Raw genomic sequence first — 144,179 nt, 5'->3', positions numbered from 1 at the left:
AACAGAAATAAAGTCAACAGATGTAGAAAACAAACTTATGGTTACCAAGGGGGAAAATGGGGGAAAAGGGATAAACTGGGAGATTGGGATTGACATATACACACTACTATATATAAAATAGATAACGAATAAGGACCTAGTGTATAGCGCAGGGACCTCTTCTCAATATTCTGTAATGAACTATATGGGAAAAGAATCTTGAAAAGAGTGGATATATGTATAACTGATATACTTTCCTGTACAACAGAAACTAACACAACATTGTAAATCAACTATATTCCAATAAAAATTAATTTTAAAAAAAAGACTAGGGGATGTGGAGAAATTGAAATTCTCATATGTAGTGGTGGGAATGTAAAATGGTGCAGCCATTGTGGAAAACAGTCTGGCATTTCCCCAGAAAGTTAAACATAGAGGTACCATATTACCCAGCAGTTCTATTCCTAGGTATATTCCCAAGAGAAATGAAAATATGTCCACATAGAAACTTACACATAATGCTCATAACAATGTTCTTCATAACCACCAAAAAAGAGTGGAAAGACCCTAACCGTCCATCGACTGTTGAGTGGACAAATAAAATGTGGTATATTTATACAAGGAGAAATTATTCAACCATAAAAAGGAATGAAATACTGATGGATGCTACAACATAGATGAACCTTGAAAGCGTTATGACAAGTGAAAAAAGCTAGTCACAGAAGACCACATATTGTGTGATTACATTTCTATGAATTATCCAGAATAGGCAAATTCAGAGATATGAAGAGTAGATTAATAGTTGCCAGGGGCTAAGGGGTGGGTAGGAGAATGGTGAGTGACTACTGACAGGTACAGGTTTTCTTTCTGGAGTGATGAAAATATTCTGGAATTAAATAGTGGTATTGGTTGCACAATTGAATATACTAAAAACTGTTGAATTGTATATTTTAATGGATAAATTTTATGGTACATAAATCATATATCAATAGAGGTGTAGGAAGGAAGGAAGGAAGGAAGAAAGGAAGGGAGGAAGGGAAGAAAGGAGGGAAGCAGACTGGTTGGGATAAACACTGACTATGTTTAATCTTGTCCCCTCAATATATCTTTCCCCAACAAGCCCCTCCCAGAAGTTATGGGGAGGGAAGGCCCTCTTTCTTCAATTGGTCAAATTTGCCCCCAGTCAAGACCTCCAACCTCCTTGTAATTCCTGAGGTTGGCCTCAGTCACATCCCCCTGCCCCATCACAGCGGCTCAGCCACCCTGCTAAAGGCTTCCCCCAGAGCCCTGCCCCGGGCGCTCTGCTTGCAAGATGCTGTCAGGGTTTGCTGGTCACCTCCAGGCCATCAGAACTTACCACTGCTCTCTGGTTGAGAAAGGTCCAGCCTCCTGCCTAGACAGGTAACCAGTCCTGTTCAGACTCACCTAGATAGCTGTCTCTGACTCAGGCAGAGCAGAGGGTGAACTGGCTGTTAGACTTCTGCTTCTTTTACTGACCTGACCTGCGTTTGGCTTTCCCATTGTACCTCTGTGTTGGGGTTTTTGCTCTCCTCATCAGGTTACACAGCCCCAAGCTGCTATACGTGCGCCGGGAGAAGCTAGCTCAGCAATACACACCCAACATCTCCAGTTTTCTCCTACTCAACCCCAGGTAAATTCAGGGTGGCTCCTGATTAAACTTTGAAAGAATTGCTCCTCTGAGCCAGGCGCTTAGTATCTACAATTCCACTTAATCTTCACAACAGCCCCGTAAAGAAGGTATTATTATCCCCATTTTTCAGGAAGAGGAAACAGATTCAAAGAGGGTAAACAACTTAAAGTCATGTGGATTAGAGTCAGGATTCCAACACAAAACTGTCGAAGCCCACGCTCCTTCTACTTCCTCAGATAACAATGCCTTTCCTTGGTGAGCACCTGTCATATGTCAGGTAGTGTTCCAAACATATTAAAAATATTAGTTCACTGATTCTCACAGCTATCCCATGAGACAGGTATTAGCCTCCCATATAAATAAATGAGGAAACTGAGGTTCAGAGTGATTAAGTAACTCTTTTGAGATCATATGTATTTATCACTCACTGAATGCATGGGAGTTTGGAAAGATTTTTGCTGTTCTTGGTTAAGGTGAAAGATGCAAATGGTGCTGTCCTTTTTCCCCTTCTTCTTGCCTTTGAGCAGCTGTCCTGGGACCATGAAAGAAAGACAAAAAAGAAAAAGTCAGAAATATTTTCCCAAACATCAACCTGCTAAAGAAAAACCTACCTTCAGATCTTCTGTTATATAAGAAAATTAAAATTCTATTTCTTTAATCTGCTGTGGGTAGGTTTTCTGTTAATTGTAGTTAAACATATTCCTAACTCACACAGGAAGGTCCAGTTACCACCTTCTTACAGATTAAGAAATAGATTAGGGCTTCCCTGGTGGTGCAGTGGTTGAGAGTCTGCCTGCCGATGCAGGGGACACGGGTTCGTGCCCCGGTCCAGGAAGATCCCACATGCCGTGGAGCAGCTGAGCCCGTGAGCCATGGCCGCTGAGCCTGCGCGTCCGGAGCCTGTGCTCCACAACAGGAGACGCTACAACAGTGAGAGGCCCACGTACTGCAAAAAAAAAGAAAAGAAAAAAAAAAGAAATAGATTAAAGGGGCACAAAGAGATTAATTTAAGTATTTTTCCAAAGCCACAAAGACAGTGACTGATAGTTGACCCCCCTATTCTTCTCTTAATAACTTAACTTCCAAGGTTATAGCTGGGCACACCAGCAGAAGGTCACATTTTCCAGGCTTCCCTGAAGTTTCGTGGACCATATAACTATATTTTTGTTAGTGGGATGTGAGCGGAAGGGAGGCATGTGATTAATTTCCAGGTCATGCACTCTAGTTCCTTTTTCCTTCTCCCCACCAGTGGTGATGATGAACCATCTTCAATCACAGGGACCAGGGTAATGACTCAGGAGATGGCAGAGCAACAAGGTAGAAGGAACCTGGGTTCCTGAATGACCTTATGAATTAGAGCTGCCCTACATCCTGGGACCGTCTACCAAATTAGACTTTTAAATGAGAGAGAGATAAATATCTCATTTAAGCCACTGTGTTTTGCTATCTCTTTAAAGCACCACCATCTTAAGTAATACCGCAGCTAATAAATTTTCAAACATAGGCCTGTTTGATTCCACTTTGGGTAATTTCCACTACAACTCCCAATACCTAAATCAGAGACTGCAAACCCCAATGCCTACACACGCTAGGTAGATAACAAATCAGTGAACAAGTCTGGGTGAGAACTATAGTGAACTAGAGAACACATCTGTGGTTGCTATGTGGTTACCAAACTATTTCCCTTCCTTCCTGATAGACCGTATTTCTCAGCTTTCCTTATAATTAGTTGGGGCCATTTGACTGAGTTCTGGCCAATATCATGTGGACAGAAGGAATGAATGCTACACCCAGGCCTGGCCCATGAAAAAAGTTTCTGTTTGATCATGTACTCTTTTTTTCCCCAAACTGAAGTGGTGAAGATGTCCAGGGAAATCTTGGGAGGCATGCCATGATGCAACGGACATGACAGAGCCATAGGATAGAAGAAGCTGGATCCCTGTGTCACCACTTAGAGAAGAACTGCCTAAATTACACTGACATGTAGATTTTGACATGAGACTAAGAAACAAAGTTTTCTCAGGTTGATTCTTTACATGCTCAGGTCTATTGTAACCACAACATTGGAGAGCGTCCCCTAATACACTAAGGCAGCCCCTGTAGGAATATCGGCCTAGTACTGCCAGATGGTTGGACATTTTTAAAAGAGAAGACAGAAAGCCTTATATTATAAGAAAGCTGCTGATTATCAGTGTTGGCTAATACTGTGAAGGTCAAACATGACTAAGATCCAGATCTATCCCAGGGACTACCTGTTTGTCCCCTCTGCCTCAGTATTAGAGTTGGGTTCTCTGATCCTGGGACTTCAGGCAGCTTCCCCACTGATCCCAGTCTTCTGAGGTACAGATTCAACTGTCCCTGAGAATCCAATGGAGGTTTCCAATCCTTTCCACTCAGTTGGTTATGTGGGCTTATTAAACTCTAAGTCAATGGCCTTTGGAATATAACTGTGAAAAGGAGGAAAACACCTATTATCTACAGCTATTCTCTCATTGGATACAAGTAATTTTGCCAAACATTCACCTGGATCTCCAGTGTTTCTCTTGTGTTCATATATTCTTTATTTTCTTTTTTAACTTTTTTTATTTTATTTATTTACTGGCTGCATTGAGTCTTCGTTGCTGTGCATGCGCTTTCTCTAGTTGAGGCAAGCGGGGGCTACTCTTCGGTGCGGTGCACAGGCTTCTCATTGCGGTGGCTTCTCTTGTTGCGGAGCACAGGCTCTAGGTGCGCAGGCTTCAGTAGTTGTGGCATGTGGGCTTCAGTAGTTGTGGCTCGTGGGCTCTAGAGCGCAGGCTCAGTAGTCGTGGCTCACGGGCTGTGTTGCTCCGCGGCATGTGGGCTCTTCCCGGACCAGAGCTCCAACCCGTGTCCCCTGTATTGGCAGGCGGATTCTTAACCACTGCACCACCAGAGAAGTCCCCACATATTCTTAAAATTAGTCCTGATAATGTCTACAATTACATTCTCCAACACAAAACTATTTCTAAATGTTTCTCTATTTAGCCACCTGCCAAAATTCTTTCCACTTAGTAAAGTCCAATTCAAAGGTTATCTCGTCTATGGAGTCTTTTCCGTAAAGGTCTTTGCCTCTCCCCAGGCGAAATTCACTCACCTCTCCCCGATGTACTCCAGCTCTCTCGCCCTGCCGAAGGAACGTGTTTCCCTTCCAAGGTTTGAACTCCCGAAGAGACCACAACATTTTCCTCTTCATAGAATCAGTTCCTGGAATGACACCTGACTCATAATTAGTGCTCAATACAAGGGCTTAGTATTTGTTTTGTGGTTGTTATGTTATTTTATTGTTGTTTTGTTTCACTTTGTGTGCACCTTAAACAATGGTTCATCATAATGGTGCCCTGCATTGTGTGGAAAAAGGTTGTCAAGGAACCAAGAGCATTGTCTGCAATAATTGAATTCAGAAAGGTTGACTATCTTAGCTAGTTAGAAGAGCAGACTCTGGAGCCAGACTGCCTGGGCTCCTATTCCATTCACCAGCTGTACAACTTTGGGCTAGTTACTTAACCTCTCTGTCCCTTAGTTTCCTTAACCATAAAATGGGAGCAATAGTAATCATGCTAGTGTATTCATTTGCTAGGGCTGCCATAACAACATGCCACAAACTGAGTGGCTTAAACAACACAAGTTTATTGCCTAACAGTTCTGGAGGCTAGAAAAGCCTACAATCAAGGTGTTGTCAGGATTGGTTTTCTCTGAAGGCTGTGAGGGAAGGATCTGTTCCCAGCATCTCTCCCTGGGTTGTAAATGGCTGTCCTCTCCCTGTGTCTCTTCACATTGTCTTCTCTCTATGTGTGTCTGTCTCTGTCCAAATGTCCCCTTTTTTAAGTATACCAGTCATATTGGGTTAGGGCCCACCCTAAAGACTTCATTTTAACTTGATAACCTCTCCAAAGATGCTATTTCCAACTAAGGTCACATTTGGGGTATTAGGGGCGTTAGGATTTCAACGTATCATTTTTTGTGGAGCGGGACACAATTCAACCCATAGCTATATTACCTGATCAGATTGTTGTGAAGATTAAATTAGCTAATACAGGTAAAACATTTAGAATAGTCCCTGGCACACCACAAGCCCTCAAAAACAATAGCTGATGGTATTATGCATCTTAAAATTTTGTTATAACAAGGTGACCCACCCTTAAAAATACATCGGTAAAAATTCTGCTATTCCAGGATAGATGTTTTAGGGGAGTAGTTGAAGAGAGGTAGGGATGATTTCCATTCTTGATCTTAGAATACAGCAAAATGAAAGAAGTACCAGTTCCTGACATTGATAACACAAAAGAAGATAGGACAAGAGATAGGAAATCACTGCACTCATCATAAGCTTGAAAATGACTCAATTTGAGGGGTATGTCACACATTGAGAGGCACACCACAGTTAGAATTTGTCCTTTGATTTATTATTAGGTATTATTAATTCATTTTTTTCAATAATCACTAGCTCAAAAGTACAATAAAAGACTGTAGTTTGAAGTTTGCAATTTTGGAATTTGACCTCCCTTAAACAGAGATTGGTTTCAGAGTCTTCTTAGATAGTCTAGAGTTAGAATTTTAAAATAAGTCTCTGAGGCCAGTTAATGGTTGTGTGATTCAAACAGATGGAAATATGGCCCGACAAGCCACTCAACGTACAAGATTTATAAATGTAAGAATTTTCTAATAATGCCCAGGAATGCAAATTCCTGAATTGTAAGCATCCCCACAAAAGAGAGAATTTTCCCTGTTGGATAACACTGATCCTTCTTTGAACAAAGGGGAAAACATAAAAAGCCAGGTCCCAATGTTTTGCTCTCATTCTCTTGAGAATACACCAAAATTTTACTTTTAGTCCATCTCCTAGATCGTTCATGAATGCAGTTCTGTGATGATGTGGTTTATACATTCCGTTCAATTTTGACAGCATTTTAAAAGTCTGGCCTCTGAGTAAAAATTTCAGTACAGGTCCCGTTGCATTTGTTGACTTTACAGTTGAATAGATGTTCAGTAGGGAGAAGTCAGCCTCCTCTCAAAAGCCCTCTTGAAAGCAGAGACTGCTTGGGTGGTGTGGGTGACCTTAATATTGCCTGTTTAAATGAGCAGTTAGTGATGCACATACCATCCAATCACATGGATAACTTACTTATGAATTATTATACCAGATCAAGAAAACTAGCTCATTAGTATGCACCACAGCGATCCTCAAAGTCCTGATGTTGAATTTCAATTATATTCCATTTGCAAATCCAGACTTTTTTCCAAAGACATGCTTCCATAATTCTTGAGCTTTGAGAAAGGCCGAAGAGCACGCCTGAGGCCTCTTCTCCTCTCTGTTCCCACCTCCTTCCCTGTATCCTCCCAACATTCTCACCCTACTCACTTCTTCATCACGTATTTTGTCTAAGGATGCTGGACCAAGCTAACTGTAGAATTCAGTTTTTCACCTTATGTATAGCCATCAGCCCTGGGGTTAAAATTGTTTTTGTTTTTGTCTTTTTTTCACTTTCCTTTGTTTTATTTATTTTGCGACTTTTAATACAGTAAATGAAGATTCAAAAGAAAGCCTTACATATACTGAAAAATAAATTATTTTCTTATTACAGAAGTAATTGTGCTTATTGCAGAAAATATAGAAATACAGATATGTATTTAAAAAAAAAAAAGAAATATAGGGCTTCACTGGTGGCACAGTGGTTAAGAATCCACCTGCTAATGCAGGGGACACGGGTTCGAGCCCTGGTCCTGGAAGATCCCACATGCCACGGAGCAACTAAGCCCGTGCGCCACAACTACTGAGCCTACGCTCTAGAGCACACGAGCCACAACTACTGAAGCCTGCGTGCCTAGAGCCCGTGCTCTGCGACAAGTGAAGCCACCACAAGGAGAAGCTCGTGCACTACAATGAAGAGTAGCCCCTGCTCACCACAACTAGAGAAAGCCCGTGTGCAGCAACAAAGACCCAAGGTAGCCAAAAATAAATAAATTTTAAAAATAAATTTTAATAAATAAATAAATAAAGAGTTCTTAGAAATTAAAAATATGATAGTTTAAGCAGAAATTTCAATACACAGATTAAAAGATTTGTTTAATCTTTGATAAAATCAAAGAAATCTCTAAGAAAGTAGAAAATACAGGTAGATTGAAAATGTGAAAGGCTAAATTATAAAGTACAATCCAAGAGGCTAATGTCTGATGAATAGAAGCTCCAGAGAGAACAGACAAAATGAGAGGAGAATATAAACAAAGAAACAATAAAGATTTCTTTACTGAAAAGCATGAGTCTCTAGACTGAAGAAGGAAGGAAGAAAAAATATTACAATGCCAAATACAGTGAATGAAAAATGACCGACAGTCACAGAATGGTAAAATTTCAGAAGATCAAAGATTATTTTAAAATCCAAAAACTTTTCAGAGAGAAAAAACAAATTGTATTTTTAAAAATTCAGATTGGCATCAAACTTCTCTTTAGCAATACTGGATCCTACAAGTAATGGAACAGTGCCTTCAAAATTCTAAGAGAAAATTTGAGAGTAGAATAAAGATATTCTAAGTCATGGAAGGACTCAGTAAGTTTACCTCCAACATCCCCTTTCGATGAAAGTGATTCAAGGATGTGTTCCAGCAAAGTAAGAGAGTAAACCAAAAAATGAGAAGTTCAAGAAACAATTAAGTCAGTCAGGAGAAAAGTGGAAGGAAGACCTTTGGTGACAGCTTTTCATCAAATCTAGAGCACAAGGGTTCAATTTAGAACTTGTGGAAGGAGGCCTCCAAAAGATAGTTGTCTGGGAAGAGAATGTATTTGAGCAGAAAGAATTCACAGATTTGATACTACCTTTGAGAAGTTGAATATCAAGTTGTGGAAAACTCAGCAATGCAGGAAATGGGGTGGGGAGGAGGAAACAATTAGAAATTCCAAGAAACACACAAGACTATGTAAGAAGGATATGTAATCCTAGTAAACTATGTGGCTGAGCTGTGAACAATCTTTACATAGTCATAATGTTGTAAACACTGTTGGTCAAGTTTTAGCTCCTGGAATCAACACACAAGCCACGCAAAAGGAAGACTTGGATCTGGTTGCAGAACAAGATCCATTTTTCTTTCTTGACATCATAAGTTAAAATTAAGCATTTGATCGTGTTAAGAAAGCATACGGCAATGAAGAAAAGGGTAAGGACATTCATGTGTTCACCTCACCAAGTGAAGAGTCAAGAGATACTGTCAATGGTTGATGGAATTAAAAATGAGGACGTGAGTATATAAAACTATATTTTACATAGCTACAGAGGCAACTAATAGAAAGAATCTAAAAATAGTGGCATAATCTTATTGAAGTGGAAGAAAGGAAAGACAGAAGATAAAAGATCGGTGAGCTAAATTCATATCCATCACCAGAGAAATCAACAGATAATGTCTAAAATTGTTAAATAAATAGGAAAATAATAGTAATGCACTGAAGGATTTATAATAGGTAGAGGCAAAATGTACGACCATAGCACGAAGGCCAGGAGGGAACAAATGGAGCTATCCTGGAGGTCTTACACCATACATAAAGTGGTGTTGCATCACTTAAAGGAAGATTATAACGTGTTAAAGAAATATACAGTACTTCTGCTTCTAGTCAAATGGACTAAAGCGGTCAGATTTACTATCCTGTCTGAAAGGACTAAAATATCAGGCAAAATATATGAAACAATGGCACTCAAGGCATTGGACATTAGTCAATAAGGGACAGTGATCATTGAAAGAGGGAAGAGAAGAAAATATATGTCCATACAAGCATTGCACACAAATGTTCACAACAACTTTATTTGTGATAGCCCCTAATGTCCGTCAAAAGATGAATGGATAAACAAAATTATGTTACATTCATACAATGGAATACACAACTTAGCAATAAAAAAGAATGAACTCTAAATAAATACACACAACTACATGGGTGAATCTCAAATTAATTATACTGAGTGAAAGAGCCAGCAAAAAACTAGTATATACTGTACAATTTTATTTACCTAAAATTATAGAAAAATGGGGACTTCCCTGGTGGCGCAGTGGTTAAGAATCCGCCTGCCAATGCAGGGGACACGGGTTCGAGCCCTGGTCCAGGAAGATCCCACATGCCATGGAACAACTAAGCCCGTGTGCCACAACTACTGAGCCTGCACTCTAGAGCCCGTGAGCCACAACTACTGAGCCCATGTGTCACAACTACTGAAGCCTGTGCGCCTAGAGCCCATGCTCTGCAACAAGAGAAGCCACCGCAATGAGAAACCTGCGCACTGCAATGAAGAGTAGCCCCAGCTCACCGCAACTAGAGAAAGCCCGCATGCAGCAACGAACACCCGACACAACCATAAATAAATAAATAATTTTTATAAATAAATAAAATAAAATTATAGAAAAATGAAACTGATCTGTAGTGACAGAAGCAGATCAGGGACTGCAGAGAGGAGGGGAAGGATGATTTTAAAGGGGCATGAAGAAACTTTCAGGGGTGATGGATATGTTCACTATCTTGATTGTGGTGGTTGTTTCATGGTGTATACAAATGTCAAAACTTTTCAAATTGTTCACTTTAAATATAAGCAGTTTAGGGGCTTCCCTGGCGGTCCAGTGGTTGGGATGCAGCACTTCCACTGCAGGGGGCTCTGGTTTGATCCCTGGTCTGGGAGCTATGATTCCGCGTTCTGCGCAGTGCGGCCATAAATAAATAAATAAAAGCACTTTATAGTATGTCGGTTATACCTCAATGGTTAAAAAGGAAAAAAAGTTACAGTGTAAATATTATGACAATAAACAATAATAAATAACTATGTTACATAGAGTTATCTACATATACATATAACACCTAAAAATATAACAAATAAATAACAAAAATAAATCATAAACGTTATTTTAGAGACATGGAGGTAACTGCCAAAAGAGCTAAAAATTAACTTAAAAGTTGTTGCCCATGTGAGGAAATACAGGGACAGGATTAACCGAGGGGAGGGGGCAGGGAACTGTTGTTTCAAATATAAAGCCTCCTGGATTAGTTCACTTTTAAGAATGTACACGTACACCCGTTCAGATGCTCACAGAAGCAGATGCTAAGATGGGCTTTGATACTTGAGAGATTTATTGGAGGAAAGCCTGTGAAGGGTGGAGGGAAGAGGGAGGAGGAATAGATGGGAGAGCAGGCAGACTGTGATCAGGTCTGCACCTGTGAAGGGACAGAGGGAAGAAAAAAATTGGAGAGAAAGAGCCTCAGAATCCAGAAGGTTCTAAGACCTGCTGGGCTGGTGGGGAGTGTCCCAGCAGAAGTTCTCCATTCCAGGGATCCCATGTCAGGCAGGGTGTATCAGCACTCACACCCTGGTACCTCAGCAGCGTTTAGTCATTGTCTGCCCAGGGGGCTGGGGCTCAGCCTGAGTGATGCAATGGTTCCAAACTTGTGGCAGCTGGGCTTGTCACTCTGCTAGGTCCCCACAGCAGGCATTGATTTGATTTTTTTTTTTTTTTTTTTTTTTTTTTTTGGTACGCGGGCCTCTCACTGTTGTGGCCCCTCCCGTTGCGGAGCACAGGCTCCAGACGCGCAGGCTCAGCGGCCGTGGCTCACGGGCCCAGCCGCTCCGCGGCATGTGGGATCCTCCCGGACCGGGGCACGAACTCGTGTCCCCTGCATCGGCAGGCGGACTCTCAACCACTGCGCCACCAGGGAAGCCCTGATTTGATTTTTAAATTTCAAAAAGTCTTTTAAGAGAAGGATAAATGCCTCTGATCAACAGGTGAAATGAATAAACATTCAGAGAGTAGCACAGTCCTTTATAGAGCCTATCACCCACCTGATTGGTACTATAGATTTTGCATTCCTTTTTTGCCCAAAAGTGTTGTGTTGAATAGACTAAATTTATTTGATTCTCTCTTAATTGAGGGGTCAGGGTAGATGTTGGAGAGGCAGTCGTCTTCTCCAAAAAGTGTCCATAAGTTAAGGAATAGTGTTCCTGAGCACAAAAAGGAGAGCCTCTTGAGAACCTATGGATTGTGATGAAATAGCCCCGGAAATTCTATACAACTATGTGGAACAGATTGAGCCACTGGACACCCTCTAATTCTGTAACTTTCACAGCTCTGAGTTTCCCAATGACTTAACAGATAAGACTAACGCATAATAAATAAATTAGGTTCACGGTACAAAGCAATTGTTTTATTTTATTTTTTTATTGAAGTGTAGTTGATGTACAATATTATATGAGTACAAAGCAATTTTTAAAAACTGTTTAACTGTATATGTTTTGCAACTCAGAAACCAAGAGATATATCCAACATTTCAGGTCCTGAAACCTACATAATTTGGGGGGCCATCAAAAAAAAGAATACAAAATGTATGAAAAATAAAATGCCCACCATCAGTCGACACCACCCTGCGTGAAGGAAAGTATTTGTGTTGCTGGGCGGGGGCAGAGTGGAAGGAGATGGCAGTCTTTGCCAATTGTGATTAAAGTTTCTTACTTTTGCAAAGCTTGTAAAAATGTATGACCATGTGAACACATTGCTAGCATCGCTCTCCCGGGCCTTCGAAAGCATCCTGTTGCTTATGCTTCCTCAGCATCCCAGTAAATCCACGTCTCTAAGCAGCCTTCTTTGAAAAGGAAGAGAAAATAAAGGGGTATATATTCCCTTAGGAAGTTGGTGGATATAAATATGAGTTGAGGGCAGGGAGTGACACTTTACACGCGTGAGTACTGGAAATAAAAAGAATACTCACAGAGACAACTGCTGGTTGGTATAAATCACCTTCCATGCCTCTGGCACCCCCAGTCACTGATCACTGCCTGTCAGGGCCTGGTTCCAACCACAGGACACTCTTCTGCACACTCAGGGCACAGTCACATCTGATTTCCTTGAGAAATTGTCACCCCGAGCAGGGAGCTGAATGACAAAAATGAACAAGGCATGTCATTGGATTTTATTAAGGAAAATGAATTTGGTTTGTCAAAAGCATGGCATAGAGCATATGGTCACAACTGCTTTTAAATACTCTGAAAGAAAGACAGCGGGAAATACAACTCAAATGTTAACAATAGTTCTCTTTGGGTGTTAAAACTAGTGGTAATTTTTTTTAACTTTCCCCTCCACATTTTCTTTAATAAGCATGTAGTGTCTTTAAAATAGAAAATGAACTTCAAAAAGTGTTTAGAAAAAAATGCATTAACTTTGTCTATATATGCATATACATGGATATTTATATTAATTAATGCATGCAATGTGCAGGGAACTAAGGAGATTTAAAACTTCCCAAGACACCCAGTAAGAATATTTCCCATGGCAGATATTACCAGTGTGATATGAGAATCAGAGAATCAACGAATCCCAGGTTTGAAAGGAACCTTGTATTAGTCATCTATTGCTGTATAACAAAGTACCCCAAAACTTAGCAGCTTAACCCAACGAACATTTATTATTTCACTCACTTTCTATGGGTTAGGAATCTGGGTATGACTCAGCTGAGTGGTTCTGGCTCAGGTTCTGTCACGAGGTTGCAGTCAAGCTGTTGACAGTGCCTGCAGTCATCTGAGGCTTATGAGGGCCAGAAGATCTGCTTCCAAGATGGCTCATTCATATGGCTGTAGGTAGGAGGCCTCAGTATCTTGCCACATGATGATTCACAGGGCTGCCTGAGTGTCCTCACAACACAACAGCTGGTGTCCCTCAGAGGAAATGATCAGAGAGAGATTGAAAGGCAGAAGCCAGAATGTCTTTATGATCTAGCCCAGGGAAGGACATACCATCACTTCTGCCAGATTCTTTTTTTTTTTTTTTAATTTATTTTTGGCTGCATTGGGTCTTCGTTGCTGCACGTGGGCTTTCTCTAGTTGCAGCGAGCAGGGGCTACTTTTCGTTGTGGTGCACAGGCTTCTTATTGTGGTGGCTTCTCTTGTTGCAGAGCACGGGCTCTAGGTGTGCGGGCTTCTTGTGCGGGCACACGGGCTCAGTAGTTGTGGCTCACAGGCTCAGTAGTTGTGACTCGCAGGCTCTAAAGCGCAGGCTCAGTAGTTATGGCAAAAGGGCTTAGTTGTTCCACATCATGTGGGATCTTCCCGGACCAGGGCTTGAACCCGTGTTCCCTGCATTGGCAGGCAGATTCTTAACCACTGCACCACCAGGGAAGCCCTCTGCCAGATTCTTTTGTCACACAGACCAATCCTGATACAGCATAGGAGGGGACTACACAGGACATAAATACCCGGAGGCAGGGAACACTGGGGGACATTTGTCCCCTCCCCATGGTATCCCTGAGAAACTAAAAATGTTCAATACAGTGAGAAATATCAAGACTGTTAGTCAAAGTAGTTTAAGCTTATCAGGGAAAAAGGTACTTGAATCCAATTTTATATTCTGTCTGATCAGAAATGGCTCTTCTAGATATACAGATTACCAACAAACACATGAAAGAATGCTCAACATCATTAATCATTAGAGAAATGTAAATCAAAACTACAATGAGGTATCACCTCACACCAGTCAGAATGGCCATCATCAAAACATCTAGAAACAATAAATGCTGGAGAGGGTGTGGAGAAAAGGGAACTCTCCCGCACTGTTGGTGGGAATGTAAATTGATACAGCCACTGTGGAGAACAGTATGGAGGTTCCTTAAAAAACTACAAATAGAAGTACCGTACGACCCAGCAATCCCACTACTGGGCATATACCCTGAGAAAACGATAATTCAAAAAGAGTCATGTACCAAAATGTTCATTGCAGCTCTATTTACAATAGCCAGGACATGGCAGCAACCTAAGTGTCCATCGACAGATGAATGGATAAAGAAGATGTGGTACATATATACAATGGAATATTACTCAACCATAAAAAGAAACAAAATTGAGTTATTTGTAGTGAGGTGGATGGACCTAGAGTCTGTCATACAGAGTGAAGTTAAGTCAGAAAGAGAAAAACAAATACCATATGCTAACACATATATATGGAATCTATTTTACCAATGTAAAATAGATAGCTAGTGGGAAGCAGCCGCATAGCACAGGGAGATCAGCTCGGTGCTTCGGTGCTTTGTGACCACCTAGAGGGGTGGGATAGGGAGGGTGGGAGGGAGGGAGATGCAAGAGGGAAGAGATATGGGAATATATGTATATGTATAACTGATTCACTTTGTTATAAAGCAGAAACTAACACACCATTGTAAAGCAATTATATGCCAATAAAGATGTTAAAAAAAGAAAAACTTAAATTATATTAACATACACGTAAATAAATTCTATTAAAAAAACAAAAAAACAAAAAAAAGAAATGGTTCTTCTAAAAACTTACTGTATTGCTGGTAATAAGAGTAATGTGACTTTTTAAAATGTTCATTGGTTTTCACTTCCTGGAGGGTTACAGAAGGTTTTCCCCCCTCCCTTCAGAGAAGATTGGATAGGACAAAACAGAGATTTTTTTTTCAAAAAAAATTTTTTTGGTTGTATGGCTGTCAGTTAATATTTTCATACGCAAAACCAATAAAATAAAAACTCTATAGTGGTTGTTTTGAGACTTGCTAGATGTCTAACCGATAAAAAATAATCCATCTCCCTCATCAGATCAAATGTCTAATACTGTCCATGGATTCCAACACGTAGGAAAGGAGGCTCATGATATCAACAGAGAAACCATATTGTTAAAAAAACAACAATCAGAATGGAAGGGCTGTCTGACTTGGGATTTTCTTTTCTAATGAGTTAATTTATGTAGGTGAAAAAGCCTTATAAATAACATAAAAATTAAACCCACTTTTATAAATTTAATGAATTACCTTTATTTAAAAGAGTAAAATGCTGTGAAATGAGCAATGCCTTTAAATTAGAGACGTAAGGTTATAGAAATATGGGGCAGTGCCTCCCTCCTTCAGAGCTGCTCCTCCTAATGAGAATGGGGACGGGTCGTTGGCCAGTATTTGAAAATATCTCCAGACTCCTTAAGAGCAGGAATTTTCCTGTATTCATCTTCAAATCCCAAATGCCCAGTAAAATGCCAGGCACCGAGAGGTCATGAAGTATTTGCTGAATGAATGAGGAAGGGAAAAGCAATAAATATTGGGGGAAAATGATACAACTACAAAGCCAGTTCTCACCCTAGGAAACCAGTTCTCACCCTAATTCCCATTCCCCTCTTTGCCCCACGTTCCCAACATCGCTTGACTTCAAAGAGAGTCCCCAGGAAGGGAACTGGCCTTGGCATCAGTAAATTACCAGATTCCCTGATGACTCCTGACTTGTCATTCCACCAAGTCCAGTGAATACCCTGTTCAAACTGATATTTTTAATTCTCATCCATAATACCAAAGGAAAATGAATCTGCCCAACTTCTTGGTTTGACATCTATTTTCAACACCATCTCATAAATTTCTCTGCATATACCTCTTCCGCTATTGTGAGAATTGAACATGGATTCTGGAGCTGATGGATTCTGTCTCTTGCTTTTTTGTTCAGCTGGAAAGCTACTTACTAGTTCATCTTCTTTTAGTAACAGATTCTCTCCCAGGACTCTGCGCTCTTGCTGTTAAACTTCCCAGCAAGTTCAAAGGCGCTCTCAGCTCCCCAGGATCTGCCAGTTAACTTACTGCCACTACATGGTACTGCCTTTGATAATTTAGCCCTGCCCAGAGTCAGGTTTTTCTCTATCTCAGGATAAAATAAGGTTTTCTCAAGCTGTCAAAGCCCTGGATTTTGGCATTGCTTCTAAAAGGGTGTTAAAACATTCCCAAAGGATGAACCCTCTTGAACTAAGGAATCACTGAGAGGAAAGGAATGCAAGCAGGTCTGACAGGCTCTGCAGCTTTCCCCTGATTAATTGCACATTGCTTTATAGGGACTAAATGTTCATTGCGCTGAGTTCAGTAAAGATGAGACACTCTCTGTGGATTGAGGGTTTCGCCACGTGCGAGGGTGTCATGCTTATCAAAACTCAGGTGTGCTCATCACCAAGTTAGTAGTCTCATTATTCACTTGCTTTCAAAATGTTTATCCCAGCACGTACTGTACTACTCCAGTACTTTTCCTTTTTAGAGTTGAGATTTTATCAGGCACCATTACAGTTTCTGATGAGCTCTTCAGAGTTTAAAGTACATATTTTTTAAAAGTCACAGTTCTACATCTGCAAGTACAAGGTGGTCCAGGATAAATCAGACTCACTAAAAAACACAAGCATTGTGGTTGAACTTTTTGTTATTGTTGTTGTTAGAAAAGTAATTTCCCAAATTACAGAAAGAACAAAAACAGAAGAAAAATATAACAAATTATTCTAGGCTATTCTTTTGGTATGTTTTTTAAAAAAACAACACTTTGAATTCTTTTTTTTTTTTTCATTTAACCTGTTATCACAAGTGTTTTGCCCCCATTTTGCTACAGAGTTGGCTTCATTTATAACCATAGGTTTTATAGAGGTGGCTTTTGACAAGGACAGGTTTTAATGAACAAACTTAGCCTAGGAATTACAAAAAAAGAAAAGAAAGAAATCCAGGTCATCCCACGTTTTTCATTACATTATTTTTCATCATTACAGTTCATCATCAAATTATTTTTCATGTGTATTTCAAAGTATTGCAGTTCCAAGCAATATTTGATAGTACATTGTATACATTTGAAGGGAAATCCTGAATTTGTTTTAAAGTTTATTTATTCAACCAGGTATCAATGGCACTTTTTTATCTTTTTTCTTAGAAATTAAAGAATCCAGTGACATCAAGGAGGGTGAACTCCCAGAATTCTGAGTTCTATAGGAAACTAGTTAGTTTGAATGTGTTTCCCAAGGGATAAAAATGTTTAGCCAGTCCCAATTTTTTTTATTAAGGTATAGTTGACTTACAATATAAGTTTCAGATGTATAACACAGTGAGTCACAATTTTTAAAGGTTATGCTCCATTTATAGTTATTATAAACTATTGGCTATATTCCCTGTGTTGTACAATACATCCTTGTAGCTTATTTTATACATAGTATTCTGTACCTCTTAATCCCCTACCCCTATCTTGCCCCTTCCCACTTCCCTTTCCCCCCACTGGTAACCACTAGTTTGTTCTCTATGCCTGTGAGTCTGTTTCTTTTTTGTTATATTTACTAGTTTTATTTTTTAGATTCCGCATATAAGTGATATCATAGAGTACTTGTCTTTTTCTGTCTGACTTATTTCACTGAGCATAATACCCTCCAAGTCCATCCATGCTGTTGCAAATGGCAAAATTTCATTTTTTTATGGCTGAGTAGTATTCCATTGTGCGTGTGTGTGTGTGCATGTGTGTGTATATCATACCACATCTTTATCCATTCATCTGTTGATGGACACTCAGGTTGGTTCCGTATCTTGGCTATTGTAAATAATGCTGTGATGAACATTGGGGTGCATGTATCTTTTCGAATTAGTGTTTTTGTTTTCTTCAGATATATACCCAGGGGTGGAATTGCTAGGCCATATGACAGTTCTATTTTCAGTTTTTTGAGGAACCTCCATACTGTTTTCCACAATGTCTGCACCACTTTAAATTCTCACCAACAGTGTAACAAGGATTCCCTTTTCTCCACATCCTCAGGGTAAGAAGATCTTATTAGAATCTAATGAATGACACGATGCAGATAGCCCATCCCAAGTCCCTCGTGCCCTCAAAATTCAAATGCAGCATTCCACTTTCTCCACTCTAAAGTTTAATGAAGAAAAATAAGTGATGTATTGGAAGATTTGGGAAAGTGAACAAAGATGAAAGGAGCAGTGTTTTACGTTTGTATTGCTTTTATATTTGATATCCTCCCGTATTAAAGAGGGAAAGAAAATATGCAAGAATACGAAGGGCAGTGTTTTTAATAAAACCTTGGCCGCTTGTCTGTAAGAATCAATGCAAGTAATTTTATCTCTTTGTGGGTCACTTTCAAAGCAAGGGGAAGAAATAGGTTGACAGGATCCCATAAGGTACTTGGAAAATGCACTCTTGTTGTGCTTTATTTAACTCAGCTAGGAGGGAAAAGACTGAGTGAAAAGGCAAGATTCCACTCAGATCTAGCTCTGCTTCCTGTTACTTTTAGGAATGAGGGAAGGAAGGAAGAGAAGAAGAAAGGGAGGAAGGGAGGAAGGAGGAAAGGAAGGAAAAAGGGAGGGAGGAAAGGGGAAAAAAAACCTATACCCTGTATTACAGCATTCACAGTGGACTTTTAAAAGTGTAATAACATATCTCAGTATTTTTGCAACTAACATTTGACTAATTGTACAAATTTGGGTTATGGGTTTCTTTAGTGAGGAAAATTGTATATAATTAGAGTTTTCTGACATGATTTGAAAACTTAAGTCAGCATGGAGACCGTGCTGTCGAGCTGAGCTGCCGTTTGAGCTCACAAGGAAGGAAATCCTTGGAAAGGTATTTCAGAGCCCTGCCCTCAGCAACTCAGCTGTGCTTCATTTCAACATGCATTTCTGCCTCATGTGTTGTAATAACCAGCTAATCTTCTTGCCCCTTGGAGTGGCACTTTTGGAAGATCAAGAGGAGAATGTACTTAGGCCACATTCTCTCCTAGGACAGCTACAAGGCAGGCTGCCATAGAAAATGAAACAGGACACATTTGACTGGTTCTGGGTTTTCTCCTGAAGGCAGGATGTAGACAAAGCTTTCTGAAAGGGTCATTGAAGTTTGCAAAATCCTCTCTGCCGCTGGCTGATTGAGTGAAACAGAGCCAACTCATTGCTCTGATTGGAAATCATGTGAAACTTATTTATGCCATTTTTTATTTTCTCTCTTTAACTCCCTTTTGGACATGGAGCAGAGGTTGCATCCGAATCTGGAGCTGGTTACAATCATACTGGAAGTAAAATTCAATATGGGGTGAGAAGCCAGGTGAACCAAAGTAAACATGGGCTCTTTGTGAACCAAATCACCGCTGTACACCCTTCTTCAAAGCCTACAAGCTCCGGAGTAGTTCCCATAAATCCGAGCTACGTTGAAAGGATTCGCTCCAAGCCTTCCACCAGTAGCTTGCATCCACATGCGTCATATTCAGCTGTCTCTTAAACCTGCAAAACGTCATCTGCCTCACAGTGCACAAAACTACTGTCCCGAAGTGTATTCAATCCAGATGGGTGACTTTACTACTTCCTGACTTCCCTTCTATTACAAGTATGAAGATTTTGAAACCAGGCATCTAGGAGACCAATATCCCGACTGAATGGGATGCATATACTGTTCGGGGAAAGATTTCTAGTGGTCTCCAAAAAAATGAGGAAATAATGCCCCCCTTTCCTCCTGGATGTCTGAAATTTTCAATTCCCCAGAATGTGCACCAGATTACATTCACAAAAGGACACACTCTGAATGTGCCCAGGGTCACACACAATTCTCAGTGAACCAGCATGATCTCCACACCTTCGCTTTCACTCCCAAAGGCAAATTAGAATGCAAATGAGGGTAATTGTCACAGGAATAAGCTCTAATCTATTCTTAAAAATAATTTGCAAACACTAGCACTTCACTATTAGTAACAACAATTTATTTGTGATGGCCAATCAGGCACATAGATATTTCAGCCCTGATCCACCCAGCCTACAGCCCCTCCCACAAGTACCTCCAACTGGGCACTTATCAATCATATATATGGTAGCAATTGGTTTCTGTGTCTACTTCAGCCCCAGGGGTAGGGGCCAAGTCTTGGCCATAAGCTTATATAAACCAGTGCCCAAGCTGTAGCAGGGATTCAATAACAATTATGAAAACCAAGAGAAAGGTACATTTATGCCTAGAGTATCCCTAGAAGGATCCCTAAGAAACTGGTAACAGTGATGGTCCCTAAGCAAAGGAACTGGGAGACTGGGGATGAGAAACTTGCTTGTCACTGTTTATTAGTTTATACTAATTGAAATTTTTACCTTGGGTTTTGTATTTAATAGAGTAGATTAGGATAGATATTTATTAAATGAATAAACAAATAGATGAATGAACAAGCTACAATCCAAGGTTGACACCTGAATATTTTTAGCTGTACCAACTTAATGGCAGTGGCTTTTCCTAGCCCTGAGTTTTGAATCCTTCTACTGACTCATGGTAAGTTGTGTGCCAGGTCAAAATGATGCTGACACCCTGACTGACTCAGTGTGTCCAGACATTCTTGGCCAAGAAGGAGACAAAGAACTGTCATAAAGACTAGACTTTACTGGTCCCATTTTGATTCATTCAGCAGAAATGGAAATGCTCACTGCTTCTCTCAATATTAGATGTTTCTTCTCTTGTCTGCAATGAGCAACTATGGTTATTTCTTTAAGATAAAGTTCTAATCCAAGTTCAAGGAAAACTGGAATTCTTTAGGAAAAAAACCATTTGTTTCATGATGTTTTGTCTCCTTTTAGCCCCAGAGAGGCATTTTAATACAGTGAATCCAAAAGCACTGGCTTTGGGGTCAAGCAGAACTTTCCCAATTGCCCTGGGCTCCAGAATCCTCAGTTTTATACAAAGTGACAGACTATATGTATCTGACAAACTTCCATTAGGTCTAAATTAGCTATTGTGTTTAAAATCCCTGGGATGTAGTGCTCAAAAAGTAGTAGCTATTATTTTTATCCTCAAATAGTCTCATGGCCCCTTGCACCCCTTAAACTGGCTGGGAACCAATACCAGTCTTTGCTATGAGACAGGCTTTGAGGCTTACCTCTGATGTCCACCTCCACTGGGAGCTGAAGGATGCTTTGCTCCCTCCTATAATGAATATATGCTATGCATGATGTTTTTTGACCTGTCGCTTCTTTTGCCTAAAGTTGTAGAGATTAGCAATGAGCTTACTAGTTCCAATAACTCCCCATGTTATCCGTCTGCCTAGCATAATCCCCAATCACCTTTGCTACCGTCACTTTTTATTCAGCCATGCCAAGATTATATAGTTTGGAAGATGGAGCCAGCAAAAAAAAAGATTATATAGTCTGATGGCTGCCCCAGTACTGTTGGAAATTTGTCAGCCCTGCTGTTTGAAGGGTGTTAGAAAAATGCCTGTGCTGGATCAGACTTCCTAGCCGTCTGCCATGCCAAGAGAATTTTTAATGAGGGTTTTGTTTGGGGACGTTTTTTGGAGTTGGGGGATGAGAGAGCAGAGGCTAGACTTTTTGAAACCACAATCCCAGATTCCTGAACGTTTGGTAAGTTTGCCAGCGGGTGTAAGCTCTCTTCTAGCTAGTCTGGCCTCTGCTGTCGTCCAGGCCATCTGATGACTGGTTGGGGCCGCCAGGGGCCCTGCCTTTCCCAGCATGGAAGTGTGTGGCTCTCCCCACACTCCCTGCCCTGACAATGCCAAGAATCAGAAACAAGGGCCCAGAGTGTTAGCCGGCCCCGAATGAGTGGCAGCTTAGAGGGCCTTCATTGTGCTTGGTGCACCAAAAGCAGATTGTTATTCTGCAGGCATGAATTAGAGCCTGGGCCGAAAGCGCCACGCTCGCTCTTACCCCGACCGTGCCTTGCTGCTGCAGGGGAGAGGAGGGGGCTGCCACTGTGCAGAACTTTGGTGGGCCGTGTTCCAAGAATTGTCTGGAGAGGGCCCATCAGAAGGGGAAAACATTTGTTTTCTGACTTCAAAACCCCCTCCAATTCCATTCGTCTATTATTTCCCCCCGCCTTCCCTATCTCCCCTGTTGCAAAACAGCATCAGGGCATCAACCCCACTTCGGTATGATTATATTCTCACTTCCATTTATCATCACTTGAAAATTTATTTTTGCATAAAGCTTTATCAGATAAAGATCTAAGTTGCAAACAATTCTTCCCATTGTCTGTTGGATTGTCATTCAAACAATACTCCCTGGCGGGTTAGTTACTATAGATTTTAGCCCAGTTGCTGGAAGAATAAAGATACTCTGTTTTTTATAGACTTTTTTCCAGACTCGAGGGTTCTGAGGCATCAGTCCATGAAAGGACTCCCTCTTTCCTTCAGGTATTGGAATCCCACCTCCCCATGCTTTCTCACTGGCATGAACGCATAACAACTAGATTTGTATAAAAGACCTCAACGTCGGAGTGAACTAGGAAGGTCTACAGAACCATCCATTATACTGAAAAGTTAAATGATCACTGTTTTTAAAAGTCGTCTTGATTTCTCTTCCAACAGAGATGTGCTAGAATCGGCATCACACTGTTCTGGTAACGAGGTACCGAATGGCTTTGTAACAATAAAAAAAAAAAAAGGAGAACATCTGGGCAAATTGAATGGCAGGACATGGTGACCAGGGAGATTGGCAAAGGCCATTTTGGGGAAAAATTTGTAAAGGATTCAACATACACATTTCATCTCTTCTACCTAACCTGTCCCCCTCCCTCTAACCCTCATCCCCTCAAAGTAGAATACATCAGCTTTGAAGGAGTGAGAAACACCAAGCGCAAAAGGATCATCTAGGATGGAGTCTGCAGCATTTTCCACTCCACTTCTCCCACTCACTCCCCTTCCATCCTGAGCTTGGAGTACCAAAGACACCAAAGGTCTTAAAACTCTTCTCTCACTGACTTAGCCTCACCATCGTGGGTAGGGACGGCAAGGAAGTGTGCATGAATTTCTCTAAGCCAGTTTTCTGGTTCAAACAAAAGGCAAAGGAAATGAAGGAATCTGTCTGATGCACAAAGCACAGACTATGACTCTCCTCTAAGACATGTGCCCACAAGTAGGCTATCATTATTTGAGGCAACTGCGAGTATAATTAAAAACCTTGCAGCACTCCAGTCATATTTCCTGTCAGTAGGGCAAGATGACACACTGAGAACTGATCGGGCTTAACTCTTTAGGCAGTGAAAGTAGAGGGGTCATTGTATGAACACACCCTTGTCCACGTATATATGTATCAGCAAAAATGAATGTCCTTCAACCATTCTTGAAAAATATTACATTTTATTCAAATAATTTTTACAAGGAACAGAATTGGGGGATGTAGAAACCTTTCATTCATGCACTCACAATAAATATTTTTGAAATACATAATAGAGGGTATGTATTATTGAACAAATGAACCAATCATTTCTGTAATTCTAATTTTACTCTTAAACTCATGTACTTTAGTGGTGCATTACTTTTTTTTGTTTTGTTTTGCGGTACGCAGGCCTCTCACCTCTGTGGCCTCTCCCGTTGCCGGACCGGGGCATGAACCCATGTCCCCTGCATCAACAGGCAGACTCTCAACCACTGCGCCACCAGGGAAGCCCCTAGTGGTGCATTATTTTAGAATGACTTTGAAAATCACTCTCCGTCAAAGGGAATGTAATCACAAGGTGGTAATAGATTTTATTCTCTTTTTTCCCTCCTACTTAGCACAAGAAAAATTAATATGAAGACTAGGAAAAATACTGTTCACTTCATGAGGTTTTTGCCTGAATAGCCTGATGCCTGTTTTGGACGGTCTTCCCTCCAAAATAAGTTTGTTAAAGGTACACTTTTTTTTTTTTTTTTTTTTTTTGTGGTACGCATGCCTCTCACTGTTGTGGCCTCTCCTGTTGCGGAGCACAGGCTCCGGACGCGCAGACTCAGCAGCCATGGCTCACGGACCCAGCCGCTCCGCGGCATGTAGGATTTTCCCAGACCGGGGCACGAACCCGTGTCCCCTTGCATCGGCAGGCGGACTCTCAACCACTGCGCCACCAGGGAAGCCCAAAGGTACACTCTTTTGAGAAAACTCACTCTCCAGAGCTCTGATGCCTAAGCTTTGTAAAAGGAGAACATATCACAGGTGGAAGATGATAGAAGAAAGTTAGTAGGAGCACCAAGGGTTCCAAAGCTTCTTCCCTCCTCTGCCCATCTGGAATCCAAATGTAGACCAACATGCACTTGCTTGAAGTGTCTTCTCTTCAAAATATCAAAGTGAGACACAGGAAACCTAGTTTTAAAAACGAATGATCTAATCAAAGGTGAGATTTGTTTATCTGCCTCCAGAGTAAGGGGTAACAACCGTTCCTTCCCCCAGAGTATGAAACATTGCAAACAATTTTAAAAGGACATTTATTTACTTCTTTTGTACTTTACTTAATTGTTAATGCCACAACTTGTTAAATCTGGTAGCAATGACTACTGCTGTTGTGTGATGTTCACTGAGCATTCAGTGTTTTACTAGCTGGAAATAGAATGTTTTTAACTGAAGTATAGTTAATTTATAATGTTGCGTTAGTTTCTTATATACAGCAAAGTGACTCAGATATATATTTTTTTCTTTTTTCCATTATGGTTTATTACAGGATATTGAGTATAGTTCCCTGTGCCATACAGTAGGTCCTTGTTGTTTATTTTATATATAGTAGTTTGTATCTGCCAATCCCAAACTCCTAATTTATCCTTCCCTTTCCCCTTTGATAACCATAAGTTGGTTTTCTATGTCTGTGAGTCTGTCTTGTAAATAAGCTCATTTGTATCATATTTTAGATATCACAACTACGTCATATCATGTGGTATTTGTCTTTCTCTGTCTGACTTCACTTAGTATGATAATCTCCATGTCCATCCATGTTGCTGCAAATGTCACTAAGAAATAGCATTTTAAAAGCATAGCCTCTACCTTGAAGAATTTTACCTAATCAGGAAGAAAAAAATATTGTTTGCTAGCTAGATGTGTGATTAATTATGACTCACACTTCTATTCTGAGCTCTGCCACTCTACCCTGGGTAGCCCTGGGCAAATCATTTAAATCTCCCCATGCCTCAGTTTTCTCATCTGTAAAATAGAACTAAGAATACCAGTCGTCCCCAGCCATTCAATGAAAATTAATTAATGCTTGAGATCCTCAGATGAAAGATTCTCTGGATGTACAGAGGGCTATTACACAAACAATAAAACTGCATCTATACATAGCTGGGCGTGATTCACGTGAGAAAAGACAAATTCCTGTAAGCGCTACATCCTGTCAAGGCCAGGATGCATATCTACCCCTTGATGGTGTAGGGCTTAGACTCTGTCCAGCAGAAATATAATGTGACCCACATATGTAATCTTAGGTTTTCTCATTGCCAAATTAAAAACACATAAAAATAATTTTAATAATCGATTTGATTTAGCCTAATATATCCAAAACATCATTTCAACCTGCAATCCATGTAAGCAAGTACTAATGAGTTCTTTTACATTCTTCTCTTTTTTTTTTTTTTTTTTTTAACTAAGCCACTGAAATCTGGTGTGTGTTTTTTACTCACAACACACCTCAATTCAGACTAGCCAAGGTTCAAGTGCTCATCAGCTACGTGTGGCAAGTGGCTCCCATACTGGAGAGTTCAAGTCTAAGAGCTCCTGCAGCTCCAGGTTGTAAGTAATGTCCGCTGATCCATGTAACTTTGGTTTCTCTTAGGTTATAGGTCAACACAAATATATTCTACATTTATCTTCTGTACTCTTGGGCTTGAGAGAGGATGACGCTAGAAAGTCCTGTTTCTGGTAGCAGAAGAGTGACATGATGGTAGTGGAAAATGCTCCAGAAAAAAATAAATAAATCTTCCCCACTTCTCCTATCCTCACAGAGGGGTGTCTTGAGACATTTGGGGGCAAGTTCCCTGTGTTTTCTACCATGATCTCCAGAATCATGACATCCCACAGAGAGCACACAAACTCACAGTGTTACCCCCACAAGTCTCCATTTAAGAACATGCAGTCAGGACTTCCCTGGTGGCGCAGTGGTTAAGAATCCACCTGCCAATGCAGGGAACACGGGTTCAAACCCTGGTCCAGGAAGATCCCACATGCCGCGGAGCAACTAAGCCCGTGCACTACAACTACTGAGCCTGAGCTCTAGAGCTCCACAACAAGAGAAGCCACAGCAGTGAGAAGCCCACGCACCGCAAAGAAGAGTAGCCCCCGCTAGTGACAACTAGAGAAAGCACGCGCACAGCAACGAAGACCCATCGCAGCCGATAAATAAATAAATTTAAATAATAAAAGAATAAGGTAGTTTTAAAAAAAAAAAAAGAACATTCAGTCAACTTTAAATGACTCCCACTGGAGTTGATGAGAAGTTGAAGTGCAGTAAACAGAATCTGTTTTGGTTTTCTTTTCTCGTTTTATCACTTTGCAGGGAAATTATTGTTGGATTTTTCTTTGGTTAGTTGGTTGTTTCCTAATATATATTATGAGGGACCTAAACCATTGTTGATTTTAAACTTGAAACACATTTGCTTTAGACAAGTCCTAACTCAAAAACTGTAAGGATTTTTCAAAGTCAATTTCAAACATCCAAGCCAAAATGTAATATTATATAATGGCTTGCATAGTGCAAAACGCTCAAGAAAAAATATGCATTATGTGGACACGATGGCCATTTAGCTCTTCCCACTGATCTTTGGGAAACTCTAATCTTTTCTTTCTTATTTCCAAATTTCGTATTGAAACTTTAGTTTCCACCTAAACTCCAGTCTTGAATTTTGCCCCAGAATTCTGCCTACTACCCTGCCCCAAGCACATTCTCTGTGATCCTCTTCACACAAATTGCTGTCTGACCTTGAGTCTTTCCAAGCTGACCTCAGGTCATCAGATGTTTATTGAACATCTACCAGGAGCAAAACCTTGTACAGGGCACTGCAGGGAACATAAGTATGACAAAGGACTTGCCCTCAATCTGCCTATAACTAAAAGTACTAGAAAACATACATTATTAGAGGAAAAGAAGGGCCGACCCGTAACGGAAATACAAAGATTCCTTTATACAAGAATGTTTTAGTCAGCTCAGGCTGCTGTAACAAAGTAGACTGGGTGGTTTAAACATCAAAAATTTACTTTCTCACAGTTCTGGAAGCTAGAAGTCCCAGATCGGGGTCCAGCAGTGTTGGTTTCTGGTGAGAGCTCTCTTCTTGGTTTATAGATAGCTGCCTTCTTACTGGGGACTCACATAGCCTTTCCTGAGTACACATGGAGAGAGAGCAAGCTCCCTGGTGTCTCTTCTTATAAGGACACTGATCCCATCAGACCAGCACCCCAGCTTCAAGATCTCATCTAATTCTAATTACCTCTCAAAGGCCCCATCTGTAATACCATCACATTAGGGGTTAGGACTTCAAAATATGAATTTGGAGGGGACATAAATATCCAGTCTATAACAAAGGGTCTTAGAGTAAAGAGACCCTACCCAATGGGTTGATCAGCAAAGACTTTATGAAGGAAGTTGTACCTGACATAACTATTAAGGTGCCCTCCCTTCTGGGCACTAAGAAATCATGCATCAAGGGCCAAATAGATGAAATAACTCTTGTACATCAGTGCAGCTATTTCTGGTCAATGAGTCTGTTACCCTAGCAATCAGCTCATGTGGCTTTTACCTCTCCTTTGAGCTCCAGACCTGCATGTCCATCCACCTTCTAGACATCTCCACCTTCATGACCCACAAGTATCTAAAACTCAACATTACCGAAACACATTTCATTATCTTCCACCACCCAACTTGTCCCTGCTCCTACCTTCCCCTACATTTTTGATACCAACACCCTCCACTAAGTCATTCAAGCTGGTTATACACTCCTCCTTTCTTAATTAAACTGTCAAATCCACTCTTTATCCTTCTCATCTACATCCCCCTCCTCACAATTTCCACTGCCTGTACCTTGGTTCAGACCATCCTTATCTTTCTTATAAGCTACTGAAAGATAACCATTGTTATATTTTCATAATAGCTAGCATGTATTGAGAGCTTTCTGTATGGCAGGCTCTGCCCAGAGTGCTTTATAGGTGTTGTTTCCTTTAAACTTCACAGCTATTACGATTTGCATTCTACAGATGAGGAAGCCAGGTCAACAGAGGGCTAAAAAGGCTTGCCCAAACACACAGCTGCTAAGATAGAGAAGTAGGTGCTTAATCCCAGCAGTGTGAATTCAGAACTTGCCCTCATCATGACCCTAATGTGTTCTACCTTCTCAGCAGTGAACTCCCTCCTTCCAGACTACTCACCATCAGTTCTTCCTGTGTTGCCATAATGATCTATCCAAAATTCAAATCTAATGTTCTCATTCCTGGCTTCAAACCCTTCAACGGCTTCCATTTTCTATAGGATGAGGCTCCATGGGACCTAGGGCCACAAAGCCCTCCAGACAGCAGCTCTCTCTCTCCAGCTTTGTCTACTTTTGCTTCCCCACCTCACTCTTTTTGTTTTAGCACTTCTAAATACTTATCATTCCCAGAAGATGCCTTTCCACTCCATACCTCCAAGATGACCCATGTGCTGTTCCTTCTTCACAGAATATCTTTTTTCATCAATTCTCCGCGTTCCTTCCCTTTCAAACTCCTATGCATTCTTTATATCTCAGCCTGAACAGAGCCTCCCCTCAAGGAAGTGAGCCAGCTAGTTAAAAATCATTTGCTGAAAGGGAATTCCTGAATGATTACTTTTTCGAGGGACCAATTACCCAAATTGATCAAAAAATCTAAACTATTTAGAAAGTTTACAACAATTTATCTTGGATGGAATGGTTTCTACGCTTTTGAAGATTTCTGTGGGTTATAGTTGGCCAGGTTAATCAACTGATCCCAGGACCCTGATCTGCAGGGTTTTCCTTCTTTCTCTCTGTGGCTTCTGTGCCCGAGTCCACAGCTGATTGATGCATGTCATCATGTCTGAGATCCCAGGAGACTGTGAGCGCTACAAGAGTCTGGCTATGTATTCTTATCTCTTGTCCCTGTACCCAGTGGAGTGTAGAATATGGTAACGCTTTAACAAATATCATATTAAGTTGAAACTTAAGTAGTCAATAAATACGCACTTATAGGTACTACTACCTTTCATTCATAAGGAAAAGGTAAATTGTTAAACAAAACAAAATATACATTCTAGAAACTTAGAAGTCATAGAGTATGCATATTCAGGCCTGCTGTTAACAGATTTGGGGCCTACCTTGAGTACAAATGGAAGACCACATACCTACCACGTACAAAATATTTTGATGTTACAAAAGCAATCAAACAAACAGATATTAAATTAAATATATTCTACCTTTCTACCTTGAAAAAGGTAGCTTCAAAGTTATCTGGAAAACAGGATTGCATTCAGAACTGCCAATGGTAGTGTGCAGATATCCAACCCCAGACCCTGACCCTTGGTCCCTGGTCCCTGGCCTATAGTCTGTACTTCTTTCTGCCCCCAGCTCAGTTTCACACTATGAAGTCACACACACACACATTCATGTGGACATCCAGCCACCTGAAACAACTGGCCCTTGGCTACCTTTCGATGCCACAGTGGTGCAGCCCATTCCCCTCAGGAGATCAGGCCCTGGAGTGAGCTGAGGTCTTTGGGGCCAGGAATCCCCAGTCCCATGTAACTAGAATCCCCCTGGCTCACTGTCATTAAATATTATGTTGGAAATGGAAAGGTATCTATGGTATATTAAATTTTAAAATCAGGGTTTGAAGATTTTAAGACATCTGCCTGATACTCTATTTTTGTCAAAAATTACATATGTATACAGAGGTACATAAAAAATCCAAAGACGTATACATCAAATTTATTATGGTCGTTATCATCTCCAGGTGCTGGGATCAGGTGTGATATTTTTTTCTTTTTACTTACTTGTATTTTATGTTTTCACTATGAGCATGCATTACTTATGTCATTTTTTTTAATAATAAAAGTTAAAATCAAAAACCTTAAAAAATACGTAACACTGGGATAATTCCTACACTGTTTAAATGAAACATGATATTTTTCAAAACCTCAGAAATTTAGCACTTCCTATCCAGGAATAGTAGAGGATTTGTAAAATATACCAGAGAACTCACTGGCTAGTGAGCAAAATGCATGAGGCTATTGAGAACCTCCTATTTACAGACATGTGCTCATGAGGCTATGAATGTACACATTTATACTGAGTCATAGAAAAATACTCGAAGTATACAGTGCATATGTGTTCTTCCTGGTGCCGGAATTCTTCGGACAGAGAGCTACTCTGTTCTCCATAGAGCCTGTCACTAGCTCACTGTCTGAATGTGGGCGAACTGCTGTGGGCCCCAAACAGTGGAGTCAGGATATAAAACTAGTCATTAGCAAGATGCTTGCAGAGTCTCACAGAACGACCATCTAACTGACTAATATTACTTCACTAACATGGAAGGGAAAGATATTATTTGTAAATAATCCGTGTAATTTTTTTTTTTTTTTTTTGCGGTACACGGGCCTCTCACTGTTGTGGCCTCTCCCATTGCGGAGCACAGGCTCCGGACGCGCAAGCTCAGCGGCCATGGCTCACCGGCCTAGCCGCTCCACGGCATGTGGGATCTTCCCGGACCGGGGCACAAACCTGTGTCCCCTGCATCGGCAGGCGGACTCTCAACCACTGCGCCACCAGGGAAGCCCCTAATGCGTGTAATTATAAGGAGTGTGTGTGTGTGTGTACATGCACATACATCATACCCCATATACATATGCAAATTGCAAATGGAGCCTGGATGCTTATATGCATGGCATTTTAATAACCTTAGATATTGTTGGGGTTTTTTTCCATTCAAAGTAAACTTCTGCCTAGAGATGGAATCAAAATAATCATCATATAAATTTTCAACAGTCTCAGTGAATAATAAATGGACCGAAATATTCCCTCAAAGTTTTCAAGCTATAAATAAATTCTAAACTAAGCTTCTCTGAACTTATGTTTCAGAGTTAGTTTTAAATTAGCATTTCCTGCCATTTGTAATTTTAAAAAAGTGTCACATATAAACAAGAATGTGACAACATTTCTATTTTCAAGGGATTCTATCTAGACCATAAATACTCACTTCAGGATAAACACCTGGGGGAAAAAAAGTCCATTCGCAAAACAACTGTTTATTTTCTTCATATTCTAAAAACTGGATGTGTACAAAAATAAGAAAGTAGGGGCTTCCCCGGTGGCGCAGTGGTTGAGAGTCCGCCTGCCGATGCAGGGGACACGGGTTCGTGCCCCGGTCCGGGAAGATCCCACATGCCGCGGAGCGGCTGGGCCCGTGAGCCATGGCCGCTGAGCCTGCGCGTCCGGAGCCTGTGCTCTGCAACAGGAGAGGCCACAACAGTGAGAGGCCCGCGTACCGAAGAAAAGAAAGTATTATACATTCAGAAGGTTTATGCATTCTGTTATCAATTTTCTCATGATACTAAAATGGAAATATAATTGCCTTCTTGAGCTACACTGGTAGCAAGTGAGAAATCAAAGAAACATTCTATGGTGAAAGAAAATGAAAAACATTGACCATGTTGCCATAACATGCCACATTCACAGTCAAAATCTTGTATCTATTCAAGATTTACTTGTCTAGGCAGTTCTCTACTGATTGGAAGGATGCATCCCCAAAGCTGGGCATTTGGACACTGGAAAATATATATATATATATATATATATATACACACACATATATATATATATATATATATATATATATATATATATATACACAAACATACATATATACACACAGTCTTGGGATCAATACTAAATTTGGTAGGTAGGTATACAAGATAGCCTCAGAAGCCTATATCTAACCTACAACAGAATAGGCTAGCCTTGGAAATTCACCATGATTTATAACATTGTTACCACAGGAAATGAATTCCAAAACACAGCTCAGGAAATCTTTTAACCATCCTCCCTCCCCACTTTCTTGCACTTTTGAACACAAGAAGAAAGGAGCATAGCGGCTGAGAATTGCTTCTGGCACCTCAGGGTTAGAGGTGGTCTATCTCTCTCTGTGTGCTGTTTATTTGTTTGTTTGTTTAGTAACTGTGTTTTGTTCTAATTATAAAAGAAATCTATGTCTGTTGCTATAAAAATTAACAATGTAGAATACAGAACTTAAGAAGTGAACATCTCCCATGATCCTATTCTTCAGCTATACCCACACTAAAAGTTTGGTGCACAGTTGTCTTGTGCTTTTTATGTAATTGTTTATGAGTGCTGGTATCTTACATTTTAAAAAATCTATCATATCATACATAGTATTCTGTCAATAGGCACATGAAAAGGTATTCAGCAACGTTAGCCATTAAGAAAATGCAAATTAAAATCACAGTGAAATACCACTTCACACTCAGAAGAGTGGCTATCACCAAAAGTAGTACATACTATTATGGATGCAGAGAAGTTAGAACCCTTATATGCTGCTGGTGGGAAGGTACAGTGGTACATCCACTGTAGAAAATAGTCTAACACTTCCTTAAAGGGTTGAAGTAGAGTTGTCATATGACCCAGAAATTCCACCTCTAAGCTGTACTCAAGAGAAATCAAAACATATGTCCACACAAAACTTGTACACAAATGCTCATAGCAGCATTATTCACAATAGCCAAAAGGTGGAAACAACCCAAATGTCCATCAACTGGACTGTCAAACTGATAAATGTTTAACTAAAATGTGGTATATCCATATAAAGGAATATTTTTTCACAATAAAAAGAAATGAAGTACTGATATATGCTATAATGAATAGCTCTTGAAAATAATATGCAAAGAAGCCAGACACAAAAAGGCTGCATACTGTATGATCCCATTTATATGAAACATCCAGAATAGGCAAATCTATATGGAAAGAAAGTACAGATTGGCTGGAACGAGGAGGAATAAGGAGTGAAAGCTAATGTATACAGGGTTTCTTTCTGGGGTGATGAAAAGGATCTAAAATTAGATAGTAGGAGTTTGTGACTCTGCAAATATACTAAAAACTACTGAATTGTGCACTTTAAAAAGGTGAATTTTATCCTTTGTGAATTATATATCAATAAAGTGTTATTAAACTATATATATTAGCTGTATGACCTTAGGTGATATAACCTCTGAGGTGTTGTTTTTTTTTTTAATATTTATTTATTTATTTGGCTGTGCCGGGTCTTAGTTGCAGCTTGTGGGATCTTTTAGTTGAGGCATGCGAACTCTTAGTTGTGGCATGTGGGATCTAGTTCCCTGACCAGGGATCGAACACGAGCCCCTGGCATTGGGAGCGTGGAGTCTTAGCCACTAGACCAACAGGGAAGTCCTAATCTCTGAGTCTTAATTTCTTATCTCCGTAGGGTTCTGTAGGGTTCTGTTATTAATATATATATGAGTTTAATAAATATTGATATATAATCACTCATAGTTATGCATACATATACATATATAATCACTATTTTAAGTAATATGTATATATACATTTATATATATGCATATATTTATCTATACATCACTTAACACCATGCCAGGCATAGAGCAGGCCCTCTGATAATGATAGTTATTACATTAAATTCTTTATGCTACATAAAACCTCCTTTTTAACATCATTTTTATGTATTTTCTTACGTAAATTAGCTAGCCAATCTCCAATAATTTCCTCAGCTTATATTTGAAAATTATAATTATTAAGCTACTTCTCAGTTCACCTCTCTTCTTGATGAGTAAATCTAGCTTTACAACACTTACCTGACTGGTGAGTTTACATTTATCTGCTTGATTTCATTAATGTGTGTCTTGCACTAAACCATTCCAAGAAGGCAGGGTCCATGCCTGTTTTCATTCAACCCTGAATCATCAGTGCTAGCCCAGGGCCAGACACATGTTAGAGCTTAAGAAATAGTTGTTGAATGAATGAATGAATGAATGCATGGATAGATATTATATCTGCCCAGTGAGTGGCCTTCCTGGAAGTGGGTGGTTCTCAGCAAGGGCTGAGGTGTGGAGAGAAGGCATGTTGTCATACAGGATACAGGTTGTCATATCTGAATCACCTGGGGTGATTTTTTTGAAGTTACCTGATACCTTCTCTCCAGAGCTGCTTCTCTATCAGAGCTTACAGTGTGCTATTTCAGGGGCAGGAAGGCCCACTCCACCCAAAATACACCTCATACAACCAGTCACTAGTGACAGAAATTTCTTTCATAAGATACAAAACCTTTCATTCATAATCAGAGATAAATGTTAAGGTACAAAACCTTTCATTGATAATCAGAGATAAATGTTAAGGTACAAATAACTTTGGTCACTGTGATATGATAGAAACACAATTGACTCACCAGGAGTCAACAAAGCTGGTCTTTAGACCTGCCTTGACTTTGGATATGGGTATATGACAGGAAGGGGAATAAGTACACAGGCTGCTGAGTGTCCGAAGAAGTTGTGGAGAAGCAGAGCACAAGCAGGGGACAAGCACACATGGGATAAAGTGTTTAAGGCTTCATCTTCTTTGTAGTTTTGTTGGAGTCAAGCCTACCTTCTCTTGGGCTCATCTGCTTTCTGCTCTCAAGGGGAAAAGCTCATGTGTCATAATGCCCAAGTTTAGGATCTGCCTTGGCAATTGGGGATCTGACCACTGGCCCACCCAGTGATGTTGCCACACATAAGCTGGAAAAATTTCTTGTCTACTTCACTCTTATTTTCCTACATGTGTTCATTGTTTTTAACAGAGCCCTAATTGCTAGTTCATGTTCACCTTTGATGCAGCCTGATTCCCAAGATCCTCTGCTGTACTCCAACTCTATTTTTACCTTTTTAAACTGTAAAATATAGCACAGTTTTTGCATAGAACACAAATGTACAGTTTAATGGGTTATTATAAAGTCAACATCTGCATAGGTAACATACGTTTTACATTATACATTACATACATATATATATACATTATGCATATGTAAAGTGTTACATTAATTTCATTAAATGTGAGTTAAACCTCAATCAGAATGATGTTTAAAGGAAAAACAAAATGAAATAATATATTGTAGACACCTCAGAAAGTCCCCACCCATAGTCCCTTTCTAATCACAACTCTTACATTCTTCCCTAAAGAAACCATTATTCTGGCTTTTATGGTATTCACTTTTCTTGCTTTTCTTAATGGATTTATCACTTAAATATGCATCTCTTAAAAGGAGTTTAATTTTATCTGCTTTTGAATGCTCCATAAAGAGAATCATATAATATATGTTACTTTGTGAGGGATCTCTTCCACTTGACATTGTTTTTAGGATTCATTCACATTATTGCCTGTAGCTATAGTTTTTGATTTTTATTTAAATGTAGTATTCTAGTGATTGAATGCTCCATAATTTGTTTGTATATTCTACTGTGGATGGATACTTGGTTTGTTTCCAGTTTCAGGCTATTATGAGTAATACTGCTATGAACATTCATGTACGTGTCTTTCAGTGTCCATGTGCACCTATATCTGTTGCACATATGTCTTTATTAGGTAATATCAAACTACCTTCTGAAATGACTATCAATTTGCTTTCTGACCAAGAGTGTTTGACCTCTGAGCTTAGAAACTCTTGAATACTGACACAGCTTAGAAACTCTTGAATACTGACACCAGCTCCAGTCAATGCCCTTTGGATATTCAATATTGGATTACAAGTTACACCCCTTCAAGGGCCAGCCCTACTCCTACTGCTGGACCAGGTCTCCTGCTACAGAACTGGTTTCCTCTCTTTCCCACTGTACATGAGTTCGAAGGATACCTCATGGCCTACCTCACTCCAGTAATGACAGCTGGACCTTACAAAATGCAAAGAATTCCCAATGCCTGGTATTGTCAGACTTTAAAATTTTAGCTGATCTGGAGAGAAGTAGGTTCTCACCATCATTTTAATATGCATTCCTACCGCATTTGGGGGGTACATTTTCTTTCCTAGTATTTGCTCTTCCTTAGCATTTTCTGATGATTTCTTTCCTATCTACTAGCATGAATTCATTATCTGTTCCTGTGTAGCAAATTATACCCAAAATTAGTGGTTTAAAACAATAAACTTTATCTCGCACACTCACTTGTGTAGCTCAGGAATCCAGGAGTGCCTTAGCTGGGTGGCTCTGGCTTAGGGTCTCTCCTGTGGTTGCAGTCAAGGTGTCTACCAGGGCTGCAGTCATCTGAAGGCTTATCTGGGACTGGAGGACTCACTTCTAAGGTGCTCACTCATATTCCTTGCAAGTTATGAAGCCCATTAGCAGAGGACCTCAGTTCCTCTCCACATGAGCCTCCATAGGGCTGCTCGAGTGTCCATAACATGGCAGCTCACTTCCCCCAAAGTGAGTGATCTGAGAGAGGAAGAGCAAAGAGGAAATCACAATGCCTTTTATGAAATGGTCTTGAAGTCACTTCTGCCACTTTGTATTCATTAGAAGAGAGACACTAAGAATAGCCTATATACAAGGAGAGGGGAAGCAGGCTCCATTTCGTAAAGGATGAAATACCAAAGAACTTGTGGACATGTTTTAAAACCACCACACAACACAATTTAAAATCTCTTGACTTTCACCATTTGGCAAGTACCAAAGTAATTGTTATTTCAGGCATCAATGAATGTTAAAATAACCGAGTAAAAGTTTGATTTAAAAAACAAACAAGAGGGAGTTTTCTGGTGGTCAAGTGGTTTAGGATCTGGCGTTTTCACTGCCGTGGCCGGGGTTCAATCCCTGGTTGGGGAACTGAGATACTGTTAGCCTTGATGTGCAGCAAAAAACAAACAAACAAACAAACAAGAAATGTGTGTAGTTTCAAAGTATCTTCTCACAAGACAACTTAATAATTACAAAGGAAATGATAATAACTTTACAGTGGAAAGACTTAGCAAACGCGACCTTGACCAAGTTATCAACTTTAACATCATCAATAAGGAGACATATCATGTGACTTCCAATATGATGCACTTTCAGTGCTATTCTTGCCAAAAATGCATAACTTAAATTTAATCATGAGGGAACATCAGATAAGCTAAACCCAAGTTGGCAAACATTCTACAAAAATAACTGGATAGTATTCTTCAATAGTATCAAGGTCATGAAAGACAAAGAAGGGCTGAAAAACTGCCCCAGATTAAAGGAAACTAAGGAAACATAACAACAAAAAGCAAGGTGTGATTTTTGAACCAGAAAAGAAAAATACACTAATCAGACAATTGGTGAAATTTGAATAAAGTTGGTAGACTAGTGAAAAGTATTAGGTCAATGTTAATGTCCTGATTTTAATAATTGTACTGTGGGTATATAAAATGGTAACAATTGTGGAAGCTGGATGAAGAGTATATAAGAATTCCTTGTATTCATTTTGCAACTTTTTGGTAAATCTGAAATACTTTCAAAATGAAAACAAAAATTAAAAATTATTATAACAAATATATATATAATTAAAGGATCAGTGAAAAACAATATAAGTGATATTGTCCATCAGAAGCTCACTCATCTTTAACAGTAGTAGCTACTGAAAAGAACTAGTCATTTTCTATATGACCTCTATCTCTCCCTGTTTCTAGTCTTACAATGCCCTCCTGATGAAATCCACAACAGCTGCCTTTCTAAAACACATATCCGATCATGTCAATTTTCTGCTTAAACCCTGTCAATGGCTTCTCATATCTTAGAATAAATCCTTCTTTCCTAGCAGGGAATCCTCACACAAATCCTTGGCCATAACTATATGGAATTGAACACACTCCCTAAGACATGCCAAGGGTCTCCCACCTCCAGGTCTTTGCGTATGTTATTCCCTCTTCTTTGCTAGAAAAGTCCTGTTTTTTCTTGTATACTAATCTCCAAATATCTGTTTGGAAAGCTTTTTTGGACTCTTTTTCTCTCCAAATAGAGGTAAATGTTATATCTCCTGTCCCCTATGGCACTTTGTAAGGGATCTCCTTTGCATCATGTTGCATTGTGTTGTAAGTAGATGTTTATGCATCTGTTGTTGCTATTGGCATTGCTTTGCTGTTTTTCTGAGTACTATTAGCTTCTAGAGGGCAAAAATCTAAGCTATATTCATTCCCAGCACCTGGCACAGAAACAAACAAATGGTAGGCTTATTAGTTGTTTACTGCTATGTAAAAAATTACTCTAAAAATTAGCATCTTAAAGCAACAGTTTCATTATTATTATCGTACAGTTTCCAAGGGTCAGAAGCCCAAGAGCAGCTTAGGTGGGTGGGTTCAGGCTTAGGATCTCACAAGGCTAAAATCAGGGTGTCAGGCAGGGCTGCAGTCATCCAAAGACTTGACTGAAGCTGTTGAATCTGCTTCCAAGATAGCCTACTCACCAAACTGTTGACAAAAAGCCTCAATTCCTCATCACATGGGCCTCTCCACAGGTCACTTACTATCCTCATAACATGGCAGCAGGCTTCCTCCAGAGAAAGTAGCCCAAGAAAGAAAGGAAGGCCGATATCACAATATTTTTCATAATCTATCTCAGAAGTGACCTACCATCACTGTTGCTGCATCCTGTTGGTCACAGAGAACAACACTGGTAAATGTAGAAGAGTACTACACATGGCATGCATACCAGGAGGCAGGGATCACTGGGTTCCCTCTTAGAGGCTGACAGCCGCAGTAGTACTTACTCAATCTAAGGAGATGAATGAATGAATGAAGTGACCTCCTCTGGACCATATCCCAAAGCACTTAGTAATCGAAGAAGCAAAATGAACTCATTTATCTTAAGGCAGTCTTGGCTATAATAAAGTCATCTCCAGATACTGACTAGGACCACAAACAGCACTTGAGAGAGGTTCCCATGTATAATTCACCCCCTCTCTGAATAGAAAGACCTTGTCATTTTTCAGGAAAATGAACTCAGACCAGGAAAGATGCGGTGATTGACCTGAGGTCGCTGCGAAGGTCAGGCGACCCAGGAATAGACTCCCTGTCTACTAAGAATGACCAGCGTGAGTTTTAGATGATCACCCCTTCTGGGTGCTGTCCAGTTGTTTAGAATGATGAGTGTTCTCCTATTTTCAGTAAAAGGTGATTCATGGGTCCAAGAAGTGGCCAACTCATAGCACATCAATATGTTAACATTTTTCCTTTTCTAATTTTGGTATAAGACACACTTTCCCACTAAATCCTAATCTCTGGTATAAAATCTGCCATCCCTGCAGAGTTTTATAGAAGAGTCTCACATTACTTAATAGCTGTGTACCCTAAAGAAGGATTCATGAACTTATACCTTCACCTTGTCTTTTTGTGTCACGCTAGCTCCCTATATGGACTGTCCTTTCTTTAACTTCTCGTATCAACCTATTGTAATTCTACCAGTTCTAGTTCCAGCCAAGTCTCTGCTCCTTCAAGAAGTTTCCCTGATTATTCTCATCCAGAGAGTTCACTTCCTTATTGTACCAACCCTATCTCACAATTTGTTTCACTCTATGGCTGGCACTTGAGTTTGTTTTGTAAGTATTTAGGTACATGCAGGACATGTCATACATGCTTTTAATCTCTAGTTCCCCCACACATTATTATTTAAATAAATAGATAGATACATTTGATTTCCTTTAATAGAATAACATTTTTTTAAATCTCTTTACTCTTGAAAACTCTAAGGTAAATATTTTTGTAATATTCAAACTTTTTCAATCTTCTGTTGTTTTTTAGATTGTTTATTTTCGCTTTTTGTTGTGATTTCAGATTTTTTGAAGTTATTAGACTCTTGAAGGCAGGACAGATTATACATGTGCAGTGTTGGTACGCTTCTCCTTTAACAAAATTAAACTCACTAATCACATTCATTTCTAAAGCCCTTTGAAAATATGTGTCATGCCTATGGGTGGCCGCATTCCAGAGAACTGAATATGTGCTGCAAAACGAAAGGAGGCTGGGGGTAGGGAGGAAACACAAGGCAAGAGAACTGAGCATGTGCAAAGCTCTGCACTAAGGGAAAGAGGGCAGAGAAGTACAGTGTTGGAAATACCGGGGGTGGGGGGGGGGGGTGGGGGGGAGAATGGAAAGAGAAAGGGAATTTAAGGGAGAGAGGGGAGTTTGGCCACATTTGGGAGATTTCCCCCAGAACCCCCAAATGGAGAGAGTGCATTGAAGGTACCTCTTACTCAGAGCACTGCTGACTTCCAGGCCCCTTCTGGCATCTCTTTACCAGCTCCCACCCTTTGAGGATGCTCAGACCAAGCTGTGGCTCCTCACACACAGTGACTCCTGAAATTCCAGCCCTTTCCCTGACATGTGATCTGTCACTCTGCATCAGACTTGTAGCTTCGGATTTTTGAGGGGTAGTGTGGTATGACGGAGTCCGATGGACTTGAAAAACTCCTAGCTCTGCTACTTAGAAGCTGACAGGTTACCCAATCTCTTGAAGCCTCCATTTCCTCATCTATAAATTGGGAATAGTACTACCTACAATGCAGGTATCATTGTGGATCACAGGTATCACAGGATTGTTGTGAAACTTACACATTAGTAGGTACTCAATAAGTAACAGCTATGAAAAGCAGTGTAGCTCAGTTGTTAAAAGCAAAGAGTCTGGATCTAGGCCATCTGGGTTTGAATTCTTGTTTCATTACCTATTCTCAGTGTGATTTGTTTTCTCTGTGCCTCAGTTGCCAAATCTATCAAATGGGGATAATAATAGTATAGTTTCTATCTCACATAGTTGATGAAAGGAAATGATGGTTATAATATAGTGCCTATCACATAAAAAGCATTCCGTAGATGGAAGTAGTAGTGGTGGTTGTTTTTGTTGTTGTTATTATTATAAAAGATGCAGTGGTGGGCCACAGTTAAGACTGTGTACTCTAGTGCTGACCGACCTGGGTTCAGGTCCTCATTCTACTCTCTACCAGCTGCATGATCCCAGAGTCTTCATTCCCTCATCTGTAAATTGGGAATAATAATAGTTCATAAGATGAAATAAATTCCTATATGCAAAGTACGTAGTGCTTGTGCATAGTAAACAATAAACGTGAGCCATTGTTAGCATAAATTCCAATCAGCCTTAGCTCCAGTTTTTATGCATGCCTGTGGGTAATTGTAAAGCTCGATATTTTGTACAGTTAAATAAACTTAAAAGTTTATGTATTCTGCGGTGATTAACCTGAACTACTAGTTCCCTTGGAAATAAGCCAGGCTTTTAACCATAAAAGGTTTTCAGCTGGGTCCCAGCTGACCATCTCTTCAGTGTCTATGCGTCTAGCAGATGGTGAGCTGCATTTTTTAAACTATTCCTTCCAAAGAGAAGACTGTAAAGTTCTCAGAAGAATTAAATGCCCCCATTACAAAAGAGTGCCATGGTCTCAGCTCTCTCACTCCACTCCGTCATGACTGGTACACATAAATGGACAAGACCCCAGAGTTAGCCTAGTTGGAGAATCTCCTCATGTGCTACAGACTGATTTTCAAAGACACACCAAAAGCCAGCCACTTCAACTCACATTTTTACTTCGCTCTCTGACTGTACTGCAGTCACAGTACAAGTTGTTCGTTCAGATACCGGAAAGGCTGACAGTCCAGGAAACTTTTATTTCGTTTCTTCAGCCAGTAATCTTGTAGGCCGGTGATGTCACTCAACAATTATGCAATGTGACTTAACTGTTGGAGAGGTGACAGGAATTCCACTGACACCAAGATCACAATGAAACTGCTTAGCTACTAAATTAGTCATATTGTATATTACCGATAAGTCACTTTTAAACTGTGATTAACTGCCCGTTCAAACAGCACCATTGTTTAATGAGGGAAGTCAGGGCCCCATCACTCATAGTTTAAATGATCACATCCAGTTATTCCAGTGTCTGAATAATGCAAATGAGGTGGTTATCAAACTTCACAACATCAGAGGCCACTTAAAAAGGAACACAATGTAAAAAGGAAACACTTTCTATCCCCTATATTTAGGGGAAAATTTGTACAATATCTCCTTGACTGTAACCTAAATTAGTCATTTCAATCTCTTGATTTCCCCAAACCAAATAGGATGAGAATAGGATCTTGTTCCTCAATGATGACAGGAATTATTTAGTGTTGTTTTCTGTTCTAACACAAGTTGGCTTCTGTCCTACAATCCAGCTACGCTGTGAAAAGGGACTTTTTATTGACCGCAAGCCGCAAGGTAGGTATCACTTATTGCATAATTCAGTTGAAATTATTCACTTATTCATAATTCAGTTAAAATAATACTTAAATTTTCCCATTCAAACAGTAATAGATGCGTGTTAGAAAAAATTGAGGAAATACTGAAAAGTACAAAAAAAGAAGAAAAGGCCCCACAATCTCACCCTCCCCAAAACAGCCATAACTAAGACTCTATACATTTCTTCCAGTCTCAATAAAGGATGAATACAACAGCCTAACAAACTCCTTGCCTGGCAGTGTGGTAGGTGCTGGGTGTAGAAAGATAAATAAGATTCAATCCCTCTCCCTTAAGAAGCACACAGCTTACTGTAATGGGGTACCTGAACACAAAAGAGACATTTAGTGTACGCTGGAGAGAACGGAATGTGGAGTGGGGGTGATGGAAGGGATTATCAGAGCAGATTAGAGAAACCCTAGAGCAGGGTGACTCAAAGTATGGTCCACAAAGTGACACCAGATCTTACAAGCTACATACAGAAACTGAAAGATGGCATGTGAAACTTTTGGAGCAATTTGACAGTCATTGTATGCCTTTTAATCCAATAATAATTTTTTAAATTGGTCCTGTATTTTGCATGTGTTTTTTATTTCACTTTTGTTGTATTTATTTTTATTTTTTTTAAAAAAATCAGTCCACAATAGATTAGAAATTAAAAATGTAAATCTCCTCTGTCACTATAAATAGTTTGAAAACTACTGTCCCCAGGGACACAGTAGCTTAGCTAAGTATAGGGTAACCAACTGTCCTGGTTTGCACTAAACCTGGCAAAGTCCCAGGCAAACCAGGATGAATTGGCCACCTTACAAGTGTTTAATTCCAAGAAAAAGTTAGCTTCATGAGAGAATAGATTAGATGAAGGGGAAGCAATCAGCAAAGAAATAAGAGAAGAAAATTTCTCTAGGGTAATAGAGGTTTTAGTCTTTAGGTCAAGAGGGTTCACTAATAGCCAGGTAAGTTTATTGAAAAGAGAACCACACTTAGCTACATCCTGTTATTCTTTCTAAATTCCAAGGATCAGGAGAGAAAAATCCGATGAGACTACACACACACAGCAAATTGAAATGAACAAAATAAACTAGTAAGGTGGCAAAACACAATATTTATATTGTATTCCTTTAACAAAAAGATATTTGCTTTAGCTCCCTGAGCTAAAGAGAGAAAAAAAATAAAGGATTGTCCTTTAAATACAAATATAACAATGAGGGTCATAAAATAGAAATAAAAAACAATACCACAAAAGAGGAAAATGCAAACATGTTGACATTATTAACATAATTATTTGATTTGGCATCAAATTTGGCTCTAAGCTTCCTGGTTAGTCATGGGGAGGTTAGGAATTACAATCATTCAAAGTGCTGTTATTATGAGGAAGGAAGAAGTATATGAGTTGCTCAGCAAGACATTTTTTCCTGGAGCTGAAATTTAAAACAAATTCTCTCAAGGAGTTTAATATTGGGGGCATCAAGTGGGGTGATAGACTGTACTCAATACTCAACAGCATTTCTACAGCAAATATAGGACTGGATTTCACATACAGACTTCTTATAAGAATCCTCATTAAAGTCAGTGAAGGGTTTCAAGATATATAAACACATTATAGCCTAAAAACGTAATTGGATCCAAGGATAGAACTTTGAGTATCCTTAGAGAAGATGAATAGTATATTACTTAGTGTTCTCTGAATATTATCTTTCTCAGCCAGACTCATGTAATAATATAATTTGAGGTCTCATAATGTCTGAAAAGAAGTTAACTCTGCTGTTCTTTATTGCTGATTGAGGGTATATAAAAATTCCAGTTTCAAAGGAAATATAGTTAGATTTTGTGTACCCAGAACTTTCAGCACTGTTATTAGCATTAGACATCAAATTTTTGTGAGATTAGGCTATTATGCTTCACATAATGAATGTCATTTTAGAGGATATAAATAGCGTTAACACTCATTCGTTTTCCTTCTCCTCTGGCACTCTTAATAAATTTAATAAATGTAGCACTTTCATTAATGCAAATGGAATTGTTGATCAAAATATTGTTATAATAATCCGTCCTAAAAATTTTAAGGTAAAGAAACTTCTTTCATGTGCCATCCGTTGAAAGAGCAAAAATCAGGTTGCAAATCAAGTATGTACATTATGATCACCTTTTGTAAAATATATATTTGTATAAACATAATATTTATAAATTCAGTTGACTCTTGAACAGCACAAGTTTGAACTGTGCTGGCCCACTTATATGCAGAGTTTTTTCAATAGTAAATACTACAGTACTACACAATCCCAAGTTGGTTGAATCCACAGATGCAGAACCTTCCATATGGAGGGTGGACTATAAAGTTATAGGTGGATTTTCAACTGCTCAGAGGAACGGACCCCTAACCCCTGAGTTGTTCAAGGATCAACTGTACATAAGCATACAAAAAAACATTAGAGAGATAAAATAAAAATATTAACCCTATTTATCTCTGGGTGGCAGGATTTGGGTGACTTTTATTTTCTTCTTTTTACTTGTCCATAGGTGTGAATAACTTGTATTATCTTTGCAAGTAGAAAAAAAAAAACAAAAAACTATTGTTGCTTTACTTAAGGGCATGTAGTGGGACAGCAAGGGATGTCTCTACTCATCCCTAAAGCACGTCAGCCAGGACAACTTTCCTGTACCAACATCTACCTCTTGCATCATTAATGTTACTCTTTAAGGAATTACATGATGATTTTAAGGATGAGATAGTTTAAGAAAGAGTGCGATTTGGGTTGGCGACAATCCTCAACTTTGCTTCATAAGCAGCTATGTGATTTGGGGCAAATTTTCACACTTTTGATTCTCTGGTTCCTCATCTTCAAAATGGAGAATGGACTGTTGTGAGCACAAAATGAAATCACTTGCACATAGTAAAGTGCCTGGAACAAAATAGGTGCTCAACAAATACTATATGCTAATTTGCTTGCCTCATCCCTTAGAGAATTTGTCCTGGGTCTACAGACACTAGTTCTCTTCTCTGCGGTGGTTTCACGTGAACCTGGTTTCACGTCAATAAAAGTGTTGGAAGAGTAAGGAAGTCTCTCTTTTACCGTGTTCACTAGTTAAGAGCAGAGAAAAGGAGAAAAAGGAAGACTTACTGAGGATCTACTGAGTATCAGACACCACGTTGTCTATGTTACTTTGCTTAAGGAAGGCTCCGTATTTTCCTAAACGCTTAAACATCTGTGAAGTCTCAAGTTTCTACCTTATTATTAATGCCTTTGCCGCTTGAGAACTATCATCCATTATATCATCATTCACCCTAAAGCAGCCTCTTTATTCCTACTTTTATCTTCCAGACTTCTAGTTGTGACATAGAACTTTGGTTGGTCATGTCATTATCACAGGTCACATTTTCAGAACTTCATTCCGTAGCAGTTAGGACCCTAGAAATGTAAGTTACATTTTTCCATCACTTCACCTACATGTCAAAATGTCTCCAATTTTTATTTTTTACATTAATCTGTTGTAATCAGTTCTTCGAATATATGTTAAGCATGACTTACTTAAATGAGCCTGATTCTATATGGAGAAAATTAGACAGAGAGATAGTGAAATGGGTATCTCTAATCATCAGGCCTTAGTATTGAAAGTTTGACTAGCTTGACCCTTCTAAAAAGAACTGAATCTCATCAAATTTATAATGCAGAAAAGCATTCCAGAATGTTTCTGGGTCTATGACAACTTGTTCTCTTTATAACTTTGCTTCAATATTTCAGACAGAGACAGTTAAGCAATTGTAGAGAGGCCTGCAAGACTTGGGAATGGGGCCTCCTTCCTAATGATCTATTGCAGTTGTATTACACAGTGCTTGCACAACAAAGGTTTCTATTTTCCTACTTTTTTTCTGTATCATGTGCCAATGAAGCCTTTTTTTTTCTTTACTCCCTTAAAACCTCACCCTTTCTCATCTTGTACGCTTTTGTTTCCCTGACATGAAAACTCTAAGAAGGCAAATTTCTAATTGCATCCCTCAAAAACCCCAAATAAATGCAATTAGCCACACAAACATGACCTGCATCTTCTCTCCTGAAAGCTTTCCCAGCAATTTATCTCCTAAAGCTCGGATTTTCTCCAAACACATATCCTAGGAAATGTCCCCAGATGGCATGTGATCTTTCCATTTTAGACAAGCTGCCTTGATCAGGTGTCACCCAACTGACCTGCTTTTCTCCACCTTTATTCTCGACACAATGTTGTCTCAACAGACTATCCACTAAGTCCTGGTTTTTCTCCACTGAATTCCATTCTCACCTCTCTCCCTACACCACACCTGCCACATACACTGGTTGTTAATGTACCTTGTGTTATTCCCTCATGATTTTTCACAGGGCCTCTGAGTAACCTTGAAATTTCGTAGCCCTTTCTCCAGTGTGCTCCTCCAATATTTTGCCTGTACGGAGCTTGGCTCCAGGTTTTCATCTCCTCAATTCCATTTTTAGTTTCCAGTTCGTTGGGAAACTACCTCGTGCTCTCTACGCCATGCTCACCTTGCAAGCTACCTATCCAGGTCATCTTTATTCATATTTCCCTCACTACTCAAAAGAGTAAATCCAACTCAAAACAGTAAAAGTGAGGAAAGGGGAAGAAATCCGTAGGGGGCCCGAGGTTGCTCTTAGATCACAGATCATAGAGTTGAAGCGATTCTAGTTGCCATCTAGTGCAATTCTGCCATTTAACACATGATAGGGCTGGGATCTCAGAGTTTAAAATCACAGATCATTCAAATGAATCAGTACGAGAGCTGCCAGGAAGAGCATTTCCAAGTGTATAAAATTGTTGACTTTGGATGTACAGACTGCCAACAAACACATGAAAGAATGCTCAACATCATTAACCATTAGAGAAATGCAAATCAAAACTACAATGAGATATCATCTCACACCAGTCAGAATGGCCATCATCAAAAAATCTAGAAACAATAAATGCTGGAGAGGGTGTGGAGAAAAGGGAACCCTCTTGCACTGCTGGTGGGAATGTGAATTGGTACAGCCACTATGGAGAACAGTATGGAGGTTCCTTAAAAAACTACAAATAGAACTACCATATGACCCAGCAATCCCACTACTGGGCATATACCCTGAGAAAACCATAATTCAAAAAGAGTCCTGTACCAAAATGTTCATTGCAGCTCTATTTACAATAGCCCGGAGATGGAACCAACCTAAGTGTCCATCATCAGATGAATGGATAAAGAAGATGTGGCACATATATACAATGGAATATTACTCAGCCCTAAAAAGAAACGAAATTGAGCTATTTGTAATGAGGTGGATGGACCTAGAGTCTGTCATACAGAGTGAAGTAAGTCAGAAAGAGAAAAACAAATACCGTATGCTAACACATATATATGGAATTTAAGAAAAAAAAAAGTCATGAAGAACCTAGGGGTAAGACAGGAATAAAGACACAGACCTACTAGAGAATGGACTTGAGGATATGGGGAGGGGGAAGGGTAAGCTGTGACAAAGTGAGACAGTGGCATGGACATATATACACTACCAAACGTAAAATAGATAGCTAGTGGGAAGCAGCCACATAGCACAGGGAGATCAGCTCGGTGCTATGTGACCGCTGGAGGGGTGGGATATGGAGGGTGGGAGGGAGGAAGACGCAAGAGGGAAGAGATATGGGAACATATGTATGTGTATAACTGATTCACTTTGTTATAAAGCAGAAACTAACACACCATTGTAAAGCAATTATACTCCAATAAAGATGTAAAAAAATAAATAAACAAATAAAACTCTTAAAAAAAAATTGTTGACTTTGGAATCATATGGATCTGGGTTCAAATCCCAAGCCGCGTGGCCTTGTACAATTAATTTAAACCCTCTAATCCACAGTATCCTTACTATTAACATGGGGATGATAACACTTGTTTTACTGGATTGTTGAGCTGGATATATGGTAGTTATTAATTATCAACTATAATCCTGCTCTATTGACTTTTAGTCCAATGCTCTTTACAAGATAATTATTATGTTTCTAGTGCCAAGATTCCATTTTTAATCTTGACTAATAGTGGTGTGACTTTGGACACCTTATTTACAAACTGTGTTTCAATTGATTAATCCATAATGTAAAGCTAATCATAATACCTAGTGTACAGGTAGTTGTGAGGATTAAATAGATAATCCTTATAAATATAGCATTTCACACACTATCTGGCATATAGGAAACAATGAAACATTGAATAGTTCTAGATAGTGCTGAATGCTCAGAACAAATGCATGAATGATCAGGATAATCTCCTGCCATGTGCCCTCAAAAACAAACGCAGGGTTATATATTTTGTTCTCTTTGGCCCACCATGCCCATATTCATTCGTTCAAGGTGGGCATTAAACAGAAGGTAGCATTAGAACATGAGAGATGAAAGAAAAGATGTTTTCCACCAAAGCAACAACTCTGAGCAAAGGAGGGAAAGGGTAAGGTCTCAAACACTAATTAATTCTATTTGGTTTCAAAGGCTTCAAACTGACCTCCCACCTATAGTTTCATGCCTTCCTATCCATCAACCTTGCTGCTGCCAGAAATAAAATACTAATTTGAACTTGATTATAATCCTTCCAATTTTACTGCTGTACATCAAATTCAGAATAAAGACCCAACTCCTTAGCCCAGCTTTCCAGTCCCGTCACCATCTCTTCCTGCCATCTTTGCCAGCCTCAATTCCTCCACTCTGCCAACTGCCTTCCCTCAATCACTTGCATTTATCTGAATCATCTGATTCATCTTCAGCCCTTTGCATGGGCTATTTCCTTGGCCCCAAACATTATATGTCCTACTCGGCCTTTAAGATTCAGTTCAGAGGTTGCCTGTAGGAAGTCTTCTATGACATCCTTTGCCCACCCTCACCACTGCTGTCCAAGAGCAGAGTTCCTTTCTGGAGGTCCCAGAGCAGCCTATGTTTACGTCAAGCACAGCTGGTAGCACGTGGGATTTTATATTTGTTTTTCTTTCCCTTCAGAATGCACGTTTCCTGACCACAGAGGCTAGGCCCTTTGGAGAGCCCACTGTGTGTCAGGCACCATTGTAGGAACTGGAACTACAAAGAACAAGAGAGGGAAAGTTCCCAATATCTTGGGGTTCATAGTTCAGTGGGGTAAATCAGACAATTAACAAATACATAAGGAATTCTCTGGCGGTCCAGTGGTTAGGACTCCATACTTTCACTGCCAAGGACACAGGCTCGATCCCTGCTCAGGGAACTAAGATCCCACAAGCGGCGCAGCATGGCCAAGAAAAGAAAAAAATAATAAACCGCAAATACATAAATATTTTCAGATAGTGACAGGTGCTATGAAGATAATAAAATGGCATAATGTGCTACAGAGTGAGAAGGGAGGGGAAAGACAGCATAAGATAAAGTGGTCTAATCGTGGCATTTGAGCAAAAAACTAATGAGGAGCTAATCATCCCTGGCTATATTAAAGGTAAGATTGTTCCAGGCTGAGGGAAGAGTAAGAGCTTGTCAATGTTTGTAGAAGGAAAGAAGGGATTGGTTGAGATCAAGTTCAAGGATGTAAAGGGTACTCAAACTCCTCCCGTGTAGAAACCAGGATATACTAACTTTTCAGTAGAGGAATAAAAGGCAGACAAAAGCACCAAAATTATCAGATCCATCTTAGACTTGGGGTTTTTTGAAGGGTAAGGGAGGAGTGGTCAGGAGCTGGCTGAACTGGTGACCTTAGGGTGAAGTACGTTTCTATAAACCAACATTTCCTGAAGAATATTCCAGAAACATTGGACTAGACCCTGGAGTCCCCCTAGAGTAACTCTGAAGTCTCAGTTTGGTAAGCACTTCTCTTACACTGCTTCTCCCCACCCGCTATGTCCCCACCACCTGGGCACTCACAATGTACGTTAGCATATTAAAGGCTCTGAATAACTCAACATTTGGAAAACCTGGTTAACTTTTATTTCTCAAATTGTTTTTGAGAAACAAAATTGTTTTGTTTTGTTTTAACACAATACTACTTAAATCCTACAGACCATTATTTTGTAAAACACATTTTGGGAAGCTCTAGTCTAAATCACTCTCCACAACCCACAAGCCTTGCTGTGGTAATTTCTAGCTTCCAGTTCCATTTTGTGCAGTGGAAGCAGTAAATAAATAAGGGGATATGATTTTTGAAAAGATACAATAGATAGTTTGTTTGCAAGTGTGAAAGTAAAGAATAGAGAGTCTCAGTAAATTTAAATTTCACTACATTTAGTCACCTTAAAATAATTTCAACAGAATTTAAAAATGGTTATTACTTGTAAGGATAAATACGTGTAATATATACTAATATATGTTCTACGAAGAATAGGAAGTTTAATTACTAAAGGTTAAAATCCAGTTTGAATGTTTTTTATGCACTGCAGCTTAGTTAGACTTTTTAAATTAAAATTAATTTCTGCTCAGCCAAGTGCAAAACAAATTAAGTCGACTCATCACAAACCCATCTTGCTTATTTTGATTACAACCGTTTTAAATGGCAAAATTATTAAGCACTTTAAGATTAATTTTTAAAAATCAAATACATTAGACTTCATAATAATATAGATACTTAATAGAGGGAAGAAATCAATGTCACAAGCTAATTAACAATGTTGACACTCTCCCAGTAGCTAAAAATAAGACTAAAAGCAAGTTCCTCCAATATCAGGCTGTATTACAATATATTTAAAGTCCATTTGGGAAACTGAATTTGTTTCATGATTAGATTTTTTTCTAGTAAATCTGTGCAAAATGGTTGTTCCAAACATCTGAAAATGTTAAATTTCAATCATAAAGTTCACCTATATATCATCAGAATATACAGAACCCACTTCCTAACTATTATCACTATCTTTGTCAAAGAGCTCTTCATAAGTTTCCATTTTCTAATACATTTAAAATTATGAGTCATCTCAAATAAAAAGCCTCCATGTCAAAATAAGTCACTGAGGGAATGAATGCTAATAGTGTAATAACAATAAACATTAGTAGTATAATTTATTCTGAAACAAAGTTTCCTCTGGTAAATATCAAATAAATTGTTGCATTCTCAAAACTGGTCTTCAAAATATAAAAGAGAAGCTTAATTATTCAGCTGATTAAAATACATTTAATCTAATAAGATCAGTACCTTGTTAGTTAGAATTAACCCAAGGCCCCTGAAATATTGATTTATACAAGCTTCCAGTCAAAATTCACTTTTTAAAGTCTACCTTTTATTTGGTTGGTAATAGTCAATTCAGAATTAGAACTAAGAGGGTTTTTTTAAACCATATTTTAACAAATGCTTGGCTGTTTTCAGCATCTTGATATTTATTCTTTATAGAATAAAGTACTTTAGCACTTATTCCAGTAATTTCTTTTGGAAGTGACTCAGGCAAGGAAGAATATGTAAGAAAATGCTCAATTAAAATGCTCTCTCAACTGGTTAAATAGCATATCTACATATGGCCTGCATGAACCCATGTAAAACTCACATTATTTAGGGAAGGAATGGTATCTTCAATAAATGACACTGGGTCGATTAGAAACATAGATAAAAAATGAAAAAATAGTCTTGTTCCTCCACCTAAAACTACACATAAAAATCAACTTTACATGTATTATAGATCTAAATGTGAAAGGTATAATAATACGACTTTTAGAAGAAAATATGAGAATATCTTCATGACCTTAAAATAGGCCAAGATTTCTCAAACAGAACACAGAAAGCACTAACCACAAAAGAAAATATTGATAAATTGGATTACATTAAAAATAAGAACTTCTATTCCATAAAAAGTCACCATTAAGAATGAAAAGGTAAGTCACAGAGAAGGAGAAGATATTTGTAGGACATATCCAACAAAGGACACTTCCAAAGATATAAGGAACTCCTACAAGTCAGTATGAAAAAACAGACAACTCAAGAGAAAAATAGGCAAAAGACTGGAACAATCATTTCATAAAACAGAATATTCAAATGGCTGGTAAACATATGAAATGAAAATTAAAACCACAATACGATATTACTATCCTCCCATCCAAGTGACCAAAATTTTCTTGGATTTATTTTAAGTGAACATATCGCCATTGTAATTAAAAAAAAAAAAAGATCCTTATTATGCATATGCTTCTGGAGAATTTATACAAAAAGAACAAATACATGAGCCTTATCTGTCTAGGTAAAAGAAGGGTCTCCAGAAATTACATTCAATGGCCTGGAATTTTTACATGAAAATACCAAGTATTAGCAAGGATATGAAACAAGTGGACCTCTTAGACATTACTGGTGAGAGAGTAAAATTGGAAGAGCCACTTTGGAAAACTCTTGGCATTATCTAGTAAAGCTAAACATATGTCTCGCCTATAACCCGACGATCCATTTTTTGGAGAGAAAAGAGGCATATGTCAACCAACAGGTATGTACAAAGATGTTCAAAGCAGCACTATTTATAACAGCTTGGGAGGGGCAAATGACACAAATGCCCATCAAAAATTGAATGGTTCAATAAATTGTGGTATAGGCATACAATGGAATACACCACAATTCAAATGAGCAAACTACAGCCATACACAAAAATGGAATGAATCTCACAATCATAATGATGAGAAAAGCTAGATGAAAACAAAAAAAGAAACTACATACTGCAGTTTTCATAAATACCATATATTTTATAGGTATACCATTTGTATAAAGTTCAAAACTGGGCTGGGGTGAGAGAGGAATCTATGGTTTAGAAGTCAGGATAATGGTAACACTTGAGATGGAGCACAGTACTTGGAGGGGGGCAAGAGGGCGGCTTTGGGGTGCTGGTATGTTTTGTTTCTGGGGCGCCTGTTGTGTTTTCTTGGTTACATGGGTGTGTTCACTTCATGAACATTCATCAAGCTGCACACTTAGAATTTGTGCATTTTCTGGATGCTATATTGCAACAAAATGTATACTTTAAAAATCCTGTTGTGTACATAGGAATGGGTCCATGGCATAATGTTAAATAAAAAGAAGGGTGCAGAGTAGAATAACACTATGGTCCCTGTTGGGGGCGAAAGAGAAAGGAAGAAAATGCATGCGTGGACAGTGGCTGGATGAGCACCAAATATTAAGAGCAATTCTCTCTAAGCGTTGGTCCTCTTATTTTTATTTTTGGTACTTTTTCTGGATTTCCTTAAGTGAACATATCACCATTGCAATTAAAAAAAATAAGTGTTCTCTGTACACTCCTGCCAGGATTTATACAAAAAGAATAAGCCAAATTTATCAACACATAGGCTTTATCTATATAGACGAAAGCAGGAGTTTTAAGCAACTGCCATTAATGGCCTGGAAAATTGAGCCAAAACATCAACCTGATGGGAAATATGTATTATATGAAATATATTATTGAGAAGCTGGGAAGTAAACTTGGATAAACATGGTCAAGAAATGACTGTCTCTTCAACGTCAGGAACTTCTCTCTTTAGGAAGTATCTGAAAAATTGCCTCATTTTGCCCATAAAATCCTAGCACATCAATAGCTCCCCTACCATTTGGGCATTTCAAATATCTCACCAGAGGTCCAGTGAAATGCATTTTTATTGCAAAAAGGCACAGGATAATCCAGCTGCCTTTTAACAGAAGAACTCGATGAAAAAGTAAATGTTTCCCCCTCCTCACGGTCTTCCTCCTCCCCCTCTGCTGTCTCTTCTCTCACGGCTCCCTCCCTCTCCTCTCATCCTCCTAGGACTGCTTTGCTCTGCCCTGGTGCCTCCTCTGTTTCCTCCCTTGCCCAGTTTGGTCTCAGTCCTGTGGATGCAAATGGGACTGACGGGTCCTAAGCTTAGTTCTCCTAGTGTCCTTGAAACACCAGCTGAGTGAGAGATTTGCCTCTGTCGCTCTAAAATTGGAAGTGCAAAGAGATAAGAGAAAGTGAACAATTATCGGTTTCTTCCCCTTCTCCCAGCTCCAGCCCCTCCCCCTCAGTTCCCCAACCCAGGCCCTGCTATAGGGCGAGATGAATGCAGCTGCTAGCGCTGAGATGCTAGCTGTTCACACGGCCCAACACTTTTCACGTGGTAGGTCACAGAGCAGTAGGGGAAAGGGAAGTGGTGATGCAATATCTAATGGCCATGCTAGGGGTGGGGGTCTAGAAAGTTAAGAAGAAAACAAGATGCAGGCAGTGGGATGGAGCTTGTACCCAAGTGGCTGAGAGTGGCCCTTCCCACTATAGCAACAGAAGGTGCAAAAGCAGGTGCCCTGCACGGTTATAAAAAGAAAAAAAGAAAAACAATAAATGCTTGTACAAGTGAGATTACATATATCTAAGTTATCTGAAAACCCTGAAATTCTCCAAATATCAGGGATTCATTACAATGATGAAGATAAATGCTTTAGGGACTTTCAGAGCAACTCATATATTTAAAAAGAGTGTAAAAACTCAGGAAAATAAATAGGCATCCCAGAAATTCCCCCAACAGAAACTCTGAAAGCTGCACCTAGACTTTCCATTTCACAGAGACAAGGAGGTACGGTGGTTTCCACTGCGCCTCAGAGAAAGGAACAGAAAGGTCGCCTCCTCTCAATCTGCAAATACCTGAAATCCCCCCACTCAGGATTGTGATATGAGGCTAGAAGACGCAGAGCCCACAGGATGAGACTTCAAACCAGAGCCAGGAGATCAAGAATCTGCTCACAAAAGAAGAAAGGGAAGCTGCCTTTTTGGCTCTGCTGGCACCCCAGCCCCCCAGAACAGAAACTCAGTAGACTAGGATTGTGCTGTGGCCATTTCATGTCTGAGGGGGGTTTGGTGTGAGGCAGAAAACGAAACAATTTGATAGGAAAACCATGGAGGCAGATGAAAATGACAAGGTGGAAGAGGGGATGCCAACTGCAGGGGGGTGACAGTCAACAGGTTGAGAGACAGACTTTGAGGGGTAAAGGAAAAGAGTGGAAGGATAGTGGGGAAGGAGGAAAACCTCCCCAGAAGGAACAGAATTCACTGCAGAACGCAATCTGAGGTCCATATCTGAAATTGTTCAGGCCCAAGAGCTGTGGTTTGAGATGCCCTTGTTATACTGGGCAGAGAGTTTTCTTTTTAAATAAATGAACCAGAAATGACCCAAAGGATTTTTGTAAACTTTTTATTATAGAAAATTGAACATGCGAAAAAAGCAAGCAGAATATAGTAATGACTTTCATGTACCCATTACTCTGAATCAATAATTACCAAATCCCGGCCAGTCGTGCCTCATCTACTTCCAACCATTTTCCCCCTTCACATAGGTTTTTTTTTAATTATTGTGGTTAAATATACTGTCATATTAGTTTAAAGCACATTCCACAAATATTACATTATGTATCCCTAAAACACAAGGATTCCTTTTATTCTTTTAAAATAACCACAATATCAACATTATACCTTAAAAACAATTTCTTAATGCCAGGAGATGTTTCCTTTTTCTCTTTTTTCTTTTTTAATTTATTTTTGGCTGCATTGGGTCTTCATTGCTGTGCTCAGGCTTTCTCTACTTGCAGCATGCGGGGGCTACTCTTCGTTGTGGTGTGCAGACTTCTCATTGCGGTGGCTTCTCTTGTTGCAGAGCATGAGCTCTAGGCACGCGGGCTTCAGTAGTTGTGGCACACGGGCTTAGTTGCTCCGTGGCATGTGGGATCTTCCCGGGCCAGGGCTGGAACCCATCCACATCACCTGCACTGGCAGGCGGATTATTAACCACTGCGCCACCAAGGAAGTCCCAATACCAGAAGATATTTCTAAGGCATTTCTACATTAAAGTCTTCTCTCCTGTTGCTGTACGCAAAAGCACTTGTGCATTTCAGAAGAGCTTAGAAGAGTGAGAACAAATTTTACCAAGAGAAGGGGCCAGGAGATGAAGCTGTAGCAGGAACCCTGGGAACAGCAAAGATCCAGCAAAAGAGACTGTATTTGATGGTTTTTCATATAATACTGCTCTTTCTGGGGCTGTGAAATGGGAGACAAACATGTTGCAGGACTTCACACATCGCTCTAGAAAACTCTGCAGCAAATCAGTAGAAATGAAAAGCCAACATTTGAGCTGTTTTGATGACCATAAAGAATCAAGAGACCGAAGTAATGGGAAAAAGGGTCTTTTCTGTTCTGCCTATCTCAAAGGTTGTGAAGATTTTGATGATGCATCCCCAACCTAAAAAAAAAAAAACAGATATCGTCAGAGGATGAGATTCAAAAATAAAGATAGATGTTCTCATATTTTTCCCATAGCCTAACAAGTCATCTTAGGCCTCTCCCTTTTAGACCACTGCACTTGGCTGTCAGTTTTCCCAAGAGCAGTCCTTGAGTGGGTGATAGGGAAGTCAAGGTTAGCAGATTGAAAATGACCCTGGGGATACCTGTACAGAGAACAGTAGAGGTCAGTGGTCTCAGCCCTGCGGTACATTAGAGCGAGCCTGGGAGACTTTAAGAAAGGTGGACAACCAGGCCCAACCCCATACCAAGCAAATCAGTAATTCTGGAGTGCAGTCTGTTTTTTGTTTGTAGGTTGGTTTGCTTGGTTTTTTTCGTTTGTTTGTTTTGGGTTTTTTTGTTTTTTAAGTACTCCAGGTGATTCTAATGCATAGGCAGGGTTGGAAAAACCACTGCTATAGGTGTTTTAAAAAAAAATAGTTGCTTAATGTGAGAATATTAGCTCTGATTTTAAAGCATTCTATTCACTACTTCCCATTTAAAAGTGGGGAAAATATTTTACTGTACATTAAAGAAAGGGTACAGGATAGTGGGAAGAAAAGAAATGCAGAGAAACTTTTAAGTAAAAAAGCATACCTAATAAAAATAATAGTGAGGTTCTCTCAGAAAAGGGTGGTTTCCATTTCCATATCCCAGATTCTAATTTATTACATCTTAAACTGCTCCAATTTTGACAGACCTTATTTTCATTTAACCCAGAACACTCATCCTATTAGATTAATACAATTATCTGATGACTATTTCAAATTGCAATCATGGTTATTTCATATGTCAAAATAATTAATTCAGGCTACTTAAATCTTTTCTGTTTAATCAAATTTATCTCTCAATTGGGAAGAAAAAAAAAAAACCTGACCTTAAAAAAATAAAAAGACATTTTCTATCTCTGAGGAACTGACTTCATCAAATTATCCTGAAGGGAAAAGCAAGTACAAAAATGTGAACTACAGGCAGCTGGAAAGCAAAATTGTGTACAATGAATGACACACCAAATCCTGCAGGAAAATACGTCCCACAATACATTATTTCCTGTGGCTTCCTGCCTGAGGAACACTGAAGAACAGTAAAAATTCTTCCAGAAATTATTTCCTCAGCTGTCTCATTGATGGATTTAGCATAGGTGTTTGGTCAAAATGTTAAATCATGGTCAAATCCAAACATGCATATTTACCAATGTTTATATATCTAATCACAAGGGCCACTTGGTTCCTTAAAATGAAGCTTAAAAGAAACTTGAACTGGATTCCATTTTATCACAAGCCTGGAATGCTGAAATGCTGTGACAAAGCTATCAATTCATTCATCTGAGTGAAAAGCCTGTAAAATCACAGGCCTTAATTTTCACATCCTTAAATGTCACCATTTTACCAATTCCACAAAAGTTATGTAGACATGAGTGTACACGCTAGAAGTAAAGTTAATTGTCGTCTGCAGGATACTTAAAATCAAATGGGCAATCTAAGTTTATCTTATGATGTTTAAAGAGACTAAAACGATCTGGTTCCACAAACTGCTGACACGATCAATTCTGGGGAGTCGCGAGAGGACCGTCTGATGGTAGCACATACCTACTGTAGATGGTATTGTGCATTAGACTGGCCACGGGGAATCTTCATTTAACTAGGGATAGCTTGTCACAACACACCCCAAGTTATGACAGATAATCATTCCAATAATTAACATCTTTATATAATATGATATAGTGCTTTACATTTTTAAATGACTTCTGATTCCTTACCATCCCCTCCTTGAAATGCTTATTGCCACAGTTAAAGAACTCCATAGCTCTCTCTTGGACTACTATCTATTCTCGCTCCTCACTCTAGCCCATTCTCATTGTCATCAGTGTTTTCTTGACAATCCATCTTGGAGCCTGTCAGTCATGTTACTTACCTATAGGATGTCCTACCTCTTGTTTCTTATCTCCACCACCCTCCCATTTTTACTCCTTACCCTAGCCACATGGAGCCTCATGCCATTCCCCGAACACACTTTGGTTCTTAACTCTGTTCCTTTACCATATACCTTTCTTCTGTCATCCCTCACAAATGTCTTCAAGGTCCCCTTTGTCTGACTGGAAAACTCTCACAAGGCTTTCAAGACCAAGCCAAAGCTTCACCTCGTCTGTGGGAGCCTTTCTGAAGAGCCCCAGGGTTAGTCTTACTCGTTTTTGTGCTGTCTTAACCTTTGTACACTGTTTTATTGTCATCTTATCATCATTGTCTATTTCCAAATCTAGGTTCCTCTGCCTCCACCATCATCCCTAAATAGAAAATGAGATCCTCCAGGCCAGCTACCCTGTCACAGTCATCGGGTGTCCTCAGATTGCAGCAGGTTCTCAATTCAAGGAACCAATGAATCTAGTTGATAAATTATTGAAAGGATTTTTGTTCCTGTTTGAAGTAGAGACAAATGGAATAATACAAAGGAGAAACTCAATGCTCTTTCACCTAGCTCAAAGGTGAGAAACCTACTTTACTGTGAACCAATTCTGGAAAGATTAAAATGCTTACTGGCTGCTTTTTTTAAAATGTATATAAGATGAAAATATTTTTATTGACTGAAAGAATCACAGTGTGAAAATAGGCACTACTGTCATAGTGAACTGTTAATACCTGTTAAGAGCATATTTGAGAGATGGTGGTTGTTATTGCTGTTGTTGTTGTTTAATCTTTCAACTGGAAATCCATTTCAGGCAGAATCACAAAGTTGAGGAAGCGGCAAGTGGCTCTTCATCAGCCAGGATCATTTATTCTTGGCATTTGGATTAGGAGGACCACAGGACCATGTGGTCCTTATTCCTTAGGAGGACTTTTCTTCAAAGGCTGACTTTTCTTTGCCATCCTCTCTCTATAAGGGGCTTCTTCAGCTTCTCTTCACAAGTGGGTTCTTCTCCACCATTCCACCCTGCTGCCCTTGTGAGGCAGGTGCTAGAGTTAATACTTAACAAGGCAAAAAAAAAAAAGAAAGTTGCTCTTTAGCTGCCTCACATAAATAATACCCTCAGGGAAATACCTGTATCTATGAATGGTTGTATATAAATGGTTGTTTTTTATTTATAAATGGTTGTTTATATGATTCACAGGTTCTCCAGGGGTTATGTAGCAATTTTGGAGATTGGTTGGATGGGACAAGTTTTGACTATTCCATCACCTACAGGCCTTGAGCATTTCTGAAGTCTTCTCACGGTACCAGATCACATGTAACACATACACACTCAAGGTGTATCTACAAGACATCAAAATAGCTATATAATTTGAGCAAATCAGTTATTTTCAAAACATATCCATTTAGAATGGGAGAACTGGTTGTTCTGCATCATTTTAAAGGTAAAACAAGCATGTGTGTGTGTGTGTGTGTGTGTGTGTGTGTGTGTATACATGGGACTAATAATCTACATTCAACAGTCTGGCATGGCTTATATGCAGTGATGGAGTAAGGCCCGAGTTGCATTGCCCTGGCTCATCTTCTGGGTTCCTTATTGCTCTATGGGTCTCTGGCAGAGGTGCAGTATGAAGGGCAAAGCACTGGTTTTGTAGACACACCGACCTAAGGTCAACTCCAGCTCAATCATAGGCTACTTATGTGACCTCAGAAAAGTTACCTAACCTCTCTGAACTGTAATTTCTCATCTGTAAAATGGGGCTATGTGATACCCACCTCATAGCAGTACTGAGTGACTAAATGAAATTATGTTTGTGAAGCACTTGGCAGATACTCAAAACATGTCAGTTCCTTCCCCTCAGAGGTAGTTATCTCCTCACAGGTGCAGAGGAATAATAATTTGAATATTTGTGTGTATATATATGTATATCTTTAAATTCTATACTTGATTGTAGTAGAGTTGAATAGGTGTCATCGTAATATGTTTCGAATTATTATTGCTCTGTCCTTCACACCACACCTCTGCCAGGGGCCCACAGAGTTCTAAGGAACCCAGAAGATGAGCCAGGGCAATGCAGCTCAGGCCTTACTCCATCACTGCATAGAAGCCATGCCAGACTGTTGAGTGTGGATCGTTAGTCCCACGCAGCTCCCGGAAAGGAAACACCTCGTTTGTTCAGAAGCTCCTTTAGATCAACCTTTACTAGAACACAGCATTAGCCAAAATCCTGACTTCACAAATACAACAAGCAGTTAGTTATCACTATTAAGAAAAGACAAATTTCCCCACGTATGGATATTATTAGGTGACCTCCTAACTATATTTTTATGTATTGATAGTTAATTTGATTTCTTTTTTGTTTGCTCCTTTTAATCAAAGTGATACATGCACATAGTTTGAACAATCCAATTTATACAGTTTGCTGCAACAAATAGCAGCCCCTTGTGCCTCCCATCAGCACCCTTCTCCCTACATCAAAGGCACCCATGTTCAGGGTTTTTAGCTATTTTATTTTATTCATTTGATTAGTTGGTTGGTTGCTGTTTTTGATGTTTACTCCCAGAACTTTAAGTATGCTATATTTGCCTATATTGCTAATTTGATTTTTTGAAGTACAGGCATATGCTAAGACTTCTCACTGTGGAATATAATACATAGCTTTCTTCCACCACCCTCTCCCTTCCCATCACACACTTCCCCCTCCTCGTCTCTTCATCATTCCATATCACCAGATCATAATTTTGGTTAGATTAATACTTACTGTTTATGTTAGAGTCGGTATATAAGGGTTATTTATTGGTAAGTTCTACCATTTATATATTATAATTCTTCTTCCTTTCTTTTTGGCTCCAACTTGTTTCCTTGCAGTTGGTTTTTGTTTGTTTTATCAAAAATTCTGTGTACTATCATAAACTGAACCTCAAACTCTCCATCAATTTGTTGAGCCTTTTTTCTGAAAATGTTCAACTGCATTAGAAATTTGATTTTCACCTTCTTAAAGAAGACTCTCCTTGAATCTTGTAACCTGCATCAGCGAGATGGATGGTCCTGGACCAGGTGCACACTGGCCACCCAGGTTGTCCCTTCCCTATCTCCTGGAACTCCCTTTGCCTGGGTGCTGGATCCATTGTCTTATCCTATCTTGCTCCGTCCTGTCATTTTGGTGGAGCACGTTTGGAGTAGCTTCGGAGAAAGGGTGTAAGAGTGGTAAACATTTTTTGGAACTTACATGACTAAAATTCAACTTGTTTTCTGTTTTTACATTCCCAAATTTCTAACCTTTAATTATTTTCTAGATCCTCTGAATCTCATCCACTTTGTTAAAAATCTCTTCAACGAGTAGGCCCAAGACTGACAGGAGTATTCCAGTAACAGTCTGGAGAATGTAATGCAAGAATTACTCTCTGATTCCTGAATTTGTACTCTAAATTCCTTTCTGCCACAGTTGCACATTGCAGTTATCATGCATTTGTCCTTCCTGCCTACATGTGTTCCTATTTAGGATTATCAGCTCTCAATTTTGCCAAGGTCATTTTGAATTCCATTCTTATATTCTGAAGTGTTAATAACCCTGATACTTAGCGTCAGCCATAAACTGAGCTTCATAAATACCATTCAGATTACTAATAAAGTACACACGGTACTTCTAGACCCTCAGACTTGCTGCCGTCTCTTCTAATGGCTAATTCCAAAAGATTCCAAACCATTAAACAACGGCAAAGCCTGATACATATGACATAATTGTTTCTTCATAAAGAAAAGAATACTCTGATGGTTGAGTTTGTTTTTGTTTTTGTTTTTTTTTTGATGGTTGAGTTTTAAATCTGGGGGACTTATCCTGGTATTTTTGCAATGGTGTTCAGCTTCTGCTTTTCAAAGGCAATCTCTTCCCTTATTTAAAAAACTAGGTGGTACATAATTCTTTTTCCAGACCTGAAGCATTCATTCTGTTAATACTAAACAGATATAATGAAAGAGGCAGCAAGGCATAGTAAAAGAGCACTTACCTGAAGAGTGAGAGGACTAATGTTACTAGTGTTTTTTTATGATCCAATATTTGTTGGATGTACTAATAATCCAATATCTATTAATCCATCAATGTGTATTGAGCACCCATTAGGTTCAGGTACTGTGGTAGGCACGGGGGCTACAGAGTGAAAAGGACAGACATGATCTCAGCCTTTGCTAAATAGAACCACAGATACTGAGCAAATAATAACAAGTTGACCATTACAATAACTTAACCTCTATGAGGCTCAGTTTCCTCGTGAGTAAAATAAAGAAAATAATAGTACCACCTCATCAGTTCAAATGAGGTAATGCAATAGAAAAACTTTATTAGCTCTCTTTTTTTCCAGACAAACTACAAACATCTACTAGCTATGATTTCCTAGGCGCAGGGAGCATATCTTACTCATCTTTGTAACCTCAGCAAGTAGGCAGCGCTTGTCAAGTTAGCAGGAACTCAACACATGTACAGAGCAAACGACAACTCCGAAAGAAGATGAATCTATATTTTCACGCAATTACAGGTCTTTTCATTTTCTCACCAAGGTTATCCACCCGTTTGTGAACTAATGAACTTTACGTAGTTCAAAAGCACAATGTAATTTTATAGTAAAATGTTTCCACTTAGCATGTATTCATCATTAATGTATATATGTTTGAATAACTGAAATAATGTAACATTTAAATTTTCATCTATTCCATTTCATATAGCAAGCAATTTTTCCTAAAATAATTTCTGAGGGTGGAGTGCAATTTCGGGGGTGTTTGACAAAATTATTTGAGATTTTAAAAGTACCTAAATAGGACACTCAAAACAAGTCAATTACTTTAAATTTCAAAATGAAATACTAAAAAATTTTTTTTAATTTGACTCTCAAGCAAAGTTTCAGCTTACAGAAAAAATTCTTAACTTCACTAAAACACATTCAAATAAGTGTATGGAAATGTCAACTGACCTGCTTCCCAGCAAGTCTTCAGGATCAATGGACTTTAAATCTTTGGATACTAAAATTTGTATAGCAGACAGAGAGTTTTACCATGGAAGGTAATTCCTTCCATATTGGCTTTATTCCCCCAAAAGGCCTAAGGGATAAACTGTGATTTCTGTTCTTCTCATGGAACCACACAGTGGAAGGGCTGGAAGGGGGTCCAGGAATTGTCCGGTTCAGCCTACTTATTTTTCAGAGGAGGAAAAACAGAGGCCCAGAGAGGTAAGATGATTTGCCAGTTGCACAGCTGGGATTAGAACCAAAGTCTCCTCTTCTCTGGCACAGGAAGTAGCAGCAGCCTGCTGAAAACATTGCCTGGTATCCCGGGAATTTTCTTGTCTGCTGTGTGGAGATAGTTTGACCCTGGAGAGTCTAATTCCAAGACAGTTACACATACATTCCAGCTAAAGATGCATCTTCATTTTAATTGAAATAGAATGACAGACCCAACACTTCCAGTTGTTTTGTTTAAGAATAGAAAAATAAAATTCTCTATCTCGTATCATAAATGCTCTACTCCTTAATATAAGCACACAGAAAGTCCTCCAGGGAGCCTTATTCAACCACAGCACAGGTTCTCAACATATCGGCCTAATTGACTGGCGTAACCCAAAGCCTGCACTGGTCCATTGCTTCTTTCACATGGCAAGGAACTACCTCCTGCCAGCTTTCTTCCCCACTCAAGAACCTCATTAACAGCAACCTTTCTCCTCAAATTCATTCATAACAGGTTTAACCCCTTTCTCTTGGCCTCTCCTTCCACTGTCATGAGATCTCAAAACAAAACAAAAACCCAGAAAGTAGTTACTCTTCACGAGTTTGGGAACATCTAATCTTGGTGGTTCATAAATTATCAGACGGAGTCATGGCGGGAACATGGACCTGGGGAGTACTCAGATCCAGTTCTAACATGGTTCTGATTCTAATCTCTTCAGGAAGTCCTCAGTCTCTCTCAGGTTCACTGTCTTCATCTCCAAACTAGAGGTGATTCAATGAAGACACATTTAAGCATCTACCACACTGCCTGGCACATGTTAAACACTCATTCTTTTCAATCTCTCTCTGTTGCTCACTTCTCCATTTTCAAGGAACCCCGCTGAATATGCAAGTATTGTCATTCGTTATACAATTCTTTCTACTTTTATGTATATCGGAATTTTCCATTATAAAAAAGTTTTTAATAACATAATTTAAAATGATCTTTTTTGGAGGTTAGCAATGTTAGTAAATACAAATACTCTTTCAGTCATGTACATTTGGGTAATAATACATTTTAAAAAGAACAATAATGGAGAAGCTAGAGAATATCATGTCATTCAAACTGAGACATCTTATAAAATATCCAATGTTCTTAAGGAGGTTTCATTCTAATATATAAGCTATATGGTAAGGCTATATTAGCCAACCAAGTTAACTATTACATATGAAATATTATTCTGATTATGTGTATACATATTTGGAAAATATTTTTATCAAAAATATTACCAGGGCTTCCCTGGTGGCGCAGTGGTTGAGAATCTGCCTGCCAATGCAGGGGACATGGGTTTGGGCCCTGGTCTGGGAAGATCCCACATGCCATGGAGCAGCTGGGCCCATGAGCCACAACTACTGAGCCTGCGCGTCTGGACCCTGTGCTCCGCAACAAGAGAGGCCGCGACAGTGAGAGGCCCGTGCACCGCGATGAAGAGTGGCCCCCACTCGCCGCAACTAGAGAAAGCCCTCACACAGAAATGAAGACCCAACACACCCAAAAATAAATGAATTAATTAAAAAAAATATATATTACCTATTTCTCCTTTCAGTTTATGTAATTCAGAATAATTATGGGATTAATTACCCCCAAATTGGGTATCTTTTCAAACAAATTGGTTTTGCCATTAGTTGTCATATGTATGTAGCCTGAATGTTGATCAATAACTGATAAAATCATATTCAGTTTGATACATTTAAATAAAATTAGTGGGTTCATGGTTCAGAAGAAATATTTGTTTTTATTTTTTGGAAAGTACTATTCTCCACTTAAGAGGCAATATTTTACCCTTTGTGATAAAAGCTCATGCTTTTTATCTAAGCTATAAAATATAAACATTTTAATCCATGGTTCTATGTGTTTCTTGGGAACAATGTGGTTAAATACTTAGGGCCAACTCACTTGTTCTCTCTAAATTTCAGTTTCCCAAGTTAGATAAATAATAATACCTTACATTTATAATAATACCTTTCTTTTAAAGAGTTCATAATGCATAGGACTACTCTATTTTTAATTCTGGAACATTCCTGTAGACTTAGTTAAGGGCATCTATTAAATGCAGTTTACCAAATAGGAACCATGGCCATGGGCTGAGTGACTTGTCCAGGGTCACACAGATATAGGGTTATAAGGGTCAAATGATATGACACATGGCAAGAGTTTGACAACCATAAAGTGTTACATGAATGCAAGTTATGATCAGAGATATGAACAGATTCATAATGAGTTCTTATAGTTATTGACTGCCATTCTCAATACTCTTTTCCCTTGATTTTCTAGCCAAAACTAAAATAATACCTGCCACCAAAAAATCTCTAAAACATAGTGAGGAATAAGGAGAAACAGGGAAGTATACAGAACTCCATGGAAATAGGGTGCCATGTTATTTTTGTGGATATTAATAGTGACCCTGCTATTAAAATAGCCTCCATGATTCATCTATTTATTTTTTAAGAATAAAACAATTAATATACTTCAATTTTTTAAAAAAAGAATAAAACAATTAAGTTTGGAATTCTGACCAAATTCTAACTTGGGGCTTGACTTTCAGTACTTCTGAATGTCTCTTGCTGCATCTACTCAATTTCCTAATTGATTAGAGAATTATTGAGAAATCTTGTAGTGCATTTTCAGTATTTGCTACACGATGCTCTCTACACAGCTACAGAATATCAGCAGAACTTGTATATTATTCTCCCTTATTCTCAGAACTGTTTCAGAGTATAATGAGCTGCTTCAAAGGGGTCCGAAAACTTCTAATGAAAGGTGTTTAGGACATGCCAAATACCATGGTTGCTATGAAAATTATCAGCCAACTAGAAACATTAGCTATTTTATGCCAAAAACAGTGTTTTAACGATGATTCATTTTTAGTCATTAGATGATTATTCTGAATTCTTATCATCTTGAAACTACATTGGCACCAAGAAAAAAATATGTTTTCAAATTTGGCTTCTTTTATGTGATGGTCCCATCTCTCATGTACCAACCATAAATTCTTTGCCTCTGGGACTGCAAGTGCTTCAGGATGTAATGGAAAGTTGGTATCACATGGCAAGACATTTGTTCCCATTGCAGAGTGAGGCCAGCTCTGAAATTCAAACCCTAATGAGAACAAGTATGTAAATGAGAGCAGTCAAACCAAACATGAAGAAAACAAAGCCCAAGGAGTCTATAAAAGACATTTTTCAGCCTAGGTATTCATTAATCCATAGCACTTAGACTCTGTGAATTCAAAACAGAGCCTTTTTTCCAAAGTTTGTTACTATAGTGACATATTATAAGACCTACATTTAAAAAAAAACAAATGATAAGGACTTTTTAACCCCTAGAGTGGCTCTATTTATTAAATTTTCCTGTGTAAAGGAAGTGTTATTTAAACTAGACTATTATACAAAATATTAAAAATATTTCAATTTGCCTTGAATTAAATATGATTAAGAATGACTAGTGTCAAAGAGTGTGTATTCTTAATCAAAATTTCAATCTTATGGTTTCTACAGAATGCTAAAGATACTGTATTTTCAAGGACTTCTGCATATGATCCAATATACATCTTGCATATTTTCTGAAATTTCTGCAAAAAATAAAATAGCTTCAATAAAAATGTTTTTAAAATCTTTGTCTAATAATTTAAGTATTTTCTTTTTCCTTTTTTTTTTTTTTTTTTTTTTTTGGTACGCGGGTCTCTCACTGCTGTGGCCTCTCCCGTTGTGGAGCACAGGCTCCGGATGCGCAGGCCCAGCGGTCGTGGCTCACTGGCCCAGCCACTCCGCAGCACGTGGGATCCTCCCGGACCAGGGCGCGAACCCGTGTCCTCTGAATCGGCAGGCGGACTCCCAACCACTGCGCCACCAGGGAAGCCCCCTTTTTCCTTTTATAGATATATGTTTTTGCAGGGAATTTCCCACTGTTCCACGATTTTAGGCATATTTATTGTTTTCCTTTCATAATATTGAATGAAAATGTAAGATGTTGTAAAAAATGGAAAATTCATTTATTTATACAATATCTATTGAGAATCTAAAATGTCAGGCTCTATTACAGATCTTGGAAATACAAGAATGAACAAGACAGGTAAAAAGCCCTTGACCTCTTTGGAACAATCCATTTTAGTGTGGGAAGGCAGACAACAAATAAGAGAAGCAAATAGGGCTTCCCTGGTGGCGCAGTGGTTGAGAGTCCGCCTGCCGATGCAGGGGACACGGGTTCGTGCCTCGGTCCGGGAAGATCCCACATGCCGCGAAGCGGCTGGTCCCGTGAGCCATGGCCGCTGAGCCTGCGCATCCAGAGCCTGTGTTTCGCAACGGGAGAGGCCACAACAGTAAGAGGCCCGCGTATCACAAGATAAATAAATAAATAAATAGATAAAAGAAGTAAAGACATAATATATTAAAAGGTAATAAGTGTGATAGAGAAAAACAAAGCAGGAAAGAGGGATGGGTGTGGGAGGAGCTTGTAGTTTTAAATAGTGTAGTCAGGGTAGTCACCTTGAAAAGGTGACATTTGAGCAAAGATTTGAAGGTGAGAGAATTAGGCATGCAAATATCTCAGGGAATGAGCAGCACGTACAGTAAGTGCAAAGGTCCTGAGGCAGGAGGGTTCCTCGGGGGAATCAGGCAACCACTAGCATATTTGAGTCTTACCAAAGCTAAAGCTAAAACGTTTTGTGGACCCATTTATATGTTGGCTGTTGCACACAAAACCAGGACTCCAATCTTGTCCTTTGGAAATCTAGATTTATAAAATCTTAAAACCTGGTGCAGGGAGATCCCACATGCCACGGAGCAACTAAGCCCACGAGCCACAACTACTGAGCCCACTTGCCTAGAGTCCGTGCTCTGCAACAAGAGAAACCACCGCAATGAGAAGCCCACGCACCGCAACGAAGAGTAGCCCCCGCTCGGCACAACTAGAGAAAGCCTGCACACGACAAAGAAGACCCAATGCAGCCAAAAATAAATTAATTAAAATAATTAATTTAAAATTATTTTAATTTAATTAAAATATTTTATTTTAATTAAATTAAAATAATTAATAATTTTTTTAAAACCCACCAAATTCTCTATGAGATGATGGATGATCACAAAACTTATTGTGGTAATCATTTCATGATGTATGTAAGTCAAATCATTATGCTCTACACCTTAAATTTAAAAAACAAAACAAAACAAAAACTACCATCAAATAATAAACAATATAGTTCAAAAGTATTGGATAAGGTAAGCAAACCTTTTCCTTTTTGTTTGGAACTTATACCAGTCCGTTCACATTTACATAAAGTCCTATGGTACAAAACATCTAGGTGTTTCTTCTCCCATGTTCAACTAGGAAGATAAATGAACTTTGTGTGCTCCAGAGAAAGTAGTAATGGCCTATGCGTCTATCTCTGCTGAAGCTATCAGACTTGACGGCCCTGCTTTGGAGTTTACCACGGTAAGAACTAATTTAACCTTCATATACAACGGCCTGGAATTGGGAGAAGATAAAGGAAGGGGTGAAGAAAGTGGCCAGGTCACCAGTGACCAGTTGTCACCACCGGTCCACCAGGGTATAGCCTCAATTAAATAATGCTATCTTAGTATTCTCTTGCTAACAGAGAAATAGCCCATGAAACCGAGTAAAATTCCCTTAAAGGGAAATACGAAGTAGTAATCTCTAAAAGAAAGTTAACCCACCAATACCAAAATGTATGGCCTTGCCTCCTACCTCTCCCATAAAGGTTCCTCCTCTGTGGCTCTTTTACGACTCACTGAATGCTTCCAAGTGTCCCTAGATTTATCTATGTATATTTTTATCTCACTGGGAAAATGAGGCTCAGCTCTGAGCCTCCCTAAAATTAGCTCTACTTGTTAGAAGTTCTTCTTGTCAGGTGGTTCTATCACACTTATCTAATAATTGCATTTAAGCAAAACGGTTTCCTTTTTGCTCTTGTTCAGAGCTGTTTTTTCTCTTTCTTTTTCTTTTTAAATGGGGCATTTCACGTTCTTCTTGAGTAATCAAAATCACTGCCATTAACTTAGTTTAGGGTTTCATTGAGAAAAAGATTTCTCTCTTACAGGTATTAAGCTTTTGTTTTGCTCTAAAGTTATTAAATGTCTATGTAAGAACTGTCATGTAGACTCTTAGATATTTCTACCACTTTGGTATGACAAAATTATAGCCCTATAAACTTATCTTTGACTATATAATGAGAAGTTTAGATCTGTCTAAACATAACACACAACATAGTCTAAACTATGAGAGACTAAGAAAACAAAAAGGGTTCTTTTTAAATGTAAATCAGATCATGTTAATCCTCTCCTTATAACCCTCCTGTGGCTTCCCATTATACTTAAAATAAAATACAGGTTTTTTCACTTGGCCCTGCTCCCTCCAGATGCCTCCAGCTCCCTCCCCACCACACATTGGTTTCTACCTCAGGGTCATTGTCTGCACCTGTCTCTCCTCCTTAAATGCTGGCTATTGACAACGAGCTTGCCCTTGGCTCAAAGAGGCTTTCCTAGGGCCCACCTGGCACACACCTAAGGTGCCCTGGCTCCCACCTTCCATGACTGCTTTGTTTCTTCTTAACACTTATGAATATGTGAAATTACAACTTTTTTATTTGGTGTCTGTTTCCCTACTAAAACATAAGACCTATTAGAACAAGGGTATAAGTGTTTTCCCCAAGTCTAGCAAAGAAGCCAACATATAGTGGGCTTCTAAATATTTTTTGAATGAAGGAACGAGTAGATATTTAAAGCTGTTTGTTCAAAATATAAGGCTGGTGCTACTAGGAGATTTTTTTCTTTCACCAAAATATAATATTTCAAATGAAATATTAAAAAGCAAAATTATTTTAAACACAGTAGTTAAGATGAAAGAAATTCAGTAGAGAATATTTGGATAATGTGAATGAATCATTACCACATAATTTCTTTCTTGAAAATATGCATTTCTGTGGAAAGGGTTGAATATTTTTTCCTTCGAGGGTAGAACCATTGTATTGATGGAGTACCTATACAGCAAGTAAGAATGAAATTTTTATAAACAAAAAATCTAGAATTAGATCAGTCAGTGAATAAACATTTGGAGTATGCAGAAAAAGAAAAATTAGTATCAAAATCCAGAAAAGACAGGGTGAAGATGGAGAAAATATTCTAAATATTTGAAGATGAAAATATATTTGTATCTAGTCAATTTAGGTTAAAAATAGGTATGTGCCACAAAATGGATGTCACAGTAATACTATTATGATTATTCATTAGGGATTTCACGGCAGCAACTGGAACGACCCTATGGTTGACATTTCACCTTGATTTTGCATTTTTCCTTTATTTCCCTTCTTTTCCAAAGATCCCAGGTAACAGATGGGGAAGGGAAGTGAGTATTAATTTGCAGAGAAGCAGCTCATTACACGGACATCTTAAGTAATACCCAAATCCTTGTGCAAACATGGATCATGAGTTGAGATTTTAATGAGAATGAATGCTGTCGAAGTAGGATTTCAAGTATTCTAAAGTTAAATGCTAAAAGTGTTTTGTTTCCAGTGATGAAAGAACTAGTTTTGAATTAAAATGTAACTTCAAATACCAAGTAGTCAAGATTCTATCTGTGCCTTTCAACCCTTTGTTCCTATGAATTAAAAGTAGTCCAATTAGCCAGGTTAGAATGACCAACAGATTATCAGTCAACAACACTTAGACCACCTTCGTGTCCATATAAAGCTTATACAAGTTTCTACACTCAAACACACTTTTTAAAAATTTGTAAGATGATAATAGTAACATACATAGGGAACTATAACCCAGAAGTCTAGAAATTGGCAATGTCCTTCAATGCTCTTCTGTGAGTGTTAAAGTTACAACTTAAAAGTAAAGGTATGTCATCACTTGAAATGATACATAATCACATCTGTGCATATACCAAATTCATATACACAAGGACAGAATAGATGGTGATGATTTCACATTACCAATGATAGGCCATTAAATGTCTGTAAATAACTAGTTCATCTATGACAGAATATGGCTTCTTCCTAAAATCATGTACACTTTGTAACTTTCTTTTTAATTAACAAATTGTATTGAAAACATTACTGCCAATAGCATCACATTGAGTTCTATCTTTCCAAAGATGCCAAAACACTGCCACATGTTATTTTTTTCCATCCATTCTTTCTCTGGGGTTGGTGGTTTAACGCCTCTTTACCAAAATGTTGCTTCTTTTTAGTAATGGGGAAACTGAGGGATTAATATAGACTTGTCACCAGTCAGAAAACAAGTCCATAGCAAAACTGGAGCTTACTCTTTTTTTTTTTTTTTTTTTTTTTTTTTTGTGGTACGCGGGCCTCTCACTGTTGTGGCCTCTCCCGTTGTGGAGCACAGGCTCTGGACGCGCAGGCTCAGCGGCCATGGCTCACGGGCCCAGCCGCTCTGCGGCATGTGGGATCTTCCCGGACTGGGGCACGAACCCGTGTCCCCTGCATCGGCAGGCGGACTCTCAACCACTGCGCCACCAGGGAAGCCCTGGAGCTTACTCTTGATCTCAAGTTCTCTCCAGTTAGGCAACACAGATTTCTTTTATCCCAAATGGTAACATATAATGTTAAAAAAAAAAAAAAAAAGAATATAGTCATTAATAGATTTTCTATTGAAGTTGCCCTACACTGCAGCATTTAAGCTAGATTTCAAAACCATAGAACTAATGTTTTAGATTCTAAGTTAAGTTCCATAATAAAAGAAAAAAAGCTTTAATAGGACATTGTATTTATTATTAGTTCAAAATTCACCCTTTTCTTCCACCAAATTGCTCTATTTTGCCTGAGCTTCAAAGGTCTTTGGAACTCAAGGAAATCTTCACTATTAAAAAAAGACATCATTGTTTGATAGCATATTGAACTCTAGAAGAGTAGCTAATAGAATTTTTCATACATGTGAAAACTTTACACACTTCATTCTCAAAGTTTGTACATCTCAATCAGATTATGTTTTTCTTTATAAGAGTATTCATGGAATTTCATTAGCCTTTGTCCTCTTTTGTTACCTTTTTTTCCCCCTTTTTGGATAATATTATACAACGGCTTCACTGCAGGGGGTTATTAATAAGATATTGTTCCAGAAATGGAACCCCAGGTAAAACATAGTAATAAGTCCAGTACTACTTGTTCAGACAACTGATATTTATTTCCAGCAAACGCTTTTTGGAACCTGAAAACTAGTCCTCCACTTTGTATTTCTCTAACAATTTAGTGATAAAAATATAGAAAATAAATATGTTATTTCTAAATCCCAGAAAAATTTGTTGGCTGGGATACAAGCTATCCAATTCCTAATGCACACAAGGGAACGCTCAATAAATGTCACCGTCTGACTGACAGTACTAATTCTAAAGGTTACTTCTCTTAACCTAGACAGTTGCTTCATTTCTACTGAAAATATGATTTTCTTTACTCTATCCCAGAGTGTTTGGATTAATGTACCATTACTAATTTAAATATGATACACATTCATTGGAAAAATAAAAAGTCAGGTTTTCTTGAGTATTTCTGTAGTTTACATTCCAGGATGTTGTGACTATGAAACAGTTTTCCATCTGGTAATTGATATGGTTAGATGATAACCTAGCAGAATTTGGGGATAGGATTCTCTCAAATGATGAAAAGATCTTGCTGCCATAGTTGTTTCTTGCTTTGTTTTGTTTTGTCTTTTTCCAATCAGCGGAAACAGTCCTTAGTTTCTAAGTCATTTTCCCCCCTGCATTGTTCTTCCTAAATATGCTTCTCATACATTGCTTCAAGTTAAATCTTCGAGGGAAGAAGAAAGTGTAGAACAGTCAAGTTGGAGGTCCTTGAGCAGTAACCAAGGATTCCCACAGTTTCCACCTAAAGTTTCTGGGTGCAGACAGGAAGCCAGGATAGTTGCAGTAAGACCCCTAGTCTTGAGGTATGGAACTCCAGGGATCTCCCCAGTTCCAGTGTGTTAGACTACAGAGCTACGAGTTACTTATTATGAACTCTCCACACACACATACTTGCATGTATATCCTGCTTTCTATCATTTTAATTAGTTACGTGACAGCTTTTAATTTTTTGTGGAACAACCAGAAATTACATAGCTTTTTGCAGTTATATGATTTTTTGCTCTCTATAAAATGATTTCACACTTATTTGCAACAACCAGAATTCTTATCATTTCTTAATAGAAGTTTTATGCAATAAGTTCCTTACATTTTTAAAGAGCAAATGTATAAAAGAAGCTAGGGCCTTTAAAGCTTTTGGAAAACTTACTTTCAAGAGAACTATTTTATTCGTTTAAACACACACAAATCCTTAAACAGATAAATAAAACATTTTAACTTTATAAATCTTATCTTTTTGCTAGATGTCTTTTAACATCTTTAACCCCGTCCTTACCAGAAATATAGCCCATTACTGATGTCTTCTAAATTATCTTTGTCATCATTTTCATTTCATAATAAATTCTTTACATGTTCTTTAAGGAGAAACGGTCTTACAGATTACTTTAAGATGATTCCTTTAAATGTGCGACTTAAGAGTATCATAACAAGTAATCAAGAGGTTGATGTTATAAAATAATGTAATGGGACAAGCAGGCATACAATACTTATTTTTCCAAAAGCCGCACAGTCAACATCACCCAATGGTCACCCCTTTTAACAATCTGGGAAATTAATCCAAAATGAAATTAAGTTTTTATAAATTCATATTGGATGTAACCAGTTGATCTACCTTACTGATGGAAAACTGTCTCTAACAATTACTGAAATTACAGATTTAGAACTGAAACATTCCATTAGCTATCTCTGCCACAATAGCAGCATAATGTTACACTTTGTTACTTTACTCTCTCCCACCCCCTTAAGAAACAGGGATGTTATTATGTGGTCTTATTTCACATCCTGACCTCAGTCACTTGGGTATGGAGGACATGGGTTCTACTAAAGTTAAACGACAAATCTCTGTATATTATTTACAACTAAGGACCTAAAAAATTCTCTGTAAATTTTAATTACCAAAACATCCTTTGGGATAAAAAGTACTTCTATTCTTCAAAGATTAGAGAACTGAGTACAGTGATTAACTGATTTATGTCACCCATCATGGTATGACTGCTAAAGCTGTAATAGATATGAAATTTTGAATTCCATCAAGACATTTTAGATTTTACCTAAATGATGTATTAGTATGTCAAAGTTCAAGAGCCGCCTTCCTCTTTTTTTTTTTTTAACTGTTTAAAAGAATGGCCTTACCATTTTCTTTCACCAGAAGGCAACTAAATGATAAATTCTCCAGTACTTTCATAGCTGCTTTCTGGACAGGAAAGGGTGCTTTCTAACTTGTTCTGATTGTTCATGGCCCAATCCAAAACATCTAACACTCTGGCTCCAACTAGGAGTTTTAGAATAAACAAAAGAAAGAGCTACAACTATTTAACGCAGTAGGTTCTACATTTATGGAGCCCATAAGCTGATTTCACGCTGAAAGTAAAAACAATCTCAAGATGTTTAAATGAACTCTTCGATGCTGGAATCACAACAAACTCAGGAAAATTAGGAATATGTTGGTAACCTCCAATCTTTTTTTAAACTGACCTCACCCTGGGCAAGAAACCATCTCCTGATGCCATTGTTGGAGACAGAATTTCTGGCTATAAGATCCTTTTTCTGACTCAATCTGGCTTGCTATTCTTGGTTAATCATCCCCATTTCTCTCAACGTTTCACTCCTCTGACTATAGTGGATAACATTTATTATCAGGAAAGACTTTTTTAAGTGATTCGGTTCCTCCAGCCGTCTCCCTCCTTATCCTAGCTAACCCCCCCCCAACCCCCATTCCTATCGCCTTGTTTCACTAAGATTTTGCTAAACATTAGACACAGCAAGCACATGACCTCCAGTCTTCCAGTGTCTCGGAATAAACCGATATAAAAACATTCGATTGGCGCGGCTGTAAGTTTTTCTAGGCTTGGAATTTAAGAGCCTTTAGTTCTTCAACTCTTAAAGACCTATAGCGCAAAATTTAAATTTAAAATATTTTTAAATTAAAAAAAAAACCGCTCCCCTTTTTTAACCTTTAGCCCCGCCCATCGCCCCCCCCCAGCCTCCACGCGAAAACTGCAGGAAACCGGAGGGGGCGGGACGGTGACGTCACGACGCCGGTGCGTCACGGAACGGCGGCGGCTGCGGCGCTGGCGACGGCTGCGGCAGCGGCGGCATTTTAGTCAGCAGCGGCGGCGGTAGCCGGGCTGCTGCTTCTCCCAGCATCCCTGGCGCGGCCATTTCAGCCCCATCTTGGCTGAGGGGAGGGAGCTGCAGCCACCGCTTCAGCAGTTTGAATTTCAGTTTCTCCAGAGCCTGCAAACCGGCCGCACCGAGGAGGAGCCGAAGAAGCTACCGCCGCTACCTCACACAGCCAGAGCGCCGCCGCTTGCCGGCCCGCCGGCCGCCGCCCCTCATTCTCTCAAGAGCCGCGAGGGGAGGCCGAGACCGCCGCCGCCGCCCGCCCGCCCGCGGGGGTGGCTCCCCCTGTAAGGGGAGGACCGAGCCGGCTTTCCCCTCCCCCGGAGCGGGTTTCCGCCAGAGACAGTCGACATGTCCCTGGGGCTGAGCTCCGGCTAGAGCCGGGGAGGGAGGGCCGCCCGGCCGCACCGAAGCTCCGCCGCCCGCCCGCGGCTCCTGGCTGAATCAGGAATCCCCGGCTCCGGACTCGCCACTCCTCCTTCTTCCCTCTCGGCGTCCGAGAGCCCGGAGCTGACGCCGGCACTGGCTCGAGGAGCGGGACAGCACCGCCCCTCACGCCGCCGCCGCCTCCTCCCCTTCGCCCTCCCACTCCCACCCCCAGCCTAGGCCTGCTGACCGCGCGGGGCGCCGAGCTGGACTGACCACGGCGGCCCGGAGACGCGAGGAGGAAGCAGCCGGCCCGCCCCTGGGATCGCGCTTTCGCCGCCACTGGGGGTATTGAATTGAGGCACCGCGACTGCGGGAGGCGAGAAGGAAGGAGGAGCCGGCGCGCGAGTGAGACGGGGGCAGAGCCGAAGAGACCGACACGGAGAAGGAAACGGGAGGAGGATGTCTCGCGGAGCGACCGACGCACGGATCAACCCGTGACTCTTACAGCGGCGGGCCTCAGACCCCAGCGCGGACGCGGACTTTGTCTTTGGGGGCCCTGCTCTGCCCTTCCTGGTTTCCGGCAAGATCGCAGAGGAGGCGGCGTGCCTCTCTGCCCTCCAGCCTTCCTCACCATGTCCAAGATGCCGGCCAAGAAGAAGAGCTGCTTCCAGATCACCAGTGTCACCACAGCCCAGGTGGCCACTAGCATCACCGAGGACACCGAGAGCCTGGACGATCCGGACGAGTCACGCACAGAGGACGTCTCCTCCGAGATATTCGACGTTTCTCGGGCCACGGACTACGGCCCCGAGGAGGTCTGCGAGCGCAGCTCCTCCGAAGAGACGCTCAACAATGTTGGGGATGCGGAGACTCCCGGTACCGTCTCCCCCAACCTCGTCCTGGACGGGCAGCTGGCGGCCGCGGCGGCCACTCCCGCCAACGGAGGAGGAGCCGCTTCGGCCCGCAGCGTGGCTGGGGCGCTGGCCAGTACCCTAGCGGCGGCCGCCCCCTCGGCCCCCTCCTCAGGGGCCCCCGGAGCCCCCCCGGTCGCGGGCCCCTCCGCCGGGCCAGGGACTGCCGCCCCCTCGCAGCCCCCCACCACTTGTAGTTCCCGTTTCCGCGTGATCAAGCTGGACCACGGCAGCGGGGAGCCGTATAGACGCGGCCGATGGACGTGCATGGAATACTATGAGCGGGATTCCGACAGCAGCGTCCTGACCCGGTCCGGGGATTGCATTAGGCACAGCAATACTTTTGATCAGACTGCGGATCGGGACAGCGGCCTGGGCGCCACCGGAGGGTCCGTGGTGGTGGTGGTGGCCTCCATGCCGGGGGCGCACGGGCCCGACTCGGGAACTGACAGTTCCTTGACTGCTGTGTCACAGCTACCCCCGTCGGAGAAAATGAGCCAGCCCGCCCCGGCCCCGCCGCAGAGTTTTGGCGTTGGGCAGCCGCAGCCGCAGCCGCCGCCCGTAGGTGGGGCTGTGGCTCCGAGCTCGGCTCCGCTGCCGCCGTTCCCGGGAGCCGCGGCCGGGCCGCCGCAGATGATGGCAGCCCCGCCGCCCAGCCAGCCGCAGGGCGCCGCGCCTGGCTCCGTCCCCCCGGGGCCCAACGGACAGGGGCTGCCGCTGACGAATGTAACCCTGGCGCAGCCCGGCCTGGCCCTGCCTCCGCAGCCCGGCCCGGCCGTGGGCGCTTCTGCCGCGCCGCCGCCCCAGCAGTTCGCGTATCCCCAGGCTCAGATTCCGCCGGGCCATCTGCTGCCCGTCCAGCCCGCCGGCCAGAGTGAGTACCTGCAGCCGCACGTGGCCGGCCTGCAGCCGCCCAGCCCGGCGCAGCCCTCGTCCGCGGGCGCCGGAGCGGGCCCCGGCCAGAACGCCTCCTCCACGGGCGCGCAGATGATGGGCGCGGCCTCCCTGCCTGGCGAAGCCGTGGCCCCGGGGCCGGGCCCCGCGCAGGGCGGACCGGCCGCGCCCGGTCAGCCGGCCGGAGTGCCCCCGGCTGCCGTGGGAGGCGCGGCGCCGTCGGGCCTGGTTCCCGCCGGGGCCGGGCAGCCTCAGCCCGCGCCTCCGCCGCAGATGGGTGGCAGCGGCGCGCCATCGGCAGTGCCCGGCGGCCCTCACGCCGTGGTGCCCGGAGTTACGAACGTGCCTGCAGCCGCGCCCGCTCCCAGCGTGCCTAGTGTGTCTACCACTTCTGTTACTATGCCAAATGTACCCGTGCCCTTGGCCCAGGCGCAGCAGCTGGGCAGCCATCCTCCGGTCAGCAGGAGCGGCAGCATCATCCAGCACGTGGGGCTGCCCTTAGCGCCAGGCACGGCCAGTGCACCGACGAGTCTACCGCAGTCTGACCTAAGCCAGTTTCAGACTCAGACCCAGCCTTTAGTCGGGCAAGTTGACGATACTAGAAGAAAATCCGAACCCCTACCTCAACCACCACTTTCTCTCATTGCTGAAATTAAGCCTGTTGTGAAGCCTCCTGTTGCAGATGCCCTGGCAAACCCCCTTCAGTTAACACCTATGAACAGTCTCTCCACCTCTGTATTCAGCATAGCTATTCCTGTTGATGGTGATGAAGACAGGTATGGAAATCTTATTTGAAATATTTGATGGGAATGCTTGACCGCACATTGTAGTTTAGGATGCAACTGTGGGAGGTTCTTTTCTCAATTTGAGGCCCTTAATGTTTCTAAATATAAAAATTAGTTTGTGTTTAGTAAAATTGATTCATCGGTTCTTGAAAAGACATTAATTTTAGATTACTGATGCTAAAAAAGATGTGTAAGGAGAGAATTGGTGTCACAGTTGTTCAGAAGCACTAAATTGGATAGGAATGCAACATTGTTCATTCAGAAGGGCGGATTTTAGTTTAATCCTCTCAGTTTAGAAGTGGTGGCTAGTAGGTTATGCCGTGTAGGTTTGTCCCTTTATTAGGTATCAATCACACTTGAACACTTTATGGCAGAGTGTTTTGTCAGTGTGAGTTTTGAGACAGAGATAAAATTAGTTAAACATTTCCCATTCTGGAAAAACAGAAAGCCCTCTAGTAGAGAAAGAGCCACGTAAGGTATCTCCTCCAGTGTATCTGGAAAGGCTGGAGAGATAATGGTGAAATGTCAAATCCGGCTTTGAAGATCATATCTTCTTCAGCCCTTTAATAAAAGAGGATAGAAGGTCTGGAGGCTTCCCAGTGACTTCTTTAAGATGCTTTTTTTTTTTTAAACGCAAAAAGTGTATTGGAAAGATGTTCTTATCTTCCATCAATCTTTTTACTACAGTCAAGGGAGGTGGGAGACTCTTGACAGTAGTGAAAGCTGTAGTTCTTGAAATTAGAGTAATTTTATAGTAAAAGTATAAACGTTAACAATTGGCTCCCTGTATTTAGGGGGGATGCTTTTAAATAGTTTAAGGGAAAATTGGTGTATTACTATACCAATTCTACTACAATTGATGTTTGGTTATGGTTTAATGAGGATTTTAAGTGGTTTTGAGGAAATGTCACATGAAAATTTGATGTAGTGTGTATAATGCAAATGTTTAAAAACTGACTTATTACCAGATATTACATTTTAAAATTACAGAGAAAGTTTCAGGTACTTTACAGTTGGAAATTTATTTTCTGAGGTTTTTGTTTTGAGAGAGGTTAATTTTAGATGTGTTGAAAGAGCAGAACTATTTTTATAGATGTCTTGAATAATTGGTATGTAGACTACAATGAGAGCTGTTAAAGCTTTTTCTTCCTATTTTCTTCTGAGTTCCTTCACATTCTTTTCTTTTTCATTTCGAATTAGCTTTGTATTTTTGTTATATACTTCTTTTCGTTTGAAAAATGCTCACTGAAATTCATCTTCTTTGCCTTTTATAATTCAAAGTTCATCTTTTTTTTGTAGGTGACTTGCTTGTGGGGAGTCTTTCTTCCATTTAAGAACTCTTAGAGAGTACCACGTGTCCATGAGTGAGCTCAGCTAGCTAGTCATGGAGAGATTTTATATGGATGGGACTACCAAGTAAAGACACTGATTCCACAAGCCACTCAAATACCCCTCTTTACATTTTCTGCCATGTTTCACTTTTCACACGTAGGGGCACACCTGAAATGCCACTTGAGTTTATTTGTTCACCTTTGGTAATAGTCAACAGGCATCTTCCCTTTTCTAGCTGCCAGAAGCCAGTTTTTTTGTGATGGGTTGGTAAATAACCATTTGCTTACTACCTCTCTGTTCCTGTTGTACACTGTATCTCTTCAAGAAATGATGACTGGTTTTCTCAACCCCTCACTACCCCAAAAACACATGCACACCTATGAATGAAAAATGTGTTTTCTCTCCTCTTCACACCTCTCAGTTTACAGCATTTGTAATTACATTCCCCAGAACTTTTGGTGACGATATGGTATGAAGCAGAAAGATCTGTTGATAAATGGAAACTCTGGGATGTATTCTTTAGGGTATGACCACAAAGATGCATTTATTTCTTCTCTTACTTTATTAAAAAAGTTGAATTTCAAGAATCTCATTTCCAAACTTGTGACTATTTGAACTACAGATACGACTGTATTAGTGTTCTTATCAATTGTAACAGTTAATCCAGTGCAGGGGTTTTCATTTGTGTATAGTCCTATTTTAAATGTGGCGCTTCCCTCCCCCACCCAATCTTTTAAAATCTTCACTGCTTATCAAATGTGCATTTCTAATTTTTGTTATAGCCTTTTCATTGGTTTCTAATTTAACATGCCAGTTTCCAAGATGTAATCTTACACATTTGACTGTTTTTGTCACTGGACCAACACACCTGGTGAAGGAATAAATCCATTAAGTAGAAATAGTTTGGGGGTCTTTTTAAATTTATTTTTTAATGGAAAGCCTTTGTAAAAGAGAGGGCATTTTTAAAGTTGTATCCTTGAAATTAAGTAACACAGTTTTTCCAGGCATATGTTTAAATTACTGAGATGACTACTTTTGAGGAGATAGTACTAACAAAATCGTGATTTTAATGTGATTTTCGGTTGCCTTCTTAAATTAAAATCTTCGTACAATTTTATTTGCAGTCATTCATATGTAAAGTAAAACATATTGGAGTGAGAGGTCTTGAGTAATTATTAATAGGTTGACGAATTTCAGATCCTTAGAAAATATTTTTAAAAAAAGATGTTTGCCTTTTTAAAAACCATTAAGACGTTAGTAAACACAGTCTATTTCGTTGAGAAAAGGAAGGAAAATGGAAGATTAACAAAAAGATCAGGTGGTTTAAGTTGATATATTAAGCACTCTGTCTTGTGATTTTGTTTGCATTACTTAATACAAGGATCTGTATTGGCTCATTCTGAGACCATTTATTTTAAAGAATCAGACCTTATATACTATCATACCTTTAAAAGAGCTGATGGTTGTATATACAAAATAAGAAAAGTGTTAAATTTGTGAGTTAACATTGCCGATTGACCATATGGTATTAATTAGCATGAAGTTTATATATCATTCTAGTTTATGGTCAGTTGTTGAGATTCTTTAAACTGGAGGATATAATAATGGTTGAAAATATAGTTCATAAAAAAATGCATAGACACTTTTACAGGGAACGTTACAAAATTTGTTTAAACTACCTACATGCTTAACAGACTCCTATTTGGTAAATAGGGGGAGGTGCAAAATATTACTGGCCCTTTTGGAAAAGGAACACGGTACAGATCATTTTCCATAGATAGCTGACCAATGTGAACTCTGTAGGCCACATGCCAGGAACTCTTATGAATGGCTGCAATTGTGAACTGTCAACTGCAACCAAAAGACTGTTGAAAACCTGATTGTAAGGATCCTCTAGTGGCAAATATCTTTATATCTTGTTAATAGTTTTATTTGTGTAGTTTGCTAATGACTGATAAAATATTATAAATTCTGAGTGTTAAATAGTGTGTCCTGATATGTGCTATAAATATAGATTTTGTTTGTACACTTCATATATATCTATATAGATGTATGTATGAGATATACATATATACACACTTCTTTTAATGGAGTTTTTTTTTTTTTTTTTAACGTGACATTTAAGAGAGGATTATGTAAATGTATATGAGGAGGCAGAACTGTCACTCTTACTTTGTTTCAAAAATCTATAGGGAACTTTTTAGAACTCTGAAAAAGTCTTAGTGCATTTAGTCTTTAAAAATGAAAGCTCCTTAACTTGAATCTGTGTTTCTTTGGGAGCTTCTGGTTCTTTATCAGTATTGAAGTGTGGAGGTACTTTTGTCTTGCAGCTTTACAGTTGATGTTTAAATCACATGCCAGGTACCATCTTAGGCCTATCTAAGTAAGTAAGGATTTTGTAATCAAAGTGTAGTATCTCCTGTGTATGAGTGACATCATTATTTAGTAGAAAAATGATACTGATGCATTCATCAGAGTGCCATGTTGATATGCTTTAGTCATAAACGTGGCTCTAAGTTAAGGAAATTATCATAGATTTCCAGAAAGGCCGATGATCCAAAAGTGCCTGAAATTCCTAAAACCAAGAGTTGTATAAGTGAGAGCATGGCCTTTTTTATTCACAGTGATACACCATTGTTTAAAATTTTGTGTGAACTAAATTGTATAGGCTGAACATTGGTTAACTTTTTAGAAAATATAAGGGTTTTTATGTGTGTGGAGAAGACACACTCCAAGTAACTAATTTATTAACAGTGTCTTTTTCTTGTAAGGGATGGGGAGGGTATCTTGAACTAAATTGCCTTTATGAGAAGTCATTTTTGTTTTTTCACAGTACTGGTAGTGGGATATATGCTTTCTCCTTTATGAGAATAAATGTAATACCAATCTATTTGTTCTTTGAGAATTCTGATAGCACTAATTTGGAAATGATAAAACATGATACTGGATTTATGGATCTGGTACTTGGTAATTTAGAATAGAGTTTAGTCTTTCTCAGCACCAAAAGAGGTTGGAAGCAGTCATGCTCTATAGAGTCCTCTAGTAACAAAGAGCAGCCCCACCAATCAGATGGTAAAGAAACCAGTGAATCTCTTCCCTGAGGAATGGTTGATAGGGGAGTATAAAAGGATCTTGACTTTTCTCTCCTGAAATGGTAGAAGCTGGGGCGTTGTGGAAGTAGGAAGTAATGGCAGGTAACCAACACAGAAGTAAAGGTAGTGAAATGACATGAAATATGGTCTCAGAAGGAATAGGAACACATGTTAATAGTGAGGAGTAGTGGTCTAATTCCTTCTTTTAATAATTGTTTTAGACCAGTATGTATTTCCTCTTCCAAACAGATACATTTATTTCTTAATTGCATTACTCTTGAAATACAAGAGAGGCTTTACAAAAACAGGTGTGTCTGGTTAAATGTAGCCTGAACCATGATGTTTCTAAGTAATTTTTTATTAATGGGAAGAGCAGATTTTTAATAAGAAGTCTTAATTGATGACAATATTTAAGGGGTCTGTGTAGCAAATTTCCTGAATTGGAATAAATCCTTTAAGTTTGTTTTTTCTCTATACTAAACCAGTAGACTTGTGATTTGAACCTGTTCTTTTAAATGATGTAATACGAATTACCGCATCACAAAGAATATGCATGCCTGAATCATTGGTATAATTTAGGCCTTTCCCACAGCAATTCTGTTGTTGTTTTTTTTGTTGTTTTTTTGTGTTTTTTTTTTTTGGCTGCATTGGGTCTTCGTTGCTGCTCTGGGGCCCTCTCCAGCTGCTTCGAGCAGAGGCCACTCCTCACCACAGTGCCCTGGTGCGGCCTCTCCCGTCAAGGAGCACGAGCTCCAGGTGCGCGGGCCTCAGCAGTTACGACACACAGACTCAGTAGCTGTGGCCTGAGGGCTCCAGAGCGCAGGCTCAGCAGCTGTGGCGCAGGAGCCCAGCTGCTCCGTGGCATGTGCAATCCTCCCAGACCAGGGCTCGAACCCACGTCCCCAGCATTGGCAGGCGGACTCCGAACCACTGCACCACCAGGGAAGCCCTCCCACAGCAATTCTTGAACATACCAGATTGAGATTACTCTATTTGTTATATTCTTTATCTGGCATTGCTTAGGGTAAAAATTGGGACTCCTCCGTAAAGATTTAGGAACAGTAACCAATTTGTATCATTCCTATACATCATTATGTGACTTTCATGATATAATTTATACACTTCAAATTTGGCTGGTAATATTAAAGGTATATTGATTATCTGCTTTACCTCTAAAAAGTATGTGCATAAGTTCTACTTTTAAATCAGGTAAATTAAATTTCATATATGCTACTCTGGATTGCTTATCTCTCAAATTTAAAGCCCCAAATCAGATAAAAGTATTTCGTTTTATATCTTTGTACTCAAGCTACCCTTTGTTAAAAAGAATGAACTCACATTCTTTAAGTTGTACATTTGTATATGACAGGTATGTGAAAATTCTGTAGATGATTGAGTTAATAATTTTAATAGTGTTCACCTCGGACATATACGATTAGTAAATGTCTTGATGATTTATACTCATCAGAGTAGGCAAGACAAATAAGTGAAGTCTGAATGTTAAACTACTTAAAGCCTCCTTTCCTATAAGCTCTCACTGTAATTTGACTAAAGAGTATTGACGTATAGAAGAGAAACTACGATTAATGTGTCAATTATTATAAATAATGCTGGTGTGTTTTAAATGTTCTTTGTAAAGGTTTAGGCTATCCATCTTCATTACTACACAAGTAAATTGTTTAATTTGTGCATGAAGGATACCCAAAACAAAGTTTAAGGCTGACTAATTTCTTAAGTAGAATTAGAATTCAGTTTTACTAACAGGTTTTGTAAGTTAAACCAAAACAAATCCATGTTATATGGTCTACCTAACTTTTGAAAACAAAACAAAAGCAAAAAAAGGAGAGGGGGCTCCTGATCAAATAAATCAATAGTGTGTTTAATTATGTACTATAGCGTATCATATGAGTAACCATTATAGCCAATGGAGTCAGGCATGCCTGGGCTGAGATTCAACTGTGCTGCATACTTGAGACATTTGACGTTGAGCTAATTATTTAGCCCTCTAAGCCTTGTTTTCCCATATGAAAAATGGGGATAATACCTACCTTGGAGAGTTTGAGAGGATTAAATGAGGTATGCAAGTGATTTGTGAACAATCATGCATAACCTAAAACAGTATGTGTGGCAAACATACATCACAGAAACATCAGTGTTTCAGTGTCTACACTGTTTTTCCAGATCAACTCTTGACATGCTACAAACCATACCAAGAATGTTTAGTTTTGATCCAAAAATGTAATTGGATGGCATGGATATAATCAGAGAAAAGGAGACATTGTTTCAGGCCAGAAAACTCATGATGTAGTTAAGTGGTACAGCAAATTGTGTTCTAATCCTGGCTCTTCCACCATTTAGCTGATTTCTTTGGTCAAGTCATTTAACTTTCTTGGTTTTCCTCATTGGTAAAATTAGAATTTGAGCCTTTGGTCAGATTTTAAGATTCCCTGAGTATGAGTCCATATATAGACATGTTTCATGAGAGAGCTGCCAACTTAAACCTTCCTCTTGGTCAAACCCTTTTCATGCCCCCAGACTATTATGTGACAAAAAATGAAGTTTGCAGATACTCGTTAAGTAGGTTGAATGCCCAGGAAAACATTTAAAGTGGCAATATGTGAATCATTCAACTTTTCTTTGTGGTTTCTGAGTAGTAAGTACTGGGATACAGAAATAAAACTATCCTGCCCTCCAAGATCTCAGGCTATGTGAAAATAATTACGATTTGAAGTTGCATACTTTGATATACGTTATAGGCTGTGATGGAGTAAATTTAAGTTATTAATGGGAACAATTTAGGACATCAAGTCAGATTTGTGTGGGGATGAAGTAGTTAGACTGATTTCTGTTTAAAATCAACTTATTCTCTGCATAGGCAATACATTTATACAGTTCAAAATTCAAAATATATGACTATAAATTGAAAGCCATTCTGCTACCTCTGTCTTCCAGCCACCCAATTTCTGTCCTCAGAAGCAACCCATTATTACTTTTGCTTTCTTCTGAAGCTAACTCTAGAGTTGAATCTTAAGAGTCATCCAGATTAGGTCACTGATGAGAGAAGCAGATGATTTTCCAAGTAGAAGGCAGTTTTGTGTAACAATATGGAAGAGTGAGAATATGTCAGATTTGGAACATGTGATTAATTTGACAGTAATCAGAGTGAAGGGTTTAAATGTCACGGAGAGAAATGGAAAGTTTTATCGTTTAAGTCTATGGTTGCTGTTAAGGTGTTTCTTGAACCTTTTATTGTTAAAGTAGTATGTATCTTGGAACCATTTCAATACGCTTTTTAGTGATTATTGTATTTTTAATTAAAATCTTGTGGTAAAGTTGTGTATAAGGAAATCCTGGGGGAGCTCTGAATCCTAGAGGTGGAATTCTCCAATGGAATGTACTAAATAGCTTGGTATACCTGGCTCTAAGTTTATGAATTCTGTTTGCCTTAAGTGTTCTGTTTGCCTCAGTAGTACCTTAATAATGATGAAATATTTGGTATATGTTAAGATACTGTACCAAAAGTTGATCTTTATTACAGCATATTTGGAAATCATAACCCTATGTTAAACATAGACCAGGCTTAATTGTTTCAGACCGTATGTATACATAATCTCATTTTATCTTTTCAGTAACTGTAATGAGTGTTTTTCTCCCCTTTTTTATGGATTACGGAAACTGAGTCACTGAGGGTTTGAGTCACACAGCTAATAAGTCACACAAGGCATAAGGTCAGATTCAGGCCTTCTGACTCCAAAGCCAGTGCTCTTGGATATTCCCGGAGTTAGTTTTGTTTTATTACTTTACTGACTGTAAGATAGGATGAAGGAAAAGCTTCTGTTGCCCTGATCTGTTGTGTTGTAACCCTTTACCTAAAGGATATTTTTTAAATCATTTAAAATCCCTAGATGATAACGTTGGAGATGGCCCTTGTTCCTCGGCTTACTGTATTTCCCTGGTTTCTATTTAGAGATTTCTGAAGTTGAGCTTTGACATAAGAGAAGGAGAAGGTATTTGCTGAGGAGAGGGCTCATGTACCTCATTCCTTAAGCGTCAAGAGTTTTTTAGCTTAGTTTTGAGGTAGAATATATACGGATGTTTCTCCTCGCTATTATGTTAGTTACCCTACAAAGATAGTATCTTAGTTTAGCAGGTAGACATATGTCACATTTAAGTTACTTTCTCATGTACTACTTTATGTACTTGGTGATTATCATGACAGACTGTTCAGTATATAAAGTCAAGAACTATTTTGTTCGTTGGTTTGGAAAATTTTCTACAAATAGGAAAACGGTGTTTTAGGTGAGTCTTCCTAAGAAGTGCTTGATTGGCTTTATATTGAGTTCAGTAGCTTACGTTGACATCAAATATGTTGTTAGAGAACTGTTTTCAAATTTTATTTCTTGAGCAGAAGAGAATTTGTGACCAAAGCTGCATAAAATTCAATATTTCTAACACATTTTTAATATCATTTGCCTCTTGGTGCCTTCAGATTTCATAGACTGTAAACTTGAAATGATCCCCATTAACAGTGTTTTCCATGAACTCTTAATTTCCTCAATTTTATGCCATTCCAAAACAGAAGTCTTTGATGATCAGGCCCTTCAGTACTTATAGATGGCTCTTTTGAAGTTCTTGATCAACTATGTTTCACAGACATGACTCCTTTAATCTGTGCTGTTAATCAATGTTTTGAGACTAATTGTTGCTATTTGCGAAAAATCAGTTTATGGATAACATCCCAGCTTAAGTATTCCAGAAACCAGAAATTTCATATTTTATAGTAAGACTAAATGTTTATCCGTGGAATCTCAAGTATTTAAAATTTTTTACACTACATAGATTGTATAACTCCATAGGCTTATTCATTTTGAATATATATGTAAAAAGGAATTGTTAACTGCCAGCTTTTGCAACCTAAGTGTATTTGTTGACATGTTCTAAAGACTTTTAAGTCCATTTATAGTGCTGTATTTTATTTCACAGTTATTTTTCTCGCCCCCAAGATACACGACTAACTGCAGATATATTCTCTTTTCACTTCTATATTTGACCTATGAGAAACATTTCGTTATTAGTATCTATGCTGTAAAAATACTGGAATTTCATAACTAAAGTCATGTGACTTTATTTAAAACCAATTTATTTGGCATTTGAACTTGATTCAAATTAAATATATATGTATATATTTTTCCAAGATCAGGGGATCTGAAGTTCTTCTAAAGAATATCTCCCTTAAAAATATATTGTAGGGGGCTTCCCTGGTGGCGCAGTGGTTGAGAGTCCGCCTGCCGATGCAGGGGACACAGGTTCGTGCCCCGGTCTGGGAGGATCCCACATGCCGCGGAGGCCCGCGTACCGCAAAAAAAAAAAAAAAATATATATATATATATATATATATATATATATAGTAGGGCTTCCCTGGTGGCGCAGTGGTTGAGAGTCCGCCTGCCGATGCAGGGGACACGGGTTCGTGCACTGGTCCGGGAAGATCCCACATGATGCAGAGCGGCTGGGCCCGTGAGCCATGGCCGCTGAGCCTGCGCGTCCGGAGCCTATGCTCCGCAACAGTAAGAGGCCACAACAGTGAGAGGCCTGCATACCGCAAAAAAAAAGATATATATATATATATATAGTAAATGTTCTTTAATGAATTTTGAATTCCAAACTTGCAGAATAACTTCCAAGTTTACTCTTTGTTATTTTCTTGTATTTACTACCTTCCTCTTTGTGTCACTCTGTTTATTTTAAACCCAAAGTCTGCAAACGGACCTGTGTGAATAGCAGACTTATTCCCATGTGGTCTTGGGTGAGCTGGTAAAAAAGCCAAATTGAGTTTTCAGTTGGTTTAGTTGGCTTTCATTTAATTTGGCAGACTGATTTTCTAAATACAATGAAAAAAAGGGGCCTGGCAAATAGATCTTGAGAGGATACAAGCTGTTAAATAAACAGTAGTCAGCAACCTCTTAATTCTTTCTTGATATTAGTAGGTCCAATCAGTGCCTTTAATTGCCTTAGACCTAGTCAGGAGAAAAGTAGAGAAACAGTTAAAAGAACAGAAAGGAGTTGAAGTAGGGGAAGCAAAAAGAAGTACACACACTGGAGACTCCTAGTTAATCAAACAGTTGCTTTGGTGACACACTGGCATCTAGTGTCTATCTGCCTTTCCCAGATTTGGATCATCTAAAAGATACCCTACTGATTAAAATTTAAAATGCCTTCTAGAAAATATTTTTTTTTTTTACAATTCAGTAGATTAATATATGTCTTCTTAAAATTTTATTTATTTTTGGTTGCGTTGGGTCTTCATTGCTCCATACAGGCTTTCTCTAGTTGTGGCGAGCGGGGGCTACTCTTTGTTGCGGAGCATGGGCTCTAGGCACACAGGCTTCAGTAGTTATGGTGCACGGGCTTAGTTGCTCCATGGCATGTGGGATCTTCCCAGACCAGGGCTCGAACCCGTGTCCCCTGCATTGGCAGGCAGATTCTTAACCACTGCACCACCAGGGAAGTCCCCAGTATGTGTCTTTTAAGTTTTGTTTTGTTTGTTTGTTTATGTGTTTATTTAGTTTTGGCTGTGTTGTGTCTTCATTCCTGTGGGCGGGCTTTGTGTGGTTGTGGAGAGCCAGGGCTACTCTTCATTGCAGTGCATGGCCTTATTGCAGTGTCTTCTCTTGTTGCTGAGCATGGTCTCTAGGCATGTGGGCTTCAGTAGTTGAACTCGGGCTCAGTAGTTGTGGCTCGTGGGCTCTAGAGCACAGGCTCAGTAGTTGTGGCGCACGGGCTTAGTTGCTCCGCGGCATGTGGGATCTTCCAGGACCAGGGCTCGAACCCGTGTCCCCTGCATTGGCAGGCGGATTCTGAAGCACTGTGCCACCAGGGAAGTCCTGATAATATATGTCTTTTTTTTTTTTTTAACATCTTTATTGGGGTATAATTGCTTTACAACGGTGTGTAGTTTCTGCTTTATAACAAAGTGAATCAGTTATACATATACATATGTTCACATATCTCTTCCCTCTTGCCTCTCCCTCCCTCCCACCCTCCCTATCCCACCCCTCCAGGTGGTCACAAAGCACCGAGCCGATATCCCTGTGCCATGTGGCTGCTTCCCACTAGCTATCTACCTTACGTTTGTTAGTGTATATATGTGATAATATATGTCTTGATGTCCTGTGAGTTTTGAAGTCATGGAATTCTATTGAGTATTTTATTTGATGATCATTGATACTTGATTGCTATTCCAGTAGAAGTTGGAAATAGTTTTCTTATTGTACTAATAATACTGCAGATTCTCCTAAGGCACTAGTTAGGGTCTCAGAATTGCCGTGTTGTATCTGAACCTCATTTTGACGATAAAGATAATAACTGTCATTTATTGAGCATTGACTAAATGCCAGGAGCACTAGTTACCTATTACCCTGCAAGGCTAGATGGTAATACCACCATTTAACTGATGGAGACAGACCTAGAGAGGTTAAAATTTAACTCTGTTATATGTTTAGCATAGTGGTTTAAGAGCATAAACCCTGGGACCAGATTGCCATTTAACTAGCTCTGTGACATTGGGCAAGTTACTTCTGTCTGACCCAGTTTCCTTATCTGTGAGATGGGAATAATAACAGCACCTAGCTCTTAGGGCTGTTGTAGTATTGAGTTAATAAATGTAAAGCACTTAGAATAGTGTCTGGTATACAGTATTCTTAGCTTGCTACTGTTATTCTGCTACAGCACCGGTCAGGAATTTTAGAAGTGATGTGGCAAGTTTTTGTTGGCTCCCTATTGTATGGGTTGGGAGTGGCGGAGACCATGGAAATATGCTGAGGTGGAGACAGAACTGTTAGAGAGCAGGTTTGTCAAAGGTTAGTCTCCTGAGAACTTCTGAGATGTGAGGTGAAACCAGCATGCTGAGAGCTTGCCCCATTAAGATTCTATAGTTATAGCCCTAGGGAATGTGTCTCCAGGGAATAGTAGAAATGGATGGTGATAATGGTGTATAAGTTCTTACCCCTTAAAGGGGCACTGTACAAAGGCAGGAAGTTAGAAGGCTGCCCTCCAATTGCCGCACCATTTTTTGCCTTAACCCAGAGAAACCACCCATAAATAAATGAATTCTGAAGGTGGAAATTGTGTCAAGTCCAACCCAGAAAAGGACTCATTGGTCACCATCAAATCCTGTCAAATAGGTCCTATGAAGAATTTTCATATCATGAAGCTATTGTTTAACTAATTTTACATGAATACTGTACCTGAGAACAGCTTTGTTAAACTGTTAAATGTGTAGGGATTTATAAAGGCATCTGATACAGAGTAGTTGTTGATTTTGGCTATGAACTGGTCACATTCATATGTATGTAAATATATACACACACAACTGGGTGCTAGTTAGTATTTCATTTTATCTGTATTATGCCTTTTTTTTTTAGAACTGTGATCCTGAATTGTTAGGGTCTGCTGGATTTTGTCCAGTTTTAAAATTTCTTTCGAAATGTTTTTAATCAAACTTATGTGGGTTTTTCTTTTTATTAAAGCAGTTGCATGGTATTAGAAATCTAAAATCGTTTTTTTTAATTTTTTGGGAAATGAGTTTATTTTATTTTTTTAATTTTTATTGGAGTGTATTTGCTTTACAATGTTGTGTTAGTTTCTACCGTACAGCAAAGTGAATCAGCTATACGTATACATATATCCCCTCTTTTGGATTTCCTTCCCGTTTAGGTCACCACAGAGCGTTGAGTAGAGTTCCCTGTGCTATACAGTAGGTTCTCATTAGTTTTCCATCTTTTTTTGAAAAGTAAGTGATTTTACTGTACTTTCTCAACTTCATTTCCATTTGATTCTTGGATCTCACAGGAATCCTTCAACTGCTTTCTTCCAAGCGTTCCACTTGAACACGATTCAGGAATCAAAGAACCTCTGGGATAGGTATGAATACTTTCATATGGAATGCATACATGCAAAAGTGTATGCATGAACTGCTTTGTACTGTAATGGTTTCTCATCATTAAAACTGATGTTTATTATTTTAGGAGGGGGGAAAATCACATGGTATCTAGCATGGGACAAAGCAGCAAAATAAACCAAAAGGACAAACTATATTTTAAATAGAATATAGACATACTTTCCTTTTTACTGCACTTAAAAGTGTATTTTTTGAAGGGCTTTTTCTATTGGATTTTATTACATGAAATATCCCCTTACCCATGTGTATTTAATGTAAAAACATATTTTATAAAATAAACTACCTACAGTTATTTTAATTTTGTGCCATTTTATATGATTTCTCTGTAAAAGCCTTAGTAACTCAAAGCAAAATGTTATTTCATATTAAGAAATTGGAGGAAGGAAAAGACTAAGGTATCAAAGTAGTAGTCATTGTTTAATTCTCGGCAAGAAAATTTAACCTTAAGCTTGTTTGCTAGAATTCACCAGATCTGCATTACTGTTTTATAAACCCCTAAAACAGTTTGTTTTCTCACAGAAATGTTGTATAAATTTTATTTTTAACTTTTTAAAATATAGACTGAAGTCTTGGAGTTCATGTATGGCAGCAGATACTTTGGTTTATCTTTCTGCTTAATACACATTTTAAGTAGTATATGCTCTGTTCACTTATTTTGCTGAATATTTATTAGCACTCCATCATTCTGTGTCTAATTAATAGAAGTTGAGTGCAAACAATGTTTTTAAAACTCACACAAAGCTTTGTTAGATTCTTTTAACTCTGCTTGGCGGTGCATTTGTGTCCTTTGGCATATTTTGGATAACACTCCTAGACTCAACTGCATCTCTTTCATTAGAATAGAGTATTGCTATGTGCATGTACATGTCATGTGAAGACATGGTCTACATTGCTCAGAAATGATAACAGTGTCTTAATTCTTAGGCTTGATTTACCGTATCACTCAAGAAATTTTCTAGCAAACTGTCTTTTTGGTGATGTGTTCCTTACTTAACTTAAAAATGTTTTTAAATGGTTACTTGTTGAACAAGAAGTTTTAAAATGTATAGTGCTATGTTTATAAATTCAATTTTTAAATTGTATAGCTGTAGCAATATAAATTGAGACATAAATGTAAATTGTGGCATGAAACAAGCATGAAGTTTTAATCATTCAAATGGCTTACCAGATGTAGCCAGGGTGAGTACTTTGGGGCGTACTTTATACTTTTCCCTTAGAAAAAGGAAAAATAGTACTCTTTAGAAATGTTATAAAATAGTTTTTAGATATATGGTAATTTATTTCAAATAGCTAACTTTCATGAGCTACCGTGACATCAATATGAATAATACCTATTATTTTCATCAAAACAATGTAGAAAGTTTTGAGCTTTATCTTTTATAATTTGGATCTAATTAAAAGATTTCTTTTCATTATAAAGCAGCTGTAGAAGTTGCCTGCTCATCATTTGTTACAGCTAAATACTCCTTATCTGTTTTCTTTTTTAGATACCAGAAACATTTAAGGTATCAGAAATCAGGCAGGCTGCTTTATCTATAGTTTCTCATGGGTTGAAAATATTTTCTCTTCTTCTTGGAGCCTCTTGTCCAGAACCAAAGAATTTTAAGAGATACTTGGATACTTGTCTATAGTGTGTTAGTGCCAAAATATAATCAAAACTTATATTCTATATCAGCCATTCTTCACTGTAAGTTGGCATGTTGGTACCAAGGTGACAAGCCTAACGCAGTAGAAACTGACTAGTGGTTTCCTTTTAGCTTTTCAACTAGCTTAATTAATTTTCAGTTGAGAAGAGCAGTAGTGTCTGGCCTTATTAGTTCTAACCATCTACAACTTCAGTTGGCAGGTATCTGCAAACTTTTTAATAGGCTATGAGCTAATAAAGTATTGTGGGACTGTTTATTCGTTTTCTTCGCAGACAGGGGTTGAAGATTAATGTGTGTTAAGCTTTGAAAAATATCTCACCAAGCTGCCTTGTTCATTTTTGACTATTATAAATTTAAGACTTTTTAATATTATTAATAATTTGGCAATTATCAGTATTTTTCAAGGATGATTTTATTAAATAGAACCATTCAGAGATTTAAGGGACTATAAATTCCTTACATTATCTACTTAAGAGGTATAAATTTGCCTATCAATGTGGATATATACCATATTTCAGGCTCCTGTTTATGAAATCTTAGAAATCATTTTCAGTAGGGGCAGCTTTTAAGCTCTGTGCCAATTTTTATTAAACCTGCCCTAGATATGTGAAGATTCTTGGTTTTTGCCTTACTTGAAAGACTGGTATATTTTTTTCCCCAGAATTCTTTCAGCAGACTATCTTTTAATCAAAATATAAGTAACTAGTATACCTTCCTCACATTGACTTAGAGCTCTCTAATGGCCCGTTTGTTTTCTCCACTATTTAAATTAGAGTTAGCAAGTTGAGAAGCTTTCCCTCAGTCTGCTTCTGCCTATATTTAGATATTCTCTCTTTCCATTGATACCCAATGTTTTATTCAGTTATTATACTAAAGTCGAAGCTCCTGTCAAGCCTTCCTTTCCCTTTTCCTGTAGGTGCCATCATTTTCTGTCTTCTGCATTGTCATCAGGGAATCAGTAGGCTGAAATCATCACCATAGATACTGATAGCTAAAATAATACAGGGAGCCCAGATTATTTGCATTGACTGTTTATTAAAATGAATAATGTAGCTTTCTGGAGATTACCTTACTCTCCAGAAAGCTTTTAAGCCCTGTGCCAATTTTTAGTGATAGCCTAGCCTATTGGCATTTCAGAATAGTAACTTGAAAATTTGACTTCCTGTTTTTTCTTCTTTAAAAAACAGCTTCCCAGACTTAATCATTATTGGCATTACTTTGTTAAATCGACAGAATTAGTTTAGAAACCTATCCTGATGATCACTGGGGAGCAGGCTCTCGTTGGGAGTCCTTTGTCTGTAAAAGCTAAGGGTAAGAATTTATAGCAAACAACTTTACCCTCTTGTAAATATCAGGTCAGTAAGGTAAAGGAGTACTAGAGGGAAGAAACTTTACCTCAGGTAGCCTAAAGGAAGAAATCAGGTAGCTCGTAAGGATTTACCCTTATTGATAAACACTTAAAAGTGTTTCTGCCTCAATGAAGAAAATACTTAAATGTAGTTAACAAATGAGAGTAACAGTTGCTAGGTGCACCATCTCCTTGAGTCAGCTTGTCCTTCCTCATGATAGCACCAATATTTAAAGAGAAATGAATAAGGAAAGTAGTATACATGAATTATTAACTTAAAATGGATGTCTGAGTAAGTTTATGTCTTTTTCTAGATACTTGATGATTTCAGTTAAGTCTTTATAGTGATTACTTACATCTATTTACATCTAGTTTCACAGTTGTTGCATTAAAACGTTCTTGTTAAATAACCTCAAGTATTTTGTGTTAGAAAAGGCATCCAATATTTCCTGTCATTGTGAGATTTCATTTTTGAAGTTAGGAGTAGATCAGAACTAAACTACTCCTATGACACGATTTGTTTTGTTTCGCTCATGCTCCAGGAAGCTTGGATATATCATTAACATCCACTTGTTAACCCAAATTGTAAAAACTCAGGTTTCAGAATTTGGATAATCTAGTTTTTGAATGCTCGGTGCTAATGACTTTTTAAAAATCTTTTTATTGAAGTATATTTTGTATCAGAAAAGTCCACCATTCATAATTGTACAGCTCAAACTGAACACATCTGTGTGACTAGCACCCAGATCAAGATACAGTAGTATAAGCTCTTCATGACCCCTTCGTGCCCCCTTCCTATTATTTCCCTCCTCTATCTTAATTTGCAGTAAGTGGAATCATACACTATGTATTTTGTGTCTATCCTCTTTTATCCAGTATTATGTTTGAGGTTCATCTATATGTTTCTGCATAGTGGATCTGAACTACATAATTTTAAGAATCACCATGGTGGGTTACTTGTTAGAGATTTTTACTGGTTAAATGTTGTCTCCTAATAATTATACTCTAAGTACCTTGAGGATATAAGCCCAAACTGTTATGTAACCACACCAAATATATTTCCTAACAATTTGTACCTAGTACTTACATAATTTATTATCTGATTATATTTTGACCAATTTCAGTTAAGGGTATCTAGTAGAGGGTAATCAGAGATGCTAAAAATTAGAGGAAAAGTTTTTAATGGCCTGTCATCTTTTTAGGACTGGATCTCAGATTTAGATGAAAACCTAAGAACATGCTTATAAAATGTTCAGATGACGTTAAAGCAGGAAGTCATAGCTATTATTGGATGAAAGCATTTGTGAATTTAACAGTCTAAAGTATGTGCAGCAGTTGAGAAAGTGAAAGAACATGTATGTAAATTCAGGGAGGTTGAAACTTAAGTTGAATAGGTAGAGTAAAAAGTACCTAGATACTGGTTGGCTGCATTTTACAGTAATTGGTTAGCAAGTGACAAGCCTGCTACAAAAGCTAATGTAATTTGAGGCAATATTTATCTAACTAAAATGAATAGGAAAAGATGGTGACAGACCTATTGTACTCCATTTCTATAGGATAGTTACTCTAAATACAAAGCTAACTAGAAAATCTACTTTCTTTATATTCCACCTGGACAGCCAGGTGGGTGTTTCAAGAGGCAGGCTTGAGCTTACTTTCTGAAAGGAGATGGGCCCCCAGGGAAATAGTCTTGCCAATCACTAGAAATAATAAAGCTGTCATCCTATTAATCAGGAATGTTTGACTTTGAGGTTTAGAACCAATTACTTTCAAAATCCCTATGTGTGGAGTTTTATTGCCCCACCACTTAATTCTAAAGGAAAAAAGAAAAGAGGTAAGAAAAGTTTTGAAATTGATCTACTTTACTTCTGTTTTGTCTTTGTTGCCCATGATTTTAAGAAAACCTCAAAGAGCTGTGAATTTGCTTAAGGAATGGAAGGCTAACAAACTATTCTCTATTAGGGAAGAATTCCCATGTCAGAGACAATTAAGCGGTGGCCACAAATTGGGAAACCAATGGTTGGGTAGAATTTGGTCGTGCAGAGTGAAAGGACCAAGGAAAAGGCACCTTCCAGTTAGGGGAAATAGTGTGCACTACTGTGGAAGTACAGGGCATATGTGATAAGGATGGTTAAATTTGATTGGTGCATAAAACATTTGAAGACAACAGAGAAGAAATGGTGGATTGGGTAGAGATCAAAGATATTAGAAGGGTAATGAAGGCCTGAATTAGGCAATGGAGATAAGGAAAGAATGGTTATCAGAAGGTTAGAATTAAAGAATTTTGCTACTGATTGGATATGATAGGGAAGCAGTCAAATTTGACTCCAACGTGTCAGACCTAATTGAGGGAATGGTGGTACCATTAGGAAGTATTAGTGAAATAGTTGGTTTGGGAAGGAGAAAATAGTGATGAGATTTTGTTTTGAGTCGAAGAGCCAGTGGAAAGTCAAGGTGGAAGTAAATACTCAGGGTACAGCTTTAGCTGCAGACTTGCAGCTTGGTAGAGAAGTTAAGGCTAGAAGAGATTGAAGAATCTTTTATTTATTTGTTTGTTTGTTTATATTATTTTATTTTAGAGTTCAAGCTTTAGGAAAGGCTAACATTTCCTAGGAACAGAGTAGGGGAAAAGGGTCAAGCCAGGACCTTGGGCAGCACTACCTACATTTAGAGAACAGCAGAAACTTTGAAGAAGATAAGTGGTCTTAGAGACTAGAAGATTCTAAGAATATTATTTCCTAACCAAAAAGAAGGGAAAATCTTTGAATCTCTGTTTTGAAAAAATTTTAAATTTTCAATAATCTTACCAAGTTCAACATTTGTTAACATTTAGTCATACTTGCTTTATCATCCTAATATTATTTAGGAACCATTTAAGAGTAACTTCAGATAGCATGTCTATTAACCCCAAAATACTTTAGCATATGTTTCCTATCACGTAAAAAGTAGTATAATTACCAAATTCAGATTTGTTAGACTATTATCTAATATGTAACATACAGTTCATATTCACATTTTTGCCAGTTGTCCCAATAATGTCATTCATGACCATTTTTTACCTGATCCAAGAGCCTAAACAAGATCACAGATTACATTTAATTATGAAACACCTATCTTTTTTCCTCCTGTCTTATATAAATAAATAAGTACTTCACTTCTATTAGCCTCCTGTAAGATTGTTTAAATATTCACCAATAAAGGAAGTGCTAATGTTCTGGATGAAATACTGGGAAAAAATGCATCTGCTTAACTAGTCTGTATTATAGGGGCTGGGGAGAAGAGAGAGGAAAGGAAGTACTGCCTAAAATCCAGCTAAAACAACTACTGGGATTAGAGAAGTTTTTAAGAGGAGTCTTTTATTTCTCAAAGTTTAGTAGGGGGGTGGCAAGAGAAGAACATGTGGATATTAATGTGGGTATATCCCTTAGAACAGAAATTGAGGTATATTCTTGTACTAGTTTTTTCTGTACTGTGATTTTTATACATATGTATTAAATTGGGATTTTAATTATCTTGAGTTGAGAAAAAGTAGTATAACTTAAAGACATTTTTACTCACCACTTGGGTTCACAAAGTATGTGACTGCTATCCTTTATGGTTTGTTGTATTCTCCTAGTTTTATTGTGATAGTTGCCTAAGGTGGATTGTCTGCTGCCAGATTTCTAACCATAGATCTGTATCTCATTGTTTGAAGTGGTGTTTCAGTGGATCCTAAGCATTTCTTCTCCTCTTAGCTTTTCTGTGGCTAGCTGAAATGGGACACCTGACATGCTGATATTATTTTCAGCACATGACTGGGCTTCAGAATTGGTGATGAGAAATTATTAACTGCTCATCCACTGTTACATGCTTCTGTTCATGTGCTTACCACCTTCTTCTTTAGTTAGTAAATTTTCTCTACATAAGTCACCACAGCCTACCTACTCTGAGAGGTCTTGATAATTATTTTCAGGATGAAATTTGAGAAACAATTAAAAAACTCGGAAATAAGGTCTCTTTGTTATTGTTGTATTTTAACTTTTCACCAGATGGGTTTTAAGTAAACCAGGCCTTTGAACAGAACAGAAACGTGTGTGTATAATTTGCTAAACCCATCTTATTTTTTTCCTGAAGAATCTAGAACTCTAGCAAAGCTTTTTAAGAGAAGACTCTTACTGAACTTGTTCAGATGAGAAGGAAATTTAAATATAGCCTGAAATTATTGAACCAGAACAAACATATAACATCTGTTTGGGGTTTTTTTCCATTCTAGTTCTTCAACAATTTAAAAGTATGAACTCATACCTCTTCTATGTATTTAAACCTGCAGATAGTTTTGGCAGCCTATTGAGAAGAAAGAAATATTAAGTGGAATTATTTTAATATTTTGTTTTCATTAAGATTTGGGTTGATAGGTAGTTAGATGAGAGAAATGACTGACTGTATTCTAGCTGACATTCTTTGTGTGTGTGTGTGCACTTGTACTAATATTCTAAATCACGCAAATCAGGAAATGTGTTAGATTTTTGTGATGGATATAGAGCATTTAAATGCATTTGCTTACCAGAAATTAGCTTCTGTGTTTAGGCTTCACTTGACAACTTCTAAAATTTTTTCCACATTTGACAAGTAAATTTAAATAGGTGGTAATAATTTAGAATGTGTATTCATTGATAAATATCCTCAAGAAATAACGTTTTTATGCTGTTTTGTTTCCTGGTTATTGTCAAAGTTTGAAGATCCTCGGTGATAAATACTAAAAAATTTGGAAGGTGCTCATTGTATTTTTTTCGTTTTTTTTTTTTTTTTTTTTTTTTGCGGTATATGGGCCTCTCACTGTTGTGGCCTCTCCCGCTGGGGAGCACAGCCGCTCCCCAGCATGTGGGATCTTCCCGGACCAGGGCACGAACCCGTGTCCCCTGCATCGGCAGGCGGACTCTCAACCACTGCGCCACCAGGGAAGCCCTTTTTTCGGTTTTTAATTGTGATATTTGGCCCAGAAATAGTGGTGCTGTAACCTGTATCCTGGAAGCCAAAAACATCTTTCTATTAATACATGTCTACTAGTGGTAATATCAAGATAAAGAAGGTATTCTCTTTCTAGACCTACACACTATTAGAAGGAGAACAGGAAGGGAAAAAGAGTTGTTGTGTCTGACTAATCCCACTCATGTTCACAGTGACTATTAACCATTAATCTTCAGAAAATTTCTGTCTTTATTTACAGCAGCTGTTTCTTAGATATTGCTAACTTAGTCCAGAAAATGCTGCTAAATGTATGTCTGGGATGGTCATAGCGTAGTTTGTTTCAAGAAATTAGACGTTAACTCTTACGCGTAACACGTGTTGATATTTAAAATTTTAAGAACAGTTACATTTCTTTTATGTTAACTGTTGTTATAACAAGAGCTCGAAGTCAAATATATAGCTCTGTGTTATTAACAAAGCCTGCAGGACCTTATTGCATATATTTGAGTAACACACAACTTGCTTCTGCTTACTTTGTTTTTCCATTTTTATCTTCTCCCACCCCCAATTTCAATTTCCTTTTTTTTTCTTCTTTTTTTTGGTCTCCTCTCTATAAGCTGTTTCTACTCCTTTTGAAAGAAAGAAGAGTATGAATCATTTGTGAATAAACATGATCTGTTAAAAAATATCTATCACTATCTTGTTAGAGCTCTTTTTCAAAGCTGCATTAATGAAATTCTTGCCTATCTTTCACCAGTAGGTGCATTTGATACAATACATAAAATGCTAAACATCTTTTTTTTTAAGTTTTTAACATAACTGATCATTGTCTTAAATTATATCTTGGCTCAACCACAGGTACAAGTTTCCTATAATTGTGTATGTCTTTTTATATGTGAGTTTCTTGGAACACTGTGTCAGTGTTCTTATTCTGTTAGGTACGTTTGGGCTAATTTTTTCCCATAAGTTTATCTTTGATATTTCTAGCCTCATTTCTCCAATACATATGGAAAGACTATATGTAATTATCAGGGGCATGCAGGGTTGCCCCATTTTCCCCTTTTCACCATTAAACAATAAGTTTTTCTGACTTTTACAGAAGCAAGCATTGATCTATATGATGTCTAAGAATTCTCAAAACAGTGTAGTAAACTTATTAAAGAAATGTGTTTTACGCTTTGAAAGTGAAATTTTGTACCAAAAGAAGCTAAGCACATTCATTCAAATAGCAAGTTCCTTTAGGAACTCTTAGGTATAGGTTTGTCTGATTTCACATATCTGTTTTCAAATAATGACTTGGAAATTGCAAGTCATCTACCTCTTTGCCCCTGTGCTCACTCTTTTGTTCTATTAATATAAGTTTGCCATAAAATAAGCTAAATAATGGTAAACTTAAGCCTAGTTATTGCTGGACTATACTATAAGAACTTTCAATAGCACATTCTCAGTTAAATGGGATTTTTTTTCCTCAGCAATTAAAGAAGAATGAAATGATATCTATAGGAAATGTTCAAGATTTGTTTTTGATAGCAATCTTGCCAGAGATTCAAGATTATGATTGATATATTAGAACAGCTTTCTAAATAAATATTCATTTTTAGGAGAATTCTAATTTTAAGTTAAATTTTAAAGGATATCTAATTAATCTTAACTCTGTTACTCATCCACAAGCACTTCAGTTACTCAGTTTTATTTCAGATTTTTAATAAGGATTTCCTACATGTTGGAATTTAGTGATTGAAACTCTTCAGTTGTGAGCCTTTTACTCGGTAACAGCTAATTTTGAAAATGCATGCTCGGGAAAAATTTGATACAGAAGTTTTACATACTTTCAGTGTATACAGCTCTTACGTCCTAAATTTCCTATACATTTGTATGGTGCACACACCCTTAAAATTATCTTTTTTATAAGCATCACAGTAAAATAACTAAGTCTACTTTATATGGCTGGTTTAATTCTGTCTTCCAAAGATTTTTTTTTCCAGGCATTTATCATAACAGTGCTTGTTGTTGGCTGGTCCTTTAACAAAGGACCAAGTAGTCTGCCCTTTAAATGACTAGTTCATCAAAGCCTTACAGACAAGCAAATTACCAGCATTACTGATAGATATATCTCAGGAAGCATTTACTTTGCTAAATAAGTATTGTATCTTCTCATGAGACTTGTCCCTCAAAAGAGTAAATCATTAAAGTGTCTTCTTTTGTTTTTTAAATTATGGTAGTATTTTGGTTGATAGGAGACAAGAGTTGCATAAAAACTTTCTAAAAACATTTTGGTAATAATGTTGATGAAATCACCACAACCCTAAACTATTATTTATCCAAATAAATATGGATTTTTGCCTTCACCAGGTGATTATTGTCTTTTCATAGCCCAGCCTTATAATGTAGTTGTGTGGTTTTATTGAAGTCAAATGTGTTGTGAGATTACATTTGGAAAGATTATATTTGTAAATTGGAAAAATTCTAATAGATCTTCGGATTGTATAGAAGACTTTTAAATGACCGTGTGTGTTTAATAGAAAATTTCCATTAAAAGTTAAAATGTATAACAACGTAACTCCATCCCCCTGTATTTGGGTCATATATCTCTGGAGAGATGGCTGCAGAGTTTCCTTTACAATGCTGTCTTTGAGTTTTCTATCGGTTTGCACATATTAGTCTTCTTGAATAAGGGCCTCCTCCTTTCCCCTTCCCCCTTACCCCATTATGCCATTTTATTTAGGGGGTTAATGTAGGTAAAAATATGCCCATAAATATGAGGGTTGCCTTTTCTGTGGATTACTGGCAACTAAAAATATAAATCAGCATTCTTATCAAACAGAAAATGTTATTAATATTACCTTCCAGCGATTAAAATAGGTGCCCAATTGAAAGCTTTGTAAAAAAATTTAATAAATGTAAGATTGTATTCTTAAGGAAGTAAGTTTTACCATTATTAAATCCTCCTACCCCCAGTTTTCTTCCATGCCCATACGCAGATGAGCAGTAGGATTACTCCTGAATAGGATACATTGTTATATCTATTATATAAAACACATAATAAAATTTCATTCTTTCCATCATGTTCTCTGATTTTAAAATTGGGGATGATAGAGATAGACTAGGATTTAGGTGTAAAAATTGAATGCTGTCTTGAGCATTTAAATGAATGATATAGATTATTACTGATCCAGCCACCTGTGCTGTATAAGTCTAGAAATTCATATATGGATGTGGACCAAACAGTAGAACTCAAGTGCCATTCTGCAGGACTACAAAGCTGTCTATACCAAGTTATGGTGTTAAATCATAATTTCTGGATCATGATCTTAAACCTTTGATTGGTTCCATTTCTACTTGACTCTTTACTAACAAGTATTCTGATGGCCTCAAAGTCCATGTTATTTAAAGTTTGAAGTATCCATATCAAATATGAAATTATTTTACATTAAAATACTTAAGTACAAAATATCAGTTGTGTAATCATGGTAAAACATACAACTTTGCTATAAAAGATTTCTAAAGGCTATTTGATTAAAACACTTATTTACTTAAACTCTTTGCTAGAATTTTTTTTAGAATTCAGCATCGGAGGAGGAATGTGACATAATAATGATCGAAAGCCGAAAGTTTAAAAGTTGTGATGCCCTCACATGGTTGGAGGGTTATTCTAGCTTCTAAGGACTGAATGTTGTCCACAAGAGTGTCTCATCAGGTCATAAATTGGTAAGACTTAATGGATTAGATTTTATGTATTATACCTGATGTTATTGTATTGAGATGAATATTTATGAGCAAACTGAGCACATTGTATAACTTAAGAGTATAGTATTAAATATATAAGTTAAAACTTGGAGTTTTAAATACTTGGAGTATGTAATTCTTTCAGAGTCTCATGAGGCTCAAGACCCTGTCTTTGCAGTGGTGTTTAATAATCAGTTTAAAAAATAAAGTGACATCCTATATTATAGTAAGATTATTTAAATATTGCTATTGCATCTGCTGTAGATGCTTACAGTATAGTTAGGGGCCCCATATACCTTCTAGTTAATATCCCAAGAGATATTTGAGAAATAATATATTAATCTTTTATTTTTATAAAAAAATTTTCATCCATTTTCTCCATGAAATATAATTTAAATAGTTTTATTACTTGTGGGATTTTATTTTTCTCAATAAAAGACATTTTTCCTGCTGTCTCTAAAAATAAAAGCCAAAGAAATTGTCTCAATTCCTAGTTGAGAACACCTAAGATGACAATATCAAATGAAAATGATATATTTGAAGTCAATATACATTTTTTGTGTGCCCTGAAAAACTTTCAGAACTGTATTCTGCTTAGAAAGCAAAAATTTTCAAATTTGTTTTGTATACCTTCTTATTTTGCTTTGTTTTACACAGCTGTATTTTGTAGGGGGACTCTCAAAATAATACAGTTTAGATTAGGATAATACTGTTTAGATTAGGATATCATAATCTTCAACCTGATCATCATATTTTGTGTATGAAGAAAAAGAATCTGGGTTAAGTTATACTTCCAAGGTTACACAGAAAATATTAGAATTAATATTTTCATTAAAATATGGTGCACATATCCTGCAAGTCTATCAAAGTTATTTGAAAGTATCATCTAAATAGGCTACAATATCTATTTCTGACCTTATTCTTAACCAGAGATGTTATTCTCTTATACACACACATACCCGTTCTGTCTTTTGAATAATATTCTAAATTGTTTCAGATAATAGTATTCCATGACTTCGTGTTGATCATATTCTGTATATAAACTTAAGGTTCTTAAACCAGTAATAACAATCAATGGTATTTTGGAAGGAAATACAACAAAACTGTTGTCCCTTATTCTATATATATTTTTCATTTTTATTTTTTTATTTTGTACAATATATCCGTAAAACTTTGGTAGTTAGGAAAATACGTTCTGATTTCTTTAGTAGGATATCCATATTTAGTAGTCAGTGGGTGGCCTTCAGGGGATCCTGAAGCCTGTGGAATTTTGGATAGAACTTTATGTATGTTTTCAGTGGAAAGTTCAGAGTATTTGCCAGGTTTTCAAAAACAGTTGAGTAACATTGCTAGTGAATGTTTGTGTCTAAAGGACAAGCCTTGTTAGACACCCAAGTATGTGACTTATGAAGAAAGTTTTTAATGAATACACTGATCTGTTAACTCCTACTGATATTTTTCCAAGGCTAGTTTATTATAAGTGACCATTAGACTGATAGAACAAATCAGAGCCTAATTTCTTTTAGTTTAGAACTTGCATTCTGTCCGTCTCTGTACTCAAGTGTTGATTGGATTTCTCCACAGAGTAGTTGCTTTTTTTTGCTACTTAGTGGTTACTGTGTGTCAGGGACTGCTAAGTAGAAATACTTAGCATGATACCATAGTAAGTATTTTTGACATGTTATCTCATTTAATGTTCACAGCAGTTGTATAGATACTATCAATAGCCTCAGTTTATAGAGAAGAAAATTGAAAGCCTGGAGAGATTAAGTAACTTTTTCGGGTCACATAGCCATTAAGTGGTAGAACTAGGATTCAAATCTAGCTTTCTAAGTGGAGCCTGGGCTCTCAATTGATATGCAGGTATAGAGAGTAACCCTGGAAAACTTGAAGGATAAGATAAGGGAAAATTTCATGTTGTATGAAGATGTGAATACATAAATTTGATTTCCTTTGAACTTAAGTATTAATAGCAATGGGTCATCCTCATTATAAAACCATCTTTTAAAGCACTTGCCAAAAAATAAATTTGGTAAGTTGCTTACTGTCTAAAATCATTTATTGTATTGTAAAATAACCCATTCAAATTTAATGCTTATAATTATAAGCAAGTATATATGTATTAGGAAAGTTTTAGTACTTACTAGAATAGTATTGTACTAACTGTAACCATTAAGGAATTCACCCTTTAATATTTAGGATTTATAAATAGCAAACACTGGAAGCAGTTTAAAAAGCTACTTCAAGCCGCGAATGTTTCTTGGGATAGGGACATGAATCACATGAAAAACCCCCTACTAAACCACATCACATTTGCCCTTAGTTGTGAATAATTCTATAAAGAAACCTCTTTTATGTCTACTTTTAAAACATTTTTGCAGCAAAATTTATTTGGGGGGGGGTGGATTTTATTGAGCACCTACTTTGTGCAAATCCTTTTCATTGGTTTAATTTTATCCTCAGATGAGCTCCAAACCTTATAACCTTTTCCCTGTTTTTAAGTGTTTATAATAAAGTTCCTGAGTCTAAATATGGCTTAAAGGTAAATCTACAATAAAAGTACTGCTTAAAACAAAAACAAGTAAAACTATAAGAATTTTTTTTCTTCAGTTAAATTGAAGTAGACTGCAGGTCAAGTATAAACTTGATTGAAAATATACAAACAACATAATAGGTCATCAGAATATGAGAATCCTGTATTAAAAGTCCCCTTTCAGATAACATATTTCTACCCCAGCTTTTTTAGTAGTAATATATGTACCCTTTCAAAATTAAGCTATGGAAGTTTGGGAAATAGAATAAGAACAGTTACACCTAATCCATGTTTTAGCACAATTGCTGTCTCAGTGTTTACAGATTTTGAGCACATATGCATGGATATTAATAGTTGCAATCATGGTTAAGTAGCTTTTAAATAGTTTTTAGTGTTCCAGATATTTGTCCATTTGTACAAAGCTTATACTGATATATATAAGTTTTGAATTTTGGACTGATATTTCGACAACTGTGAAACCGTCCTTTCCAGTTTTTCTTCCTATCTCTCTGGTTGTTTCTTCTCAGTCCCCTTGGCAGACTTTTCCTTTCTTTTTGTCCTTTCAAGTATTATTGGTGTACTCAGGATGGTGTCCAGACCCACTCTTCACATTCTTTATCATGCTAAGAGCATATAGATGGCTTTGGATGTCCTCTGTATGCTGTAGGAAGCCATGTATATGCACCTGGCACTCAAACTCATTACCTGTGCATCTGTCCTTACGTTCAAATTTCCCTGATTTTTCACAGCCAACTTTCATAGCTATCTGATCTTTCATAACCAGTTAATGACAAAGTGCTGCCATGTCTACCTCCTGAGTATTTCTTCAGCATATTCATCTCTCTCATCATCTATTCAGGGCACAGTCCTTTATTAATTGGAATTGCAACAAACTTCTAACTGGTGTTCATTATTTGAGTTTTCCTGCTGTTCTTTTTACTTGGAACATTTGTGTGTGTGTATCCTTTTCTTCTCCACCCAACTGTGGCACTTCCTCTACTAAGCATTTTTCCTTGACCCTAGATCTTGATTATATGCTCCCAAAACACCCTCTATAATCTTGCCCTGTCTGAGCATTTATCACATCTCTGACTTGTCTGTCTCTTTCATTAAATTGTAAACTCTGGGATTATGTTTATTTGATAGTGTATTCCTTAAAAAGCAAGAGTCAGCTGTAAAAAGTAAGTCACCTAACTCCTAAGTCAATATTCTTTGAGTATTTTATGACATTCAGATTTAGGCCGCTATACCTAACTAATACAGATTACATAGTTAACGTATTAAGTGCTTACCATGTGCCAGACATTCATGTGTTATCTCACTGAATCCTAGCATCTGGTCCTATTATTATCCTTTGAAGAGGCTAAATAACTTGTGTGAGGTCATATCGTAAAAATGATGGAGTTGGGATTCAAACCTGGGTATGACTCCAGAGCCAAAGCCCTTTTATTTGATACCACCTCCGAGTTTATCCTCTGAGTCTAGAATTATAAATCTGAGTTGGAGGGGAATTTAATGGTCATTTATTCCAACCACTTGTCTCATACTTGAATCATGTCTGCAACACACCTTCCAAGTTTTCATCTAGCCTTTGAACACCTCCAGTGATGTTTATCTTAGCATCCTGGTCTTCTTTCTTTTTCCATTTCATGTTTAAACCTTTTATAAACCCTTCCTGTACAGCAGAGAATCTAAAATGTGAAGCAGAAAAATATCTTGCCATCACTTAAAGATTTAGGAAAGAGATTAGGTTCATGTAAAAATGTAAGCTGCAGTACAGTCTATGGAAACACTGAACCGAGCATATTCTCTAGTTATTCTGTTAGTTTTCATATCTGCTATAATCAAGAATATGGGTTCTAGTTCATGGCCTTAAGTCATCGGTTTTAGTTCTAAAGCTCTTTTTCAAAATGGATAAGGAGACATTGCTTAACATCTTAGAGATCGCAAGGATGTTTCCCCTCTTCGAAATTATTGATTCTAGTGATGATGTAAGAGTTTCATGGGACTCCTTTATATGTGCTTTGATCCACCAGTGTAAAAAGAGTGAAGTACTTCTGAATTTCTTCAGAATCCTGGATCTAGTTCACTTAGAACTTTTACTTGTTCATGACACATACTCAAAGGCATGACAGTTTGAGTTGTCTTCTTTCTCTGACTTGACCAAACCGGCAAGTCTTTGGTCTCCTCTTTCCACTTTCAGGATAGCTGTTGGTTTCTTTTACTTTTTCCCTAGATTCAGTTCTGTCTGTCTATAGAGAATGATATTGGGGAATACCCCATAGATGGATATTTATGAAGTGTGATTATATAATTAAGCCTTCACTAGATTTACAAAAAGATTTTCCCCTGAATCCATGATTCTAATGTAAAAAGACGTTTGTCAAGATTTTTATCCAAAAGATCATTGAGTTTTTAAAGTCCGCTTTATTTTCCACAAAGTCTACTATGACTTTGTCATCACCATGTTCCATACATGGAACTGCTAAGTTTCAGTGGCATAATTTTGTCAGAAGTAACCTGAAAATCCATAGAGCTCTGACTTTTCTTTTCCTCAAACTTAGACAGTTTCTCTACTTACTTCAGTTGCCTATATTATATAAAAAAATGTTATACTTTCTTCCTTCTCAGTGAGAAACAGTCAATCAGATGCTTTCATCATAAAAAGGTTTATTGGCTTTTTATTTAAGCTGAGTTTGTCAAGGAGAGGAAAAAAACAAATTCTCAGGAGGTCTTCCCATTTTCACTGTGTTCCAGTGATACCCTTAATTAGTTTCTAATAGTTTAAGTAGCCGGTTAATTTCTGAACTCTTTTTCCTGGCACAGTAAGCTCAACTTGACATAAGTTCATGTTGAATTTACAAAATATAATTAGATAATATATTAAATACTGTATGTTTTATTCCATCTTTTTCTTCAATTAAATGTTCAGTATCAATTATATGCAGAGTGTTGCAATAAGTAGACCCTTGAGATGGACACAATTCCTGCCTTTAAGGTTTAATTCAAGGGAGAAGAACATTCAGTGAAAACAACAAAAACAGAATTATTTATGGAAGAGTCAGAGGGATGGGGCCTACCGGCAAGAAATGAAGAGAGCAAAGATTATGTTGGTAAAGCATCCCATTTCATTTCATTCTTATCTCTAGAATCTAAATTGATTTAACAAATTTCAAGTCATGATGTAAGTCTAGAAATCATCATAAATTTTTTACATAAATTGATGCCTACAAACTATTGTAAAGTTCTGCCATTAACCACGTCTATCTTACAGAATTGTTATTGCCTGGAATAATTCCAGGATGTGGATCTAGATTGAAATGAGAAGTAGTAGGGAATTCCTTGGTGGTCCGGTAGTTAGGACTTGGTGCTTTCACTGCCGGGGGGGGGGCCCGGGTTCAATCCCTGGTTAGGGAACTAAGATCCCTCAAGCCGAGCAGCCAAAAAAAAAAGAAAGAAAGAAGTAAGAAAAAGTAGTTAGCTGTTAAAAACTTTTTGCCACTGAAAATGTACATATCTGAGTATAGTTCTCCTTGAGTAAAAAAACCTTATAACCCTTTAGATTTTATAATAACTGCTACTTTATACTTTTCTTTATTGTCCTATACCAGAATTCCTTTTTGACTTAGGTAATTCTAAAGCAGTGATTCTCAACTAGAGTAAACGTGGTTTAGAAGCAAAACAACACTTTATCTCTCTCCTATGAGTTGTTTTTAGTAATATTTATTGTTGTAATGTCATGTAACACTAAAGAAAGGCATGAGATAGTTTTAGTTAAACAGTTTTTTGGAAGTTTTATGTTGAATTAAACCAATTCAGTTATATCTCAGTGGCCTTTGGAAAAATTTCCCCCAGTAAGTTAAGATTATTTATATTCTGAACAATGAAATTTTGAGATTCTATCGAGGATCAATAAGAATTTTACTAATGTTCAATCCACATAATGCTGTGCTTAATAAATATCGATGTAAGTTTAAATCTCAAGTCAATTTTTATTAGCATATATTTTGTGACTGCATTGAACCTTTAACATTTGATTGAGTACAAAGAAATCAAGTAAATTTAAAGCATAACTAGGATTATTTCTTTATTTGGGTGAGACATAAATACAAAGGTTGTTTCCTAATACTAATCATAATTTTTATTTGTACGTCACTGCTTCATTTGTAATCCAAGGTACACTGGAATAGTAGACCTTATATAGTGTCAAAATCCAAATTGATCCAAACAATTGAAGGAACAAAAATTTTTTAAGTGTCTACTATTGTAAAAAGTCTCATATAATCCTCACAGTAATCCTTTAAGGTAGTACAACCATGACCCCATTTTACAGATGAGGAAACTGGTTTCAGTATGTTAACTTGGTAGGATCACCTCATTAGTAAGTAGTGGAGTTGGGATTTTAAAACCAGCTTGTCTAATTCTAAAGCCTGTATTCTTAAACCACTTTATTACTCTTTGAGAATTCAGCGTTTTGTTTCGGCAGCTGCTGAGAGGTAAGCTGTCTCACCCCCACAGTGAAGTGGAGAGCAAAAGAGAGTTAGGCCAAGTGGTAGTAAAGTGATAACCTAGACAGTTTTAACTCTTTAGGGCATTTCTTCACAGTACTTTTCTTGTATTTGTTGAAGATCAGCAATTTAATTCTTTGCTCAAACCCAAACCGACCTAAATTTTTAAAACATCGCAAATGCAAAACATTCATTGATTTATTAAAAGTAAAATAGACCAGACTTTTTCCCTGTTAGAATATTCTCTTCATTTTTTAAAAAATATTTTATTTTTTTTTTATTTTTGGCTGCATAGGGTCTTAGTTGCGGCATGCAGGATCTTTCACTGTGGCATGTGGGCTTCTCTCTAGTTCTTCTCTCCAGTTGTGGCGTGCACGCAGGCCTAGTTGCCCCATGGCATGTGGGATCTTAGTTCCCTGACCAGGGATCGAACCCGAGTCCCCTACATTGGAAGGCGGATTCTTTACCACTGAACCACCAGGGAAGTCCCTATTCTCTTCATTTTATTGAAGGGTAATGACCGTGCTTTGGTGCTGTCCCTTAATGAAGCAACTATCTCTTTAAAAAACCTCATGATACTTTTATTCTTCTGGGTTTATCCCTATTTTGAAACAGTTCCTTGATAACCTCCATTTTCATTTATTACTATCCTTTGGGGGACTTTGGGGACAGATTAGGAAGGGACATAAGGTGGCAAAGAAAGATTAATTATTAACCTAGGAACAAAAGCTGGGTTTTAGTCAGATAACTCTAGTGGCTAATTTTGCTTTGTCAAATATATTGTCCATAGAATTATGTTTTTTCTGTAAAGCTATTTTAAATAATATCTCTGCATCTTCAAGAAATGGACATAAATGAAGAGATTAGCTATAACATGAGGAAAAATTATCTCTGTGCTCTTCACTGGTATTTGGCATTTAATATTCAAGGGGATAGTCTCATTTTGACTCATTTGGTTAGGCCTCATCGTGGAAATGGGATTGAGAGGATTTGTTCAAGAATACCTCCTGAGTTGGAAAAAAATAGTACGTGGAATGCTTGAGAAAGAAGAGGCAAATGTGAGGCCATTCAGCAAAAGAAATAATTAGCTTTCTCAAGAAGGGCAGTTTCTTCCCATCCCATCTTCTACAACTCTTTACCTGCTAGTCTCCTCCAGTGCTTTGGCCCTTATTTGTCTTCACTGTTTAACCAAACTCATCTCTCACAATTTGAGCTACCTACCACATTCTGATAACTCTCAAATCTAGACTCGTCACCAGAGATTACTCTAGAGTTCTAGATGCCTATTTCTAGCAACCTTTCCTTATTTCTCAACCTTCTTTCTTTATTTCTCCACCATGATCTATATCCCAGATGTCTCAAAATTCAAAAGTCCCAAATGTAACTTCAAATTTCTCATTTTCATCTCAGGTTTCTCTGCCACTCACTCCCCATCCCTCAAAAAAATCTAACCATCTTCCTGTGACACATTAACTATTTCCCCATTCCTTAGTTGGTCCATGCTAAAAATTGCAGTCATCCTTGGCATTTTCTTTGTTATAGATGAGTCTCTTTCATTTATCATCCCTCTGATTTCTCACAGACTCTCTGTGCTTCAGTTATAAAAACTTTCATTTTCCCTTGCTTAATCCCTGTGACCAAGCATTTGGCAGTGTCCTGCTATCCCTTATTCCCCTTTGCTTGCTTAGGTAACTTTTTTAAGACCTGTCTTGAGTGTTACTATCCTTCCTTCTCACTAACCCTGCCCCCCCACACACACACATACACAAAACACCACATTTGGTTACAGTAAGTTTCATAAAAAGTCTCTAAAACTAATGATGAAAGAAAAAAAGCCCAATGAGAATAACTTACCTCCGGACACAGCAAATCTGAGGTGAGGCCAAGTTGCAATGTGTATTTGCTAATTCCACACTAGTGATCTTCCCACTGGTGGACACTATCTAACTTCATGTTCTTCCACCCAGTATTTGTTGAGTATTGGGCATGTGCAGAGGCGACAGATTGGAACTTTTTTTTTTTAACAAAAGCGTCACCTAGAAAGGTAAATGTTACTGAGATTTGGCTATTAGGAAATAAGAAGCAAAAGTTTGTTTAGGATTTATGACCTGTTACCTCCAAAGGAATTTGGATTACCTCGGTATATGGATTAGATGTTAATATTAGGCAGCAAGAACATATGGCAAGTGTAGTTTCAGACTGAAAATGAAGAATGAGATTAAGGAATGTTTCCCCAATTATTTATTGAGTTTAGTTAAAATAATAGCATTACCCATGTTTATTAAATACCAAGGAGTGCTTGGAAAAAGTCAGTTTTGCCATTAAGTGTAGGAAGTGGCTTTGATCTAATACAGCTACCTCATGTTATAGCTAAAAAAAAATTTTTTAAAAAAGGGGCCCCAGAGTAGCGAGTGATATATTTAGGACTCAGATTCCAAGTATACAGTTTTTGAGTCCAAGTATCTGTGGCATTCTTTATTAAATGGCTGCCAGCCTCATGATAGATGTTTGTACGGCCAGTAGAGCTTTGTCTGGTAGGAGATAGATGCAACCGTTAAAACATAGCCTGTGTGGTTAGTGCCATAAGTGTAGTGTGGAACATGGCTTACTATACTACTTCTGGAAGGGTTAGAGAAGCCTTTACAGAAGAGAAAATATTTGAGCTGAAATCTATAAAAGAATGGTAGAGTTTCTACAGTACTTAGAGAGTGAGAAACAGTATGAACAAGGAGAGTAAAAGTAAACCATGGAGGGTCTTAAAGGAGTTTAGGCTATCCAGTTCAAAAGTTGAGCAGGCATTTGGAACTGGGAGGAAGTGGGGTGGGATAATGTAAAGGTTAGCATTAGAAATTTATACTAAACTAGTTCCTGATTTTTCCCCCCTTTGCCCCATTTGTATGTCATTGCTGAAGAATTCTGAGTTACTTTAGAAATGTTAGATGAATTTAGCTACGTAGGTTGTTTTTATAATAGGCCCACTGCCAAGTGAAAATTTATTCAGTGCTTGTTGGTCTCTGAAATGAAATGCAAATCTTAAGAGCTTTACGTTTTTGTTTTTATTTCCCTTGACATTCTTTTTTTTCTTTTTGAATTTTATTTTACTTATTTTTTTATACAGCAGGTTCTTATTAGTCATCCATTTTATACACATCAGTGTATACATGTCAATCCCAGTCGCCCAATTCATCCCACCACCACCACCACCCCCTGCTGCTTTCCCCCCTTGGTGTCCTTTGACATTCTTTTTTATTATGTTCTTTCTCCAGTTTTGTTCATTTTCATATACTTACACCATGAACATTTCCTTAGGTGGGGAAAGTGCTGTGATTTCCTCATAGTCAAAGGGAAAGAATACTATATTGTTAACCTTTTAAAGGACAACTGATCTTAACTACAAAATGGCTGTTAAACATAGTCCTTTCCCTGGAAGCCTTTTTCTTAATCTTTATCCTTTTCCTAACACAGCTGGAGAAATTTGAACTCATGTGTTTTTAATGTCTTCATTCACATTAAGGATTTTCATTGAATTTTTCTCTTTTATTAAACTTTTGTACTTTGTAGGACAGATAGTCCTTAAAATCAGTATTGAAAACCATAGATCTTTTACTAAAGTATACAGTACTTTAATCACTAAATTCTGATGTTTTTATTTATTTATTTTTAATTTTATTTTATGGCTGTGCCACGTGGCATGTGAGTTCTCGCCCCCTGCATTGAAAGGGTGGAGTCTTAACCACTGTACAATCAGGGAGGTCCCATAAATTCTGATGTTTTTAGAAGTTGGTTAACCATCAGCTTCTATCCCAGCAGACTAAAGGAGTGGTTTTAGAATATCTAGAATGAATATATGAAACTATCAATACATCCACTATATTACTTTTCAGTATAACTATGTTATTTAGGTTTTCGTCAGTTATTCTGAACTAGACATCAGTTGGCAAAATTCCTTTCTAATCCCTCTCCTTTTTTTTTAATCTCAGGTACCAGTGTACATCTCAGTCTAGATAATTGTCAATCATAATACTGTTTTCCCAGTCTCCAGGAAGTAAATTAAAGTAGCCAAGACTATAGTGTCAAATTTTTAATTTGGACTTAAGCCCCTTGGTTATGTATCCTTCACTCCCCCATAATTATGATATCATCAAATTACCTGTTGCTGCTATGTAAACAGTAAAATGAAATCTCTTTCAAGAGAGTCTGCTCTAAATGTAAGCACTCCAACATTGGGGAAAATGCCACCCTCCTCCTACCCCTTTCTCACACCGTTTTCTTTTGCAGTCTGACTCAGAAGAAGGAAATAACTTTCATTGTGTCAAACCTTGTCTAATGTTAGTCTAATAAGAAATAACTAACTAGTGTATAAGCTCATTTATCTTAAGTAGATATGATTCCATGTTCTTATTCCATTTAAGTATTTAACTTGAGATAATATAGTATTAAACAAACTTCCTTAGTTTATTGGACTGTTTGGCCTGTAGTGGTAAAATTGCTGCTATTTTACTTTTGTATAAGTCTCCAGTCTTTCCAGACTAAATTTTTACATCTTCCATCTTGACTGTTTTAACAGAAAAAAATGTTTAGTTTGGCTAGTTTTTAAGTTGTTTCCTTGGAGTAGCTCTTCAAGAAAAATAATAATAATAATTATATCAGAATTTTACTACCAAATACTAAAATAATTCTGCCAAAATATCATAACTTTGAAGTGTAAAGAGATCTGGAAGAAGAAGGTAAAGTTAGTATTAATCTTATCTGTACCTTCTTTGGAATTCATTTTTAATGCAACATTGTGTAAGGTTATGTAGCCTATTGTATCTTAGATATTTATTGGAGAGACTTTTACTATTTACTTACTAGCATCACTTTGAACAAAAATAACAATATACTGGGAGTTATAAACATTATTTATACTATATTTTTAAGTGATTTTAATTCACCCTAAGCCAAGGAAGTAAATTTTACAAATCAGAAATGTTATTTATATTGATTGTTTTTTTGTATGTTAAACATAGTACCTAATCTTTCAGAAGGAAATAGTTCCAAATACAAGTGGAGCTGTTGGTCCTCTTCCCTTTTTTCCTTTCTTGTTTCCTGTCTGCCATTTGTTCATGTCTTGAGTTCACACTGTACAGGGAAATAACTCCTTCATGAGTCATTTTCATTTTGGAATGTGTTTTTCAGTATTCTTCACAGTGTAGAGAAAGTAGTCTTCTATCCCTGTTCCCCTTCTGCCTGCCTTCCAGATAAGCACTTACCTAAACAGATAAGCACTTTCTTAGTGTGTGTGTGTCCTTCTAGTCTCTTTATTGTATACACAAGCAAATACAATGTGTATTATCTCCCTCTTCACACAAATGATAATATACACACATCTGTACCTTTACCTTTAAGGATCTTCAAGATACATTGCTTCCATCTCAGTACACAGAAAAGCATCCTTGTGGTTTTTTTTAATAAATGGCTAATATTAAATTGAATGGATGACTATACTGTGATTTATTTAACCCCTTCCCTATTGCTAATCAAAAGCCTGCTGTTATAAAGTATTGTAATGAGTAGTTTTGTAAATACATTATTTCCTATGTATGCAAAAATATCTATAGGATAAATTACTATAGATATTTTTGCATACATAGGAAATGTATACATAGGAAACTGTATACATGTATTTTTGCATACATAGGAAACTTGTAGGATTGCTGGCTCAAAGAGTGTGTTGTGTATAAAATTTATTAGCTATAACCAAATTGCTCTCTATACGGGTTATACCATTATACCACTTTGTACCAGCACTGTAAGAGAAGGCCCATTTTCCCACAGCCTCACTGACTGTGTATTATATTTTAGTATATTTGTCAGTCTGTTAGGGAAATAATATCACATTATAGTTTTAATCTCTATTTTTATTATGAATGAGATGTTGAGTATTTTTTCATGTCTTGTGAATGTTCGTGTGAATTCTACCCATGTTTCTATTTGGGCTTCTTGTCTTACAGATTCCTAGAAGTACTTTATATTTTAGGGAAATTATTAAAGAAGCTTTAAAAAAACTATATTTTGAGGCATATAGTTAGAAAGTCCTCTCCTACTCCTCTCCAAAATAGTAAAGAAATTCTTCCTAAATAGGCCTTTTTAAGGTCATTAATACAGATGTTATGGTTGACTCTGGACAAAGGGGGTCTGAGGATAGGAGGGGAACTTTGTATTGATGGTATACTTTTTTGTGTATACTCTCTGAATTTATTCTTTACCATGTATATGTATATTTTTAAAATCTTTTATTTTGAGTAATTATAGATTAATAAGTTGCAAAAAAAAAAAGTGCAGGGAGGTCTCAGGTACCCCTTTACCCAGTTCTCCCCCAGTGATAACATCTTGCATGGCTATAGTATAATACCTGAAGCCAGGAAATTGACATTGGTATAATCCACAGGTATAATCCTTTTTTCCTCTTTTTAAATATTCTTTTCTGGTCAGGATTTTGACCTGAAATTAATTAAATGAATGTGAAATATGCTGAGGGCATTGGTGAGCAAAGATTTTATAGATGATAAAAACAAATATCAATCTTCATATAAGTATTTAGCTCAGTTTTTTGTTTTTTGGGGTTTTTTTGTTTGTTTTTGCGGTACGCGGGCCTCTCACTGTTGTGGCCTCTCCTGTTGCGGAGCACACGCTCCGGACGCGCAGGCTCAGCGGCCATGGCTCATGGGCCTAGCCGATCCGTGGCATGTGGGATCTTCCCGGACCAGGGCACGAACCCGTGTCCCCTGCATCGGCAGGCGGACTCTCAACCACTGCACCACCAGGGAAGCCCTTTAGCTCAGTTTTTAGTAGTTCCTTGGTAAAAGCTTTTTTTCACAGTAAGATTGGTTACTTGAGAAAATAATAACATTTAGTTTTGTGAGTAGCCATTTTCCCTGCTTGTTTAGCATGAATAATAGCTTTTATCATCCACAAAAATCACTTATTTTGTGTTACTGATAATAAAAATCTCCATGGGGCCTTTCTGTGAGTTTTTTAAATCATGAAATTAAACAGGTTGTTTTTACATTGGTAGAACTTATGGTTAATAATTAGAATATGTGCAGTTTTGAGTTCTTAGCTTAATTTACTGTTAACTTTGTCTAATAGTTTTATTCTTAACCACAGAGGTTTGCATTTGGCCAGAGATTGTCTACATGAATTTTATCTATTTAGGCTCTTTTTTGGAAGGAGGATTGTTATTTGCCCTTAAATTGTGTTAGAGTGTAAATGTTCTTTAAATTCATCTTACAGAAGGGTGATGGGGTTTTTTTCTTTTTAACCTTGATAGGCTTGCTGAGCTGTAGATTCATTAGATTTATTTTTTTGCAATCAGTGACTTAACAGTTTCTTTCTAAAAAGCAAAACATACCTTTCTTAGAGAAGAGGCAAAATGTTGCCCAGATTAGAATTAAAGCATTTTTAGCACTAATGATGTTATAGAGCTTATTGCAGTGGGGCAAGGGGATTAAGGTTGTAGGTGATTTACTGGAAACAGTACCTGATTCCTGAGGACTGGCCTCCAAGAAAGATTGTAGCTTCAACTTGTAAGTTTAAGAAGAATTGATTTTACCTGGTTTGGGTAAGGGGGCTTTAACATAAGTATTGATATACGAGATTTGCCAACTCAAATAAGTTCTCATCACAAAACATTTTATTTTGTAATTTGGGGAATTCCTGTAGTGGATTTTTAATTGTGTTGTGATTCAACAGAGAAAGTTAGGAGGGTCTTGGAGTAAAGCAAGGTAAATTTTTTTTATAATATTCTGCATATAGATCCATATAATCTTAAGATATCTTCATCTTTCTAACAAACCAAAAGAACGTTTTAGTCCTTAGCAAATAGGTGAACTATACTGGCTGTCTAAAGATCACTGAGCAAGTCCCTTTTCTAAGAAGTGACCTCCCTTGTTTTCAGAGCTGAACCTCTCCTAGGAATATGCTAGATAAGATAAATGGCATATTATGGACATAGTTTAATCTTTGGATCCACAGTTATGGTTTGACAACTAACATGTGGTACTTGGTTAAAGCACTTTTCACAATGTACACAACGCTGGATTTCTTTTAGGTCATTATAGATAGTTGCTTTCTTCGTTTCACAATCTGACTGTTATGATAGGAAAAGCATATGTTTTGACATTAATTAGGTTAGGTTTTAATCCTCTCCCTAGGGTTGTGTCTGAATAACTTACTTGGCTTCAGTTTCCTCAGCTGTAAAGTGAGAGTGTTGCTCAGGCTTGTAGTAAGGACTCACTTAAACAGCGTGTGCTGCCATGAAGTGGGCAGTCATTTGTGTTCTTTTCCTCTACCCTGTTGCTTTGTTAATAAGCATTTGTGGGATTTCCCTGGCGGTCCAGTGGTTAAGACTCAGTGCTTCCACTGCAGGGGGCACAGGTTGGATCCCTGGTCAGGGAACTAAGATCCCACATGCTGTGTGGTTGTGGCCAATAAATAAATTTTTAAAAACAATTTTAAATAAGCATTTGTATTGAGAAAGGAGAAGAAAGACAGCGTAGCCAAAATGTAATAGAGAAGAAATTTGCACTATTTTTTTCTTAAACAGTAGCCATGATGTCTCTGTCCACATTAATAAAGAAAAAAGTTGATTTCTCATAAAAAAATTTTCTTAAATGTGAGATCAAGTTAGCCTAACTGTGTCACTGGTTTTAATTTTTAGAGAGGCAAGACGGGATGATTTGCAGAGTCACTGAGCTGAGAGCATGGATGAAACAGTTAGCCTATTAAGAAGGATGCGGGCTTCCCTGGTGGCGCAGTGGTTGAGAGTCCGCCTGCCGATGCAGGGGACACGGGTTCGTGCCCTGGTCCGGGAAGATCCCACATGCCGCGGAGCGGCTGGGCCCGTAAGCCATGGCCGCTGAGCCTGCTCATCCGAAGCCTGTGCTCCGCAACGGGAGAGGCCACAACAGTGAGAGGCCCGCGTACTGCAAAAAAAAAAAAAAAAAAAAAAAAAAAAAAGGCGGCTGCAAATGTAAGAAACTTGTGATGCCGCAGCAGAGGTTCCTATCTGGCCTCTTGTCTTCTCAGTGAGGTTGCAAGTAATCTATTGTGATAAGAGCAAGCAGGCCTGGGAAGAAAAGCTGTGGTGGGGAGCCAGTTGGGATGAACTAAAAGATGAACAGCATGGAAATCCAATCTAGCTTGGTGTGCCATTGATACTTTTAAGGTTTACTTTTCTTATGAATGTGATTGTAATTTACTTTATTTAAACACTAAATTCAAGCTCATTTGGTTCTTTTGGGAGCCGCAGTTCCGGTAAATGAAAATTCATTATATAAAAAGTCATTTAGTCATTCTTTTTTTCCCATAGTTCTGTATTTCTGTCCGTTCCCTCCATACCCACAGTTTTTTATTCATCTAGTAAATGCTAATCCAGTTACGATTTTATTCTAAAAGAGAGACCCATAGTAACAGAATTATCCCTTTTTATATAGCACTCTGTAGTTTAACAGAATAGTTACAAAGTCTTAGGAAGCCTTCCCTTAAGGAACTTAAGTTCAGAAACTGGTTATAGCGTGGTGAATACAATAATAAGAAAGAAAACAAGGCCTAATACTGTAACATTAGGTCAGGGAAACAAATGAAAGGAAATTATTCATTCTGCTTCAGCTGATCATTCTCATTTTAAAAGAGCATAAAGCCCAAACCACTATGTTGACTTTGAACACAACGGAAAATTTGGTTCCCTCATTGAAACAATATTCTTAAACCATGTTCTGGGATCTTGAAATAGAATACACTCTTATTTGGTTATATTTAAAACTACCATATTGGTATCTTTATTAAAAATCAGGCTATTTAAGGCAGTGGTTCTCAAACTTTAGTTTCTTTCAAATCACCTGGAGGAGTTATTAAAATAGATTTCTTGGGTCCCACCTCAAAAGTATCTAATTCAGTAGGTCTGAGTGGACCTGAATATTTACATTTCTAACAGGTACCCAGATGATGCTGATGATGGCTCCTGGTCCAGGGACCACACATGGAGAGCTACTGATTTATTCAAACTCAGAAAAATGTAATGGCTTCCTAACATGAACCAGTAATTGTTTCTAATCCAATTACTATCATATTGACTCTTTCAGTATGCATTTGAGCTCCTATGTGCCAAGCACTGTTCACTTCTTCACAGAGGTGAAGAAGATAAGCCACCTCCCTCAAGGAGCTCAGTCTAATAGAGTTAACAGTGGTAGTATTATTTAGACTCACTTAATCCTCACAGGAGTTTTGTGGATTGGGGTATATAATCCTTATTTTAGGTTAAAAAAAATAAAATGAGGTCTAGAAAGGTAAAATAATTTCCTAGAATTCACAGTGATTACATGGAGGAGCCAGAATTTCCTGGTTATGCACTATAAAAAGTTTGTGATGATTTTAGTGGGCCACAAAAGGGATGGAATATTTGGTTCTACCTTAGGAAATCAGAAGGTGTTGCAGAAGAGGTGGCACTGAGCATCTTAAGGAACAAGTTAAAGATAGCCAGATGAATTGGAACTGTGAGCATTTCCAGCTGAGGGAACAGTTTCTGCAAAGCCATGGAAACCTGAGAGAACATATGTTCCACAGACTGCAAATAGCTATGTAAGACCATAACACAATATACCACATGGGGTGTGAGAGGAAAGGAGACCATAGAAAGCTGAGGTCAAGGTCGTAAAGGGTTTTGTATACAAGGCTAAGAAATTTTTTAAGTAGTTAGGGTTTTTTTATTATTACTCTTCTAATTTTCATCTCTAAGCCAGTGGTTCTCAAAGTATGATTTGTCTGGCAGCAGAATTGGCATCACCTGGAAACTTGTTAGAAATTCAGGTTCCTGGGCCTGACCCCAGACCTACTGAATCTGAAAGGTGGAGCCCAGCAATCTGTGTTTTAATAAAACATCTAGATGACTCTGGTACATGCTAAAGTTTGAGAACCTCTGCAGTAGGTTGTAGGATTCTTGATAACAGCCTTCAGAGTGGCCAAAGGTGACTATAGTGATAGTAATTGTATCTGTGACTGATTTGATTCTGTTAAAGTACAGTGTTTAACAAAATTGGAATAGTAATACCTTTTAAGGGAAACATATCTTCAACATGATCCATTTATACTTTGCAAACCTGTTCCTCCATAGCAGTAAAAGAGATCTGAGTCAGGACTAGAGGTTATTATATCAGCAAAGAATAGGATGCTAATTATTGTTCCTTAGCTGAGGGAATGGTTTGGAAACTGACTAGGTTTTGTTTTAATTATCAAAAAAGAAGAAGTAGTAAACCTTTTTTAAAGGTTTTTGAGGTTTATTTGGGTTTTTTGTTTTGTTTGCTCATTAATATGTAAAACTGGTGTTAAAGTTAGCATTTAAGATATCCTATTTAAAACTGATGTGTTAAAAGAATTGAATGTATTTAAGTCATGAAATGACTAAAACTATTTCATTTTTTCCTTGACATAGAAGTAAAAAATAAAGTATAATCTAGGATTCTCAGGCAAATTCTGATCTAAATGCCTATCACTATCTTTTTTGCCAAATCATGACCAGTGTTTGGTGAATTTATCTATGTGGTGTCTGAATTGAACTTTACATTAAAGTTTATATAGTTCTGTAGTTTTTAGTTACATGAAGCCATACTTTGCTGTCTACAAGCAGTTAAAGCCTAACATATATAAGTATTTATTAATGATCTATATATCCTTTCCAGTTATTAGGTATACAGAAGCCCCTTTTCATCTTAGCAACAGCAGCAAGAAGTGAAGTAGTATGCTGTAATTAATGTGCTTAATGCACAGATAAACAAGCTTAGTGTTTTCCACGCATTGACTCAGGATTTAAAAGTTCAAAGTCCACTGAGGCATTGACACCAGCCCCTTCATTTTACAGATGAGGAAACTGAGGTCCAGGGAAGTTAAATAGTTGATTACTGATGGTCATATAGGTAGTGAGTAGCAGAACCAGGATTATAACCAGATCTACTTAGATTATAATAAAAAAAGGCACCACTACATCAGACAGGATATTTCTGAGGCTCAGTCTGATAGAACATTGAGGGTCCACATCATCTAAAGCAAAATAGTCTTCAGATATATTAGCACCTAAATTTAGCACTACACACTAAATGAAGAGTATGTAGTAAAAGTTTTGTATAAAAGTGGTTTAAAGACCTTTTTGTATTGATACAGTAGATTAATATATCCGATTTATATTTACAAGAAAATCTAATAACTATTCTTTAAAGTTTACAAAAACACCAAGAAAAGGATATAGATCCTCACTACATACATGGGAAAATATAAACTGCCAAAGAGGACAATTATTCAACCTCCTGTGTCATTATCACAGAAATGATAAGGTGATATTTAAACTTGGGATGTACTTACCAGCTAGACTATTTCCAATTATTTCTAGGAAAAATTGGTCTAAACCACATACCTTAGTAGGTGATTTTTGCCAGCTAGTAAACTACAGTCAAAGCATACAGGTCTGCCAGAATGTTGAGTTCCTTGTTAACCAACCCTGCAAGTACTGCTTGCCCAAAAGCCCTCTGAATCATTTTTACAAGCCAGTTTTTAAAATTTAAAAACCAGACATTAAAATATAAAATCTGTAGTAGAAAAATCATCATCTGAATTTAATGCAATAAGTAACCACTGGAATTTCTACATGAAAGGCAATTAGAATATATAGTTGGTAAATGAAGAGATGTGGAGGGGGTACTGTTCATTCAAAATGTATCTTAAGTTCACTGAATTGAGAACTCCTGGATAGAATTGGGAGTTACTTTTTAAAGTAGCATATATATGTCATTGGCAAATTAGAAGTATTGAAACTACAAAGATTTTTACAAGCCATCTGTTTATTGAGATCATTTTCAAAATGAGAGCTCTGAGTATGAAATTCTGAGAATAGACTAATAATCTATTTTAAATTACTATTTTTGGTTTTAAGTAAAACACAATTATTTTAAGAGTTGGAAGGGAGCTTACATTTTTTAGAATAATTTAATGAAATACTCTAATTTTTTCCAGTGCATCTGGGGGAGGTGGTGTAGCCATTGACAACAAAATAGAACAAGCAATGGTAAGTAAAAATTTATAGTCCTCTCATTTCAGAGATTGTTGGGTTTCATCAGTTATAAAAAACAAATACCTAATTTCTTTAAACCAAGATGACCAAAGTGTATTTTTTGATAATGAGATTTGGTTGAAAATGCTAGAATGTTGAGAATTTTTAGTCTATAAATACCAGTGGAATAGATATTTCCCCTACTTGAACATGTTACATTTCATGCCATTTTGGGGAATATACATAATCAACATGCATTTGATCCCCTAAATATCTCAGCATCAAAAATAATTTAGAGACAAAAGACTAATAAAATGAAAACTTCAGCTGGAAATCTTTTCCATCCTTTGGTTATTTACAGTGACTCTTTTACTCAGCTTTAATAAATAGACTTGTTTCTGTTGATTCTGATTCTGATTTCTGCTATTACTATCAATTTTTTGGTTTTCTTAAAGATATTCTACTCATATTATTTAAAATATTTTGATTCAAGTTATTAAAACCATAGATAGATTATAAATAAAGGCCATTGGTCTCAAACTATTTTGTTTTTTAATCCTGAGGTTTTAAAGTTGGAAATTGCAGGTCACTTCATCTCTTAAAGCAGTACTATAACTAGTTTATTATCAGACAGTTTAATATCCTTTGTTCTCTTCGTCTGACGTCTAAATATATGATTTTAAACCTTTTTTTAAATTCTAATCTTATATTAATTGACAATTTAAGGAGCTGGTATTTTTTGAAATCACTCCAAACTTTGAAAATAAAATCCTGGGCTTGCTGCCCTAGTTGGGAGCTAGATTTTTTCCACCCCATCTTCCTTAGTGTCAATCAAGAAACAGTAGAAACATTAAAAGCAAGAGCAGGAAAACTATATAAATGTAGTTTAAATAAACTATATTTATAGTATAAATATAAATATATAAAACTATATAAATATAAAACTGCCTAATGTTTATAAGGCACCAGGTAGGCTAGAACCAAATAGCAACTCCTTTCCGTTTCACTCTTTTTGACATTCCTAATTTTGTTCTTCACAGGATCTGGTGAAAAGCCATTTGATGTATGCAGTAAGAGAAGAAGTGGAAGTTCTAAAGGAACAAATAAAAGAATTAGTTGAAAGAAACTCTTTACTTGAACGAGAAAATGCACTGTTAAAATCTCTTTCAAACAGTGATCAGTTATCCCAACTCCCAGCCCAACAGGCCAATGCTGGTAGCACTTCTCAACAGCAAGCAGTGATAGCACAGCCTCCGCAGCCAACGCAGCCTCCGCAGCAGCCGAATGTGTCCTCAGCATAAAGCTTTCTTGCCTCATTAAGAAAAAAACTGAAAGCAATCTATCCTTGTGTGCCACTGGTGTTCTTTCCACTTTATACGAAAGCAAGTAGCCATGCTTCAGTTGTGTGTTTGGCCTTTTCAGTATTAGACAATCATTCTACAAGAGCTTTTCCTCTCTTTGATGTCATGCAGTGCTGTTGATGTCCAGTTTATGTCATCAGTGCACAAGGAGAATAATAGATGGGGTGTATTAAAGAGAGCAAAGTTAGCATTTTACCTGGTGCGCACGAGTGGGGTCTTTTAAGAGCTTTGGTGGCTCTCCCATGTTTCCTATTATCCATGGATTTACCCTGAGCCTTCCTATCGCATTATAAATAACAGTTCATCTAAAGAGCCACTTTTCTTTCAATATCAGTAACATTTGCCTACATAAGTTTTCATTTATTTGTGTTTTATTTATTACAGGGCTGCTATTTTCATAATGTACATGAACAATGTCACAGAACTTTTTTAATTTTTTTGAATAATTATAAGTATCAGTAAAGGAATTGAAAGGCAGGATTGCATTTAATAGATGAAACGTTTAGGCAATAATTGAACAAAAGAATCCTGGCATATTTCTAACACTAATGGCAATTTACCTTCGGTATTTATTTTCAGTAGTAAAGACCCAGCTTGAATGTAAATTTTGTATAGTGTAAGTATGAAGAACATAGTGCAACTGTACAGGTAGTCACCAGTTATTGTGATATAATAAATAATTGGGCTATTTTGATGAAGAAAACTTTGTTCATTTGTTTCTACTTTCTAATAGAGAAATTGCCACGATTCCTCTGCTTTTTGACATTTCGTATGACTTTTTTTTCGGGTGGGAATAAAAAGCTGTGAAATTGTTCAACCTACTTTGTAACCAAAGAAGCAAAGCTGTGTAATGGAGTTTTGTTTTTTTTTGTTTGTTTTTTTTTTATAATGCACATTCTTTATGTATTTTTATTTAGTGTTCTCTCGGTCACAATTTTCTTTGCTGTCTAGCATGATCTGCATGACCTATAATCTTTGAACCACTTTCGTACCTCATGTTTTTATCCAGCACTCTTATTGTAATATGTACTAGTCTGTGAACAATGTCAAATAAAAAAGAACGAACAGGTAGTATGGTGGAGCTGAGCTAGTGTACTATACACTAGTTGTAAAAAAAAAAAAAAAAAAAAAAAAAAATAATGAAGTGAGCCATCTTTTTGTTCATTTAAAATGGTGTTTTGAATTTCGTATGCAGAAAACGTTTTGTTACATTGCAGATTTTAATGTATTTAATAAATGCAACATGCAGATTAAGTGCAGTGTATACTGAGTATTTAAATTAAAATGTACATTTCATAAATACAGTTTCAAGAGAAAGCATCATTTTGTGTATACTAACACATTAAGTATATGTCAGAAATTGATGTATAAATATATATTTTAACACATTTTCTGAAATTAAACTGCAGTTTTGTTGAAATATTTGGCTCTCATATGTGTTCAAAATTTAATTTGATTAGATTTGTATTTTCAGAGTTCCAAATATTCCTTCAATGAAAACCTATGTTATTAATGACTTAATGATGGTTCTTAAATTTTCCAAGTAAAATAATTTAAAGAATGCAAGAATGGTGAGCAATATTTGTACTCAATATTCATATTATGTCAATGACATTTAAGTAGGAAATCCTTGTCTACCAGAACTTTTACTTGAATTCAGAAAGGTGCCTGTAGAAATTAACATGCTCTGTATCTATAGCCAACTAGCTAATCAGGAGTTAATAAGAATCAATAGTTAGGTCTTTGCATTAAAAGAAGGTAAATAAGTGTTCTTTATCTATCTAAAATTAAAACTTAAGTCACAAACTAAATGCATAAAATCAGAGTGTACATGGGATTTCCAGTTATTTTATATTCTAGTTATGCTGCAGGATATATTCACTAAAAACACAATTTTAATGTTAATAGAACTAACTAAAGGAACTAAGTACTTAGGCTTGAAGAAGCAACCTAAAGATATGAAGTAAGATTTTTTAATAGAGCCATCCCAGGTGAGCTAGAAAGTGAAACTTCCACGTTGGAATGTTAACCAAAAGGCTCACCGGGTGCACCCCTCAAGTGCGAACAGTGTGATATATAATACAGGTGGAAAAAAATGTATTAGAAAAGGTTGGGGTTTATGTGAAAATATAAATTTTGGTGTTGGGGGTAGAAAAACATTATAAATGCTAAAGTAATAGTCACAAAGGAAGTGATTAATATGCTTTAAATGGTAATTAAAAGCAATTATTACTACTTCTACATTTTAAAAAATCACAATAGAAGAGAAAACATGAATAGTTCACAGAAGAAATAAACGGCAGTTTCTAAAGCTTCACCCTCTAGTAACCTAAGAAATACAAGTTCACATTTAACAAATTATTTGTCCTTTAAATAGCAGGACCTAATGTAGAAAGGCAAGCTTTCCTGTGAACTTCTAGAAAGTAAGATGGCAAAATGTATCGAGCCTTAAAAAACTTTTCAACTTAATGACATGAGAAGATACTCAACTACTGGTGCCATGTTCAAAAAATGCAAAACTATAGTAGTGCCTGTCCTCTGCTTTCCCAACTCCCCCCCGCCCCCCGCCGCTTCTCTTGTATGACCCATCCCCCACCATACAACCCCAAAAATAGCTGTGAAAGGAAGCCTGTACATCCAAACCTACTCTCATGAGGCATGCCCCCAATCCAAAGTCAGGAACAAACTTAAGGGTGGGAAAGCTATGTGCATTTCAGCATCAGATATACTGTATATTTGAAAACAACATCAAGCATTCCTCCAAATGATTAGTTTAGGATCTTAAGTAAATTTCAGTTTTTCCTCAGATATTTAGGGTCTCTAGTTAGCTGGAATATTAATTTATTGAGATGCCAATTTGGGAGCACAGTCTTGTATGAATGCCATCTGTAATTTTCTCAGTGAAATGCTCATAGACCAAGGTGCCACATAAGTGTTCTGTTGGTTTACTTCAACCAACCACAAGATCATAGGTAGAAAATATTTCTGATGCGGCAATGTGTCTTCAGTACAAACCTAATTTTCCCCAAAGAAAAATCATTTCAAGTAGCTACAATGTGATTTTATAGCTTGATATACACCTCCCTCCCCCCAAGAAATAGAGCGATTGTGAGATATTAAATATATGGTTCCTCTCATAATTTTTTGTTCAAAAATAGCTGGATATTTCCGATGTGCTGAGCTAAGCATAAATAAGTATAAAAACAGGAATGCTTTACCATCAAGCCCTCAGCGATGGGTAATTAAAACTTCGATTATTCACAAAGAATTGTCACAGGTCAGAGATGAGGGTATTTCTCCAAGTTCCAAACCATAGTCACTTCTGGACGTTTAAAAAAACGGGAAGTGGGGAGGGTGGGCGCAGTATCCTTCCAATTAAAGTAACCAAAATAGCTGTTCATGAGAATTCATCCTTGTAGAGCCAGAAATAAAATATCACCTAATTTTCTAGAAACCAATTTCTAAGATGGTCTGAAGTCACATATTTTAAAGGAAGATTTATAGCTCAGTGGCAGGCATTTAGTGACATGACTCAATTCTCTTCAATAATCCTTTAAAAGGACAAAGCCCAGCCCTCAAGTTTCAGAGTTTAATTAAGGATATAGACAAACGAATAGATATGATGCAATAATAAAGGCTTGTTATACACAGTCAAGGATGGCTTTGTTAGGGAAGGTTTCTTCAAGGAGGTGACACGCGAGTCTTGAAGGTCGCAAAAGTAAAAGTGCTCAGAGGCTTAAAGGAGAGCATAAGCAAAGCTCCTTGAGAAGCCACAGAACTGTTCCACAGGAGGCACGCAGGCAATGACTGTCTCACTCACCTGAGTAGTTTGGCATCAATTCGGAAAACAGGAATGATTTATTGAATGATTTTAAGCAATGGGATTGTAATCAGAATTGCATTTCAGAAAAATTAATCATTCCAGTGGCACATGAGAGGTAGTTGGAGAGCTAAAACTAGAAACTGAGAAATAATTTGGGAGAGACAAACCAGAACAGAAATGATGGATAGGCAAAATTATATAGGCAATCTTGGTTCATGAAGGAAGTTTGTCTTGAGTTCTTCTGTACCATTTTTCTCTCCACGGTGAACATTCCATTCCCAGCATCAGGTACCTGTTACTTCTTGCTCCAAGGAAAGATCAGAGAACTCCAAGTCTTAGAAAGTTTAAGACTTCCTTCCAACAGCCATATATCTCTATGAAACGAAAGCCTTTGTTTCCTGTTAAAGGAATTTCAAGAATTTAGCAAAGGGGTAGGGGGGACTAGAGGAGGCTTAGCTGTCCCTTTATGCCTCTGTGTAAATCCAGCCCTAAAGGTAAACCAAATTTAGTCCTTTTATAGTGGATTAGGATCAGAATGGCCCAGAAGCATGAATTCAAAGTCTGCCCCTCAGAGCTAGCCCTTCCTCCCAAGAAAGGATAATACGGGTTCTAGCCCCGCTGCAGATATTGACAGCCCGTCAGAACAGGTTTTGCTAGGCTTTAACCTTTCATTCTTTGACACAATTCAGAAGGTTTCTTTCTGCCCTATAAGCCCCCTGCGTAAGCAAAACTGGACCTTTTCTCCCACCTCCTCCTGCCTGGTAATCCATGTTTTTATTTTCTAGCAATACTAATAGTGTATTATTTAGTGATGTGTATTTGCATCCTATTTTTCCCTTTTTGAAGTTCCAGTATGCATTCCTGTTTCATATATTTCTCTACCAGTTCACAGAATTTTTAATGGTAAAATCTGTTCTTTAAATGCAAGTATTCCTTTCGTCAGTAGAGAGATTACTGTAAAGTGTAGTTTAACGATTTCCTTAGTGGTCTACAATTAGGCTGACGTGCTGTGTTCACAAATAAAAATGCTAAGTGAGGCACTATACAAAGTAAGTTAAAGGTCAGAGACATCCTCTTTTTTTAAGAGAATCATCAAAAATAAAAGCAAGACAGTCTTTCAGGATTGATAATGGTAAGGTAAGGAGCTGGTATTTTGCACTGGCACAATTTACTTGGTCACAGAATTTGTTCACCACACTTGGGTGGTGAGCTAGCTTTATTTTTCCTTCTCCTCACCAGGGGAACTGAGAGTTTAAGTAGTTTGGGGAATTTTCCCATAGTCTAATGTCTTGTGTTGAGCTGTAAAACAGAGCAGGAAGTTTATGGGCTAAGGCATTACCCATGAAAGCCAAAGCTACCCCTTTGAAAGAAGGAAGGAAAAGGTGTGCTAACTCACATCATAAAAATAACTGAATTTTAAAATGCGGCAAATGTCACACTTCTACTTTCCTATAAAAAAAGTTAAGTTTACCTTCTTTATTTCCTTCTTTTGCATGTCTGAGATATTTCTGTATAACAACTGTAAAGTATGCTTGCCCACTGCAATCCAGAATGTTTTCCAGATCACAGCTCTTACTGTCATTTAACAGGCAAGCAACATACCTATTCATAGATCATACCTGAGGAAGTCCACGAACAGCAAAGGAACATTTTTCTCACACTTGGGCATGGATTATCAGGTCAGTGTCTAAATCTAGCGTTCCTACTTTTAAAAAAGAAAAAAATATATATATATATAAAATTTAATCAGATGGGCAGAAAAAAATAAATATGTATAATTTCGTGATGCCCCTGAAGTAAAGGTTTTGTTTTTGAGAAGCTTGAGTTTTATTTTTTATTTTATAGAAACATTGTTGAAACGCAGTTCAATTCTATTTCAGTTCAGGGTGTGCACCCTGTACTGGATGTTTGGGGATAGAAAGATGAATGAGACATGATTTGTGCACTCCAGGAGCTCATGGTCCAATGTAAAAGTAAAAGCTAGAGTGTCACATTGTTTTTTACAAAGTATATGTCACCGTTTGTGGACCTCAGATCATTTGTTGAATGAAAGGTTCTTATAAATGAACAGTAATATTGCCGTGCCACGTGATACCATTTGACATTGCCAGGAAAAAACTTTAAATCACCAAAAAGCTTTAACATCAAATACTTCTAGAAAGAGGGGAGCTGGTAAAAAGGATTCCATCTCTATGTTTAGCCTGTGAGGTGTCCCCTAAAAAAAAAAGAACTAATCTTAAAGAGAAGTTTACACATTTCTTAATAGTCTGTTTGTAGATAACAGAACTGATTTAATTGAATAGAATTTGTGTGTTATGAATTACATCATCGACTGTCTCATGAGGAATACATTCATTATCTTGGCTGATAAAATCAGCTACCGTTCAATGAACCAAGTTAAGAATAACTCAGGTACCTGATGCCAAAATTAAATCTGATAAAGCTGAGAATCCAGAAACGAACACAAATATATATTGAGCAAATGATGAAAGTGACATTTCAAATCAATAAGGGAAGAATGGATTATTCAACAACTAGTATTAAGACCACATAACCACTTGGGAAAAACAATTTTAGATCTCTAACTCACAAAAATTAAATTCCAGCCAGACTAGCAGTGAGCCTTATTGTTTTTAGTCACATACTCCTTTTAGAAATATCCTTGTGAAAACGCACGTGAGCAAAAAGTTTTACAAATAGGTTATGAAGAGATGCCCAACTTTAGCAAAATAAGGGAAATGCACATTAAAACACAAGAAACTGTCTCAGATCCAATTGGCAAGTATTTAAGATAAATATGAATCAAGAGTGTGGGGAAACAGGAATCCTACATTGCTGGTGAGCATATAAATTAACATGGCCACTTTTAAAGGCAGCTGAGTGGTATCCATTACAATGGTAAATTCACATGCCCTGTGACCCAATAATTCCAATTTTTAATGAAACACACTTTACACATTTTTGTTCACAAGGTGGCTTGTATAATGATGACTGTTGTACCTTTGATTGTAATATAAAATTGGAAAAACCAAAATATGCCTCAAGGGGATAGAGCATGGTACATGTTATAAAATACTAGGCATCAATGAAAAAGGAGAGTCCTACATGCACTGACATGAGATGATCTCTAAGATACAATGTTAAATTTTTTTAAAGTTTAGGGGGAAATGGAAGGACAATACATGAAATCCACAAGATACCATTGATGTTAAAAAACATACCACATCCATTCACATACACAAATACTGTATAGTGTACATCTTAAGTACCTAACTGTGTATTATAAAAATGTACAGAGAAGCTCTGGAAGGGTACTAACCAAACTGTTCACGGTAGTTTGGTGGAGTGCATTAGCTTTACCTGTAATGTCTGATGTTTTTGAGTATGCATTCATGTATTGTTTGTGTAATGACAAATTAATAAATTAGAAATAAAATCAAATAGAAGGTGTTCTCTTCTTGTCGCTGCTAAAGTCTCCCGTGGTACTCTGGATCTTATCATCTTCAGCCTTCTCTCCTCCCCACGATTGTTTTTCCCCCTCTCTCCCATTCCTTCTACTTGGCTCTCTTCTGGCTTCATCACATCAGTACGCACAGAGGCTGGGAATGTGCCCCCTCCACTTGCTTTTTCTGTTCCTTCTGCCTTTCTACTTCTTTCTCTTCTGCTCACCACATGTCACATGCAATCTGGTTGGGGTCCCCATTGTGACCCCAACCATTCTTGTCATGGTCACCAATGGTCACTTTTCTACTGCAGTCATTCCATTCAATACATTTCATTCGTATCTTATTGAACTGTTTGACCTAATTTCAGTTTCTTATCACTTGTTTAGTCTAGTAGATATTTTCTACCTCTTCGTTTTCCTCCTTTGCATTTTTGTAGGGGTTTCTCTTGTATATATATATGGCTGAATTTTTTTTTAACCCAATCTGTCTTTGTTTTTGTTTTTTTTTTTTTGGCGGGGGAGGCAGGGCCCGCTCTGCACAGCTTGCAGGATCTTGGTTCCCAGACCAGGGATCAAACCGGGGCCCCCTGCAGTGGAAGTGTGGAGTCCTAACCACTGGACCACCAGGGAAGTCCCCAATCCGTCTTTTAATAGATTAATTATCTGATCCCATCTATTATCATTACTGGTACATTTGGATATATCTCTGCCATCTTGTTTTGTGTTTTCTCCTTGAAATGCTTTTTAGATTCCCCCCCCCCTTTTTTCCCTTTTCCTGTCTTTTAATTGATTGTTTTCTTATTCATTTTTTATCTCCTCTAATGGTTGGGAGTTATACATTCTATGTCCATTCTTCCAGTGGTTCATCTTACATTTTTTTATCATTGTTTTGTGGAAATTTTCAATTATGTACAAAAGTAAAGAGTATAATGAATTCCTACATACCTATCACCCAGCTTAAACAGCTATCTAATCTTGTATTATTTACACTTGCACCCATTTCCCCCATGATCCTCTGGATTATATTGAAAGAAATTCAAGATATCATAACACTTAACATATTTCTAAAATATAACATTTCTAAAACATAAGGTTTCTTTTTAAAAAGAAATAACCATAATACTATTATCCCACTACAAAATTAACAATAATTCATTAATATCATTAAAAATAGAGTTAATGTCTGTTTTCCCCACTTGTCTTAAATTTTTTCATAGTGCATTTGTTTGAATTCTAATCAAAATAATGTCCATACATTGCAATTGGTTCGTATGCCTTTTAAGTCTCTTTTAACCTACAGACTCCTCACTCCCCTCTTTTTCTCTTGAAATTCTTTAAAAATCAGAGTTTTTTGTCCAGTAGCTTTCCCCAAGTCCAAGTTTTCCTGATTGCGTTCTTGTAGAGACATCTACCCCCGTATTTCCAATAAATTAGTAAGATCTAGGAGCTTAATCAAATTTGGGTTCATATTTTGTCAAAATTAATTCATCAGTGGTGGTGTATACTTCCATCACATAATGTCTGGCTGTCTCTATTTTGTGATTTTGGCGGTCTTGATAAGCATTACCGAGACCCATTAGCCTATTAATTCTCTCATTCCTTCTCACTCATTAGCAAAACACTTCTCTAAAGAGAAAATTGCCCTTTTCAGTTATTCAGTGACCCTGAGGTACAATTCATATAAGGAATACAGGGACTTAATTCTTTCCTTTTATTTCTCAGTTTTCAAAATAATAAGCTGAGTGTCTAGAAAGGAATAAAAATAAATAAGGAGTGATTGAGGAAGACTTCCTCAGATATTTTATTCTGAGAAGAAGGAAGGGAAAATAAAGTGAGTTGATTTGGGATGGTATATTTCAGGTGCTGGTAGGGAGAAACCAGGAAATAATAACCCCAAATAGTTGAGGATGGGAAATGGCAACCTGAAGACTTGTCTGTTTACAGCTGAGCCTGGAAGTAACTTCTGAGTCAAGAGTACCTTGAGGGAATGCGGGAAGGAAGCCTATATCTGGGCAGAGTCGGGGCTGGTTCAGAAGCAGCAACAGCGACCAGAAAAAGCAGGTCAGGGTGCCCTGAGGATCCAGGGAGTAAAGAGTTACACAAACGAGCAATGGATTATTGTGTGCTTAGTCTCTGCCAAATGGAGACTGGAGATACTCCTCTTACAATCTGACAACAAGCCAGGAAGTTTCCTAAGAAACACAGCATGGGATGGGTAACACTTAGCTTATGCAGCACTACTTCTAAGCAAGGCAACGAAGATCCCCAACACCGGTACCCAAGTGTTCTATTTATCGCCTTTGTTAACCGTGTCTTGACTCTTCTCGAAGATCAGCTTCTTTATCATTTTTATGGTCTTGCCCCCGACACAAGAAAAGGCTTCAGTGTTGAGACATGAGCTTAAGAACCTCCTAGTAACCACTCCTCCCATCTACCTTTCTTCAGCCCACCTTCCTCTCCCCTCTCCCCACCCCACCTTGCCCCCTGTTGACTGTCCTTGGTAAACACTCATTGGGAAAGATTGAGAAGGAACCTCTTCCCAGGAATATCAGCCGTTTTTAAAATTGGACTCTTGAAGTCTACCCTGTCCTGCTCTCCAGAGAGAATGAACAAGTGAAAACAGCAGCAGCTGCAGAAACACGGCCAGCCCCTGGCTTCCAGCGGCCTTGAGTTCCAAACCTGTGAGTCTTGGCTTTTTCCCTGCCTGCAGCTTCCTGAACCCATCCAGTTCAGCATTAGGTAATGGCTGTGATGACAGCTGACTCATCTGGGAATGCAGTTTTCCTGGAGGTTTCCTCTGCTCAGATAATCACACCTTGGGAGAAAAAAACTGGTTAACAGAGTCTTCTACCGCTGGATATTCAAGAATGTTGGCACGGGGGAGGAGTCTCAAGGGAGGAGGAGAAAGGACATCAGGGTTCTGGGACCAACATATGGGACATAAAGTAAATACTCCAAAAAACGTGGGGCAGGAGGGTACCATTGCTTAGAGCCAGAAGCTGACTGGTATATAACTGAATGAGAATCCCTCCTTTGCCTTTGATAGCTGGGGACCTTCAAACCCGGTTGCCCTCAAAGGTAAGATCTGTGAGAGCAGGGTCTTCTGCTTTTTTATTCACAGTTGTACTCCTGGTACCTAATACTATCACTAAATGGATGAATGAATGAGGGTTCGCACTTAAGTTACACATTCTTTCTTCTTGAGTTTTCTGATCTGTAAATGTAGCCTGAGATACCAAGTCATAGGTGTGTTGTGAGGATAAAACAAGATGAAATATGTACATTGCTTAACTGGGACCTGGCCCATAGTGAGCATGCAGTAAATGCTTACTCTCGTTTTCATTTTTTCCTCTTCCTAGGCCATGCTGTCTTTCCTCATCACTTCTTGACCAACAGCTCTAGGAAAAGATTGGGTGATTTTTAGGACCTGGGAATAGCACCTATGATAATAGAGGCCACCTAGATAAGTTAAACCATCTCCTCCAAAATCTTTTCCCCCCTTTATCTCATTAGATCCTCACAACTATCCTTGTAAGTTTGGGGAAAGCAAATATTTTTCTCATTTGACAGATAGGGAAACAGGTTTAGAGAATCCAGAGAGCTTGTAATCTGCCCAAGATCTCAGATCTGGTTAGTGGTAGAACTAGATTCCAGGCTCTGGAGCAAAACCATATCCCATGTTTTTCTCCCCATTGTACTCAAGTGAGTTAGAGGTCACAGGAAGAAAAAACTTTTCTAGAACGAATTATGTTGAAGATTTACACGAATTATTCCTATTCATTGATTCATCTATTTGATTTCATTGAGGCAGCTCTGTGATCACATCTGTGATTCAAAAGATGGCCACGTGGGATGGGTAAAATGAACAATATATGACGATATATCCTCCTTAGATGAAGAAAGGTAAGTCACCATCCATAGAATACCAACCACTCTGCAATCGGCTTACTGATAGCTGATTTGTTCAGCCTCAGTGCAGCAGCGGGGTGCTGACTATTGTTTATTTGTTTGAAGTGTGAATTTTCTTATGTAGCACATACTCATTAAAAAAATTCCAATGAAGAAGCTTACCTTTAAAAAAAAAAAAAAGCCAAAATACCCTCTCCCTACTCATCCTCAACCCCACTCTGCAGAGTTAATCTTTGCTAACAGTTTTCTCTGCATATAATTAAGATACATATGCGTACACACATTTTGTGGGGTTTTTTAAACATAAATGGGATCATACTAAATATACTCTTCTTCAACAAAGAAGCATTTTATAAGTAGTAACTATCAAACCTAGCACAGATATGGTAAATAATCACCTTCATTTATTTATGGTGGGAGTCAAACATCATAAAATACCTTTTTATGTGATTCTTTATTTATTTTTAATTGAGCTGTAATTGATATATAACATTATATTTCACTGATTCAGTATTTGTATATATTGCAAAGTTACCACCATAATAAGTCTAGTTAACACCCATCACCATACATAGTTACAAAATTTTTATTCTTGTGATGATGACTTTTAAGATCTACTACTCTCTTAGTAACTTGCAAGTATGCATTACAGTATTATTAACTATAGCTATTTGATGTGTTATTAGAACAGAAACTCAGTTCCGTAACACCAAAGCCCAGATTTCCTTTAGGCTCCAAATATATTGATATTCTAATGATAAGATATCAAAAGGCTATATTTCTTTTATTTCAACCCCTTCCCCTCTATTCCACTTAGCTACACAACCACATGCCTCCAGGTGAAAAACTGAGTGGATAAAAAAGCAAAAATAGCGAGAATCTCGGTGCTCCCGGGAGACTACTCAAAGCATTTAAAATAGTTCTAACTTTAACACCTTTTAACCAACTATACTGAAGTGTAACCTGTACAATAAAATACACCCTCTTAAATAAAGAGTTTGATGAGTTTTGACAAGTATACATCGTCATGTAACCACAACCACAGTCAAGATGAAGAGTGGTTCTCTCACCATAAAAATTCCTTCCTGTCCCTTTGCAGTTGAGTCCTACCCATCCCCTGCCCCTGAGCTGTTTCTTGTTGTTTGGGTTTTAGGAAGGTTGTTTTTGTTGTTGTTTTGGTTTGGTTTTGGTTTTTTGAAATTTTAGATTTCCGTTATGTTAAACTTCATATAAATGGAGTTATGCAGAATTAATCTTTTGAACCTGGTTTCTTTTGCTCATTGCAATATTTTTGGAAATTCATATGCGTTGCTCTATCAGTAATTCATTCCTTTGCATCACTGAGTGCATACAACACAGTGCATCCATTCAGTGATAATGAGTAATTGGGCTGCTTCCTATTTGGAGCTGTTATGAATAAAGCTGCATGAACATTTGTGTCCAAGTCTTCGTACGGATATATTGTTTCCATTTCTCTTGGATAAATACCCAGGAATGTTTCATATGGTGAATATATAGTTCTCTTGATTTTTAAAACGGCAAAATGTTTTCCAAAGTGTTTACATGTTTTACTTTCTCACTGAGCGTTCCAGTTCTCCACATCCTTGAGAGGACTTAGTACTGACACTCTTTAATTTTAGACTTCAAAGAAGTATGTAGTGGTATTTCATTGTGATTTTAATTTGCATTTCCCTTATAACTAATGATGCTGAGCATCTTTTCATGTGTTTATTGGCCATGAATATATCTTTTGTGAAGTATCTCTGCAAATCTTTTGCCCATTTTTACTAGCTTGTTTGATTTCTTATCATTTAAGTTGTAAGATATCTTTGTATATTCTGTATACAATCTTTTGTTAGATATAGGTATTGCAAATATTTTCTCCCAGCCTGTGACTTGTCTTTTCATTTTGAGCAGAATATTTTAATTTGATGAAGTACAGTTTATCAAAATTTTCTTTTATGGTTCATGTTCTTTCAGTCTAAGCTAAGAAATCTTTGCCTACCCCATAGTCATGAAGATTTTCTCCTTTGTTCTCTTCTAGAATTTTTATATATTTAGCTTTTATATTTAGGTCAGTGATCCATTTTGATTTAATTTTTGTATATAGTAAGAGGTAAGAGCTTGAATTTACCCTTTTGCATATGGATTCCAATTGAAAACATTATCCTTTCCCTGTAGAATCTCAGCATCTTAGTCAAAAATTGGTTGACTATAGATGTAAAACCCTTACAATGTAAATATAACCCTTAATTCTGTTCCATCGACCTATGTGTCTATCTTTTTGCAAGTACTGTACTCTCGATTTCTGTAGCTTTATAGCAAGTTTTTTTTTTCCAAAGGCCATCCTTGTATTGTTGATTTATGATGTGTTAATTGCTCTGTATAGCAAAATGATTCAATTATGCATATGTATACATTCTTTTTACATATATATTCTTTTCCATTATGGTTTATCATAGGATATTAAATATAGTTCTCTGTGCTATACAATAGGACCTTGTTGTTTGCAAGTTTTAAAATAGGATAATTTAAGTTCTCAAATTTCTTCTTTTTTTAAAAAAAATCATTTTGGCTATTCTGAGTTCTTTACATTTCCATTTAAAATTCAGAATCAGTTTGTCAATTTCTACCCAAAAAACAAGTCTGATGAGATTTTGATGGGCTTTATTAAACATGTAGACCAAGTTAGGGAGAAATACCATCTATGAACATGGAATTCCTCTCCATTTATTTAAATCTTCATCTTACCAATATATTGTACTTCTCAGTGTACAGTTCTTATGCTTCTCTTGAAAAATTTATTCCTAATTACTCTTTCTGAGGCTTTTGTGAATGGAATTTTTTTCAAGATCAATTTCAGATTGCTCTCTACTATATAGAAATATAATTAATTTTTGTTTATTGATCTTATACCTTGTAACCTTGTTGAACTCATTTATTAGTTTTAGCAGTGTGTGTGTATGTGTTTGGGAGGTGGGTGGGTTTCTTAGGATTTTCTACATACAGGCCTATGTCATCTGCAAATACAGACAGTTTTACTTCTTCTTTTACAGTCTGAATGCCATTAATTAATTATTTCATTTATTGCACTGACCAGAACATCTAGTAAAATGTTGAAGAGAAGAGGATATCTTTGTCTTATTTCTGATCATAGGGGAGAAACTTTCAGTCTTTCATGATTAAGTATATTGTTAGCTGTGACTTTTTTTGTAGACGTCCTTTTTTCTTAAAAAAAAAAAGAGCCCTTTATATTTTCTATTTCCCTCTTCATTATATTGACATTCTCGGCAATCCTTGTGTATATTTGTAATAGCTAAAGTGCTTACCTGCTATTTTCCATTGTTCATCCTTTCTGGGTTTGATTCTTTTTTTTTTTTTTAATTCACTTTTTTTTTAATTAATTAATTTATTTAGTTTTGTCTGTGTTGGGTCTTCGTTCCTGCGCGCGGGCTTTCTCTAGTTGTGCAAGCGGGGCTACTCTTCGTTGCGGTGCGCGGGCTTCTCATTGCAGTGGCTTCTCTTGTTGTGGAGCATGGGCTCTAGGTGCACAGGCTTCAGTAATTGTGGCACACGGGCTCAGTAGTTGTGGCTCGTGGGCTCTAGAGCGCAGGCTCAGTAGTTGTGGCGCTCGGGCTTAGTGGGATCTTCCCGGACCAGGGCTCGAACTCATGTCCCCTGCATTGGCAGGCGGATTCTTAACCACTGTGCCACCAGGGAAGCCCTGGGTTTGTTTCTATTTACTTATTTTTCTCCTAATTAAGGGTCACATTTTCCTCCTTTTTCACATCTAGTAATATTTGACTAGATGCTAGACATTGTAAATTTTACATTCTTGATTACTGAATTTTGTTGACTTCCTTAAAAGAGTGTCAGACTTTGTTCTGACAGTTAGTTAAGCAAGCTGAGGATAAGCTTAATCTTTCTGAGGCTGATTTTTAACCTTTTGAAAGGGCAGCCCAAGAGTAGCTGTTCCTCTGGAGCTAGTTTAGCCCCTGCTTTTAAGGTGTGACTCCTGTGTGGACTCTACAGAAGGCCTGGGTGTTCACTGAGGATTTCACACTCTGGCTGATGGAAATTCAAATAAGCTCTGAGACGTCCATCTTTCAACCTTCTGGTGGTTCTTTGCCTAGTCCCATATAATTTTGCCCTACACATACATGTACAATTGGATATTGAGCAATATACTCACTGGGAACCCTATGCAATTTTCTGGAGCTATGTCTCCATTCAGCTCCTTCCTCTGCAGCACTCTGCCCTGTAAATTCCAACCTCCTCGGCTTTCCCAAACTCCCATCTCAGTCTTCTCAATTCAGTGACACTACTGTGCCCTATTTGAGTTTTCCCTCCCTGTGCGGTGAACTAGAAATTACCTCTATACAGAAATCTAGGGTGACTGTAGGGCTCATCTCATTTGTTTTCCTCTTGTCAGGGATCACAGTTTTGTATTGTTTTTTGTCCAGTGTTTGGAAACAGTTGTTTCATAATCCGGTCTGTTACTCCATCATTGCCATTGGTAGAAATCCAATTTTTTTTAATTTTGAAAATTTACAAGTTTATCCAAAACTAAAAACCTGTATAGGCCCATTACTCAAATTTCTCAATTGTCAAGATGAATAAGTTCAGAGAATCTAATGTACAGCATGGTGACTATAGTTAACAATACAGTATGATATACCTTAAAACTGAAAATTGATCTTAGAGGACTTCCGGGAAGACGGCGGAAGAGTAAAACGCGGAAATCACCTTCCTCCCCACAGATACACCAGAAATACATCTACACGTGGAACAACTCCTACAGAACATCTACTGAACGCTGGCAGAAGACCTCAGACCTCCCAAAAGGCAAGAAACCCCTCCACGTACCTGGGTAGGGCAAAAGAAAAAAGAATAAACAGAGACAAAAGGATAGGGACGGGACCTGCACCAGTGGGAGGGAGCTGTGAAGGAGGAAAGGATTCCACACACTAGGAAGGCCCTTCGCGGGCGGAGACTGCGGGTGGCGGAGGGGGGGAGCTTCGGAGCTCCGGAGGACAGCACAGCAACAGGGGTGCGGAAGGCAAAGCGGAGAGATTCCCGCACAGAGGGTCAGGGCCGACCGGCATTCACCAGCCCGAGAGGCTCGTCTGCTCACCCGCCGGGGCGGGCAGGGCTGGGAGTTGAGGCTCGGGCTTTGGTCGGAGCGCAGGGAGAGGACTGGGGCTGGCTGCGTGAAGACAGCCTGAAGGGGTTAGTGCGCCACGCCTAGCCGGAAGGGAGTCAGGGAAAAGTCTGGACCTGCCGAAGAGGCAAGAGACTTTTTCTTGCCTCTTTGTTTCCTGGTGCGCGAGGAGAGGGGATTAAGAGCGCTGCTTAAAGGAGCTCCAGAGACGGACGCGAGCCGCGGCTAAAAGCGCGGACACGGGCATGAGACGCTAAGGCTGCTGCTGCCGCCACCAGGAAGCCTGTGTGCGAGCACAGGTCACTATCCACACCCCACTTCCGGGGAGCCTGTGCAGCCCGCCACTGCCAGGTTCCCAGGATCCAGGGACAACATCCCCGGGAGAGCTCACTGCACGCCTCAGGCTGCTGCAATGTCACGCTGGCCTCTGCCTCCGCAGGCCCGCCCCGCACTCCTTGCCCCTCCCCCCCCCACCCCGGCCTGAGTGAGCTAGAGCCCCCGAATCAGCGGCTCCTTTAACCCCATCCTGTCTGAGAGAAGAACAGACGCCCTCCAGCGACCTACACGCAGAGGCGGGCCCAAATCCAAAGCTGAGGCCCTGGGAGCTGTGAGAACAAAGAAGAGAAAAGGAAATCTCTCCCAGCAGCCTCAGAAGCAGCGGATTAAAGCTCCACAATCAACTTGATGTACCTGCATCTGTGGAATACATGAATAGACAACGAATCATCCCAAATTAAGAAGGTGGACTTTGACAGCAAGAGTTATGCTTTTTTCCCCTTTTCCTCTTTTTGTGAGTGTATATGTGTATGCTTCTGTGTGAGATTTTGTCTGTATAGCTTTGCTTCCACCATTTGTCCCAAGGTTCTATCCGTCTGTTTTATTGTTTTTTGTTTTTTTGGGTTTTTTTCTCTTAATAATTTTTTTTTATTTTAATAACTTTATTATATTTTATCTTACTTTATTTTATTTTACTTTATCTTCTTTCTTTTTTTCCTTCCTTCCTCCCTCCCTCCTTTCTTTCTTTCTTTTTCTTTCTTTCTTTCTTTCTTTCTTTCTTTCTTTCTTTCTTTCTTTCTTTCTTTCTTTCTTTCTTTCTTCTACTAATTCTTTCTTTCTACTTTTTCTCCCTTTTCTTCTGAGCTGTGTGGATGAAAGGCTCTTGGTGCTGCAGCCAGGAGTTAGTGCTGTGCCTCTGAGGTGGGAGAGCCAACTTCAGGACACTGGACCACAAGAGACCTCCCAGCTCCACATAATATCAAATGGCGAAAATCTCCCAGAGATCTCCATCTCAACACCAACACCCAGCTTCACTCAACAACCAGCAAGCTACAGTGCTGGACATCCTATGCCAAACAACTAGCAAGACAGGAACACAACCCCACCCATTAGCAGAGAGGCTGCCCCAAATCATAATAAGTCCACAGACACCCCAAAACACACCACCAGACGTGGACCTGCCCACCAGGAAGCCTGCACAACCCACTGAACCAACCTTAGCCACTGGGGACAGACACCAAAAACAACGGGAACTATGAGCCTGCAGCCTGCAAAAAGGAGACCCCAAACACAGTAAGATAAGCAAAATGAGAAGACAGAAAAACACACAGCAGATGAAGGAGCAAGATAAAAACCCACCAGACCTAACAAATGAAGAGGAAATAGGCAGTCTACCTGAAAAAGAATTCAGAATAATGATAGTAAAGATGATCCAAAATCTTGGAAATAGAATAGACAAAATGCAAGAAACACTTAACAAGGACCTAGAAGAACTAAAGATGAAACAAACAATGATGAACAACACAATAAATGAAATGAAAAATACTCTAGATGGGATCAATAGCAGAATAACTGAGGCAGAAGAACGGATACGTGACCTGGAAGATAAAATAGTGGAAATAACTACTGCAGAGCAGAATAAAGAAAAAAGAATGAAAAGAACTGAGGACAGTCTCAGAGACCTCTGGGACAACATTAAATGCACCAACATTCGAATTATAGGGGTCCCAGAAGAAGAAGAGAAAAAGAAAGGGACTGAGAAAATATTTGAAGAGATTATAGTTGAAAACTTCCCTAATATGGGAAAGGAAATAGTTAATCAAGTCCAGGAAGCACAGAGAGTCCCATACAGGATAAATCCAAGGAGAAATATGCCAAGACACATATTAATCAAACTATCAAAAATTAAATACAAAGAAAACATATTAAAAGCAGCAAGGGAAAAACAACACATAACACACAAGGGAATCCCCATAAGGTTAACAGCTGATCTTTCAGCAGAAACTCTGCAAGCCAGAAGGGACTGGCAGGACATATTTAAAGTGATGAAGGAGAAAAACCTGCAACCAAGATTACTCTACCCAGCAAGGATGTCATTCAGATT

General features: G+C 38.1%; 1 protein-coding gene and 1 long non-coding RNA gene across 9 annotated transcripts; one reads left to right on the top strand and one right to left on the bottom strand.

The window, feature by feature from the left end:
* Positions 1-55,811: 55,811 nt before the first annotated feature.
* On the bottom strand, positions 55,812-77,114 carry LOC137224700 (uncharacterized). Of its 6 annotated transcripts, XR_010943449.1 has the most exons (5): positions 69,439-70,596; positions 63,447-63,821; positions 62,490-62,629; positions 59,213-59,539; positions 55,812-56,538 (listed from the first exon to the last, which is right to left on the bottom strand). It is a non-coding gene; the product is annotated as an uncharacterized lncRNA (long non-coding RNA). The 6 variants fall into 6 exon arrangements; XR_010943448.1 differs by lacking the exons at positions 63,447-63,821; positions 69,439-70,596 and adding an exon at positions 76,973-77,114; XR_010943447.1 differs by lacking the exon at positions 63,447-63,821 and having other exon boundaries at positions 69,439-70,581.
* On the top strand, positions 75,920-126,881 carry TSC22D2 (TSC22 domain family member 2). Of its 3 annotated transcripts, XM_067737513.1 has the most exons (4): positions 75,924-78,922; positions 92,206-92,277; positions 124,064-124,115; positions 125,141-126,881. In XM_067737513.1, the coding sequence occupies exons 1-4, from the start codon at positions 76,974-76,976 to the stop codon at positions 125,399-125,401; spliced, it is 2,334 nt and encodes a 777-aa protein (XP_067593614.1). In that variant the 5' UTR covers positions 75,924-76,973; the 3' UTR covers positions 125,402-126,881. The 3 variants fall into 3 exon arrangements, 2 of the variants coding, with proteins under 2 accessions (XP_067593614.1, XP_067593615.1); XR_010943444.1 differs by lacking the exons at positions 92,206-92,277; positions 125,141-126,881 and adding an exon at positions 103,805-103,963 and having other exon boundaries at positions 75,920-78,922; positions 124,064-124,114; XM_067737514.1 differs by lacking the exon at positions 92,206-92,277 and having other exon boundaries at positions 75,928-78,922.
* Positions 126,882-144,179: the final 17,298 nt, after the last annotated feature.

This window comes from Pseudorca crassidens, chromosome 5 (assembly GCF_039906515.1).
Source record: "Pseudorca crassidens isolate mPseCra1 chromosome 5, mPseCra1.hap1, whole genome shotgun sequence".
NCBI classification, from domain to species: domain Eukaryota; kingdom Metazoa; phylum Chordata; class Mammalia; order Artiodactyla; family Delphinidae; genus Pseudorca; species Pseudorca crassidens.
Note: the sequence above shows the minus strand (reverse complement) of the source record. Positions and strands in the feature narration are given on the sequence as shown.

What these genes read in the sequence shown, in the direction of transcription:
- TSC22D2 (XM_067737513.1), top strand. Translation starts at nt 76,974, where the DNA reads ATGTCCAAGATGCCGGCCAAGAAGAAGAGCTGCTTCCAGATCACCAGT. An exon ending in TCAAAGAACCTCTGGGATAG is followed by an intron (nt 92,278 to 124,063) that starts GTATGAATACTT and finishes AATTTTTTCCAG; the next exon opens with TGCATCTGGGGGAGGTGGTG. An exon ending in ACAAAATAGAACAAGCAATG is followed by an intron (nt 124,116 to 125,140) that starts GTAAGTAAAAAT and finishes TGTTCTTCACAG; the next exon opens with GATCTGGTGAAAAGCCATTT.